This window comes from Clarias gariepinus, chromosome 2, assembly GCF_024256425.1.
Source record: "Clarias gariepinus isolate MV-2021 ecotype Netherlands chromosome 2, CGAR_prim_01v2, whole genome shotgun sequence".
NCBI lineage: Eukaryota > Metazoa > Chordata > Actinopteri > Siluriformes > Clariidae > Clarias > Clarias gariepinus.
In genome coordinates this window covers 40,628,012-40,772,190 of record NC_071101.1, presented here as the reverse complement: position 1 = coordinate 40,772,190, position 144,179 = coordinate 40,628,012, and the positions used below count along the sequence as shown (strand labels likewise).

The 144,179-nt window shown below is 42.1% G+C and overlaps 4 protein-coding genes and 2 pseudogenes across 4 annotated transcripts; 2 read left to right on the top strand and 4 right to left on the bottom strand.

The window, feature by feature from the left end:
* The window catches only part of LOC128541037 (uncharacterized), a 7,570-nt pseudogene extending 4,098 nt beyond the window's left edge, over positions 1 to 3,472 (bottom strand).
* Positions 3,473 to 17,014: 13,542 nt separating this feature from the next.
* Positions 17,015 to 30,136, bottom strand: LOC128541032 (junctional adhesion molecule-like). The gene is made up of 9 exons (XM_053511115.1): positions 30,038 to 30,136; positions 25,043 to 25,360; positions 22,440 to 22,751; positions 22,201 to 22,328; positions 18,333 to 18,348; positions 17,666 to 17,683; positions 17,516 to 17,572; positions 17,249 to 17,310; positions 17,015 to 17,134 (listed from the first exon to the last, which is right to left on the bottom strand). Exons 1-9 carry the CDS (start codon positions 30,132 to 30,134, stop codon positions 17,015 to 17,017), a joined length of 1,128 nt encoding a protein of 375 aa, XP_053367090.1. The 5' UTR covers positions 30,135 to 30,136.
* Positions 30,137 to 42,383: 12,247 nt separating this feature from the next.
* On the bottom strand, positions 42,384 to 54,066 carry LOC128544817 (junctional adhesion molecule-like). Its single transcript, XM_053515105.1, has 7 exons — positions 53,556 to 54,066; positions 50,436 to 50,738; positions 45,570 to 45,881; positions 45,315 to 45,464; positions 45,149 to 45,220; positions 44,980 to 45,050; positions 42,384 to 44,865 (listed from the first exon to the last, which is right to left on the bottom strand). Exons 1-7 carry the CDS (start codon positions 53,602 to 53,604, stop codon positions 44,755 to 44,757), a joined length of 1,068 nt encoding a protein of 355 aa, XP_053371080.1. The 5' UTR covers positions 53,605 to 54,066; the 3' UTR covers positions 42,384 to 44,754.
* Positions 54,067 to 62,153: 8,087 nt separating this feature from the next.
* On the bottom strand, positions 62,154 to 67,192 carry LOC128544826 (uncharacterized). Its single transcript, XM_053515117.1, has 7 exons — positions 67,096 to 67,192; positions 65,716 to 66,024; positions 64,713 to 64,823; positions 63,838 to 63,987; positions 63,693 to 63,749; positions 63,150 to 63,211; positions 62,154 to 63,037 (listed from the first exon to the last, which is right to left on the bottom strand). The coding sequence occupies exons 1-7, from the start codon at positions 67,142 to 67,144 to the stop codon at positions 62,906 to 62,908; spliced, it is 870 nt and encodes a 289-aa protein (XP_053371092.1). The 5' UTR covers positions 67,145 to 67,192; the 3' UTR covers positions 62,154 to 62,905.
* Positions 67,193 to 75,738: 8,546 nt separating this feature from the next.
* LOC128541025 (polymeric immunoglobulin receptor-like) lies at positions 75,739 to 80,985 on the top strand. The gene is made up of 8 exons (XM_053511102.1): positions 75,739 to 75,784; positions 76,847 to 77,152; positions 77,921 to 78,232; positions 78,345 to 78,455; positions 79,699 to 79,848; positions 79,935 to 79,991; positions 80,430 to 80,491; positions 80,611 to 80,985. Exons 1-8 carry the CDS (start codon positions 75,739 to 75,741, stop codon positions 80,734 to 80,736), a joined length of 1,170 nt encoding a protein of 389 aa, XP_053367077.1. The 3' UTR covers positions 80,737 to 80,985.
* A 4,244-nt stretch (positions 80,986 to 85,229) lies between these two features.
* Positions 85,230 to 123,086, top strand: LOC128541017 (polymeric immunoglobulin receptor-like; annotated as a pseudogene).
* The last annotated feature ends 21,093 nt before the right edge of the window (positions 123,087 to 144,179 follow it).

Sequence of the window (144,179 nt, the reverse complement as noted above, 5' to 3'; positions counted from 1 at the left end):
CAACGCCAGCTACATCACCCAACACCGCCACCCTCCGGGACGGTTGTTTAAAGTAGGTGACAAGGTCTGGCTCTCAACCAAGAATCTCCATCTCCACACAGAATCCCGGAAACTTTCACCAAGATTCATCGGCCCATACCACATCAATCTGCAGATCAACCCTGTCACCTACCGGCTCCAGCTGCCTGCGGCGCTCCGGATCCACCCAGTATTCCATATCTCGCAACTAAAACCCTTCACCACTTCACCTATGGTTACACCCACCCCCCCTGCTCCTCCTCCCTGTGAATCATTGACGGCGGTCCCGCCTACACTGTGTGACAGATTCTTGATTCGTGCCCTCGGGGCAGAGGCACCCAGTACCTGGTCGATTGGGAAGGCTAGGAGCGATCTTGGGTTCCAGCATGGTTCATCCTCGACCCCGAGCTCATCCGGGACTACCGTCACAGGGTATCCTCCACCTCAGGACCGTCTGGAGCCGGTCCTGGACAGGGGGGTACTGTCATGCACACTCGGAACGCGACCGGCACTAGGACCCGGAAGTTAAGCGGTCGCGAACCAGGAAGTATAAAAGAAGTAAACAAACCATAGCACCTCGCTCAGTCATTGAGTCTCGCCGATGCTACGTCAGAATTCTCCACCAAACTGTGAGTACTCACCTTCTTGGCTTAATTTCCTGATCGAGTGTGTATTTATAGGACGCGGGTTAGATTGTGTCTTTCCCTTACTCCCCATTCGTGAGAGTCCTTAGACTAAATAGCGTGATTATCCTGCCTACTCGTGTTCTTCCGCGTTTGGGTTTACCATTCACGCAACAAAGGGCTAACCGCTAAAGCTACGTCTTCTGGTCACTCCAGGTTAGTTAGTTGACAAGCACAGATGAACCAAAAAAAAGTCCATCTTGCAGAGAACACATCATCCACATCCCTTTTATAGCTGAGCTCAGACAAAATGGCCGAGATAGTGTTATGAGATGCCGACCGTGCAGCGCAGGCTTGGGAAGCCAGCTAAAGAAGCAGACATGACTGACTGAGTTTTAATGAGTTTAATGAGAAATGTGTAAGGAAGAATAAGCAGAGGATCAGCAATCGGGGCACAGCCAGAGGTGGGCAGCAGTTTGGATGGAAAGCAGGTGTAGAGGTTAGGAGATAAGAGATACAAAATGCGTGCAGAGTTCAACGAACAGAATGAATGCGCCTGTGTGAGGAGATCAAGGCGTGCCGAAGCCAATGTTTTGGTTAAGAGCAGCAGCAGGCAGAAAGATCTGAGATCAGTCGCTCGATAGTTCAGGTCTGGAATTTCCTACAAGTTTACCTGAGCCTCCAACAACAAACTAGACTTCATTTTAACTTAAAGACATCAACTGTTATATTAAACCGCTAACCCTAACCCAGCCACCTAACACACAGTTTGACTGCAGATTGATCCCTACGATCTGTTATCACCCAAATGAGGATGGGTTCTCTGATGAGTCTGGTTCCTCTTAAGGTTTCTTCCTATTGCCATCTCAGTGAGTTTTCAATGATTTATCATTTTGATTCATTGTTCATACAAATATTTCAGTCTGTAAAGCTTCTTTGCGACAGACAATTGTTAAAAGCGCTATACAAGTAAAATTGAATTGAACTATATTGAATCAAAGGGGCCAAGTGTATGCAGTATCCAATACACAGAGTGAGAGCGGGCTTGTGAAGAGGCGCTGGTGATTGAACTTTGATTAGGAAGCACGCATCTGTAATTCAAGTAGCAATAATTCTGAGAATTTAGACAGAGTCGTGGTCAAAAAACAGAGGGGAAAGATCGTAGACGATAAATCCATCAGTTTATTGAACAAATCCAATTAGTGAAGCAAAAACTTAACCGAGGACAAAAGGGTCGACTGTATGAAAAAATTAAAAAGCAACTTGGCAAAAAAGGCCCAAGAACAATGGACTAGGAGCACACAATAATTTCGCAAAGAATGGTAGTTTGTGAGAGCATTATATAGAGCGAAGTGATAAATAAGATGAGAAACAGGTGTGTTTAAATGAAACGAAATGGCAAAATGGAATCAGTGGCCTGGAGTGCGGAAAGGGGTACAGGTGATTATGGGTTGGCTCGAGATTTGGGAGTGACCTGGCGTACTGTGACAGGTAGGTAAGTTTGTTACCTCGTTACCTTATCATTTGATGTGTCAAGTGTAATTCTAAACAGAACCTCTTATAATTTAAAGAGTGTCGCGTCAATATGTGAGGGCTAGTGCAATAATCTCTGTCTCTCTAATTATTACTTAACTACCTCTGCCATTTTGTCTGAGCTGTATCATAAAATAAATGTGGATCATGTGTTCTCTGTAATATACAGAATTGTTTTAGTTTATCTGTGCTTCCTTCCTTACCTTTGAAACTCTGGCCTGCAGGCTTTCTTTTAAGATAACTTTATTTAACTCAACTTGAGTCAAAGCTGGCCTTTACTTATTATTCAGTCTTTTTTTGTTGAAACAATAAACAGTGATACACAGTTCACACCACATGGACCACAGATGTGATAACTGTGATAAAACGAAAAGATTGGTAAATGTATATAAGTATCTGTTTAAAAAAAAATGAGGTGTAATGTAGGACGTGAAAATGGTAGTCACTGACAGAAGGATATCAGAAAAGGTGTGAAAATGAACACTCATCTATTTACAGCGATGACCACAATGAACATATGACATCCAGGTTACAGGAAATTACCTTTTATATTTTGTTTTACGTGCATTATAATAGATTCATGTAGTTGGTCATCTAAGGTTGTATTTGTCTAATACTAAGGCCTGCTACGCAAAACATAAAATTAACTAAGGGGGCACTAACTTTTACACATGACTGTACATTCAATTAGACAGAGACTGTGAGAGATGTAATTCGGAGTGTAGAATCCTCCTTATTCATTAGCCCACCTCTCATCAATACATTTTAGACTGAAGTTAATCAGGATGAAAAATACACATGATTAAATCTGAACCACTCTTAATAAGGACATTATAACACAAGGCATGACGTGTATGTTTATCTTGCATGTAAATTTCCTGCTGTCTTTGGACAGTTTAACTAGAACTACACGCTGGTCTTGAAACGTAAAATTTTAGTAAAATTACATTTACAAAATATAAAGCCATAATCAAATATTTCCATTGGATGTGTTCATCTCTGTTGGTCCTATTAATATTATAAGACTGTAGTAAGTAAAGTTGTTGTTGATTAAAACTCTATATAATAAACAATTGACAGTGGTCAATTTGTTTTGGTTTGGTTGTTCTGGAACAGGGCTGAACTACGGCCTACTGTAAACTCAGTCTAGACAGAAAGCACATGAACTAAACACAAAGCAGCTGAACTAAGAACTGGCTAATATTCTCTCTCCTTTCTGTAATAGAAAATAGAAAATAACTTCACTCACCTGCAGTCATGTGAAACACGACAGACACAAGATACAAGCACTTCATCATTACTGAATCTTGTGCACAAACACCAGTACTTTAAAGTGCAACACACATTTTGGGATGATTACATTACTATCTCACTCACGTACGCATACACACACACTGCCTGAGTGTCTCCTTTTTTTATATATTAACAGGAAGCCTCAACAACCACTACGTCATCTCTATTTAGAACATATTTTTATTACTCTTTTCATAGATCACCTTACAAGTTTATATTACAGCGATGACCACAAGGGACATATGACATACAAGTTACAGGAAATTACCTTTTTCGTTATGTTTTCGTGCATCATAATACATGATAATAAATACAATAATAGATACATGATGCTGGTCATCTAAGCATCTGGTTGTATTTTCAATATGGGTACAGCAGGATTTAATAAATTAGGTAATATTCTTCCCCTGCAAAATTACTGGAGTAATAATATATTTTAGCTGACAAGTTATTAAACCCTAATGATGCAATATGTAGATTCTCATTTCCTAAACAACCATGTCAGAAGACATCCTGAGGTCATGGCAAAGATATTACTCTGTTTCAGGACGGTCTAATTATTGTCAAGTAAAGAAAAAAACTAAGATTATTAAACTACTAAAATTGCATTAAGAACATAAAAACACACTATTAACACCTGGAAGGGTAGTGGTGCACCATCAACTTCGAGGCAGAAATGTGGTTGGAAAACCGTTCTTAATGAGCGTGGTCGAAAAGTAAAAAAAAACAAATTCAAATTCAAATTTTATTTGTCACATACACAGTAAGATATGCAGTAAAATGCTCAGACAACTGCTCATGACCTAAAAATAGAAGACTATGAATAGTAATAGGAAATAAATATGAAAATTAAAATAAAGGGTAAATATAACTAGGATAGAATAAAATAAAATATAAAAATTAAAGTTAAAAATAAAATAACTGTACAACAAAAACACACAATATAGAAAATATTTTAAGAATGTATGAAGAAATATAGAACAATAAGAGCAGCAGAACGGGTAAGTTTATATTTATGTAATTTTTGTGTGGAATGGAGTTAGAATAAATGGTAATGAAAGAATGGTAATGTCCAGCGTTTGTGCAATCCACATATTTAAAGTGTCTTGTGCAGTGCAAATATGCTTAAAAGTGATTTTTTTAAAGTGACTTGTGACAGAGTGATATGATAATCACAAAGTGTTGTTGTGCAGTGGCCACTAGTGTAAATGAATGTCCACAATGTCCAGTGTGTGTGTAAAAACCATATGCGTAGGTCAGTACTGTGTGGTGGTGTGATTGAGAGACCATATCGCCTGTGGGAAGAAGCTCCTCCTCAGTCTCTCTGTGTTGGCCTTCAGGAAGTGGAATCGCTATCCTGACCTCAACAGAGAGAACAGTCCATTGTTGGAATGGCTGAGGTCCTTCACAATCTTCCTGGCATTTTTCCAGCATCGCCTGCTGTAGATTGAGTGCAGGTCAGGGAGCTCGGTGTGGATGGTGCGCTCAGCTGATCGCACAACCCTCTGTAGAGCTCGTCTGTCCTGCATGGTGCTGTTCTCGAACCAGGTTGAGATGTTTCCCGTCAGGATGCTCTCTATGGTGCAGGAGTAAAAGTTCCTGAGCACCTTGGAGGGCAGTCGGAAGTCTCTCAAGCGTCTGAGGTGGTAGAATGTGGAAAAGGGGGGAAATGTGGAAAAAATTTACTGATCTATAATTGTAGTCGAGTGGAAGGTACCAAATACCCAGAAGAGCTTAGTTTAAGAGGCTTGGATCATAGCAGTACTTGTTAAAAGAGAATGAGCTAAATATAAAATATGAAGAGCATATTAACATAATTCCCTTTCCTAGTGTCCAAGTTAGTAAGTGATGTGTGGAGTAGATGAGAGATGGCATCGTCTGTGGAACGATTTGGATGGTAAGTGAACTGTAGTGGGTCCAGTGTGTCTGGTAGTGAAGAAATGATCTCTGTCTCTGACCAGGCGTTCAAAGCACTTCATCACTACTGAGGTGAGAGCTACAGGGCGATAGTCATTAAGAGAAGCAGGATAAGGTTTCTTTGGGACAGGAACAATGATGGACTCTTTGAAGCATGTGGGGATCACTGACTGAGATAAAGAGATGTTGAATATCCCAGTGAACACAGGTGCTAGCTGGTCTGCGCAGGCTCTGAGAATATGGCCTGAGATGCCGTCTGGTCCTGCTGCTTTCCTGGTGTTCACTTTCTTGAATGCTCTCCTCACGTCATGCTCGGAGATGATAAGCGCGTTTCCGGTTCTGGCAGTGTCTTCCTGCAGCATTAGCATCGCTAGCGTCTTTAGCTGCAGCCTCGAAGCGAGCATAGAAAGTGTTCAGCTCGTCTGCCAGAGTCACGTCCGCGTTCGTCATACCAGATGTTGTTGTTTTATAATCCGTTATTGTCCTTAGTCCCTGCCACAGGCTCCTAGAGTCACTCTGTTGGAGTTGTGACTCTAGTTTTCTCCCGTAGCGCTGCTTCGCCTCTTTCACCGCCTTCCGGACGTTATATGACGCAGCCTTGTATGGGTCCATGTCCCCCGACGCGAGTCCCGTGTTGTAGGCAGCGGTGCGAGATCTCAGAGCGTCGTGGATGGTTTTATCCACCCACGGCTTCTGGTTGGGAAACGTTCTAATAGTCTTTTTCTCCACGGTATCATCCGCTAGTTTCCCAATGAATCCCACAACCGCTTCCGTAAACACGCTGACGTCATCATTGGAGCTGTTTCGGAACATGTCCCAGTCAAGTGCGTCCTGTAACGCAGCCACCGATTGGTCCGTCCAGCGCGCGACCTCCCTCTGAACCGGAACTTCCTGTTTCAGCCTTTGTTTGTATTTTGGTATGAGGAAGATGGCGGCGTGGTCAGATTTACCAAATGGAGGGCGAGATTGTGCCTTGTAGCCGTCCTTGACCAATGTATAACAATGATCTAGTGTCCTTTCACCCCTGGTGGGGCAGGCGATGTGCTGATAAAAGTTTGGCGCTGCGAGTTTGAGGTTGGCACTTGTAAAGTCCCCTGCCGCAATAAGCGCAGCGTCCCGGTGTTGTGTCTGGTGCTGTGAGAGTGCCTTATGCAGCTCGCATAAGGCAGTGTCCGTGTCCGCTTGTGGTGGAATATAAACGGCGCTGATTATGACCGATGTAAACTCCCGAGGTAGATAAAAAGGACGACACATGATGGACAGTAGTTTCAGATTTGGTGTGCAGGAGCGTGTGAGAGAAACAACGCTCGACTGTTGCACCAGCTGCTGTTCACTATTAAACACACGCCGCCTCCCCTTGACTTTCCCGAGTCCCATGTCCTGTGCGTGCGGTGAACCGAGAAGAACTCGGCCGGCTGGATGGCGTGGTCCGGCACCGAGTATTAAAAACTAAGTATTAAAAACTAACTTAAAAAACAAAAACAAAGAAAAGGTGGTTAAGAAGAGATTCATGCACCCATCATATGTAGTGCTTACCGTACAAGCCAATGGGGCAGTGTTATGATCTCAAATTCAAATTCAAATTCAAATTTCATTTGTCACATTACCAGTCATAAAACACGCTGACGTGTTGCATCAGTTGATCAGGTCTATGTTTATCAATGTTATGTGCCTAAAAAATGAGGGCAGTTTACTGCCTGAATATACTGAAGTTCCAGGTTTGTCCATCAATGGACTTTTTTTCTTCCCTGATGGCATGGACATATTCTAAGATGATGATGCCAGGAATCATCAGGCTTAAAATGTGAAAGAATGATTCAGAGAGTATGAGACATTTTCACACATGGATTTAAGATGGGTCCGTGAGGTCAAGATTTCAAACATACCCAAGATGGCGCCAGTAAGGTCTGCTGCAATCACGACCGCTCTGACCTCTCTTTTATTGTTTTTGTTTTTTTAAGTTAACTTTCCGTAACTTAAAGCCTGCATTTTTTTCATCATGGTTTACATTAGGTATGACTGTGACACTCTTATTCTTTATTTCTATTCAAAGATTTTAGAATTGAGGGAGAACCAAGGGGAAAAGAGTCAGCATCAGGAACAGACTAAGAGCTCATGCAAACTGCACACTTTTGCCTATCATTCTGTAAGTTAATGTCTAGTCACTGAAAAACAAGCTTCAGCAACACGTTGCTTAACCAACTACCATGCCATCCAGATGGACTAGTTCTTCTCGGTTCACGGTATGGACAGAAAAGTCTAATTTGGGTAGTCAAAAGGAGGCGGCATGTGTTTAATAGTGAACAGCAGCTGGTGCAACAATGCAAGCCTTGTACCTCACATGCTCCTGTACACCCATCCCCGGACTTATTTACCATCAAATGTCATTCCTTTTATCTTCCTCTGGAATTTACATTGGTCATAGTCAGTGGTGTTTACATTCCACCCTCAGGCAGACACAACACCAGGACACTGCGCTCATTGTGACATGCCACCATGTTCTTTATGGCAAGATCTAAACAAAGGCTTAAACAGGAAGTCCCGGCACAAAAGAAAGTCATGGATCAGTGGCCACCCTACAGGACGGACTGGATGACAAAGGCTGGGAATGTTCCGGCCCAGCACTGATGACATCAACATACTGTATTTACAGAAGCAGTTGTTGGATTCCTTGGTTGACCAGCGGGTGATACCGTGCAAAAATGACTATCATTTCCCAATCAAAAGCCATGGGTGGATAAAATTGCATTGGGAAACATGGACTCATAGAAGGCTGCATCATACCATTTGCAAAACGGTGAAGTAGGTGAAGCAAGCCATGGCATTAGAGTCATAGATTCAACAGAATGACTCTAGGAACCTGTGGCAGGGACTAAGGACAATAATGGACTATAAAGCAATATTCACCAACATCTGAACTGAAAAACTCAGGTGTATCTTTGACAGACAAGCTGTGGCTAACAGCAGTAACAGCGTTAGCGATGATAACAATGATACCTGTGCTAATGGCTGCAGACAGAGAGAGAATCCCAACGCAGGAAATGCATTTATCATCTCCACACCAGGAAAGTAGAGGGCCAAACAGCATCCCAAGTCGAGTCCTCAGAGCCTGTAAAGACTAGCTAGAACCTGTTTTCACAGTAATATTCAACCTCTTCTTATCCCAATCGTTAACCAGCACATGCTTCTAAAAGTCAATTATTGTTCCTGTCCCAAAGAAACCCTATCCTAGAGTCATAGCTCCAACAGAGTTTAATTTAATACTATAATTCCCTCCACACTCACCACCAAGCTGGAGCAACTGGGACTTAGCCCATCTATGTGTCAGTAGATCTCCAACTTCCTAACTGGCAGACCACAGGCAGTAAGGATGGGCAAACATGTCTCAGCCTCCCTCACCCTCAGCATTGGAGCCCCACAGGGTTGTGTTCTGAGCCCCCTGCTTTATTCATTGTACACCTATGACTGTGTAGCTACTACCAACTCCACCACCATCATTATGTTTGCTGACAACACCGTTGTGGTGGGCCTGATCTCTGGAGGATATTAGGATTCAGGAGAACTTGTGCCAGAGGAACAACCTACTCCTGAACGTCAGCAAGACAAAGGAGCTGATAGTGGACTTTAGTACAAAGCAGAAGAGGAACTAGCAGACCCTGTTATCAATGAGAGCCCTGTGGAGAGAGTGTTTACATCATGCAGAACCTGTCATATTTCTGTCATATTATGGTGAAAAAGCATCTTTACCACCTCAGATGCCTGAGAGACTGCCCTCTAAGGTTCTTAGGAACTTCTACTCCTGCACCATAGAGAGCATCCTGATGGAAAACATCCCAACCAACTTTGAGAACAGCACCATGCAGGACAGACGAGCCTTACAGAGGGTGGTGCGATCATCCGCACCAGGCTCCCTGACCCTTAATCGATCTACAACAAGTGATGTACAACAAGGCCAGGAAGGCCAGGACGATCTACAACAAGGCCAGGAAGATTGTGAAGGACTTCAGCCACCCCAACAATAGACTGTTCTCTCTGTTACGGTCGGGAAAGCACTTCTGCTTCCTGAAGGCCAACACAGAGAGACTGTGGAGGAGCTCATTCCCCCAGGCTATAAGGAATCCTAATTACAACAACACATAGAACTTAACACTCTGAGCTGCTCTCTTAATACCTGCCACATTGCTTATACGCACATTTTTGCACACCACTAAACTGCAAACTTTAAACTTAGACACACACATTACATACATTCACACATTACACATGGCACATTTGCACATTTTGCACGCCGGTGCACTATGAACTTTGAACTGCAACCTTGCACAGTATTCTGCACATCCACACATTATCTTGCTCATAACTGGACACAGTTCTACATTTCACTACATTACTTTACATTTTACCTCTTCTATATTTTATTTAATTTATTTTTTCTCATTTTATTTTATTGTGGCGTGGGTGGGGTTTGACAGACGACCATCATGCTTTGCGGGAGGGGTTATGATGTGTTCACCGTGTTGGGGAAAGGTGTTTGGGGTAGTGGCTTCGGCCAGGTTGTGTGTGTGTGTGGGTAGATGTCTGTTTAGTGACTGTGGAATGTGCTGTTGCTCAATAAAGTACTCCCAGCCATTTGCATTGGGCAGCCAGGAAGCTGACTTGTCTCTCCAGCATTCTTCTTAGCGGTAAAAACGCTACATTTGGTGTCAGAAGTGGGATGGAGAGTAACGGCTTAGAGCGCACCCCAGAGCAAGCTACAGCTCCGTGCGCCGTCAGCCGGCGAGGCGACCTGCAGCTGCACCTGCCGTCCTACAACGGCGCTGTCGAGCCCCACGCATTCACCGCCCAGGTGGAGCTAGCCGCTGACTTCGCAGGCTGGTCCCCGGCGGAAACAGCCGTCCGGGTGGCCCTCTCGCTGGAGGGCGAAGCTCTCCGGGCGTTGGAAGACCTCCGGCCGGATGAGCGGAAGGACTGGGCGAAGTTGCGGGAGTCGCTACACTTCCGGTTCGGCGCGAATGACCGTAACGAGGCCGCGTGCGAGGAGCTGGCAACCCGCGTGCGGAGCGCCTCCAAGCCACTAGGGGCGTTCGCCATGGACCTGAGATCTCTCGCACGCCGGGGCTACCCGGAATTCGGGCCCGTCCAGCAGGAAGAGCTAGCACGGCGTGCGTTCCTGCGGGGAATTCGGCCTGAATCTCGTGGACGGAACTTTGCGCGGTAACTTCGGGTTAGCTCTCCGACCCCCGTGAAGCCGAATGTTCTCCCTGCGCAGTCCTCCGGAGCCCCCGTCGGTAATCAGCCGTCCGATCCGGTGTGCAGCCAAGTTATCGCGTCACGTAAACCATCGCCTGTAGCCGTTTCGCCTGTGCTCCAGATGGACTGTGATCAGCTAACTGCCGAGCAGGAGAAGGATCCGGCGCTGCAGCGGGTGCTGGGGTGGGTTAACGCGGGCCAGAGACCGGATTATGCCGCGGTTGCTCACCTGGGGCCCGAGGAAAAAGCTCTCCACTCGCAGTTCAACCGACTAGTGTTGCGGGGAGGTTTACTCTACCGTCACTGGGAACGACCGTGCGGCGCTGGCGAATCTTTTCAGCTGCTGGTGCCGCGGAATCTGCGGTCACGAGTGTTGGGAATGGTACACGGGCATGCGGGTGCGGGACACTTCGGAGTCACTAAAACGCTGCGGCGGTTGCGCGTTCGCTTCTACTGGCCGGGCTGCCACACGGATAGTGAACTCTTTGTGCACAGATGCGACATCTGCACGGCAAAGAAGGGACCTACCCAGCGCTCGCGGGCACCCCTGCAAGACTTTCGGGTGGGGGCACCTATGGAGCGTATGGGCGTGGACATTCTTGGGCCGTTTCCTATCTCCGATCGCGGGAACCGGTATGTGCTGGTGGCCATGGATTATTTCACCAAGTGGCCGGAGGCGTTTGCTGTCCCTGACCAGAGCGCTTCCACCACGGCTCGAGTGCTGGTGGATGAGGTGTTCTGCCGATTCGGCGCCCCGGAGCAGTTGCACAGTGATCAGGGGCGTAACTTCGAGGCGGAGGTGTTTGCGGCGGTGTGCGAGCGCCTCGGGGTGAAAAAGACCCGCACCACGCCCCTTCATCCGCAGAGTGACGGCCTCGTGGAACGCTTCAATCGCACGCTCACCACCCAACTCGCCGTGCTTACCAGCGACCGTCAAAAGGATTGGGACGAACATTTGCCTCTCGTGCTTTGGGCTTATCGCACAGCAGTGCAGGAGTCCTCACAGCTGACGCCAGCTGCGTTAATGTTCGGTCGCGAGTTGCGCACGCCCGTGGACCTTGTGTTCGGGTCCCCCCCACAAGTGGATTTACCCACGAAGCCGGGGTTGGATTATTTTTTTGTACTGAAAGACAAACTGTTCCGTGTCCACGAGTTGGCACGTAGACACTTGGCGGACGCCGGTGTTAAACAGCGCCGCGTGTATGACACTCACAGCCAGGGGCGAGACTTTGCTGCTGGGGAGCAGGTGTGGGTGTATTCCCCTGGAAGGAAAAGGGGGCTCTCGCCTAAGCTCATGTCTCACTGGGTGGGCCCCTGCACGGTCATTGCCCAGCTCTCCGATGTAGTCTACCGGGTGCGGTTGACGGGGCGGTCGCGAGTGGTCGTGGTCCACCGAGACCGTCTCGCTCCCTATCGGCCCAACGCCAGTGAAACATTGAACTCTGTGGAGGCCGGTTCGCCTCGGGAGGGGGGCTGCACCCCTCCTTCCCCCGCGGAAGGACTCCGGCGTTCACAACGCCAGCGCCGGCCACCGTCACGCCTCCAGGACTGAGTTCGCCATGGTGACCGGGGACGGTCACAGCTCGGGTGGGGGCAGTGTGGCGTGGGTGGGGTTTGACAGACGACCATCATGCTTTGCGGGAGGGGTTATGATGTGTTCACCGTGTTGGGGAAAGGTGTTTGGGGTAGTGGCTTCGGCCAGGTTGTGTGTGTGTGTGGGTAGATGTCTGTTTAGTGACTGTGGAATGTGCTGTTTCTCAATAAAGTACTCCCAGCCATTTGCATTGGGCAGCCAGGAAGCTCACTTGTCTCTCCAGCATTCTTCTTAGCGGTAAAAACGCTACATTATTATATATTTTTCTATTTCAATTTTTTATTCTACTATTTTATTCCAGTATTTTAAATCTAAAGTTTATTTACATATTTCTTATATTTCTAATTTGTAACTTCTTTTATTTTCACACTGAAACTTTCCTTTCGAATTTTGAGGTCATTAGCAGTTATCAGCAGTATAAGCCTTTCACCTCATATCATACTGTGTATGACTGTGTTTGTGATGAATAAAATTTTAATTAGAATTTAAATTCAATGACTATCACCCATACAGATGTGGCCATTAAAAATGCATGTTTTTTTTTTTCCGCAGAAGGCCGCAATTTATCTCCCGGAGTGCTGCTACGTCCCGCAGGCAGCATTTTAGAATTTAAATAAATGTGTTGTGCTTCACAGAATATCCACCAGATGGTGCATGGAAGGGCTTTATCTAAAAGCCAGACCAAGTACACCTTTTTTCCTCCCACATTGCAATTTTTATTAAACAAACATAAAGCCATAAGAAAAAAACAACAACATGTGGACCCCTAATTCAATAGCTTGTTGGTTACATTTAGTAATAATTTTAAGTAATCGTTTTCTGTATGAAATGTTCAGTCTCTCACATTGTTTTGGTCCATTCTTTTTTATAAAATGTTACATATGGTGGTCCGTCTAGGGTTGAATTTGCCTAAGATTGACCCACTACAATCAGATCTTCTTTGTCTTTCGGCTGTCCACTTTCACGGGTCGCCACAGCAAATTGTCTGCCTTCATCTAACTCTATCCTCTGTACCCTTTTCTCTCACACCAACTAACTTTATGTCCTCTCTCACTGGATCCATAAATCTTAGCATCCTTCTGCTCACGGTCACTCCTCCGAACATGTCCTTTCCTTCTGGCTGATACTCTTTTTAACACATAACAACACACACACACACACACACACACATGCAAAAAACATTAAAAGAGAGGGTACTGTTGTCTCATCTGAATTCTTCCACTTTGTGCCCAGTGTTATTAGGCTCTGTATTTGAGATGATCCTGACCACAATAAAACAGTTGCTGAAAATAAATAAATAAATAGACAAAACTTATAGCTGCTCTATACTATATCAAGCCAAAATCCCTACGTTTTTTTTCTTTCTCTTTCTGGAAAATAGGATGCTATGCTAGAAGCAAAGTCCTCCACAACTTGCATGCCTGCAAGCCTCTGACAAGTATGAAAATGAAATTTTTAGCATTTATGTTCTCACAGACACTGTGAGCATGTGGGAATGACTACATAATTGTGGCCAAGGCAACAGTTCTTTTTCGAAGGAGAAAAAGATGCACAAAATTGCAAATTAGCTTCCTTTGAGCTTACTCTTTTTAATCTAATTTAGAAAGCTCTTTATATGGACTCAATCTATTCTCATCCCACCCTCACTCATGCATTTTATGGTGAGCTGAGAAAGAGCAAATCAAGAGTTATTTATATTATATTATATTTGTAGGCTGAATTAATAGATTGAAAATGATTGATTGTAGGATGCACCCTTGCTAAAAATTAACCAAAATATATTTTCTGTGAATAAGTTTAAGTCCTCCACTACACATTATTTTATCAAAACATTTTGACAATTTTGAACCACGTGACTGTAACGGTTAACCCCTAGAGGGCGCCAAAGCGCCTGGGTTTGATTGTTTTATTTTGGTATTATGTTTAAGTTGGACTGCATGTCCCAGACTGCACCTCGGTCAGGTGACGTGGGAGTTCACCTGAACCGAGGTAAGGTAATTAAGTTGATTATAAAGAGCCTGACTGGAGCACAGTCAGGCGTCTAGCTTTTGTTGTCCTTTGGTAAAGTTTTATGTTGGTGTTTATTTTATGTGCTTACTTAATAAAAAGCAATTACTAAACCGCCAGCTCGCCTCCTGCAATTATGCCACGCACACACACACGCCGACTGGGGAAGCATGACAGAAAGCTAGACCGTCGTAGTGGCATAGCGGAGGTCGCTCCCCCAGACGTTTTTTGGGGGGGCGCTATCACCATCTCGCCCGAGCTGGCGGAATGGCTGGAGGACAGCGAGGAGCAAGGGGAGAGAGAGCTCTTGCAGAGCTGGGAAGGCTGCAAGCTGATCGAACCAGCGGACTGGCTGGAAGACAGCGAAGAGCAGCGAGAGAGAAGAGCGCGGCACAGCTGGGAAGGCTGCAGACTCGCCATTCGGCGGACGCCGTTCAAGGGTGAGGCAGCGGGGAGATACACGGTCCCAACCACCATCCAAGAGGCACGGGCCGAGGAGGCCTGGCAGGACGGTGACGAGGACTTAACGGAGGAGGACTACACGTTGTTGGCACAGCTAAACCGAGAGCGCATTTCCGACCTGCGGGAGCAGGTGGCGCTACTCCAAAGGCTGCTCGTCCAGGTTCGAGAGAACTGCGATGTAGCTCCGGACACTCTCCCTCTCTCTAATCTGGACGACGCGCTCCTCCTCCCGCTCCCGGCTGTAGTCAACGTGGAGGTCTACGTGCCGCGGCTGCCAGACACGTTTACTCCTCAGCCGCCAAGCGTCGTGTGCGGCGCTGCCGATCAGCCGCCTCCGAGCTGCACAGGCATCGAGCCAGCGCTTCAGCCGGGATTCGAGGATGGCCTACTGCTTCCTCCGCCGCCCGGCTTTGAAGACATCGCGCCAGCTCAGCAGCCGCCGATGGAGGCAGCGAACGACGCTCCGGCCCCTCAGCCAGACTTCCAGGCCGGCCTGCTGATTCCTCCGCCGCTCGGCTTTGAGGACGGCGCTCCAGCTCCGCCGCCGCCCAGCTCAGCGAGCGTCGCTCCAGCTCCGCCGCCGCCCAGCTCAGCGAGCGTCGCTCCAGCTCTGCCGCAGCCGCCGCCGAGCGTCGCTCCAGCTCCGCCGCAGCCGCCGCCGAGCGTCGCTCCAGCTCCTCAGCCGCCGCCGAGCGTCGCTCCAGCTCCTCAGCCGCCGCCGAGCGTCGCTCCAGCTCCTCAGCCGCCGCCGAGCGTCGCTCCAGCTCCTCAGCCGCCGCCGAGCGTCGCTCCAGCTCCTCAGCCGCACCAACCCTGCTCGCGAGAGGGGATCGACCGCCTCGGTGTTGGGGGTCCAGACTGGGACCGCTGGGGAGGGAGTCCGGGTCCTCCGGTAACGCTCCGGAGGAGCGTTTTTTAGGGGGGGGTACTGTAACGGTTAACCCCTAGAGGGCGCCAAAGCGCCTGGGTTTGTTTGTTTTATTTTGGTATTATGTTTAAGTTGGACTGCATGTCCCAGACTGCACCTCGGTCAGGTGACGTGGGAGTTCACCTGAACCGAGGTAAGGTAATTAAGTTGATTATAAAGAGCCTGACTGGAGCACAGTCAGGCGTCTAGCTTTTGTTGTCCTTTGGTAAAGTTTTATGTTGGTGTTTATTTTATGTGCTTACTTAATAAAAAGCAATTACTAAACCGCCAGCTCGCCTCCTGCAAATTATGCCACGACCGCACAAACGCCGACAGAAGAATCATGACAGTGCCACTAAATAAAAATGTTTTAATATAATTTACTGTCAATTCTACAAAAAAAAGTGATTTATTGGTTGGTGTAGTGAAACTTAATTATTATTTATCATGCACTTTTTCAAATAAACCTTATTCTTATATATATTTTAAACTGCAGGTTAAAGGCATTAGACTGCTGATGAGAAGGTCTCTTTTTCAAGCCCTAGCACCACTGGCCTGCCCTTGAGCAAAGCCCTTTACCCTCAACCACTCAGACACAATTAGCCCGGGCCCAATCCCACCAAAGATCCCAATCCAATCGGGAAACTCATGGAATGTACCGTCCCACAGAGGCCTCACCCCACAAGTCACAGTGCCCAAAGTATCCGCTGCCAATTTCCATGGTGCCAGACCATGGTTTATTATAGATAACGAGAATAGAGAGTAAAAGGATCCATTATTAACTTTGAGTGAAGACAATGGTTATCTCCCTTACATCTCAAGGAGGATCTTGTTGCTAATTGTCCTGTCTCACCTATTTTGACTAAATTTTAAGAGAAACACATCATGAACTTAGCAGACAGAGTAGAAACTAAATTAAGGCTGCAGTGAGAGTTATAGAAGAGCAAGCTTTAAGCAGTAAAAATTTCATTTACAGTGTAATACTATGCACTCAACAAGCATGCTATCACACACACCTTATCTTGAACTACATGTTCAGTCCAGGCAGATTTTCACACTAAAGTCACACACAAGAACTTCTATTGCATTTGTCTTATACAATCAGGATGATGATAGAAGCAATTAAAATGCTTGTAATAAAAAATAATAATAGAAAATGTAATAATAATAATAATAATAATAATAATGCAATAAAAAAATTGTACAAACCCCAAATAAAAAAGAACAAATACACTTAAAATATTATTTTCAAGGTTATCCTTCAGCACATAAATATCATTAAATTTGCTAATTTGGGTAAGAACAATCAGAAAAATAATCAAAGCCGATATTGTGAATCCTATGTGCAACATTTAATATACTGTATGTGTTCAGCATTATTCTATATACAGTTTTTATTGTTACTATATTTTAATAGTTTATGATGCTGACATATTCATTTTCCTCTCCACCGCTGATTTGGAACCGTGCTGCTCTGGCAGTGTTAACGTGCATCACATTAACATAAACAGCATCAGGTACAGTCTGTGAAAAGACACAACATGAATATTATAAACATAACACACATACGAATATTTGGCCCTTTTATTGTTGAGCCTAAAGACACAACTTATAATTATATATCTGAGAAGGGGAGGGTCTTGCCTTCTGCTTTATCTTACAGTCCTGATGTCCTTCAGTAATCATTTTCTCTCCACATCTTCCTCCTAATAAAAAATAGAATTTTTCTCATAATCTTTGAAAAAAGTTTAGAATGTTGTACTTCATATGTTATGAAGTCAGATGGAACATGATTTGTTCAGAAGTCACACATCTATTGGAGACTACAGAATTAAATTTTATATATTGAAAAAAACTTTATTGTTATTTGTGTGTGTGTGTGTGTGTGTGTGTGTGTGTGTATGTGTGTACCTCTGCATCTCCAACAAATTAATGCCACTACAGCGAGTATCACGAACAATAAAACACCTGAAATGCCAAAAACTGTGTAATAAAAAAAAGGGTGTGTATCTTGTTCCAGTGTTGCTGAGGATGATCACACACACACACACACACACACACACACACAAAAAATCAAAGCTCAAAAATGAAGCATGATTAAAAATCAAGCCTAAAACAAAGCATCCTACACCTTGTGATACCTAGTGCACAAGATCACATGTAATCCATGCCGTGCAAGGTTGGTTCACGTCAGCAGTCCTACACAATATCTATTTTCAGCATTATAGAACAGCCTCTGACAAGTATGATTGAAAATTAAATTGCATAGATATCTAGCATATTTAGCAATTACGTTCTCACAGACACTATGACCATGTGAGAAGGACCACATAATTGTGGCCAAGGCAACATTTCCAAGAAGAAAAAGATCGCAAACATAATCGCAAATTAGCTTCCTTTGAACTCAAAAACATTTTTGTAGCTTTTGTTGCTTTTTAATCTCAGACAGAGAAATCAGAGAGCTCTTTGCAGGGGGAGAGTGTGGTGCTTTACTCTCAGGCTGTTCTGATGGAGGTGTTCTGTCTGTGTGTTCCCTTTCAAAGGCTACACTCGATGCTGCGTGAAAACGGTATGGAAACATCTTGTCATGTTGCCAGTTGTGAAGCATGTGTGTACGCCAAATTTTTGACTTATATAACCTCGGTCGGGTGACGTCATCTGATAAGACGCACCTGCAGGTTATAAATAGGGGTGAACCGGAAACATTTCTCAGATTCTTTGTCTTCACCTAGTTGTGTGTGCGTGTCTGTGTCTAACCAGCAAAATAAGTATTTAACTCACTGATAATGAGTTTTAAACTAGATGTCCCTCCGTGTGTATAATCCATATCTGAGGGCGATCTCTACACTTTACTGATTCGATTAAGTGCTACGCATGCGCCTTGCCTTCCTTGAGACTTGTGGTAAATCTTAGGGGCATCAAGGAGAAGGATCGTGCATTCCTCCTTGATTCCCCCTATCTCGCCTTCCGGCCTACTTGGCGATGTCGTTAACTTGGTCGCCACTAGGTTCATGAGGCGAAGTTATATAACAAGCCGTCGGGAAATTACCTACCCGCCGTGTTCAAGAGTCGGGACTGTCGACTCTTGCGAGGCGTGAGTGTGTTTTTGAGCCAGGCACCCCCTCGTAAGATTGGGGTGCGTCGCGCAATCTGCCTCAAAAGAGGTCAGATTGGCATATTGTCTTCTTCACAAAGAATGAAGTGTTCTCCCTGGCACCCCCAGGAGATCAGTGTTCTTGCTCCGCCACCACTGGTGTTTCGGGCAACACCAGTCTCCAATAAAATGTTAGTTCTTTGATTTTTTCCTGCCATGTTTTAGGATGCCGAATATCTAACATCCCCCATACCAGCATGGAAGCTACGGCCAAGTATATCTCCTTGGGTACTAAGCACTGTAGGGAAAAACTACAGGATTCAGTTCTCACGTCACCCTCCGCGTGGTCTCCACTTTCATGAAACCAGAAAGTGCGCATCTGCTGACAGAAGTTGCTGGGAAATGGGGCCATGTAACATGTTCCCCTACCAGACAGAGAGTCAGGCTACTACAGTCGGTATTTCTTGGTTCCCAAGAGGAACGGAGGGCTGCGTCAAATTTTTAGATTTTGCGGGCTTTACCACTATCTAAAAATAAATCAATAGAAATATTGCCACAACACAGCAGGTTCCTGAGGTTCGCTTTCGGGGGCGAAGCTTACCAGTATCGGGTCCTTCCATTTGGTCTACCTCTCTCACCCGCACATACTCAAAATACATGAATGTAGTTCTGGCTCTTACAACTCCAGAGCATCCATATTTGAATTACATGACTGGCTGGCCCAGTCTTAGTAGCTAGCACGTCGACATCAGCATGTCGTCCTAGCTCATCTTTGTTTCTTAGGATTGAGATCCAAAGTCATGAAAACGGGCTCTTTCCTGTTCAGAGGACAACATATTTGGGTGTCACATGGGATTCGAGCGTAGGCGGGCACAGCTGTCTCCCGCTCGTGTTGAATCCATTCTTAACACCCTCAAGGGAATCAAGCTAGACCAGAAAGTGAACATCACTTTCAGAGATCTCAGTTCTCATGGCAGCTGTATCCACCGTGACACCTTTGGGCCTTCTGCACATGAGAGCATTTCAGTTGTGGCTAAGAACCAGGGGATTTCACTCTAGGTCTAATCTCCAATAAGGGCTTACCCTTCCTATTTGGTTCAGACCCCGGTTTCTGACTCTGGGTCCAACTCTAAGTTCGTCTTGTCGTCGCAGATGCTAACGACCGATTTACATTCTGGGAAAATTTCATGTAGCAGAGGTGGACCTCTTTGCCTCGCAAGATCAGCAAATGTCCCCTTTACTACTTTCTGACTCTTCCAGCCCCTGGGTCTGGACACCTTGGCGGTCCCTGAATGGGACCAACTAAGTCAAGCTGGTCTTCCAGCCAGCGTAATTAAGACTATTCTAAGTGCTAGTGCTCCCCTAGAAGAGCTTATGCCCTCAAATGGAATGTATTTGAAAGTTGGTGCATGACGAAGCAGGTAGACCCAGTCCACTGCCGAATTGTTTCAGTGCTGGAATTTCTGCAGGAAAAATTGTCCTCGGGCTTGTGCCCCCTTGTTGAACCACTAGAGTCAGCGCCTCAGGTTTCTGACCCTCAAGATGGTTTTTCTAAATGGCCGTTACCTCTCTAAGAAGATTGGAGATCTGTCAGTCTCCCCATTCTGCCTAGACTAGGCCATTTTGCCTCCTCACTGAACTATCTACCCTATTGTTTTTGAAGCCTTCTGTCCTCCGCCTTTACAGCTTCGGAGCAGGAGAGACTTCACTTACTGTTTCCAGTACGAGCTCTTTAGATTTATGTCCATTGCATCAGCCAGTGGCGTAAGTCAGAGCAGCTTTTACATCTTTTGGGGCTGCAAGCTGCGTGAGAGATGCTATTGCCCTCTCCGATGTGGCGCGTGGGCTCACTTCGCCTCTTGGAATCAGGGCTTATTCAACCAGGGGGATCGCCTCATTTATTGCACCAGCAAGAGGTATTCCCCTGCAGCAAGTGTGTGACGCGGAGGGTTGGTCCTCTCTGCACACATTTGTTACATTTATAGTATTGTTTTTGAAGCCTTCTGTCCACTGCCTTTACAGCTTCTGAGCAGGACAGACTTCACTTACTGTGTCCAGTACATGCTCTTCAGATTTCCGTCCACCGCATCAGCTAGTGGCGTAAGTCAGAGCAGCTTTTACATGTTCTGGGGCCGCAACCGGGGGGCAGCCGCCACTACACTGGGCTATTACCCTCTCCTATGAGGCGCCTCATAGGAATCAGGGCTCTAGGAATCAGGGCTCATTCAACCAGGGGGATCACCTCATCTATTGCACTAGAAAGAGATATTCCCCTGCAGCAAGTGTGTGACGCGGAGGGTTGTCCTCTCTGCACACATTTGTTACATTTATAGTATGGATGTTCATGCTACTCCGGGCTCACGGGTCCTTGAGTCAGCTACCCAGACATAGTTCCGAGACCTTCTCGGCCTTGTGTGCACATGCTACACAACCTTGGAGTCCGGACACTTGCAGTGCGGCGGCGTTGGCACTCTTGTTCCCAGCATAGAGTGTAGCCTTTGGAAGGGAACGTCTCAGGTTACTTTGCTGTAACCCTGTTCCCTAAAATAGGCGGGAACGAGACGCTGCGTCCCAATGCCGCACTGCCTACGTGACCAGGCGTCCATTCAGACAAATCGATCTGAGGAATGTTTCTGGTTCACTCCTATTTATAACCTGCAGGTGCGTCTTTTCAGATGACGTCACCCGACCAAGGTTATATAAGCCAAAAATTTGGCGTGTTTGATACACAAATGCTTCAGAGCCGGCAACATGACAAGATGTTCCCATAGCGTTTTCACGCAGCATCTCGTTTCCGCCTTTTCAGGAAACAGGGTTACAGCAAAGTAACCCGAGACATTTCTTTTCTTCCTACAGAAAGACAAAACTTAAAACTAATTTAAAACTAGTCTTTTTCCCCCACTGACATTTAAATCAATAATGCTCACATACAGCAATAAAAATTTACCTTTAACAGTATATAATATCTTTTATTAATGGGGGATTTCCAAATTACTCCTACATAAGCCTTTCAAGACAACTGAAATGAACCTAAATACAGTAAATATTTATAAAGAATGATTTTAATAAATGTACATTAATGTAAAGACTATATTTCCATATGTTAATGTAATGCAGAGGGAAGAGCTTAAGTACTGTTATAGATTTCTATTAAGGTTATGTTATGACTTATTATAGATCTTTAAACAGCTCAGTACATAGCTCAGTCTGCTTCTGCTCTGGCTGTATGACATGTTGGTAATGATGTTGCCAATATTTTGCCAAATAAGAGTAAAAGTGTGAAGAAATGGACAAAGGGGACATTTTTATATTATGACTCAAACTTGCCAACTGGTCTAAACAGTAAATGAGACTAAATTTAATGAGTCATATCACATTACCATATAAGGTAAATTCCATGAATCAGAAATGAACTTGACATAAGCCCTGACAAAACAACATGAGACCGACTTCTGAAGCATTCATAAATGTAAATCTTGGGTTATGAGAGTTGTAATGAAATTTGCTCTTTACCTTGTTCCAGTGTTGTTGAGGATGATGCAGGTGTGGAGTGTGTTGTTTTACCCTGAGGCTGTTCTGATGGAGGTTTTCTGTCTGTTTTGTTTGAGTGTATTGAAGTTACTCTTCTTCCTACAAAAAGACAACACATATTAAAACTGAATATTATTTTTATTACTGTTAATAATATGGCACATGACCTCAGAGTAAAACATACTCACAGTTAATAATGAATAAGTGTACCTTTAACAGATAGTCTTAAATCTTTTCTATCAGCCTGTACAAAACATCTGTAGACTCCCTGGTCCTCTTCAGTCAGATCTGATATGAGTAGAGAGAGGTTTCCTGGAGAGTTGTTACTGACCAGTTTGACTCTGTTTCTGTGATGTCCAGTCTGTTTTGGGTAAATTTCCTGATAGTGACTGTTTCTAATAAACTTCCATTTTAGACCCTGTGGTTTGTCCTGTATGTCAGTGCAGACGCAGGGCAGAACTACAGACTCTCCTGTGAACACAGTCACACGCTCTACCTCTGTCTTCTTCACCAGCTCACAGCCTGTAAACATAACATTTACAGTTAATAACAGATGTACTGTGATTATTATCATTATTCCCTGCTTGTAAATCACAATATTTCCCCTTGAGTTATGATAAACTGATTACACGGTTTTTTTTTTTTTTTTTTATATAACAAATGTGACTCATGAAGTGTGTTATATGAAGGCTTTGATGGCCCGGCTTCACTGCTTATTTATTGTTTAGTATTTTGTTTAGTATTTTGTTTAGTTAATTGCTGTGGTATTTATTTATATTAAACAATAAGACACCAACTCAATTCATTTCATTTAGATATTGCCCTAGAGGGCACTGTGGCTATGTTTGTTTTTTGTGTGTAGTTTTGTTAGAAGACCCAGTTTCCCAGAAGGCACCTCGGTCAGGTGTTGACGAAGTTCACCTGAACCGAGGTGGCTCATTAGGGACATTATAAAAAGCTGTTAGTTCTGGGAAACTGGGTCGAGCATTAATAATGTCTAGTGGGCTTTTGCTTTATTTTGTTTGAATTCAGTTTTTGGGTTGAACTGGCTCTGAGGGCATGTTTATGTTAAATGTGATTAAGTGTATTTTTGGGTTTGCTGTCGTTTGTGAGTGTTAATTATGTGACTAGTGTCCTTTTGTTTTCAGTCAGTCCTAGTTATTTCGTCTGTATGTATTTCGTGTCTTTCCCCTGTTTCTTTGGAAGTTTTCCATGTGTTTAATCTAAGCTCTAAAGCCTGGGTCTGCTCTACGAGTCCGTGTGTGTGGATGTGTGTGTATGGCTTTTAGAGGTAGGTAGGATGTGCATGATGTGTTTGTGTGTGTTGTGTGTACCGCTCATAGGAGCGTGTGTCTGCGTGTGTTGTGTGTGTCTGATTGCCGCTCATAGGAGCGTGCGTTGTGTGTGCCGCTCATAGGAGCGTGTGTCTGCGTGTTGTGTGTGTGTGTGTGTGCCGCTCATAGGAGCGTGTGTCTGCGGGTTGTGTGTGTGTGTGTGTGTGTGCCGCTCATAGGAGCGTGTGTCTGCGGGTGTTGTGTGTGTGTGTGTGTGTGTGCCGCTCATAGGAGCGTGTGTCTGCGGGTGTTGTGTGTGCCGCGCATAGGAGCGTGTCTGCGTGTGTTGTGTGTGTGTGTGTGTCTGATTGCCGCTCATAGGAGCGTGGGTCTGTGTGTGCCGCTCATAGGGGCGTGGATTGTGTTGTGTGGCGCTCGTAGTAGCAGACGAGGTTTTATTCCACCAGCAAGGGCCTGGGTTACGTGTATACAAGATGTGTTTTTAAGCCTTTCACAGCCCTATGAGGGTAAAATGTCTAGCCTAGAGCGAGTGTGTATGTCCCAGGTATTAGAGCCTGTGTGTACTAGAGCCTGTGTCACAACACAGAGCGAGTGTGTATGTCCCAGGTATTAGAGCCTGATTGTGAGAGTCTCTGTCCCCCCTCTAGGCTAATGTGAAGTGTTAAGGGTTTCTCGTAGCCCCATGTGATTTGTTTTATGGAATCTCCAAGTGTGTTCGAGTTATTGAGTCTGTGTATGTTTTCTAAATACCTCAGTGTGATGTTGTCCAGAGCCAGTGTTTTGCTTGTTTAGTTTCATGTGATTAGTTTTTGTCAATAAAAACTCTTTATTTTAAAAAGAACCCTCTGCATCTATGCCTGCCCTTTGTAAGCCCACGGCGTCCCAACAGCCCGATACACCCGAATCGTGACAGATATTTATGTATATTGTGGATCATATCTGGGTGGAGTGCACACATCCTAGTTTATGTTGTACTGCATATTTTAAGTTAATGTTATTTTTCTTTAAGTTTAAGTTTTTATATATATTATATATATATATGGTTTTGTTTCTTTCTTTTTTCAAAATTGTTCGATTTAATTTATTAGTTATTTAACTGCCCCATGTTTGTTACATTAGTTGTTTAGTTTGTTGTGATCTTGTGGTTCCCCTATGTGTTTAAAAATGGACTAGTCCATCCCTATAAATGTGTCCCCATTGTCTTGTCTAGAGGGTTGAGGGTAGTTGTATAGCATGGTTTAAGTTCTTCCTGCTGGGGTCTGTTGGATTCAGTTAAGTTCTTATAAGTTTATTAGTTTAAATTTAACTTTGATTCTTTTGAGTAGTTAATTTGATTTGAAATGTACATATTGCTTTCTTTAAGTTAAATGTACACTTTTCGAATTATTGGAACTATCATTTGGGTGAAAGCTTGGTTTTCTACATCCCCTTATTTATTTAGACTGCAAAGGCCCTCACAAAGGCTCAAGTATTCATTCACATTGACAAAACCCTGTGTTGTGTATTTAAATACTTTACCATCCACATAAAGCCTGATGTCTCTGTCTTCCTTCTCAGTGCTGCACCTGTATTCTCCCTGATCCTCTACTCTCAGGTCAGATATGAACAGAGACAGATTAGCAGGAGAAGTGTTATTAAACATCTGAAGTCTGCCATGGTAGTGCTCATCATTTAACACTTCTGTCCAACGTTCTGTTCTGGAGGTCCACCAGGTGGTTTCCTGATGTTTGAGAAGGTCTGAGGCTCTGTTCAGGTCAGAACAGGAGCAGGGTAACAGCACTGAATCACCTCTGCGTCGTGTGATTTTTATCAGTTCATCACCAGAGAGAGTGCAGCCTACAGGAACAAACAAACATTTAAAAACTGAATGTGTGAAGTACATTTTTAATTTTTTTTTAAGAATATGAGAAAATACTTATTATACAGGTCAAACAATAAAATCTTAAAATGTGTTTTACTGGCACTTTACAAATTATTATTAATTAATCATAGAAAATACATTTTGTATTAAATGAGCCACAAATCTGTGGTAGCAAATAAATTCAAGTGAAACATTAAACTAATTCATAGTCACAGTATAAAATTTTTTTATTTAAATTAAATGTAGGCATTTTTTATTTGCTTTGAATTTAAGCAAAGTACAGTGGAACCTTGAATTGCGAGCATAATTTGTTTCAGAAGTGTGTGCTTGTACATAATAATACTTGTAAGAAATAATGAAACCTCAGACAAGCCATTCCACAGCCCAAAAATATTGATATGAAAATAATCAATACAAAATGTAAAGTAAAAATATAAGAAATTAACCTGCACTTTACCTTTGAAAAGAATCGTGGCTGTAGTGATTAAGATCAAAGAGAAGGAAGGGGGGGTGCACAGGGATGTTGACTATACGAGTGACGCACATGCACCGAACATGGGAGATGATCACCCACAATACTGCTCGTATTTCAAGACCTCGCTTGTTTATCGAGTTAAAGTGTGTTTAAATTTTTGCTCTACTTGCAAAACATTTGCAGACCAAGGTACTGGCAAAGTTCCTTTGTTAATGTTAACACAGTTAGCCTTTAGATTTTATCATGTGTAACACTAGCATAACCCGAAAACATATATATTTTTATTATCAGTGTCTTGTAAATGTTTCTGACAGCTGAGACATCAATAAGGGGAGGGTTGGGGGGGGGGGTACGGGCGGAGTGGGGAAGGGTGCATAATTTGAAGGGTGCCTGACATTGTAAAGCACACACAGTAACACTAAAACAACAACAGCAACCGATAATAAATAGTGAATTAAGAGGCCCTGATTATAGGGCATAAATATTATTTAGTACAACAAACTTCCTGAAAAGACGCATCTGTTTCTCCAGTATTTGGACTAACCCCCCCCCCCCCCCCAAAAAAAAAAAAAAACTCAGATGTGTTGGACTAATGGTACTTAGTTATTAACCTAGTTAACCCAGTGTAAGTATGTATCCAATGTTGTAAACATTAAAGCACTTTTTGTAAGTCGCTCTGGATAAGAGCGTCTGCCAAATGCCTAAATGTAAATGTAAATGTAAATGAAACAAATCCTATGAAACATTTACACAAATGTAAGACTTTTTTTTAGTTATTCTATTGTTCTATTCTGAAAGTCTATTTTTCCAGTTATTTCTATACTTAAAGTGTTACGTGGTGGGGTATGGAGAGCCGCACCACGAGATGTTATAAGGGTTTTAAGAGCCCTGACGCAGGGCTTTAGAGGGAATCGGTGAAATAGGAGGCTGTAAGAGTGCTTGTGATACGCACGGAAAGACCTTCCCGTTTGGAGATAGCGTGGGATTATTAATTAAGAGAACTTAAAATGAAACAAATGAAAACTAGTAACACAAAATAAACAGAGCTCCGCCGTCTACGTAAGAACGGACGGGGCTCTGAAAACAAAACAAAAACTATATCCTCTCGGGGCGTTTGCCCTTACCGAGGATTTAAGGGAAGAGAGAGGGGTTGTGTTTTTTGTGCAAACTTTATACTCAACCCGGGAGCGCACGCTACACAGCTGCGTGACGCTCTCTCTTTCTCTCTCTTGCCGGCGTCTTAAGGAGGCAGAGGCTGGGGCTTTGTCTCTGTCTCTTTCTGCGCGCTTATCTTTTCTTTTCTTTTCTTGGTCTTGGCCCTAATACCTTACCGGTGCTACCTAATATTCGCACGAAGTGCGACGGTATCAGGACCTTTATATAGACGTGCTGCCAGGCTAATTGCCTGACGGCGGCGTTGCCTGGTAGCCGTGTGCATAAATGGCCGCGTCTTTGCCTGTTCAGAACCCCGCATGGTAGCAGCCTGCGGATCTGCCCGTTCTGAACAGTTTAAGCGCGGCTCTGCCTTTCGCACGAGCCGCATCGTTACATAAAGTCTGATGTATTAAAATGTAACATTAAAAAAAAACCAATAAATAAATAAAAACAGAGACATATAACAGGTTATTCTTTGAAAAATTTAATTATTAGAAAGTGACCTTAATTCTGTCTAAACATGAAACATTTAACAGCTAGCACCAACATTAAATTTTTGTTTAACTAATTTTAACTTTTTAACTTATTTAACAGTAAATGTCAATAGTTCTGGTTTAGATTTTTCATGTTTGTTGTTTAAAGTACTTGGATATGGAAATTACCACATTACATAATCACTGTAGTATTTTTTTGATACAACAATAGCAGTGGTGGCCGGTCAATAAGAGGCGCTGGGGCGCCGCCCCTTAAAGTTAGGCAGAGAAGAATACTACTTTAACATGTAATTATTTAACATAATAATTATTTATTTTAATAATAAAATAACATCATTTAGTCACAATATTCTGCTGTATTTCTTTGTACAATTTTTTTTTATTTGTGTTTATGTACGCGGGGCAACAGACAAACTAATGTCTATGTAGGAACATACATTTTTAAAAAGCATTTTTAAATGTGATTTAAGGCTGAGCTCACAATGCTTGGGGCAAAGCATTGTGCGCCTAGAACGGTCCAACTTATCTTCTTAGCAAATCAATATTGTTTTCAAATATTTGGGATAATGTGATTGGACCCTTCTTAACGAGTCTTATTAAAGGTCAGCAGAATGTTAGTTAATGTATTGAATAGTGATTGACGTGAAAGCCAGCTAAATATGAGAGAAAATTCTGTCATTTATATGCTAAAGTACCCCTTCGCAAGGCGATCGGACGAACAAAGAAAAAAGTTAAAGAGCTTGGACCAGATCGATCTAATCTTGCTTTTAAGCAGCAGTCAAGTGATCGCGGCCGAGCTTACAGTCGGTGCTTTTCCAGCACTTCTTATGGCTATTTACAGGCAATTATTAAAAGTTTAATTTTAGTTTTGTTTGCGCCCCCGGCCAAAAAATTTTTTTTTGCACCAGCCGCCACTGAGCAAAAGGCAAGTTGAGTTTAACAAAGTTCCTTTAATCGAAAGACTGAAGGCCAACATGTAGTAAGAAACAGGCTCAGAGCACATTCATCAAATTATGAGCAGATTACAAGGCAGTACAGACAAGAGTTGGATCTAAACTCACTGAAAATCCCAGAAAAGGCTAGAGGACACTCAGTTTGCTAGAAGCTAAACCAAAGTCAGAGAGGGTGGTTTATGTGCTCTGTGTAAACCAACAGGTAGCTCCAGTAATGTAGAGACACAAACAGAGCAGGCCAGAGTTTCAAAGGCAAGACAGGAAGCACAGATGAACTAATAAAACGTCTATATTACCATCTTGCCGAGAACACATGATCCACATCTCTTTTACTGTATAGCTGAGCTCAGACAAAATGGTTGAGATAGTGTTATGAGATGCCGACCGTGCAGCGCAGGCTTGAGAAGCCAGCTAAAGAAGCAGACACGACAGAAAAAAATGTGTGCAGAGTTCAACGAACAGAATAAAAGCGGCTGTGTATGGAGATCAAGGCCTGACTTGGGTTTAGCTGCTAGGAAACTGAGTGTCCTCTAGCATCTAGGGATTTTCTGTGAGTTTGGATCCAACTCTTGTCTGTACTGCCTTGGTAATCTGCTTTGACCCTGTTTGACGAATATGCTCTGTCACTGTTTCTCACAACATGTTGGCCTTCAGGCTTTAATTTAAGAGAACTTTCAACTCAACTTGAGTCAGAGCTGGCCTTCACTTATTATTCAGTCTTTTTTTTTGTTGAAACAACCAACAGTGATACACAGTTCATGCCACATGGACCACAGATGTGATAACTGTGTGATATAAAGAAAAGATTGTTAAATGCATATAACTATCTGTTTAAAAAAATGGTAGTCACTGACAGAAGGATATCAGAAAAGGTGTGAAAATGAACACTCATCTATTTACAGCGATGACCACAATGATCATATGACATCCAGGTTACAGGAAATTACCTTTTATATTTTGTTTTACGTGCATTATAATAGATACATGTTGTTGGCAATCTGAGGTTGTATTTGTCTAATACTAAGGCCTGCTACCAAAACATAAAATTAACTAAGGGGGCACTAACATTTACATAGGACTGTACATTCAATTAGAGACTGTGAGAGATGTAATTCTAAGTGTAGAATCCTCCTTTTTCATTAGACCACCTCTCTTCATTAATACATTTTAGACTGAAGTTAATCAGGAAGAAAAAATCCACATAATTAAAGCAGAACAGCTCTATAAGAACATTATAACACAAGGCATGACGTGTATGTTTATCTTGCATAAAAAAAGATTACTGCTGTCGTTGGACAGTTTAACTAGAACTACACGCTGGTCTTGAAATGTAGCATTTTAGTAAAATTACATTTATAAAATATAAAGCCATAATCAAATATTTCCATTCATCTCTGTTGGTCCTATTAATATTATAACACTGTAGTAAGTAAAGTTGTTTTTTATTAAACTCCAAATTATAAACATTCGACAGTGTTTGGTTTGGTTGTTCTGAAACAGGGCTGAGGTGAACTAAGAACTGGCTAATATTCTCTCTCCTTTCTGTAATAGAAAATAGAAAATAACTTCACTCACCTGCAGCCACATGAAACACGACAGACACAAGATACAAGCATGTCATCATTACTGAATCTTCTGCACACACACCAGTTCTAAAAAGTGCAACACACATTTTGGGATGATTACATTACTATCTCACTCACGCACCCATGCACGCACACTGCCTGAGTGTCTCCTTTTTCTATATATTTACAGGAAGCCTCAACAACCACCACGTCATTTCTCTTTTTAGAACATATTGTGGCGTGGGCAGGGCGGCGGCTGACGACCAGCATGCCTTGCGGAGATGTCGGTGTGTTTACCATGATGGGGAAGGGTGTTTGGGTTAGTGGCTTCGGCCCTGTTGTTTGTGTGGGGGTGTGACGTGTGAAATGTGCTCCAGTTCAGGCTGACGCTGAATTGGATGTAGGCTCCTGAGTGAAGGTGCTGCTCATGCCATACCTGCTGTGTGCCTAATAAAGTACTCCCAGCCATTGCATTGGGCAGCAAATAAGCTCACCCGTCTCTCCAGCATTCTTTCCGGCGTAAAAACGCTACATTGGTGTCAGAAGTGGGATGGAGAATAACGGGTTCGAGCGCACAACGGAGGACCTTCTGAAAATCAAAGCGAGGCCGAGCGCGCTGAGCCCATATCGGCGGTACATCACGACGGAAGAGCCGAGCGACCGCCCGCAGCTCAGTGGCGCTCCGTTCGTGAACCTAGCCGGGGACAGGGCTACCCGTCGCGGCTAGGCAACGAGCAACTCTCCGACGTTTCGCGGCGAGGCCGAGGCACGGGACAGCGTACACCAGCAGCCGCTCGACTAGCGCCGGGAGGACGTGTGGTAAGCCGCACTGGGCTTTACATCGACTGTGTGCTGGATGGCGTCTTACTGCGGGCGCTCGTGGACACCGGCTCCACTGTTTCGCTGCTGCGCTCTGGATTACTGGGGCAAAGCAAGAGTGTTTGCGGACGGCCTGATCCTGCCTTCAACATCTGCACCATTGCTGGGGGCTACGTGAAGGTAAGGGCGTGTCGCACAGCGCAAGTCCAGGTGGGTGGACGGACTTATTCCCACGGGTTCGTTGTGGGAAATGTCGAGGAGGACTGTGTTTTGGGGTTGGACATTTTGGGTAGATGGGGTGTGGTGCTGAACTTGTCCAGCGGAACTCTACGTGGTAACTTCGGGGTAGCCAGGTTGCTCGGACCCAAACCACAGCCGGACAGGTTAGCAGCACACACCCGGGGGGCGGAACTTCCGGTAGCAGGCCGAGCGGGAAATCTGCGCGCTCACACCGGCGCTTTACCTCGCCGGCCGGGCAGCAAAGCGAGTGGAGCGCCGTGTCGACGTAGAACCCTCGACGCAGGATGTTCCCCCCGTGCAGTCCTCCAGGCCCTCCGGTGGTGATCAGCCATCCGGGCCAGCGTGCAGCCGTGTTACTGCATCACCCAGAGCGTTACTTGCAGTCGCTCCGCCGGTCTTACAGCTGAACTGTGAACCGCTCATCGCCAGGCAGAAGGGCCCCACCCAGCGCTCGCGGGCACTGCTGCAAGACTTTCGGGTGGGGGCACCTATGGGGCGAATGGGCGTGGACACTCACAGCCAGGGGCGAGATTTTGCTGCTGGCGAGCAGGTGTGGGTGTGTTCCTCCGCAAGGAGGAGGAGGGGGCTCTCGGCCGGGCGTGTGTCTCACTGGGTGGGCCCCTGTACGGTAATAGCTCGGCTCTCCGATGTCATCTACCGGGTGCGGTTGGCAGGGCAGGCACGAGTTTTGCTCCACCGGGACCGTCTTGCGCCTTACCAGCCGCACGCCGGGGAAACATCGAACTCTGTGGAGGCCGGACCGCCTCAGGACTATGTTCGCGTTCATCCCTCACCTGCCAAAGGACGCCGGCGTTCCCACCGCCAGCGCCGACCGCCTCCATTCCTCCGAAACAAAGTTCGTCATGGTGACCAGGGACGGTCACAGCTCGGGTGGGGGCAGTGTGGCGTGGGCGGGGCGGCGGCTGACGACCAGCATGCCTTGCGGGGATGTCGGTGTGTTCACCATGATGGGGAAGGGTGTTTGGGTTAGTGGCTTCGGCCCTGTTGTTTGTGTGCGGGTGTGACGTGTGAAATGTGCTCCAGTTCAGGCTGACGCTGAATTGGATGTAGGCTCCTGAGTGAAGGTGCTGCTCATGCCATACCTGCTGTGTGCCTAATAAAGTACTCCCAGCCATTGCATTGGGCAGCAAATAAGCTCACCCGTCTCTCCAGCATTCTTTCCGGCGTAAAAACGCTACAATACTTTTATCACTCTATAGATCACTTAACAAGTTTATATTACACCAATGACCACAAGGTACATATGACATACAAGTTACAGGAAATTACCTTTTCTGTTATGTTTTACATGCATAATAATAGATACATGTTGCTGGTCATCTGAGGTTGTATTTTCAACATGGGTACACCAGAATTTAATAAATTAGGTAACAGCCTTCCCCTGCAAAATTACTGCAGTGATTAATATATTTTAGCTGGCAACAAGTAATTTAACCCTAACGACGCAGTATGTAGTTTCTGATTTCCTTAACAACCATGTCAGAAAACATCCTGTGGTTGTGGCAAAGATATTACTCTGTTTCAGGAGGGTCAAAGTATTGTCTTGCATCAAGTAAAGAAAGAAACTAAGGAGATTGTTAAACTACTAAAATTGCATTAAGAACATAAAAACACACTATTAAAACCTAGAAGGGTAGAGGTGCACCATCATCTTCAAGGCAGAAATGTGTTTGGAAAACCGTTCTTTTCAATTCAATACAATTTTATTTATATAGCGCTTTTAACAATAGTCATTGTCTCAAAGCAGCTTCACAAGAATGCAAGACTTTTTTAGAAAATAAAATATTTGAAAGTGTGTATGTGTGAGAAAAACTGTGTCTAGATAATAATGAGATTAATGAATGATGAATGAAATGTCTCTGATGAGCAAGCCAAGGGTGACGGCAACAGTGGCAAGGAAATGAGATGACAATAGGAAGAAACCTTGAGAGGAACCAGACTCAATTAAGGAACCCATCCTCATTTGGGTAATAACAGATAGAAATAACATCATGTGTGTAGCAGGTAAGAGTTCAATATAACAGAAGTTATTTAAATTAACATAAAGTCCAGTTCAGCACAGGGAGTCAGTAGGTGCAGAGGGCAGATGGGGTCTGGATCACTGGAAGCACAGAAGCAGAATGCGTAGCTCCAAACATCATAAAGCTGAATCCAGCTGGAGTTGGTCCTTCTCTGGATGCCTCAGAAACCTCACAGGGTTGGCCTTTGTCTACTGAAGCTGGAACAATCTCCTGATGCCTCGGGATGGGTAGAAAAATACAGAACAGATGAAGAGAATTAGCGTAGTTGCCATTCAGGATAGGTGTACAGTATGAAGTTATGGGATGAGTTACGCATATGCCAGATTAAAGAGATGCGTCTTGAGTCTACTTTTGAATTGGGAAACCGTGTCTGAGCCCCGAACACTGTCTGGAAGGCTATTCCAAAGCTTTGGAGCTAAATATGAAAATGCTCTACCCCCTTTTGTAGATTTTAAAATTCTGGGAACTACCAGAAGTCTGGCGTTTTGTGATCTTAAGGAACGTGGTGGAGTGTGGCGTATCAGAAGACTGGTTAGGTATGTGGGAGCTAAACCATTTAATGCCTTGTATGTAAGTAATACTGTTTTGTAATTAATTCTAAACTGAACAGGTAGCCAGTGCAGGGATGATAATATTGGGGTTATGTGATCATATTTTCTGGATCTAGTGAGAATCCTGGCGGCTGCATTTTGGACTAACTAAAGCTTGTTTATTGAGGATGCAGGAAAACCACCTAGTAATGCATTACAATAGTCCAGTTTGGAGGTCATGAATGCATGAACCAGCTTTTATGCATCAGATACGGATAAGATACTTCTAAGTTTGGCAATATTTCTAAGATGGAAAAAAGCTGTTTTTGTGGTATTGGAAATGTGATTTTCAAAGGACAAGTCACTGTCTAATATTACGCCCAGGTCTTTTACTGTTGAGCTATTATTAACAGTACATCTTTCTAAACGCAGGCTGAATTGTGAAAGCTGTTTTGTGCTGGTTTTTGGGCCGATAAGTAATATCCCCGTCTTATCTAAATTTAGTAAAAGAAAGTTATTGGTCATCCAATATTTTATGTCCTGGACACACTCAGTTAATCTAGACAACTTAGGTATTTCGACTGGTTTTGTTGAGATATATAATTGGGTATCATCAGCATAACAATGGAAACTAATCCCATGTCTTCTAATGATGTTAACCAAGGGAAACATGTATATTGAGAACAGCAGAGGTCCTACAACTGACTCTTGTGGTACCCCATATTTTACTGGCATTACACCAGATGGTTCTTCATTCAGATTTACAAAATGGTATCGATTAGACTAATATGATCTAAACCATTTTAATGCCAACCCCTGAATACCTATATGATTTTGTAGGTGATCTATGAGAATATTATGATCTATAGTGTCGAATGCAGCACTAAGATCAAGTAAGACTAGTATTGAGATGCAGCCTTGGTCTGAAGCTAAAAACAAGTTGTTTGCAATCTTAACTAGTGCAGTTTCTGTACTATGATGGGGCCTGAAACCTCACTGAATCTCTTTAAGGATGTTGTTTTCCTGCAAGAATGTGCATATTTGAGCTGATACTACTTTTTCTAATATTTTTTATATGACCGTGGTCGAATATTCTTAATGAGCATGGTCGAATAGTAAAAAAAACCAACAACACAAAAAACAATAGAACTCATGGATATGTTTAATAGTAAACGAAAAAGCATTTCCACATAAACAATGCATGGACATATTCTAAAATGACAATGCCAGGAATCATCAGGCTCAAAATTTAAAAGAATGGTTCAGGAAGTATGAGACATGTTCACACATGGATTCAAGATGGGGCCGGTGAGGTCAAGATTTTATACATATCTTAGATGGTCACCCGTAAGGTGACCGCTCTGACCTCTCTTTCGTTGTTTTTGTTTTTTAAGTTAACTTTCCGTAACTTAGAGCCTGCAGTTTCTTCACCATTGTTTACATTCGTTATGACAGTGACACTCTTATTCTTTATTTTTATTCAAAGATTTTAAAATCAGATCCATGATGGGTAAATGAGGGCCAGCATGGACCCTGACGGAGAACAAAGGGAAAAAGAGTCAGCATCAGGAACAGGCTAAGAGCTTATGCAAACCACACACCTTTGCCTAGTATCCTGTTAGACAATGTCTAGTCACTGGAAAACAAGCTTCAACAACATGTTGCTCAACCAACTACCACGCCATCCAGCTGGACTAGTTCTTCTCGGTTCATGGTATGGACGGAACAGTCTAATTTGGGAAGTCAAAATGAGGTGGCATGTGTTTATTAGTGAACAGCAGCTGGTGTACAGAAGCACATACCTCTCACATGCTTCTGTACACTCTACCTGGAGCTACCTACTAATAAATGTCGTTCTTTTTATCTTCCTCTGGAATTTACATCGGTCATAGTCAGTGGTGTTTAAATTCCACCTCAGGCAGACACAACACCAGGACACTGCATTCATTGTGGCATGGGACAGTGCCAATCTCAAACATACAGTGCCAAACCTAAATCTTGCCCCTATTTGGAAAATCTGATGGTGAAGTAGGTAAAGCAACGACATTAATGTCACATATCCAAAAAAATTACTCTAAGAACCTGTGGCAGGGACTAAGGACAATAATGGACTATAAAGCAACAACATCTGAAAGAAAAATGTGAATGTATCTCTGGCAGACAAGTTATGGCTAACAGCAGTACAGTAACAGTGTTAGCAATGATAACAATCATAACGGTGCCAATGGCTGAAGACAGAAGGAGAATGCCAACCTACGAAATGCATTTATCATCCAAAGTAGCAGGGCCAGACAGCATCCCAGGTCAAGTCCTCAGAGCCTGTACAGACCAGCTAGCACCTGTGTTTACAGTAATATTCAACCTCTCCTTATCCCAGTGGTTCTCAAAGTGTGGGGCGCGCCCCACTAGTGGGGAATACAGATATGACAGGTGGGGCGCAATGAACGGGATGGAATTAGTGGAAAATAATAGGAAAGTACCTATTCTAATTCATGCTTTTCTTTATTCCCAATAAAGATCAGACACTCGAAACTAAACAATCACACGCAAACAAATGGATCATTAATACAAGTAAATTAAAATAACATCAGAGAAAAAGTGGAACCATAGTGCAACAGTAACGGTTTAACGTCGGCATGTTAATTGCAGAGGAACAATATATAAGGAAACATTCGGTATTATATATGTAATTTCATTTATTCCAATGTGTATGCTGATGTTTCTGTATTTTGTTAAACATTAATATTTTATCAGGCAGTACTAGTCTGACATTTCTGGTTTCCAGTGTGGTAACAAAGTTACTTTTTGATCATTCAGGCGCTGAACAGAAGGGAAGATCAATATCGTTCTACGCTTTTTGTTGCTGTGCAGCATTTTGCGATGATCCCTAAATCATTCGTTGCGTTGTAGAGAATAATGGTGTTTATGCTTTTAAACATGTATAATTTAAGGCGGATGTGGCTTAAAGACAATGTAGAGAGGAAATATATGTGGGTATCTTATTTTCGGGTTTATTTACGCAGCTATTGAATTCGGAGATGCGATAAATGAACTCAAAGGACAACAAAAGCTAGACGCCTGACTGTGCTCCAGTCAGGCTCTTTATAATCAACTTAATTATCTCACCTCGGTTCAGGTGAATTCCCACGTCACCTGACCGAGGTGCAGTCTGGGACACGCAGTCCAACTTAAACACAAATAATAACCCCAACACCGAGGCGGTCGATCCCCTCTCGTGAGCAGGGTTGGCAAGGCTTAAAAGCTGGAGCGACGCTTGGCGGCGGCTGAGGAGCTGGAGCGACGCTCGGCGGCGGCTGAGGAGCTGGAGCGACGCTCGGCGGCGGCTGAGGAGCTGGAGCGACGCTCGGCAGCGGCGGAGCTGGAGCGACGCTCGCTGAGCTGGGCGGCGGCGGCGGAGCTGGAGCGACGCTCGCTGAGCTGGCCGGCGGCGGCGGAGCTGGAACGACGCTCGCTGAGCTGGGCGGCGGCGGCGGAGCTGGAGCGACGCTCGCTGAGCTGGCCGGCGGCGGCGGAGCTGGAGCGACGCTCGCTGAGCTGGCCGGCGGCGGAGGAGCTGGAGCGACGTCCTCAAAGCCGGAAGGCAGAGGAGCTGGAGCGACGCTCGCTGAGCTGGGCGGCGGCGGCGGAGCTGGAGCGACGCTCGCTGAGCTGGGCGGCGGCGGCGTAGCTGGAGCGACGCTCGCTGAGCTGGGCGTCGGCGGCGGAGCTGGAGCGACGCTCGCTGAGCTGGGCGGCGGCGGCGGAGCTGGAGCGACGCTCGCTGAGCTGGGCGGCGGCGGAGCTGCAGCGATGTCCTCAAAGCCGGGAGGCATAGGAAGCAGCAGGCCGTCCTCGCAGCCCGGCTGAAGCGCTGGCTCGCTGTTCATGCAGCTTGGAGGCGGCAGATCGGCAGTGCCGCACACGACGCTTGGCGGCTGTGGAGCGGGAGCGACGTTTCCCATGTCTGGCAGAGATGGCGGCGGTGGAGTAAACGTGTCTGGCAGCTGCGGCGCATCGACCTCCGCGTTGACTACAGCCGGGAGCGGGAGGAGGAGCGCGTCGTCCAGATTAGAGAGAGGGAGAGTATCCGGAGTTACATCGCGGTTCTCTCGAACCTGGACGAGCAGCCTTTGGAGTAGCGCCACCTGCTCCCGCAGGTCGGAAATGCGCTCTCTGTTTTGCTGTGCCAACAACATGTAGTCCTCCTCCGTTAAATCCACGTCACCGTCCTGCCAGGCCTCCTCGGCCCGTGCCTCATGGATGGTGGTTGGGACTGTGTATCTCCCCGCTGCCTCACCCTTGAACGGCGTCCGCCGAATGGCGAGTCTGCAGCCTTCCCAGCTGTGCCGCGCTCTTATCTCTCGCTGCTCTTCGCTGTTTTCCAGCCAGTCTGCCGGTTCGATCAGCTTGCAGCCTTCCCAGCTCTGCAAGAGCTCTCTCTCCCCTTGCTCCTCGCTGTCCTCCAGCCATTCCGCCAGCTCGGGCGAGATGGTGATAGCGCCCCCCCAAAAAACGTCTGGGGGAGCGACCTCCGCTATGCCACTTTGACGGTCTAGCTTTCTGTCACGAATCTTCCTTTGGCGTTTGTGTGTGCGTGGCATAATGTGCAGGCGGCGAGCTGGCGGTTTAGTAATTGGCTTTTATTCTTAAAGCACATAGATGAACATCAACATAAATGAACTCAAAGGACAACAAAAGCTAGACGCCTGACTGTGCTCCAGTCAGGCTCTTTATAATCAACTTAATTATCTCACCTCGGTTCAGGTGAATTCCCACGTCACCTGACCGAGGTGCAGTCTGGGACACGCAGTCCAACTTAAACACAAATAATAACAAAAAACAAACAAACCCAGGTGCTTTGGCGCCCTCTAGAGGTTAACCGTTACAGCGATCTGATAGTGTTAACTATGCAAATGCTGTGATTCGTAAATATGTGAAAAACAACATATCTAAAACAAGCAAAAAAAAATTCAAGTAAATATTTTTTATATTCACGTAATCTGCATGTGTCTTGTCGCATGAACCCACACAAAGCACTTTGGCCGTTTTATAATAATCATCATGCTTTTTTGCTGTTTGTGTCCAGGATTAAATTATTTTATCATTATTTGACCACGGCTGGAAATAATGGGTGGAATAAAGCTCCTTATGTCCCCACTGCGCTTACTTTTACTATATATGTAACTTAGACCAGGGGCACACAGACACGGCGGTGCCATGTGATCGTTTTTATTTATCTGAGATACAATATTATGGTTTCCGACATTTTTAAAAATATATATATATATATTTGCATAATGACTGGACTGGCCTACTTCGGTCAGTGGCCCACTGGGAAAACTCTCGGTAATTTAGATGGCAGGTCTGCCACTGCCCAAGAGTTTCATAAACTCATTTCTGTGTTCAAAACAATCTGCCTGGTTTGTTTATTTTTCAAAGAAAGCATAATATAACTGTCCATAAATAAGAATGTCAAAGTCTAATTTAAACATTTTTATTTATTATTTTTTGCTAAAGAAATACATTTTAGTCAGAGACATCTGCTTTGTCTTGTTGATTCATCTTAAAACCCCTTATTTGCCACCAGCAAAACCAGTTTGATAACTTCACACATCTCTAAGAAAAGATTCCCACAGAATCCCCTGACATGAATCCCATTAAGATGGTGCGGCATGCTCTGAAAGACTGTATTCGACAAGAATATAGAGAATAAGAATCTTAAAAATTAAGAATGAGAATCTGATGATGGCCTGAGAAAATGACTTGCCGCATGTGATCCCAAAGAAATTCAACACACATATACTCACTAAATAAATGCTGCCTTTTGCAAAGTGAAAGTGAGTGCCGTGTGAGCAGCTTTATTTCACTCCTTAAATACTCGGAAAACCCAAAAAATAAATAGCACAATGCACATTGTCTGTGAATGGCTGAAATGTGGTTGTAAATATGCCTTTTAGCGAATGTAAAATGTTTGTGTGAACCCGCAGCGCTTTCACTTTACAAAAGGAAGTGTTTTGTGTGAGAAATCACACAAAACAGAGTGTATGGGTGTGAAAAGCTAACACATCAACTGACGGAGCTTTCCTCATACATTGTATTGTGTTTTAATTACAACCCATGAATTTTTATGCGATTTTTAAAAATAAATAAAACTAGTTATATTATGTTTCAAGACATGCTTAATTTCTTAGTTACATTAATTTGCAGAGGAATCATTGATAATCAGTGTTAAAAGTTTGCGGTGTTAATGTTATGGCTGATAAGTGTATGTTGTCTAAGTATTTGTGTACAGTTGTGGGGACTGGGACAAAACACTAGGTAACTTAAAAGTAAATTAAATGTAAATTAAGGATGTCTTGAAACATAATGCAATAACTATTTATTTACTTATTCGACTGGCTATTGGTAGTCAAACAAATTTAGTTTCTGTTTATTTAAGCTTCAAGCAATTGGAAAAGGTGTTTGAGTTTTAAAAAATGTGTAGTTTTATCATTAGTTGGAAGTTTTCTGTCTAGGGTTTTGAAAAAATGACATTGAGGTTCTGAAACTGAAACTAAAACTATTGTAAAAAAAACTGTATTAAACAACAGTCAGTTCTGACCCAGCAATCTAATAAGATGAAAGGCATCCCAAGAGTGCTAATAGACAATTACAACACTAGGCTGTTTAACTATAAGTTTCACTTCAAGTAACAGGTGTTCTAATAACTGTTAAATACATAAACTGTAGGGCAGCAGCACATGTGAAAGTACATACAGTCAGCAGTCCTGAGGCGAGAACAGCTACCTGCAAAAAACATTTAAATTATTATATTCCTTAACTTAAATACATAAACAATAATATTTATTCTTCTTCAGACACTCTTTCTGTTATTTATTTAGTCACTGCTTGTGAACGTGTTATAACAGTTTATTTGTAACTGCAGTGCAAGCAAAAATGGATGACTTGTGATTTGCATGAAAGATAAGTAGAGTGCAGTGATTACTTGTTTTTTTGCCTAAGGGTGTACGTCCCTGATACTGTTGTTTATCAAAGATTTTTCTGGACAGTAGAAAAAGAGTTTTGTCCCAAAGAAATGTGTATGAAAGTTTGCACAGGCGTTAGCCATCAAGAAAGACCCTTCTGCCCTCAGGAAGGCAAGGAGGTTGTGTCAAAAAATGATGTATTTGTCTTTTCTAAAATGTGATTAAAATAAATTCTTAAGCCAAAGTGCGGACAACTTTTGCTTCGCTAATTCACCTACCCCAGTGTTTCACTAGTGCTTGGATACCATCTAGGTTCTCGGCACACTGGAGCCATGATTGGACTGCCTGCTTTACATCTGAAAAGCTTGCCTCCTGGGAACTCCTTAATGGCCTGAACATGGGGAAATGACTTGGATCAAGGTTAGGACTGTACGAGGGATGGGACATTAACTCCCTGCAGAGTTCCTGTAATGTGCAAGTGATATTGGTAAATGATTGTGTATGGTTCCCACAAATTGGAGGCAAGTTTTCCATCAGTTTTTAAAGATCAAGCACTCTACCTGCTGAACATTCATGGGGAAGACTGCAGTGTACCCTGCGCCACCTCAGCTAGGATCATCATTCACAGATATGTGGCCTTCTTTAAAATGTTTACATCATTTGAATGTTTTAACGCAGCTGAGAGTCTCAACACTGTACTGTGATGGAAGTCTTCCATAAATGTCAATCAGTTTTAATGCTTTCAATCACCAGAAATTTGACCACAAATCCCAATTTGACTTCTGCTAAATCCTCACCCGACACAACAATCCCCCTCCTCCTCCTCTCCGCTCTCATCTCACACCAGCCACAATTCTTTTTAAAGGTAAAATGCAGGTTAATTTGTTTAATTTGATCTTTTTACTTTTCTTTTTGTATTATTTATTTCATATGAATATTTTTGTCTTGTGAAATGAATAATTGATGTTTCCATTATTTCTTTCGGAGAATCTTTAATATACGAGTGCTTTGGATTGCAAGCACATTTACACAATAAATTATGCTTGCAATCCAAGGTAAACCTGTGTCTAAAAATCTACTATGTAAAGGACTATATACTAGATCATGTAAATGAATGTGCTAAATGTAAAGTAAATGAAAATATAGTGTTTAAAGTAGACATCTGGTGTCCTCAGAATAGGCACAGGAGGAAATACCAGTCCATCACAGGGCAACATAAACAGACATATTCACACATAAAGGGTAATCAAGCATAATCTCAGTACATGCATGTTTTCAGTAGGTGTGGGGAAACTGGAGAACCTTCAGACATGAGAAGAACACACATCATTTCATGTAGGCAATGCAAGAAAAGACATCTGTCTTTCATTTACATTGTCCTGGTTATCCCTAACTTTTGAGAATAAAAAATTATCCACTTCAAGTTCAACATGTTTACTGTAATTGGTTCAATTAGTGTTGATATCTTGCATGCATGGTTATATTTCTCACAACAATAACCAGTGGGAAGTGAGAGCTGTTACACCACTGCTTCGAAGTGTGTGTCATTCCCTGAGAGTCACCATGACAAACAAAATGAATGTATAAAATACTGACATGGGTAAAAGTTATTACCCTTTCTTTTAATTCTATGTTTTTTGTGTAAAACACATAATAAAAATAATCTAATTATTTCTGATATAGCGGGTCTCAATATTAAGCAAATCCAACCTCGAACAACAAACAAATAAGTTTTTTTTTATTGTGCCATTATTTATTTAACAAAAATGATATAAACACACACACAAAAAAACACACACACACAAAATGGAATTAAAAGAGGGTTTACAACAAAGGTGGTTTTACAACATTGTTTAAAGTCAGTGCAGAGTTTTTTAAATGTTTTTCATGTGCTTGTACAGGGAGTTTTCTAGGGGGTTTCCTTCCAGTGTCAAAAACGTGTGGGTTTGCCTAATTAGACTAGCTTCTAGGTGTGAATACATGTGAGTGGTGCCCTGTAATAGACTGTTGTCTCATCTGAATTCCCCCACTTTGAATTCTCGCTCTGTATTTAAGATGACCCTGACCACAACAAAATGGTTGCTGAAGATCAATAAATAAATAAATGAGCAAAACCTATAGCTGCATTGTATTATATGCAAAGCATGTTCTTTTCTTTCTGGAGAAGACAATGCTATACTCTAAGCGTGAAGCAAGAAAAAGATGTGCAGATTCGCAAATTTGCGATTCAAGCTTCAAAGAAGCTCTCTTTAAACTCTAAAACAATTAACACCTTTTGTACCTCTTTTTAAACTTATAGGCAGAGAAATCGCAGAGCTCTCTATATGGACTCAATTTGTTCTCATTCCACCCCTTAATGCATCTTTTAGGGATTTGAGAAAGAGCACATGAAGAGCTTTTTTTAAATTAAAATATGATGAATATATTTTTAGTATATATTTCTAAGGTAAATAAACAGACCGAAAATTATTGATTGTAGTCTTAATGGCATTACCCAAATAATATTTTCTGTGAATTCTGTAAATAAGTCAGACATTATTTAGTTTTGAACCATGTACCACTTAATAAAACTTTATAAAGATAATTTATTTATGAATGATTTTTACAAATATATTATCTATAAATTCTACATTTCAAAATATAAAAAAGATCTATTGGTTACTGTAGTACAATAAATGTAGAACTGTGGCTTAGTGGTTAGCGCTGTCATCTTGCACCTCCAGGGTCCAGGTTTGATTCCTGCTTCAGGGTCTGTGTGCATGGACTTTGCATGTTCTCTCCGTGCTTGGTGGGTTTTCTCTGGGTACTCTGCTTTACTCCCACAGTCCAAAGATATGCAGATTAGGCTAATTGGCTTTCCCAAGTTGCCTTTAAGGTTTAAATGTGCGTGTGAATGTTGACTGTTGGTCTTACGAGGGTCGTAAGATGGAAAACATTTTTTTGATTTTCAAATTGCTTTCATTTTTAAGTAAGGTGCAATAATTTGAAGGCCCTGGCCAGCTCTATGAGGCTAACACTGCAGTAGGGATCACATTAAAAAACCCTAGCATCACTGGGCTGCCACTGTTAAGACATTGAGCAAGGTTCTTCACCCTCAACCATGCTGACACAATCAGTCCTGCCCCATCCCACAGACAAGCCAATGCAGCACAATGCTGGCCATGTTAGAAAGGCAAAAGAACACCCAGTGCACCACAGCCCACTGCGCAGCCCCAGAGGGTTGGCCCCAGATCCCTTTAGACAACTGCTCATGGGATGCACTGGAGAAACAAGCCCAATACACAGATGCACCACCCAACAAGCCCCTCACCCAAATGATCCAACACCAAGCATATCCTCAGAGGAGATGTGGAGTATATACACAGCTATACTGTATACAGTTCTAGTATTGCACTTTTCTCTCCAAATGAGAATAAAGGAGCCATCAATAACACTGAGTGGCTTGCTAATTGTCCTGTCTCACCTACTTATAGTGAATTTTAGGAGAAACATCAGAACCCTATTAGACATAATAGAAACTTAATTGTAATTTTCATTGCTGCAATGAAATTGAGCTTTGTCTTTTAAGTTACTGTATAGAAGAGCAAGCTTCAAGATGTAAAATTGTCCTTTGTGACAGTGTAATACTATACTGTACATTCAAGCACTCTGTCACACATTCATTAATAAATTACAGTTAAAACATCAGGACAGTAATACCTAAGCATCAGAATACATATTCGGGCCAGGCAGATTTTCCACACAGGGTCACAAACAAGAACTTAGACAGCAGTCATCGAAAGTCGTCTAAAAGGAACATTTCAAGGCAAGATTTTTATGCACCCCCATCTGCTCCCCCTTCCCCCCAAAAAACACCAAAATTTTATTTGCAACATTATGCTTTAAAACATACACATGAATAAATCTGCTATTTATGGTAAAAAAAAATAAAATAAATTTGTCAATATTGTGAATCCTGTGCTCACCATGGTGTGTATTTAATATACTGTATGTGTTCAGCATTATCATATACAATATTATATATATAAAAAATGCTGAACACATACAGTATATTAAATACACACCATAGTGAGCACAGGGTTAACAATATTGACAAATTTCTTTTTTTTTTTTTTTTTTACATATAAGGACTTAATTTGCTATAATGCTATATATATTTTCCTCTTCTGCATCCATCTGGATGCATGCTGCTCCAGCTGTGTCAGTGTAGGTGATATTCCCGTAAACAGCATGAGGTACATTCTGTGGAAAGACATGGACATTATACACATAACACATTTATAAATTTCCTGTGTCTTTACTGTTGAGCCCAAAAAAACACTTATATTTATATATCTGAGCAGGTGAGGAACTTGCCTTCTGCATTATCTTACAATCTTGATGTAATCCATGTTCTTCAGTAATCACTTTCTCTCCATATATTTGTCCTAAAAAGAAAAGACCTCAGAAGTCACACATCTATGGGTAACTTTTGGTGTACATATTTTGGCTAATCAATCTTTTGTGTGTTTGTGTGTGTGTTTACCTCTGCATCTCCAACAAATCAATGCCACTACAACGAATATCACCAGCAATGAAACTGCCGAAATGCCCAAAACTGAGTAATAAAACACAACCAAAATGTTAATAAATATGTAAATATAGTTAATAAGTGGTGTTCATTGCTGATCAAATATTAGAAATTTTGTCACTTAGAGGGAGGTTGATGTGTGTTTGCTTTGTATCTTGTTGCAGTGTTGTTGAGGATGATGCAGGTGGAGAGTTTGTGGTTTTACTTTGAGGCTGTTTTGATGAAGGTGTTATGCCTGCTTTCCTCAAGTGTATTAAAGTTTCTTTTCTTTCTACAAAAAAGACAACACGTGTTAAAATTAATGATTGCTGTTAGTAATATGGCACATGCTCCTGGAGTAAAGCATGTTCACAGTCACTAATGAAAAATAATGTACCTTTAACAGATAGTCTGATATCTTTTTTGTCACCCTGTACAGAGCATCTGTATTCTCCCTGGTCCTCTTCAGTCAGGTCTGATATGAGTAGAGAGAGGTTTCCTGGAGAGTTGTTACTGACCAGTTTGACTCTGTTTCTGTGATGTCCAGTCTGGTTAGGGTAAATTTCCTGAGAGTTATTGATTCTGAAAAATTGCCATTTTAGAGCCTGTGGTTTGTCCTGTATGTCAGTGCAGACGCAGGGCAGAACTACAGACTCTCCAGTGAACACAGTCACATGCTCTACCTCTGTCTTCTTCACCAGCTCACAGCCTGTAAACATAACAGTTTGTAACTGTAACACACTTGGAGGATGGTGATATCTGATTCCTTCCGCTTGCATGAGCTCACTGATGCCTCTGATTGGCTGTAGATCAGTAATTAATGTGAGAGCTCCCATCCCACCAACTGAGAGAGCTTGGCCAATCAGCTCTGTCTAGGCCTAAATTGCAAATACGTTTTTGCAATTTATCCAGATGTTTACTGAGCCTGTATTATATGATCAGCTCTTATTTCCTGCCTCATCTAGTTTAACCCAGCACAAGATAAGCAGTATAGAAAAACAAAAGGTTGACTTGCTTTATATCATTGTGTAAAGTGTGTTTTGCTGATTTTTTATCTATTACATAATAACATAACATATTTTTCAGTTGGAGTTTTGGATTGCCTCCCAATTTTCAGCAAGGTATGAAGCTTTGTTTTTTTACTTGTGGTACTTTTTCGGTCTCCTCTGTGATTTGCCCTTGGCAGGAGGGAATCATGGCATTGCTGATTGGTCTTTGTCTTTTGGCTCTTCCCTTTCAGGGGTCAGCACAGTGAATAATCTGCCTCTATCTAACCCTATCCTCTGCATCCTCTTCTCTCACACCAATTAACCTCATGTCCTCTTTCACTGCATCTATAAATCTCATCTTTGGTCTTTCCTCTAGACCTCCTGGCTGGCAGTTCCAACCTCAGCATCCTTCTACCGATATATTCACAATTTTTCCTTTAAACTTGTCCAAACCACCTCAGTCTGGCCCTTTCTGACCGTATCTCCAAAACATCTAACATAGGTTGTCCCTCTGATGAACTCATTCTTGATCCTATCCATCTTTGTCACTCTCAAAGAGAACCTTAACATCTTCAGCTCTGCTACCTCTAGCTCTGCCTCCTGTCTTTTTTTCAGTGCCACTGTCTCTAAGCCATAGAGCATCGCTGGTCTCACCACTGTCCTGACACTTTTCTCCACCCATTCCAACCTGTCTGTACCCACCTCTTCACCTACTTTCCCATTCTCTGTTGCTTTGGACCGTTGACCCTAAGTACTTAAAGTCCTGCACCTTCTTTACCTCTGCTCTCTGTAGCCTCACCGTTCCTCTTGAGTCCCTCTTATTCACACACATGTATTCAGTCATACTGTGGCTAACCTTTATTCCTCTGCTTTCCAGAGCATACCTCCACCTCTCCAAATTTTCCTCAACCTGTTCCCTGCTCTCGCTACAAAGCACAATGTCATCTGCAAACACAATGTCATTGTCCATGGAGACTTCTGTCTAACCTCATCTGTCATCCTGTCCATCAACATAGCAAACAAGAAGGGGCTCAGAGCCGATCCTTGATGCAGATCCCCCTTCACCTTGAACTCTTTTGTCACACCTACAGCACATCTCACTACTGTCTTACAGCTCTCATACATGTCCTGCACCACATTTTAACATACTTCTCTGCCACTCTAGGCTTCCTCATACAACACCACAGCTTCCCTCTCGTCACCCGTTGTCGTACGCTTTCTCTAAATCTGCAAAGACACAATGCAACTCTTTATTACCTTCTGTGTACTTCTCCACCAGCATCCTCAAAGCAAATACTGCATCTGATGTACTCTTTCTAGGCATGACACCATATTGCTGATCAAAAATGTTTACCTCTGCCCTTAACCTAGCTTCCACTACTCTTTCCCACAGCTTTATTGTATGGCTCATTAGCTTTATGCCTTTGTAATTGCCACCGCTCTGCACATCTCCCCTGTTCTTAAAAATCAGCATACACTTCTCCTCCATTCCTCTGGAATCCTGTCACTCTCCAAGATCTTGGTAAACAACATTGTCTGCCACCTCTCCTAAGCACTTCCATACCTCCACAGGTATGGAACACCACTTCCATACTTCCACATCAAGACCAACAGCCTTTTCACTCTTCATCCTCTTTAACGCCCTTCTCACCTCACTTTATTTGCTACTTCCTGCTCCACAACAGTCACCTCTTCTCTCTTTGTTTTCTTTTATTTTCCTCATTCATCAACTCTTTAACATACTTCTTCCATCTTCCCATCACCCTCCTGGCATCTGTCAGTACATTTCCATCTCTATCGTTAATCACACCTGCTGCACATCCTTCCCATCTCTATCTCTCTGTCTTGCCAACCTGTACAGATCTACCTCTCCCTCCTTACTGTCCAGCCTAGCATACAAGTTCTCATATACTCTTTGTTTGGCCTTTGTCACCTTTACCTTCACTTTACGCTGCATCTCCCTGTACTCCTGTTTACTTTCTTCAGTCCTCTCAGTGTCCCACTTCTCCCTAGTGAGCCTCTTTCCCTGTATACATTCCTGGACTTCCTCATTTTACCGCCAAGTCTTCTTGTCCACTTTTCCCTTTCCTGATGATACACCAAGTACCCTCCTACCTGTCTCCGTGATCACATTGGCTGTAGTTGTCCAGTCAACTGAAAACACCTCCTGACCACCCATAGCCTGTCTCAACTCCTCCCTGTAGACTACACAACATTTTTCCTTTCTTAGCTTCCACCACTTTGTCCTTTGCTCTGCCTTTGTCCTCTTCACCTTCCTCACCACCTTACCAACACTTTGCAGTCACTGATCTCTTTTAGATTACAACGTCTTCTACAACTGAGTGCTTCTGCCTCTGCTCTTATATGTCACCCTATGTTCCTGCATCTTCTGGAAGAAAGTATTTACTACTGCCATTTCCACCCCCTTTGCAAAGTCCACCACCATCTGTCCTTCTACATTCCTGTCCTGAAGACCAAACCACCATCACATTTTCATCATCTCTGTTCCCTTCCACAACATGTCCATTGAAGTCTGCACCAACCACCATTCTCTTACCTCTGGGGATGCTCTACATCACTTCATCTAACTCATTCCAGAATTTCTCCTTCTCTTCTAACTCACAGCCTACCTGTGGGGCATAACCACTAACAACATTGAACATCACCCCTTCAATTTCCAGCTTCAGACTCACCACAGTAACTGATACTCTCTTCACCTCTAGAACATTCCTTACAAACTTCTTTTTCAGAATAACTCCTACTCCATTTCTTTTACTATCCACACCATGGTAAAACAATTTGAACCCTGCTCCCAAGCTTTTAGCCTTGCTACCTTTCCACCTGGTTTCCTAGACACACAGTATATCCACCTTCCTTTTCTGCATCATATCAACCATCTCTCTTGCCTTCCCTGTCATAGTCCCAACAGTAAAAGTCCCTACAATTACTCCTAAACTCTTGCCATTCCTTTTCTCTCTGTTTCTAAATTGGTTGGTGTGCTGTTGTTAAGATAATGTCTTTCGGGGAAGCCCTTCAGTGATGCATTGGTTGCTTGATTACCAATGGCAGTGCGAAAGCACAGCGGCGAAAGGACAATGGCGAAGCGTGCCCACAAGGGCAGAGACACGAGTGGTGAAAGAGTGAGCAAGCGAGCGCTGGACCTGTTCAGACCTTGGAGTTTTAACCCCACAGATTCGGTCCATGCAACGTGTGGTTATGCCAATCAGATTGTTGTTGCTGGGCTTAGCCACACCTCGCACGGTTCCTTTCTTGTGCATACATTAGCTTGATATTTGGTATGTCCCAGTTAGGAACATCCTGCTAAAGTTGTAATACTTTCATAAAGTATATTCACATGAGCCCTGTTTAACTACCAACTTTTCATACACACCAATGTTCTTTAAATAAAACAAGCTTGTGTTCAATACCAAACATAACACACAGACATAAAGAATTCTATACAAGCATATATATTTATTTGCCCTGCTGGCACACTTAAAATGATTGTTTTTATGAAAGTATGGTGTCTTTCTTCCTGCAGGAAGAAAAGAAAAGGTGGGCGTACAGCTGCGTCCTGGGGTTCATGAAAGTGTCAGCGGTGTGACTTGGTGGTTCCCCCTAACCCGAAGTGAAGCTGTAAAACTCAGTTTATCAAATTGCTGATTTACACTTTTGTAGTCAAGGGTAACTCTAGCCATCTGGACTTGGCCTGACTCCAGGAGCAGTGGCTTTTTTTCCCTGATTGGGTTAAGTTTACTGCTGCTGCGCATCACAGACGCTGCTTTGTGTCACAGATGAGATAAGGTTAGCGGGGTGGCACCACTTGGGCTAGGAGAGAAGTTCTAAAAGGTGATAGATTGATAACTCACTTTGGGATAGCCTGTTCCTCCCTACAACATAGACATAGGACTAGACAGGACATAGGAGAATGTGAGAGAATGTCCCAATACCCCCTACCCCCCCCAAAAAAACCTTCCCAACAGTGTTAATTTTAATTTCAATTGTTATGAAGGAGTTATTCAAGTATTATGTAGCTCTATAAACAATATAGTGTCACCAAAAACAATTAAAGATTAGACTGAGAAATATATCCAGACCAATATGAGAGCAGTGCAAAGGTTCAAGCCAGTCTGAATTATAATCAATATCAACATAATCAATATGACAATTATCATACCAATTATTTTCCCTTTAGTTATGGTAAATGGCTTTATGCTAAACAAGTCTGTTTTTACATACTGTAGACACATTTATTAAGTATTTAAATGCTTTACCTTTAACATAAAGCATGATGTCTCTGTATTCCTTCTCAGTCCTGCACCTGTAGTATCTTTGATCCTCTTCTTTAAGATCAGAAATGAGCAGAGACAGATTATCAGGAGAAGTGTTAATAAACATCTGAAATCTTTTACTGTAGTGCTTGTCATTTAACACTTCTATTAAAAGTCCTGTTTTGGATATCTCCCAGGTGAGTTTCTGAGGTTTGGTGTTCAGGTCAGAGCAGGAGCAGGGTAACAGCACTGAATCACCTCTGCGTCCTGTGATTTCTGTTGGAGTATCAGCAGAAAGAGGGCAGCCTAAAGAAACAAACCAAAACTCAGAATTTAATAACATATAAAGTACAACATTTTTCTTTTTTCAAAGATTATAAGAAAATACTTGTTCTTCAGGTCAATCAAATAGAAAAATCAAATAAAAAAATCAAACGATTAATGATTTTTTATGGAAAATACATTTGGGATAACTCAAACATCCAGGATTCGGATAATTATGTAATATTATTTTAGTGTTGGGTCTGATTGCATAAGGTTCACGGTTTCTAGACAATGCCGCCATGAAAACAATCAGGAGAAATGCACGCCACCTGCCTGCATGTCTATTTACTGTAAATCCCCAAGACTCAGCATGTGGCAAAGTATAGAGCAAATTACTCTATAGTAACTTACTATAGTAAATTACTGTATAGGGACAAAGTGTGCATGAAAGGGAAAGTGTGTATAAAAAAAAAGAAAATATGTGAAAAGAAAAAAGTGTGCTGAAAACGAAATTACGCCTGCAGCTCAGACCCCTTCTGAGTTCCTGCACAGGGGTTTTTGCATAAACCACAACATCCTGCAGCGTAAATATTAAGAAACACCAAAATAACACTTTATATGAGTTATTACAGGGTTAGGGTTACATTCAGTAAATTAGATTATTCTGTAAATGTGTAAAAACATACACTGTAAGTATTGTAGGAACGTACAATAATCTGACTATAGAATCCTCTTTATTCATCAGCCCACCTCTCTTGATCAGACTAAAGTTAATCATAAGGAAAAAATACACATGGTCAAAGCTGATCAGCTCTAAATAAAGACATTATAACACAAGGCATGACGTGTTATCAGCTTTCTTTCTGCCTAAACTCTTCGGATAGTTTCTTAATACAAAGAAATAACATTTTATGAGACATTGAAAACGTAGATCAGATAAAGATTAAGTTTTATCTTAAAACGGCTCCAGCACGTTAAATTCACTTATGCCACTTCAGCAGTGTTTTTTCTGTGGTGAAAATTTTAAATCATCCCAGTGAAAATATTCTTGTAAAAAAAGATTAAAACATCTGAATTTAATAATTAACAGGTTTGGCCAAATATGTCAAAAAAAATTTATATAGTGTGTGTGTGTGTGTGTGTGTGTGTGTATGCATGCATGTATGTATGTTGGGTGCCAATAATGTGCTGCATGGTCGTGCTCTGCAAGGCTTTGCACGACATGTGTGTCGTGCACTTTAATAACTTTGCACTTCTACCTTCACAACTACACTACATGTTTATGTTTACATCCTGAACCAGTGCACAAAGACACTTTAATAACCTCTGCACAAAGACACTTTGTTCTATGCATATTTGCACACCCAGTACAGTATATTTCAATTTGTACAGTATATTTCTATTTTTTATGTACATCATATTTCTATTTTTATTTTTAGTTCTATTTTTCCTAGTCTAATTTAATTTTTCTATTTAATTTCTATCGTATTTCTTTTTTATTTATATTTATTTCTTATTTGTAAACTTTAATTCTCTTTTAGGGTCAATGGCAGTCGTATAAGCATTTCACTACATTTCGTACTGTGTATGACTGTGTATGTGACAAATAAAATTTGAATTTGAATTTGATGTCATTGTCTTTATGAAAATTGTGACATTTTGTTATCAAAAGACACATGTTGTCGTTTAGATGGTGCATTGGGAATAAGAAGAGGGATTTTTATTTTATTTTATGGGAATCGTTTGAGAAGTAAAAGTGGTTACAAAATGTGATACAAAAACACAAATTCCTCTCAGCACTAATGTGCAAAGCAAAGAATAGGGTTTTGTGTTCTTTGAAGTGTGGACACCCAGGAAGTGTCAAAGCGTAAGTCTCAGGAAACCGATTCAAGCCTTGACTTGACTTTAGTGAGGGCTGCTCGACTCAAGCTCTGGAGCTTCCGTATCAAACAGACCATCACTTCTATCAGTAAAAAGCTCACAGTTGATGGTGAGAGGGGAAAAACAAGTCATTAGGATGAACAAAATGTTCCTCTTTATTAAACAGTTTGCACACATAGTGGAACATCTTCACACAGACTCAAACCCTATCGATACACTCTATTCACCTCAACACCCACACTAACAAAAAACACATTTTTTTTATAGTGCAGGCTAGTTAGGTGTGTGAGTGAGATAAGAATTTACACATGTTGAAAGCTGAGGTTATTATGTAGGAAGTGGAGATGGTGGTTACTGACAAAGAGACAGCAGGCAAAGCTGTAAAAATTACATGCATCTATTTATAGCTACAGTACAACCGCACTGAAGACATCGAAGACACCCTGGCCTTTCTCTTATCTTTTATCTCCATTGTAATAGATACTGTACATTAAATAAAACAGAGATTATGAGAAACATAATAATAATAATTCAGTAAATGTATAAAAACATACATTAATACACAAGACATGATGTATAAATATATGATGTATAAAAAGGCACCTTGTATGTAAAGATTACTGCTGTCTAGAAGTTTACATAGAAGTAAATGCTGGTCTTGAAATGTAGCATTTTAGTAACATTATATTCATAAACTATAAAGCCATAATCAAGTATTTCTATTGAATGTGTTTATCCCTGTTGGTCCTATTAATATTATAACACTGTAGTAAGGACAGTTGTTGTTGATTAAAACTCTAATTAATAAACATTTGTCAGTGTTCGGTTTGGTTGTTCAGGAACAGGGCTGAACTACGGCCTACTGTAAACCCAGTCTGGACAGAAAGCACATGAACTAAACACAAAGCAGCTGAACTAAGAACTGACTAATATTCTCTCTCCTTTCTGTAATAGAAAATAGAAAATAACTTTACTCACCTACAGCCACATGAAACACAACAGACAAAATATACAAGCACAACATCATTATTGAGTCTTCTGAGTCTTCTGCACCAAGCACATCCTGTCACATTGCCTGTGTGTCTCTCTTTTATGTATTTTGGTTTTCAGGAAACCTCAACAAAGCCTGTGTCATTTCTTCATCTGTACTTTTTTTTCATCACACTTTTTAGGATTTATTATAACATATTTAGTCATGTATATATAATTTTATATAAGAATAAATAAATGATGGATAAATACATGTTATTTTTATCATGCTTCATAGTATCATTATTTGTTTTATATACCATTTCTCTCAGTGTTTTTATAAAGCTTTCTTATGTCTCTGTGCCAGAGATAGCTGTAGCCAGAGGCATTATGTTTTTGAGTTGTCCTTCTGTCCATCCATCTGTTTGTTTTGTGAAAACTATCTCTCAGGAACACCTTGAGGAAATGTATACAAAATTTGCACAAATATACATTTAGATTTAGTAATAAAGTAATTGCATTTTGGTCTCTAAATACAAAAACACAAAATGCATTTGTTAAATTGATGATTTTATTTATTATGGAAAAAAAGGTGTCCAAACCTGCCTGGTTCTATGTTAAAAGGGAAATTCCCTTTTGTAACCGGTTTAACGCATGGGTGGCACCACAGACATAAGGACGCGAGGCTAAGTTGGCAACACTGGCTTTTACGTTTCTGAAGTTGGCGCAAACGCGCTGTTAGGGTTCTTCTCTTTTTCTATTATATCCCATTTCTCACTCACTCATCTTCTATACCACTTTATCTTGTATTCAGGGTCACAGGTACCTGAAGCCTATCCCAGGAGACTTAGGGCACGAGGAAGGGTTTACCTTGGACAGGGTGGTAATCCATCACAGGGCAAACACACATACACACAATCACACACCATTCACACACTGTGGGCAATTTAGAAACAAAAAATAGCCAATTAGCCTAACCTGCATATCTTTGGACTGTTTTACTACATAATAATAATAATAATAATAAAAACCTTGCTACATGCACAGTGTTAAGCTAACTAAGACTTGTTATAGCACTCTTATAGTCTTTGGTTAGTTACGTGATAGAATGACTGAGTCTGCAGTGAACCCAGGGGATTACGCTTACCTCTGCGATGTGGTAAACAGGCACGCTGAGTTGATCGAGCAGCTAAATGGGGAGATCGCAACTCTCCATAGCAGCGTCCAAGACGTTGCGGCCTTATGCCATGAGGTGGCGGAGCTGCAACGGGAGAACGCGGTGCTCCGCGAGGCTGCTTCTTTTCCGGCTAGCCTGGAAACCCCCCCTCCTCTGACTTGTATCTAGCTTTACCGGATAAATGGGATGGCACAGATGGAAAATGCAGCGTTTTTCTAACCGCACTGGATCTTGTGTTCGAGTTTAATTCCAACAGATACTCCACAGACCGGTTGCACATCACCCTTCTCGTCTTGTTGCTATCCGGGCAGGCAGCTGAGTTATACGCCGATTCTTCGATCTGATTCAGATGTAGCACATTCCTACGATGAGTTCACCTGCCAATTGAAGCTTACATTCGAACATCCTGCCGGCAAGGTGGAGACCGACAACAAACTTTATCATCTGTGGCAGGGAGGGTCGTCCATGAGTCGTTACACAGCTGATTTCCCCTCCCCCCCCCCCTTGCTGTTTAAACCACCTGGAGAGACTCCACCCTCCAGACAACCCATTACGGGGGGCTGGCTTCCCGCATTAAGGACGAGCTCGCCGGACGAGAGCTGTCTGCGACGCTGGAGGGTCTCATCCAACTAGCCCTTCGGATAGATCAACGGCTGCTCTCCCGTCCGAGGCCAGCTCCCCGGACCCTGCTGGCCACCACGCCATCATTATCTCACACCACGCCCCGCTCCTCTACTTTCTCCTCCCATGCCCGATTCCTAAACCCCAACCCGTCTTCACCCGCACTGCTATCAGACCTGACAGATTTCTACCACCCGCCGTGGTTGACACGGGAGCCGGGGAACCCATGCAATTAGGACGCGCCGAGAGAGAGGGCTCTGCACCTATTGTGGGTTAGCAGCGCACCATCGAGCCATCTGCCCCTATACGGCCGGGAAATGCCCAGGCCCGGTGAGAGATGAGAGCAACTCACCGGGCCATCTCCAACTCTCTTCCACCACAACAGATATCTCCTGTCTCACGGTCCAAATATCCCTCCAGTTTGGCCACAAATCAGGAGTATTGCATTCATCGACTCCGGTGCTGCAGATAACTTCTTGACTCTTCTTACGCCAAAAAACTGGGGTAAAGGTCGAGGCGTTACCCCAGCCAGTTCGGATCACATCTGTCGACGATCGGCCTCTTTTATTGAGTCCCATCACTACTTAAACCCAACCCATCACCCTTACCATCGACCAGCACTAAGAGAAGATCCAGTTCCACCTTACCTTCATATCATCTCCACATTTCATCCTCGGACACCCCTGGCTGTTGTAAAATGACCCTCTCATCTTTTGAACTCAAAACCGGATTCTACAATAGGGCCCGAACTGCACTGAACTCTGCCTACAGGCCTTGGCTGGGATGCTTTCTAGGGAGACCGAATCCCCCGACGTCGACACCAACACCATCCCTGCCACTTATCGAGATCTGGCTAAAGTTTTCTGCAAGAGGCGTGCAACACACCTTCCTACTCACCGCCCATATGATCTGGCTATCGGCCTTCAGCCGGGTAGGATCCCATCCCGTGGACATCTCTACTCTCTATTCACTGCAGAGACACAGGCGATGGAGGAGTATGTATCCAACGCTCTCAACTTCAACGGTTTCTCGGGTTCGTGGATTTCTCTCATCGCTTTATCCAAGACAATAGTTTGGTTGCAGCCCCCTTAACCGCCCTAACCTGTCATCATGTTGTTGCTTCACCATCAACCCTACCGCCATCTCCGCCTTCAATGAACTTTGTTCGCCGCTTCACCACTGCTCCAATTCTTCTACACCCAGATGCAGAAAAGCCATTTGTTGTGAAGTGGACGCCTTGGATGTGGTCGCCGGGGCCATTCTTTCCCAACAAGGTCCAGGTCAGAAACGACATCCCTATAGTTTCTTCTCCAAAAAAATTGATCCCATTTAGCAATGATACAGGGTAGGGGACCGCGAGCTGCTGGCCATAAAGTGAGCTTTGGAGGAATGGCGTCACTGGCTCCAGGGAGCCATTCATCATCACCATCAGAAATATTAAACAGCTCAAAGCAGGCACGATAGGCTTTGTTCTTCGAACATTATAATTTCCATTTTTTATACCGTCCGGGGTCCAAGAACACCAAGGCAGACGCCCTCTCCCGACAACATGAGAAAGAAATCCCCCGAGCTGACCCCGCGCCTGTCCTTCCACTATCCAAAATCATTGCACCACTCCGTTGGGAATTGGGAACGAGAGTTCTCCAGGCACAAGCTGCGGAGACTGAGCCGGCAAGTATGCTGCCCGGACGACTTTACGTACCCAACTCCATGAGAGCAGAGATCCTCCAAGGGAGCCACTCCACTCCACTCTCTGGACACCACGGTGCTTGGCGCACTCTTCTATTCATTCAGCGCGTTTTCCAGAACTGGGCAGTGCCATGGATGGCAAAGGATGTGGAGGAGTTCATCCAGATGTGCCCAGTGTGTGCCAGGGCCAAGGACACGAACCACCAACGCCAGGGGAATTTCAACCACTTCCATTTCCCTGCCAGCATTGAACGCACATTGCCGTTGATTTCATCATGGCCCTGCCCACCATCCTGACCATCGCTGATCTGTTCTCCAAAGCCATGCATCTGGTGGCTCTTGCTGGACTCCCATCAGCTAAAGAGACAGCCAAGCTGATATTAGAACATGTAGTCCGCCTGCATGGGTTCCCAAAAGACATTGTCTTGGACAGAGGGCCCTAGTTCAGCACCCGGTTCTGGAAGGACTTCTGCCATCTGATCAATTCCACCTGTAGTCTGTCATCAGAATATCAGCCCCAGACTAATGGTCAGACGGAATGGACGAACCAACAACTGGAGCGCTACCTAAGATGTTTCGTCGCCGATCGTCAGCGATCTTGGGCACGCTACCTCATCTGGGCTGAACTATCTCATAATCTTCATGTATTATCAGCCACCAAACTGAGCCCATTTGAGGTATGTTACGGTTTCCAACCTTTGATGTTCGAACATCAAGAACCAGAGGTTGATGTACCGTCGGCACAGTTGGTCAGTACTGTACAACCTAGGTGACAAAGTTTGGCTGTCGACAAGAAATCTATACCTCCACATGGAATCCAGAAAACTCTAGCCCAGGTACATCGGACCTTACCGTATCAACCTCCGAATCAACCCTGTCACCTACCAGCTCCAGCTGCCTGCGGCACTCCGGATCCACCCTGTTTTCCAACCCTTACAACTTAAACCCTTCACCACTTCTCCCATGGTTGCATTGTTCATGGTCCATGGTCCCTGGACAGGGCGGTACTGTCAGGCACATTCGCTCCGCGACTGGCACTAGGACCCAGAAGTAAGCACGGTCGCGACCCCGGAAGCATAAAAGGAGACAAAATGGCGATTCACATCACTCAGTCATTGAGTTGCCCATGCCAGTTCCAACACTTCGCATTGAGATTGTGACTACTTACCTCTTTTTTGGGTTGATCTTCCAGACGAGTGTGTGTTGTTAAGAAGTTTATTTGTGTAAATTCTTGCTCTCGCTCCGGGAGAGTCCTAATAATAAGACGCTTGGTTATCCTGCCGATTCGTGCTACTTCCTCGTTTGGGTTCACCATCCACGCTACATGGGCTAACTGCTAAAGTCTTCTGGTCCGCCTCTGGTTATTTACGTGACAAACACTTGCACATCATTGCTCTTTTTTTAATTTGGAGTGCTTTAATTAAAAATACATACATTAGCAAGTCTGTTCAGTAATTACCTTATAGTTGACCCAGCCATTTTTTAATGAACTTGTTTTCACAAGTTTAGTCAGCTTTTTTATGTCTTGTCCAGATTACTAAGAAATACTCATTATGCCAACATTTTTTTTTTAGTTGGATTTTTTACAGTGCATTTACTAATGACTCTGGAACTCTTAGAGTTCCCAAATTTTTGCACAGTGCACAAGTGAGTGCTTGTAATAAAATGAGTGAATGAAGCCTGCAGACAAACAGTCATGACTTTATTGGCAATGAAATGAATTAGGTTTGGCTAACATAATTTTGTTTTGCAAGGTGCCTACTTGCATGGGCCCCTGTTGAGTCACTTGTTTCTAGGCCATAGCTGCTGGAATCTTGGTCAAGGTGAAGGTCGCTGAGACAGACATGTCTCTGATTTATCATTCCCTGTGTAGGTACAGGTGTTTACTAGCCGACTGTTTTCATTTCTTCAGGGGGCCTGGGCCCTTAAGAACTGATTTTGGGACACTTGCTTGACTACCTCAATTGCCATCAGCTAATCAGGTTGTAATCAGAATTTGCCAATGTGGAAGAGGCAGTCAAGCTCCCCTTTAGGGTTCTTACCAGTCCACAGTGTAGCAGAGAGAGCACAGTGGGACACAATGGTCATGATGGTGAACCAGGCCTGCTGAGCCTCCCTGGTGAGCAGGGTGTTGGGTGATAGTGGTCAATTTGTTTTTGGTCTTTTTTCTTGGGATAATAAAGTATATAAAAGTTGTGTTGACACAAAAACAAACATACATTATTAAAACCACCTAGGTTTGGGTACCTCTTGTGCCACCAGGACAGCTCAGGCGCCTGGGTGCTGTGTAGTGCTGGAAGGGTCCTCCATGGACTGTCTGGCACATCCCACAGATGGTCCATTGGATTTAAATATCGGAAACACAGATTCGCAAAAAGGCCACAAATTAAGACCACAAATTCACCAAAGATTATTTTGAAATTACACTGTGATGCACAGGGTGTCCAGATACCTTTCTATTGTGGCCAGCATTGAATTTTTCGAAAATTTGTGCTACATTGGCTTTTGGCATTGGGTACCTTAGCTGGATTGGGCTGTGATCCTGCCACCAATTCAACAATCAAGGATGCGACAGCTGTCATCATTGTGATCTCATGGAGGACAAAGTTTTGGAACTCTTAATGATGACAGCAATCACATATTTACCTGTGCTAATGCAACAGTTGCTTTTGCAGATGCCAAAACCTGAGGGTCCTTGTTGCCCAGCTGGCTATGCGTGAAGGGTTAATTAGGATTTTACCAACCTGAGCAATTTATTTTGTAGTTAAAGACAAAGTTGGCCCGTGATTAGCACACAACTCCAGGTAACACCAAAATTTATAAACATTGATGCATAGTTACTTTTAATGTCATAAATTAAACAAAGATAAAAAATTAAAACATTATTTTGTCACAGTGCAAAAGTTTGGGCAATCTAGATAATCAGTACTTAGTAACACCTCCTCTGAAGATATCACAGCTTGCAAACGCTTTTTATAGCCCGCTTAAAGTCTTTAAATTCTTGTACCTGGGATTTTCTCCCATTCTTCCTTGCAAAAGGCTTCTAGTTCTGTAATATTCTTTGGTCATCTTGCATGAACAGCTCTTTAAAGATCTACCTACACATTTTTAATGAGGTTTAAATCAGAGAACTGTGGAAATGTGATGGCCCTTCCAAAACCTTCATCTTGCACCTCTTAAGGTATTCCATAGTGGATTTTTCAGCTTCACCTTTTTTAACAGATGGCATGATGTTTGCTTTTAGAATTTGCCTGTATTTAGTGGAATCCATTCTTCCCTCCACCGTTGCAGGGACCCTTGTTTCCTGTGCCACTAGCTGCAACACAAGCTGCAACACTAAAACATGATAGATCCCCCCCATGCTTAATAGTTGGCAAGGTGTTCTTTTCATGAAATGCTGCTAATTTTTTTCTCCAAACAAGCCTTTGCTGATTGTGGCCTTCCTGCAGTCTTTTTGCAGTCAAATTGCGGTTTTGATTTGTGTTTCTGACCAGCAGTCCAGCATACTGGACAAAAGCTGTTTGTCTTTAATTGGATTCACTTTTGTGTTCACAAGGTTTGATGATTCAAAGTATTTGCAAAGCTTTTAAATTTGCCAGGGTCTCTGGCTACTAGCCAGTTTAGCAATTAGTCTGTTTAACTACTATCTAGCTTAGCAGCTAATGTGCATAACAGCTAGTAGGCCTAGCCAAGTCTGTCTTGTGTGTGTTTAGCCCCTTGCATGTATAGTCCCTTGTGTTTAGTCCTCTAGTCTGTTAAGTGTGTCTTGCCTCGTCTGGTTTGTATCCCTTGTCTGTGTTGTATATTAGTTTGTTTCGTCCCTTGTCTGTGTATTAGTTGATTATTTGGTTTTGTTTCTAGCATGCTCAAAGGTAAAGCCAACTCCATTTGTTCATGTTTTGTTTGGTTTATCATTAAAAAGACTGTTTTCACCTCATCCCCCTCTGCGTCTATGCCTTGCCACACCTTCATGACCACAGTCCAACACCTACAGTACTTGACAATGATGACTAGATATTTAAAAACTTTTTAATTGTAATGAAATATACTATACGAATGGTACTCACCCCCCCAAAAAAGAAAACTACAAATGCTCTCAAAATATTATTTACAGGATTAAATCTGCTGTTTAAGGTAAGTTAAATTAAAGTAGAATTAGTAATATACACTCAACAAAAAAACACCTTTGTTTCTGCTCCGATTTTTCATGATCATGAGATGGACTTAAAGATCTAAAATTCATTCCAGATACACAATAATACCATTTCTCTTAAACATTGTTCACAAATCAGTCTAAATGTGTGATAGTGAGCACTTCTGCTTTGCTGAGATAATCCATCCCACCTCACAGGTGTGCCACATCAAGATGCTGATCTGACATCATGAGTAGTGCACAGGTGTACCTTATACTGCCCACAATAAAAGGCCACCCTGGAATGTGCAGTTTTTTGCTTTATTGGGGGTCTGGGGACTCAGAACCGTCAGTATCTTGTGTGACCACCATTTGCCTCATGCAGTGCAACACATCATCTTTGCATAGAGTTTATCAGATTGTCAATTGTGACCTGTGGAATGTTGGTCCACTCCTCCTCAATGGCTGTGCAAAGTTGTTGGATATTAGTGGGAACTGGTACACGCTGTCGTATACGCCGGTCAAGCACATCCCAAACATGCTCAACGGGTGACATGTACGGTAAGTATGCTGGCCATGAACTGGAACATTTTCAGCTTCCAAGAACTGTGTACAGATCCTTGCAAAATGGGGCTGTGCATTATCTTGCTGAAACATGAGGTGATGTTCATGGATGTATGGCACAACAATGGGCCTCAGGATCTCATCACGGTATCTCTGTGCATTCAAAATGCCATCAATAAAATGTACCTGTGTTCTTCGTCCATAACAGATGCCTGCCCATACCATAACCCTACCACCACCATGGGCCACTTGATCCACAACATTGACATCAGCAAAGCGCTCACCCACACAACGCCACACGCGCTGTCTGCCATCTGCCCTGAACAATGTAAATCGAGATTCATCCGTGAAGAAAACACCTCTGCAACGTGCCAGACGCCATCGAATGTGAGCATTTGCCCACTCAAGGCTGTTACGGCGACGAGCATGCAGCTGAGACGGTTTCTGACAGTTTGTGCAGAAATTGTTTGGTTATGCAAACCAATTGTTTCAGCAGCTGTCTGAGTGGCTGGTCTCAGACGATCTTGGAGGTGAACCTGCTGGATGTGGAGGTCCTGGGCTGGTGTGGTTACACGTGGTCTGCGGTTGTGAGGCCGGTTGGATGTACTGCCATATTCTCTGAAACGGCTTTGGAGACGGCTTATAGTGGAGAAATGAACATTCAATGCACGAGCAACAGATCTGGTTGACATTCCTGCTGTCAGCATGCAAATTGCACGCTCCCTCAATGCTTGTGGCATCTGTGGCATTTTGCTGTGAGACAAAACTGCACATTCCAGGGTGGCCTTTTATTGTGGGCAGTATAAGGTACACCTGTGCACTATTCATGATGTCAGATCAGCATCTTGATGTGGCACACCTGTGAGGTGGGATGGATTATCTCAGCAAAGCAGAAGTGCTCACTATCACACATTTAGACTTATTTGTGAACAATGTTTGAGAGAAATGGTAATATTGTGTATCTGGAATGAATTTTAGATTTTTAAGTCCATCTCATGAAAAATCGGAGCAGAAACAAAGATGTTGCGTTTATATTTTTGTTGAGTGTATATAAATATATATATATATATATATAATTATATACGGAATCTGTATTTACAGTATTTCCTTTGGGAAGTGCCTTGAGAACTCGCCTCCGTAAGGGATTAAATTTGTATGCCGAGGTACCGCTGTACTCTATTTATTTACTTTTTTTTTTGCTGTTGTTTTTTTAATGCAGGCATATTCAGTTTCCTCTCCAGTGTTGATCTGGACCTGTGCTGCTCCGGCTTTGTTATTGTGGGATACATTAGCATAAATAGCATCAGTCTGTGGATAAAAAAAAGCATCAACATTATACACATACTAATTTCTGGTGCTTTTACTGTTGACCTGACAAACTTGTACAGTATTTATAGTTCTGAACAGTTCAGGGACTTGCCTTCTGCTTTTTCTTACAGCCCTGACATCTTTCAGTAATCGTGTTATCGCCACATCTTCCTCCTAAAGAGAAAAGAAATCACACATATAATAGGAACTAAAAAAAGATACTGCTGGCCCTATAACTTCTTGGTGTACTCTCAACTAGTACACCACACAGGACTAAACCATTTTTGGACATTCACACTAATGGACATTTGTCTCTTTGCACTCATTCTGGACATTCATGGACACTTATGGACACTGCACACCTGCACATTCATGCACATTTACATATTTCTGTTTCATTTCTTGCCTTGTTGCACATAAGACACTTTCAAGCATCTTTGCATATTTTCTATTGTATTTCTTTTTTATTCATATTTATTTCCTATTAATAATCTTTTATTTTTAAGGTCACGGGCGGTCGTTTAAGCATTTCACTGCATTTCGTACTGTGTATGACTGTGTATATAAATTTTAATTTTAATTTACAGATTTGCCATTATTGAATCTCAAATTTGTTTGTGTGAGTGTGTGTGTGTGTGTGTATGAATATATATACCTCTGCATCTCCAACAAATAAATGCCACTATCACCAACAATAACACTGCCAAAATGCCTGCAATAAAGCACACCAAAAAATTTAAATAAATGTAAAAATAGGAATGAGTTTTATTGTGTATTTAAAAGGTAAAAAAAAAAGGCACCTAGAGGGAGGCTGTTGTGCATTTGACCTTTATCTTGGTTCGGTGTTGTTGAGGATGATGCAGGTGGAGAGTGTGTTGTTTTACTATGAGGCTGCTCTGATGTAAATGCTGTGTCTGTTTTCCTTAAATGTGTCGATGTTTCTCTTCTTCCTATATAAAAAAAAAATATTTAAACTAACAACTGTTTTATCACTGTTAGTAATACGGCATATGACACTGGAGTAAAGCATGTTTACGATCATTAATGAGAAATGCACCTTTGACAGATTGTTATATCTTTTTATAAATGAAAAATTTACAAATGAAGGATTTACAAATGACTTGTACATAAACCGACCTAAACAAGTATTTCTAAAGACTTATTTCAATAAGGGTTAGCTGACTTTAAGACTGCATTTCTAAGAGTTTATCTGAAGTGGGGAGAAGTCCTTTCCTAGTGACAAACATTTCAGTTGGGGTGAGATTATATTATGACCAGTGTTGGGGGGCGTTTACTTTTTAAAGTAACTAATTACTTCGCGCGGTGGCCGTAAGTACGGTTCATCATGATTCACCGTGAGATTTGGTGCTGTGATTAGGTTTTCATCTTTCCACACGTCAGTCCTCACATAGTCAAACCGCATAGGTGAGATAGGGGTATAACAGCTTACTATAATTGCTCAGTCTGCTTCTGCTCTGTCTGTATCACAAAGTGGCAATGAGGGGGGCAATAGTTTTCCAAATAAAAGTCAAATTGGGAAGAAATGCTTTTTTGTAATGTGGCTTAGACAAGGCAATTGGTCTAAATAGAAAATAAGACTGAATGTAACACACTTTTTAGCATTTATTATTGTTTATCTTGACTTATGTCAGTTGTAATGAAACTTGCTGTTTACCTTGGTCCAGTGCTGAGGGTGATGCAGGTGGAGAGTGTGTTGTTTTACTCTGACGCTGTTTTGATGGAGATTTTGTCTTTGTTTTCCTTCGTGTTGATGTTTCTCTTTTTACTACAGAAAATGCAAAAAATTATTACAACTAATGAATATCACTATTAGTAATATGCACCGTACTACTAATAACTGACTTGAGTAAAAATCAATGTTTATAAAGACGTGTGGAAAAAAACCTTCCAATGTGTCCGCAGAATGTGTTCATCAATGCACTGTTACTATATACATATATAAAAGTGAAAAAGTTACATTAGGTTAAAGACATTAGGTTCAAGGACATTAGGTTCACATGTCTAGTAGACATGTTCAGATGTCTACCGTATGTAAAGCATTGAACAATTCGGGTGTCCATGGCAGGACATCATGAAGGAAGCCACTGCTTACTAAAAGGTACTTTGCTGCATGCTTAAAGTTTGCCAAGGAGCAGATTAACACTCCACATTGGCAAAATGTTTTGTGCACTGATGAAACTAAGATTGAACTATTTGCAGAGGACATGCAGCACTACATCTGATATAAAAATGGCACTGCATATCATCATGAAAACATCATCCCAAGAGGAAACACCGTGCACACTCGGTTTAGTAATCACTTTGCAGGTTTGTTCAGTTTGTTATTATCTCACCACATGACCCCTGGGGCGGGGATCTCTGTAATTAACATAAACTTCTATAATGTAAAATAAAGACAGATAAAAAAGCTGACCATAATATCTATTGAAGCCTTTGTTAATATTTATGTAGATTTATATCAGGTGTCATACCGGGATTATGCAAGTATCATACAGCTTTCTAAACACTACACTACAATGAATCACATATTAGACTGAAAAAGATGTCCAGACCAATGTGATAGGATTCAGTTCAGTCTAATACCCAAAGTCAGTATTTATTATCTAATTAGCTTTTACATTGAATATCAATTATTTTTATGTATTTAAATGTTTTACCTTTAACATTAAGCCTGATGTCTCTGTATGCCTTCTCAGTGCTGCACCTGTAGTATCCCTGATCCTCTACTCTCAGGTCAGATATGAACAGAGACAGATTAGCAGGAGAAATGTTATTAAACAGCTGAAGTCTGCCACGGTAGTGCTCATCATTTAACACTTCTGTTGCATTTCCTGTTCTGTAGGTCCACCAGGTGAGTGTTTGAGGTTTGGTGTTCAGGTCAGAGCAGGAGCAGGGTAACAGCACTGAATCACCTCTGCGTCTTATTTTATGTCCTACTTGATCATTATTAGCAGAGAGAGCGCAGCCTACAGAAACAATAAAAAAATGTTTTTAAGAAAATCCTTATTCTTTAGGCCAACTCATTACAAAGTTTTAAAAATGTGTTTGTTTTACTGTAAATTACAATATATTAATATTAGTTTATATAAAAAATACATTTTGAGATAACTCAAAGCATCCAGTAATCAGATAATGATGTTTAGTGTTATTTATGATTCTTCAAGGTTTACCTCTGTCAATATAAAACCAATGACTGATGGGGAGGACAAAAACAATGAAGTAGCTACAGAAATTCCAGAACAGGTTTATTTAATCATGAAGAGGTTTATTTAAAGAAACAGAGTCAGTAGTGGAACATCACGAGATGCACTAAAACACCTAATATCTTGGTTCTCAGCCCTGTTTCTACCTACAGTACTATGCGTGTTACACAGTCTTGTGGTCATGTGTGTATTTATTTGACTTCTTGACTGCACATGTAGTTATTCAGCTGTGGGAGACACCATGGTGTATGTATCTAAAAATACAGTCCACCTGGAGAGAGTAATACTATATTATAAAAACTATTTTAAGGTGTAATTCAGGAAGTGAAAATAGTTGTCACCAACAGAAAGACAGGATATAAGGTGTAAAATTCACATGCATCTATTTATGGTCTAAACAAGAATGAAGAAGTACAGAGCTGAACAGCCCTAAATAAGTACATTATTAAAGATGTAGGGTTACCTTGCATAAAAAGATTACTGCTTTGTTTGCAAGATTTAACTAGAATTAAATGCTGGTGTTGAAATTCTGTATTTTAGTATTATTGCATTTATAAAATATAAAGTCATAATCAACTATTTCCATTGGATGTGTTCATTTCTGTATTAATATTATAACACTGTAGTAAGTAAAGTTGTTGTTGATTAAAACTCTAAATGATAAACATTTGTCAGTGTTCGGTTTGGTTGTTCAGGAACAGGGCTGAACTACGGCCTACTGTAAACCCAGTCTGGACAGAAAGCACATGAACTAAACACAAAGCAGCTGAACTAAGAACTGGCTAATATTCTCTCTCCTTTCTGTAATAGAAAATAGAAAATAACTTCACTCACCTGCAGCCACGTGAAACACGACAGACACAAGATACAAGCACTTCATCATTACTGAGTCTTCTACACACAAACACCAATATTTCACATATAAATCCACCCACCCACCCACCCACATACATTGACATGCACACACACACACACACACACACACACACACACACACACACACACACACACACACACACACACACACACAGCCTGACTGTCACTTGTTAAATACTTTGGTTTTCAGGAAACCACAACAATCGCTGTCATTTCCCTTTTTTTGACAATCTTTTCATTACTTTTTTAATACAGTATTTATATATGGTCTATATACTGTATAAAGTGTTGGTTTCATATTACTTCATAGAATTGTTATTTTTGAGTAAGTTTTTTTTGTCATGTAATTAAAAATTTTTTACTCTCATACAGTATGTTCTAGATTCATTGCGCATAAAGTGAAATATTTTCAGCCTTTTTTGTTTGAATTTTAATGATTACGGCTTACAGCTCATGAAAATAAACAGTCCAGTATATCAAAATATAATAGAATAATAGAATAGAAAGAATATTTTCTAAGACCAATCAATCAATCAATAATTAAAAAAACAAAACAAATTTACAATACAGAAATTTTCAGCTTCTTAAAAGTTTGTTTATTTATGCACTTAAGTGACCAGAGCTGGTCCTGGCCTTAGTCAATGATGAAGAGCTTGTAAGGCCCTCTGGCGACATCTACTGGTTAATCTTAGATATTTTCGGTTTTATTGCCTTTCACGTGCCTTAGTTCGACGCCAGTTAAACAGATGTAATTACTCTTAGTTACATTAGTTACACATTGTTAGCACAATCTCCAAGTGATTAATTACAAGTAATGTCTGAAATTATGACTAGAACATTGTTTAGAAGGATTGCATCTTATTTAAAAGTATTTAATTATTTTGATTTCAATGTAAAAGTAAAACAGGCTTGTTGTCATGCATACTCGGAACGCGACCGGCACTAGTACCCGGTCGCGAACCAGGAAGTATAAAAGGAGTAAACAAACCATAGCATCTTGCTCAGTCATTGAGTTTGGCCCATGCCTCGTCGGAATCGTTCGTGGAATCGTGAGTACTCACTTTATTGGTTTTGCTTTCTGATTGAGTGTGCATTTATAGGACGCGGGTTAGATTGTGTCTTTCCCTTGCTCCCCATTCGTGAAAGTCCTTAGATTAAATAGCGTGATTATCCTGCCTACTCATGTTCTTCCGCGTTTGGGTTTACCATTCACGCAACAAAGGGCTAACCTCTAAAGCTAAGTCTTCTGGTCACCTCAGGTTAGTTCTTGACAGAATGACTGTGCCTTCCGCGGTGAACCCAGCGGATCATGCACACCTCTGCAACGTGGTAGATCAGCACGCCGAGCTGATCAACAAGCTAACCTGAGGGGTCGCTAATCTGCGCCTGGGCCTCCAAGACGTCGCGGAGCTCCGGCAAGAGAACGCGGATATCCAGCCGGCTGTGGATCGCGCGGCTAGCTGGCCTCCCGTCGGGGCGGTCGCGGCGCCGCACCAAATAACCCCCCCCTACTTCTGATGTATTTCTGTTACTTCCGGATGAATGGGATGGCACAGACGGGAAGTGCAGTGTGTTTTTAACAGCGCTTGATCTGGTGTTTGAGTATAATTACACCAGGTACTCCACCGATCGGCTACGCATCGCGCTTTTGGTTTCGTTGCTATCTGGGCAGGCAGCTGGGACGTGTTCCACGGAGTCCGAGGCCCCCGATGTCGACATCAACGCCATCCCTTCCACCTATCGTGACCTGTCCGGGTGCCTTTTGTATGAGAAAAGCCACCCATCTGCCACCCCATCGCCCTTATGACCTGACGATAGAGTTTCAGCCGGGTTCCGTCCCTCCCCGCGGCCATCTCTACTTGCTATCGGCCACTGAGATGCAGGCTATGGAGGAGTATGTCACCAGCGCCCTTCGAGATGGAACTATCCGGCCTTGTTCGTTGCCGGCAGCCGCGGGGTACTTCTTCGTGAAGAAGAGAGGGGGCGAGCTTCGGGCGTCCGGGCTGTTCTCAAGAGATTGCTCGCTCACCAACTGTACTGCAAGTTGGAAAAATGTGCTTTTCACCAGCACTCCACCATGTTTCTGGGTTTTGTTACCTCGCCCCAGGGTGTGGCCATGGACCCGCAGAAACTAGAAGCTGTTCGTCATTGGCCCCTACCCAAGACTCTCAAACAGCTTCAACGGTTCCTCGGGTTTGCGAACTTCTACCGTCGCTTTATCGGGGGCTACAGTACAGTTGCAGCACCACTGACCAGTCTGACCAGGCCCTCACCTCATCCCTTCCACCTCACTCCCGCCGCCATTTATGCATTCAAAGAACTTTCCCCCCTGTTTCACCACCGACCCTATTCTGCTTTACCCAGATGCCAACCAACCGTTCGTTGTGGAGGTGGACGCGTCAGACGTGGGCGCTGGCGCTGTTCTCTCCCAGTGAGGTCCAGACCAGAAGCTACACCCTTGTGGCTTCTTCTCCAAGAAATTTAATCCCACTCAGCAGCGATACGGGGTAGGGGACCGCAAGCTGTTCGGCATAAAGTGGGCCTTGGAGGAATGGCGTCACTGGCTCCAGTGAGCCGTTCATTGTCTGGACGGATCACCGGAACCTCATCACTATCAGAAATCTCAAACAACTCAACCCACGGCAGGCACGGTGGACACTATTCTTTGAACAGTTCGACTTCATTTTTGGTAACACCACTGTCATTTGTGTGGGCATTTTATTCTGTTCTGTTTTGTTATTTGTTTAGTTTGTACTTTGATTTTAGTTGTGTTGACTTGGGCTCTCTTTTTGGCAATGTTTCTGTGTATCTTGTGTGTCTGTGTTAGTGGAGCTGATTCAGTCCTGTCCTCCTGTGTTCTTGTGTTTAGCTAGAGCAGGTAAGTAGGTAGGTGTGTGTTTGGCTAGGAGCATGTTTAGCTAAGAACTATGTGGATTTACAGTAACTAGCATGCTTCTAGCCATAGCCCATCTGTGTCTCTAGCTGTCCTGTGTTTCCTCTCCCCCTAGTTTCCCAGTGCGCCTAGCTTTAGAGTGCTGTCCCTCCTGGCTTTGGAGTAACGACTAGCTTGTGAGTGCCGCCTCGCTTAGTCTTGGAGGGCTGCCTCGCCTAGCCACTGGGTATCCTTTGTCTATGTTTCTGTGCCCCCATCCCCTAGTGTGTGTTAAGCTATTAGGTAAGTGTAGCTTAGTGCATGTTGGGGCTAAAGACATGCTTAGCTAGGTGTATGTGTAGCTAACTGCCATGGTTAAGCACTGCTTAGCCATGTTTAGCTAAAAGCCATGCCTAGCTGATTGCCATGTTTTTAGCCCTCGTCCCGTCCCTCTCTTGGTCTCTCGTCTCTAGTCTTTACGTGTCTCCCGTTCTCTCTAGTGTCTCCCGTTCTCTCTAGTGTCTCCCGTTCTCTCTAGTGTCCAGTTTCAGCTCCACGCATCGTTTGTGTCCTGTTATGTGTTTGTCCCCCTGCCTGTGTCTCGCCACAGGACGTGTTTTGTTTGTCCCCCTGCCTGTGTCTCGCCACAGGACGTGTTTTGTGTCTCCCCCTGCCTGTGTCTCGCCACAGGACGTGTTTTGTGTCTCCCCCTGCCTGTGTCTCGCCACAGGACGTGTTTTGTGTCTCCCCCTGTCTCGCCACAGGACGTGTTTTGTGTCTCCCCCTGCCTGTGTCTCGCCACAGGGCGTGTGTTTGTTCCCCTGTCTGTGTCTTGCCAGAGAGCCCCTGTTAGCACAAAGTTAAGTATGGTTTAAGTTTTTGTTCCTTTGTTTGTATCTTTATTTATACTTTGTGTTTACCCTTAATTAAAAGACTCTTTTTGGTTACACCACCCCTCTGCCTCTATGCCTGCTCCTTCCGCCCACGGCGTTCAACACCTGCCACAACACCCCACTCATGACAGAATGCTCGACCAACCAAGGCATAGCAGAGGGGGCTGGGACTTTAAAGCGGCATCCTCACGTGGAGGCCACAGCCGCAGCACCCTTCAGCCTCACGTGGAGGCCACAGCCGCAGCACCCTTCAGCCTCACGTGCAGGCCACAGCCGCAGCACCCTTCGGAGCCTCACGTGCAGGCCACAGCCGCAGCACCCTTCGGAGCCTCACGTGCAGGCCACAGCCGCAGCACCCTTCGGAGCCTCACGTGGAGGCCACAGCCGCAGCACCCTTCGGAGCCTCACGTGGAGGCCACAGCCGCAGCACCCTTCGGAGCCTCACGTGCAGGCCACAGCCGCACGTGGAGGCCACAGCCGCAGCACCCTTCGGAGCCTCACGTGGAGGCCACAGCCGCAGCACCCTTCGGAGCCTCACGTGGAGGCCACAGCCGCAGCACCCTTCGGAGCCGCACGTGGAGGCCACAGCCGCAGCACCCTTCGGAGCCTCACGTGGAGGCCACAGCTGCAGCACCCTTCGGAGCCTTACGTGGAGGCCACAGCTGCAGCACCCTTCGGAGCCTCACGTGGAGGCCACAGCTGCAGCACCCTTCGGAGCCTCACGTGGAGGCCACAGCTGCAGCACCCTTCGGAGCCTCACGTGGAGGCCACAGCCGCAGCACCCTTCGGAGCCTCACGTGGAGGCCACAGCCGCAGCACCCTTCGGAGCCTCACGTGGAGGCCACAGCCGCAGCACCCTTCGGAGCCTCACGTGGAGGCCACAGCCGCAGCACCCTTCGGAGCCTCACGTGGAGGCCACAGCCGCAGCACCCTTCGGAGCCTCACGTGGAGGCCACAGCCGCAGCACCCTTCGGAGCCTCACGTGGAGGCCACAGCCGCAGCACCCTTCGGAGCCTCACGTGGAGGCCACAGCCGCAGCACCCTTCGGAGCCTCACGTGGAGGCCACAGCCGCAGCACCCTTCGGAGCCTCACGTGGAGGCCACAGCCGCAGCACCCTTCGGAGCCTCACGTGGAGGCCACAGCCGCAGCACCCTTCGGAGCCTCACGTGGAGGCCACAGCCGCAGCACCCTTCGGAGCCTCACGTGGAGGCCACAGCCGCAGCACCCTTCGGAGCCTCACGTGGAGGCCACAGCCGCAGCACCCTTCGGAGCCTCACGTGGAGGCCACAGCCGCAGCACCCTTCGGAGCCTCACGTGGAGGCCACAGCCGCAGCACCCTTCGGAGCCTCACGTGGAGGCCACAGCCGCAGCACCCTTCGGGCTCCGCAGTCTTGCCAGAGAGCCCCTGTTAGCACAAAGTTAAGTATGGTTTGAGTTTGTTTGTTCCTTTGTTTGTATCTTTATTTATACTTTGTGTTTACCCTTAATTAAAAGACTCTTTTTGGCTACACCACCCCTATGCCTCTATGCCTACTCCTTACGCCCACGGCGTTCAACACCTGCCACAACACCCCGCTCATGACAGATAACTGCATTAATACAGCAAGGCATGGATGCGATCAATTATAAAAAAGTAACGGACGTAACTTTTTAGGTATGTATGTAACCATAGCAACTTACTCTCTAAAGAGAACCTGCTCGGTAGCAGGTTATGTTCCAGGGTAAGTTTGTTTCAGAAAGTTATTTAGCATGGCGCGCACTTTTGATGATGATCCCGTGGACGTGGAGGCACAAATTATACTAGGTTTTTTTTTGCCGGGAGAGAGTTATAAGACCGCGTATTGATGTGTTTTCATTTCCTAATGATTATTTGAAAGAGCATTATTGGTTTTCAATGGAATTGTTAATTTACTTAACACATCTCCTGAAACCGCATATTGCAAATGTCACAAACGGCACGTCTGCGCTTAGAAAACATTCTGTATAGCACTTCGTTTTTTTTGCATCAGGACATTTTTTGTACAACGTGGCTGATGCAGAGCATGTGGAAAAGGCAACTGTATGTCTGGCACTTAAACACTTCTTACACACGTGTACAGTTCCCTGGCCATAAACTTCTGCATGTTATTAGAGGAATTCCACAGAGTGGCAGGTTTGTCCTTTATAGTAAAATCGATGACGCATATTTAATATGTAGTCATACTATTTATATCTACTGTATACATGTATTTATCCTGCACACACACACACTTAATCCTTCCATATATGACTTTCTATTTCAGGGTTTCCAAATGTAATTGGGTGCATTGATGGCACCCACATTCCTATTAAAGCTTCTTCAATAAATGAGGGAGACTATGTTAATAGGAAATTTATTCATAGTAGCAATGTACAGGTAATTTTGTGTGCTTATTTTTTTTTTGCCTTGTTAAAATCATTAAACTCATTACTTTTTTAATATGTGAGGCAACTCACATCATTACTAATGATGATGCAAAATGGCCAGGATCTGTGCATGATGCCAGAATTTTCCACAAGTCATCATTATGCCAGACATTTCAGCAGGGTATGTTTTGCTCTATACAATGTTTTTTATTTTTATTTTAATATATATATTAGTATTGTACACTTGAATCATTACAGGACAGTACAATGGTTACTTGCTGGAGGACAGAGGATACCCTTGTCTGCCCTATTTAATGACACCCTACCCTGAACCTGATCCTGGACCACAGACATGCTTTAACCTGGCTCACAGCTGAACACGGGCCAAGATGGAGATGACCATGGGGATCCTCAAGTCTAGGTTTCAGTGTCTGCGTGGGCTCCGGGTCAGTCCAGAGAGGGCATGCAACATCATAGTGGCTTGTGTTGTGCTTCACAACATTGCCACTATAAAAGGAGAGAGCCACCTTCCTTGTATTGAAGAAGATTTTTGCACACAACATGGAAGTAATGGAAGACAGGATTTGTCAATGGATAGCCTTTTCTCTTCCATTTAAGGTCCATCTCCATGTCACTTTTTCTTATTTGTTTTTGAAGATGGACCTTAAACAGCTCCTTTGCTGGCAACTAGGAAGGAAACTAGGATTTATTATTAAAAATAATTAAATAAATAAAATTCTGTCAGACAATAAAATTAAAATATGGACAACTGCACATACAACTTACATTGATTAGATTGTGCATTGAGGTTAAAGGACCTTCATCCGTGGGTAAATCCCCAGGTATGTCCTGTGAAAGCACAACGACAGTTTGTTACTCTAATGTAAAAAGGGGGCATGCATTATAATAGCATGCATCCTAATAAAAGCAACTAAAATTACCTGACAACAAAACACTTACAACTGTGACAGACTGTTCTTTCTGTACCGTCCAATAATACAATCCCTCTATTAGTATCTATAAGAAAATACAACCCATAGAATTCTCAATATTAACAAAGAAAAAAACAATAATGCAGGAAAAAACATGACAAAGTTATACAACTAAGATCACAGTAGCCTATACATTATATGCAATTAAATAAAGTAAGCCTGCATAAAAACATAAAGCATGTTTAAAACCCTTTAAGTGACAGAGATAGTAATTTATTAAGTCGTATAATGAAAATAAATTATAGTGGTAAACTTACATTTCACCATGTTAGTGTCACTGCTGGCCCTTTATTAAGGGACAGAGCCAGCTCCTCAGATGGGGTGCGGTGAGGTGGTGGTGGGCCCCCGCCAGTTAGACAGGCTTCAACCTTCTTTCTATTAGCTACATGACAGAAAGAATATACTAAATCATGTTAAATAAATAGTTCAGTGATCGTGTAATCAAATATTTCCTTTTTGCAGAACGTTTTTTTCTCTTGGCTTCTGGCTCCAGAAGGATTACACCTCATTAAATAAGAAACCATAAATTCCTAGTCATTATACATTGATATTTTAACCTAAAGAAATGAATGGCAGGAAAAGTAAATGCTTTCATTTAACAGCCAAAAAAAAGCGGGAGGGATGTTTAATTTTTTTGTATTATAATAAAAGGGGAGGCGATGTTAAATTTGCAATTTAATACACTCACGCATTTACTTTTATTTTTTCCATGCCGGCTCTCTTTCTTTAGCCGGTGCAGCCGCATTGTTTTTTTTCATTATTATTGGCTTGAATTACTCATACAGTATGTGTGCATTAAAACCTCTGTGAAATACGCCGCTCTCTTTTTTTCACTTTGATTTTCCATTTTGACTCGTGAAATCGGTGATCTATTGAAAATGTCTTTATAAATGCACCATGCACGCGCACTAACTCTGGGTAACCAGTAGAGGGTTGATTAAACTTACTCTTATCAGGTGTTTTGGAACCGACATACTCACAGTATGTGGGTTTGGGGTTAATCAACCCAGAGGTTAGGATTAACCAAATGATAAGTTAACCAAGCTTTCTGGAATACCCCCAACTCTGATCACGTGTTAAGTGCTTAAATAAACAAACTTTTAAGAAGCTGAAGATTTCTGTATTGTAAATCTGTTATTTTTATTATTGATTAATTGATTGATCTTAGAAATTTTTCTTTTTATTCTATTATTCTATTATATTTTGATATACTGGACTGTTTATTTTCATGAGCTTTATACAGTATATAGACCATTTATAAATACTGTATGGAAATAGTGATGAAAAGATTGTCCAAAAAAGGGAACTGACAGCGATTGTTGTGGTTTCCTAAAAACCAAAGTATTTAACAAGTGACAGTCAGGCTGTGTGTGTGTGCATGTAAATTTACAGTATGTGTGTGGGTGGGTGGATTTATATGTGAGATATTGGTGTTTGTGTGTAGAAGACTCAGTAATGATGAAGTGCTTGTATCTTGTGTCTGTTGTGTTTCACGTGGCTGCAGGTGAGTGAAGTTATTTTCTATTTTCTATTACAGAAAGGAGAGAGAATATTAGCCAGTTCTTAGTTCAGCTGCTTTGTGTTTAGTTTATGTGCTTTCTGTCCAGACTGGGTTTACAGTAGGCCGTAGTTCAGCCCTGTTCCTGAACAACCAAACCAAACACTATCACATTTTTATCATTTAGAGTTTTAATCAACAACTTTACCTACTACAGTGTTATAATATTAATACAGAGATGAACACATTCAATGGAAATATTTGATTATCACTTTATATTTTATAAATGCAATAATACTAAAATACTGAATTTTAACACCAGCATTTAATTCTAGTTAAATCTTGCAAACAAAGCAGTAATCTTTATACGCAAGGTAAGCATACATCTTTAATAATGTACTTATTTAGGGCTGTTCAGCTCTGCACTTCTTCATTCTTGTTTAGACTATAAATAGATGCATGTGAATTTTACATCTTATATCCTGTCTTTCTCTTGGTGACAACTATTTTCACTTCCTGAATTACACCTTAAAATAGTTTTTATAATATAGTATTACTCTCTCCAGGTGGGCTGTATTTTTAGATACATACACCATGGTGTCTCCCACAGCTGAATAACTACATGTGCAGTCAAGAATTCAAATGAATACACACATGACCACAAGACTGTGTAACACGCATAGTAGTTAGAAACAGGGCTGAGAACCAAGATATTAGGTGTTTAAGTGCATCTCATTAGTTCCACTACTGACTCTGTTTCTTTAAATAAACTTCTTCATGATTAAATAAACCTGTTCTGGAATTTATGTAGCTACTTCATTGTTTTTTTTTTTTTTTTTTTTGTCCTCCCCATCAGTCATTGGTTTTATATTGACAGAGGTAAACCTTGAAGAATCATAAATAACACTAAACATCATTATCTGATTACTGGATGCTTTGAGTTATCTCAAAATGTATTTTTCATATAAACTAATATTAATATATTGTAATTTACAGTAAAACAAACTGATTTTTAGGAATTTGTAATAAGTTGGCCTAAAGAATAAGTATTTTTTATTGTTCCTGTAGGCTGCGCTCTCTCTGCTAATAATGATCAAGTGCACACAATAAGACACAGAGGTGATTCAGTGCTGTTACCCTGCTCCTGCTCTGACCTGAACACCAAACCTCAGAAACTCACCTGGGGGACCTTCAGAACAGGACCTTACACAGAAGTGTTAAATGATGAGCACTACCGTGGCAGACTTCAGCTGTTTAATAACATTTCTCCTGCTAATCTGTCTCTGTTCATATCTGACCTGAGAGTAGAGGATCAGGGATACTACAGGTGCAGCACTGAGAAGGAATACAGAGACATCAGGCTTAATGTTAAAGGTAAAACATATAAATACATAAAAAGAGTTGATATTCAATGTAAAAGCTGATTAGATAAACCTTTATAAATAACTTAAATGTTTATTCTGGTTACCATCACTAAAGGAGAAGAAATCCCTGTTTCACATTGTGAAACATCAGTATTAAGTTACAGTATGAATTACAATAAATACTGACTTTGGGTATCAGACTGAACTGAATCCTATCACATTGGTCTGGACATATTTTTCAGCGTAATATGTGATTCATTGTAGTGTAGTGTTTAGAAAGCTGTATGATACTTGCATAATCCCAGTATGACACCTGATATAAATCTACATAAATATTAAACAAAGGCTTCAGGAGATATCATGGTCACCTTTTTTTTTATTTGTCTTTATTTTACACTATAGAAGTTTATGTTAATTACGGAGCATAAATACAGATATAATAATTTATAATTTTTCATGCAAGGTGTATATTATAACTTTTTAAGTTTAATTTTTAATTGAAGGAAAGAACACCATTTGCTGAAATTTAATATTTTATACCAATTTAAAAGTTTATTATTTTGTAGTTATCAAAATGAAAAAAAAAAAGTCAGTTCTGATTCAGTATTGGGTATCAGTCCTGATATTAGATTCATATAAAAAAAAAAAAAAAATAACAGGTGATATCCTTTAAAATTTCTGCTGGTTTTCAGCAGAATTTATTTATTTTTTGTTTACAAGCAGGGAATATTAATAATCACAGTACTTCTGTTATTAACTGCAAATGTTATGTTTACAGGCTGTGAGCTGGTGAAGAAGACAGAGGTAGAGCGTGTGACTGTGTTCACAGGAGAGTCTGTAGTTCTGCCCTGCGTCTGCACTGACATACAGGACAAACCACAGGATCTAAAATGGGAGTTTTACAGAAACAATCACTATCAGAATATTTACCCTAAACAGACTGGACATCACAGAAACAGAGTCAAACTGGTCAGTAACAACTCTCCAGGAAACGTCTCTCTACTCATATCAGACCTGACTAAAGAGGACGAGGGAGTCTACAGATGTTCTGTACAGGCTGATAGCAGAGATATCAGACTATCTGTTAAAGGTACACTTGTTCATCACTGTTTGTGAGCATGCTTTACTCCGGTGCATGTACAACTAATAAATATGGCTATAGTGATATTTATTAGTTGTAATCATTTTTGCATTTTCTGTAGTAAAAAGAGAAACATCAACACGAAGGAAAACAAAGACAAAACCTCCATCAAAACAGCGTCAGAGTAAAACAACACACTCTCCACCTGCATCAACCTCAGCACTGGACCAAGGTAAACAGCAAGTTTCATTACAACTGACATAAGTCAAGATAAACATTAATAAATGCTAAAAAGTGTGTTACATTCAGTCTAATTTTCTATTTAGACCAATTGCCAAGTTCAAGTCTCACTACAAAAATTACACATTTCTTTCCAATTTGACTTTTATTTGGAAAACTATTGCCCCCCTCATTGCCACTATGTGATACAGACAGAGCAGAAGCAGACTGAGCAATTATAGTGAGCTGTTATAAAGTGAGCTGTTATAATGATTTAAAGTAAGTCATAATCAGTGTCGGGTGCAACGCGTTAGAGTACTTGGATTACTTCTTTGATGTAACGAGTAATCTAACACGTTAGGTCCACAATTTAAGTACTTTAATTATTAGTGTTATTTAGTTAGATTTTCAAAAATGTAATCCGTTATTCAGACAATTTATGTAATCCATGAGCCAGACAGCAGTGATTCCCAATCCGTTAGTGTGTGTGTTTGTGTGTGTGTGTGTGAAAGATGTCCTACAAGCCCCGCCTCCGATAACCCGCCCCCTTCAGTTATTCCTGCTATTATACCCCCATCTCACCTACTGTATGTGGTTTGACTATAAAACCTAATCACAGCGCCAAAACTCGCGGTGAATCATGATGAACTGTACTTACGGCCACCGCGCAAAACTGCGTAGGTGAGATAGGGGTATTAGTAGTTAACAGATTATGGGCCAAACTTCGCTGAGTGATGATGGTAGAATAATTATAAAAGTCTTGACTAAAACAACATGCATGAAGAATCACAAAGAATTTTTTATTTTCTGCAATGGAAAAGTACTCAAACTAGTTACTTTTATTATAAAGTAACGCTGTAATGTAACTGATTACTTTTTAAGGACTGTAATTTTGTAATGTTACTTAAAAAAGCAAACATTCCCCAACAATGTTCATAATATAATCTTACCCCAACAGAAATGTTAGTCACTGGAAAAGGACTTTGCTTGAGATTAACACTGAGAAATGCAGTCTTTAAGTCAACTAACACTTATTGAAATAAGTCTTTAGAAATACTTGTTTAGGTCCATTTCATTTGTTTGGCCGGTTTATGTTCAAGTCATTTGTAAATCCTTCATTTATAAAGAGATATAACAATCTGTCAAAGGTGCATTTCTCATTAATGACCGTGAGCATGCTTTACTCCAGTGTCATATGCCGTATTACTAACAGTGATAAAACAGTTGTTAGTTTAAATATATTTTTTTTTATATAGGAAGAAGAGAAACATCGACACACTTGAGGAAAACAGACACAGCATTTACATCAGAGCAGCCTCATAGTAAAACAACACACTCTCCACCTGCATCATCCTCAACAACACTGAAACAAGATAAAGGTCAAATGCACAACAGCCTCCCTCTAGGTGACAATTTTTTAAAAACTTAAATACACAATAAAACTTATTCCTATTTTAACATTTATTTACATTTTTGGTGTGCTTTATTGCAGGCATTTTGGCAGTGTTATTGTTGGTGATAGTGGCATTTATATGTTGGAGATGCAGAGGTATACACATACACACACACACACACACCACTCACTCAAACAAATTTGAGATTCAATTAAGAAAAATCTGTAAATTCAAACTAGAATTTTATTTGTCACATACACAGTCATACACAGTACGATATGCAGTGAAATGCTTAAACGACCGCCCGTGACCAAAAGATTATTAATAGGAAATAAATATGAATAAAAAAGAAATACTATAGAAAATATGCAAATATGCTTGAAAGTGTCTTATTTAAAGTGACTTATGTGCAACAAGCCAAGAAATAAAACATGAATGTCCAGAATGAGTGCAAAGAGACAAATGTCCATTAGTGTGAATGTTTAAAAATGGTTTAGTCCTGTGTGGTGTACTAATTGAGAGTACACTAAGAAGCTATAGGGCCAGCAGTATCTTTTTAAGTTCCCATTATATGTAATTTCTTTTCTCTTTAGGAGGAAGATGTGGCGATAACACGATTACTGAAAGATGTCAGGGCTGTAAGAAAAAGCAGAAGGCAAGTCCCTGAACTGTTCAGAACTATAAATACTGTACAAGTTTGTCAGGTCAAGAGTAAAAGCACCAGAAATTAGTATGTGTTATGTGTATAATGTTCATGCTTTTTTTTATCCACAGACTGATGCTATTTATGCTAATGTATCCCACAATAACAAAGCCGGAGCAGCACAGGTCCAGATCAACACTGGAGAGGAAACTGAATATGCCTGCATTAAAAAAACAACAGCAAAAAAAAGTAAATAAACAGAGTACAGCGGTACCTCAGCATTCAAATGTAATCCCTTAAGGAGGCGAGTTCTTAAGGCATTTCCCAAAGGAAATACTGTAAATACAGATAATCCATTTCAGCCACCCAATAAAAATCACCAATATTACCAATTTTATATAATACATTTAAAAACAATCAAAACAATAGAAAAGACAGTAAATTAAGACAGTACATTTAAATAGGAAATAAATAGACATTAAACCACACTTAACCCTAATTTATGATTCCTCTTGACACCGGTCAGTTGTGTTTTGGTTCCGTATTTTTACTCTAGTGAGACTTTCTCTCCAAATCATGGGTGGAAGCCCATTGATGCAAGAAGGTCAGCTGACCATGCCTAATAAAATTGTTAAAAATATGCCAAGAGGCCAACACTTTGTTGTTTATGCACTTGGTTGTTGGTACACTTGTTGGTACAATTGGTTGCATTTTTCCCCAGCGTTGGCTAGGACTGTGGATCTCTTTGCGGACACATTAAAGTTGGATTACTCACTATTGGGACATTATCACAGGACATCATTTTCTCATCATCATGCTCTGATAGTGCTGATGTAAGTTTTTAGGTCCCAGGGTGCTATGTCATCACTTAATCTTGCTCAAAATGCAAAACAATGGAAATAAAAAAATTGCCCTTCCACTGATGCAAGCCAGTTTTAATTGTCTACTTGTAGTACACACAACCGGATGTACAAGGTACCACTGTAATGCTGAAAACACTTAATATATTTACAGTAATACACCATAATGAGCACAGGATTCACAATATCGGCTTTGTTTATTACCATAAATAGCAGATTTAATCTTGTAAATAATATATTTGAGATCATTTGTCATTTCCTTTTTTTTTGGGGGGGGGGGGGGGGGGGCATATTGTATATTTCATTACAATTAAAAAGTTTTAAAATATATTTTCATCATTCTGTTTGTTTAAGGTGACTGCTGCAAAAGTTTCATCTCATCTTTTTACAATCAATGGAAACGAGAGGTTATATAAAAATGTATGTTTACACATTGTTTATTGTTATTAAGTTGTACTTTTTATGTTGTCAGCCAAGTACACTCCCTGTTTAGTAATCGAAGAGTAAATCACAGATGAGAAATTAAAAAGTAGATCAGATAAAGATCTAGTTTTACCTTAAAATGACTCCAGCATGTTAAAAATCAATTACACCACCTCAGCGCTGTTATTTCAGCAAGTAAATATTAAGTAATCCCAATAAAAATTGATAGATTTTACTAATGGCGCAGGTTAAACTTGAGGCGGATATCTAAGTACTGGGCACCCTAAGAGTTAGAGAGTCTCAGATTCTTTTTAGAAGGTTTCAGACCTTTATCTGCTTGTTAGATCTAATGCATGGCAACAGCTGTCATCAGTAAATGACAATTTTAAAGCTTTAAAAAAATACTTTAACTCGTCAAACCTTGTGCACACACTTGTGGACACTCAACAACCATAGGTTCTTCTAAGCAGCTGTTTAAGACTCAAAAAATGAAAGTTCTAGCACAATGCAGGAGAAGGCTACTGTACAAGAAGATAGCAAGATTGCAGTTTCCACAGTGAGAAATGTACAGTAATTAAGAGATGGCAGTTCAGGGGATCTGTGGAGGTCAAGATGAGATCTGAAAGACCAAAAAAAGTCTTGGAGAGGACTGCTTGCATGCTGGTCAGAAAGACTAATCAAAACCCCTATTTGACTGCAAAAAGACTGCAGGTGGATTTAGCAGACTCTGGAGTGGTGGTGCACCGCTCCACAAACCCTTCATGGAAGAGTCAACAGAAGAAAACCTTACCTGCATCTCCATTATAAAATCCAATGTCAAAAGTATGCAACAGAACATCTACAGAAGCCTGATGCGTTTTGGAAACAAGTGCTGTGGAGCAAGTGCGGGCAATGCTTTGTGGGTAATGCAGTCCAAACTGGAAAACGCTGGAATATAGAGCCTGAGCCTGTTTTCTTAAGTAGTTTTTGGTTTGATTTAAGTACGGAACCCACGCGGAAGTTTGTAATATCGCCTGACAGCGCAGAAATTAAAAGAATGGACATGCATCGACTCGATTTGTCTTTCTCCTGACTGCATGAGCATGAATTAACGGGCTGTTAATTCCTCATGCAACAAAAGCGGAGAAGCTTACTGAGAGAGATACAAACGCGATCTGTTTACTGATTTACATGATTTACATGACTTCTTAATCTTTGACAGACGTCATTATAAACCATCTAACGTTACAAAGGTAAGCATAATATAGTTTTTCGACTACGTACACAGTTTGCAACTAGACAATCACCTTAATGCATTGTTTGTTATAAACGGGCGATTAGGAATTATATAGAAACGGATGTACATAGAGAAGAAGCCATAACCATGTCCTATGAGTGTGTAAGTTAACTTACACTCCGCATTCATCGTGATTATTTGAAAAGGAGATCTGCAAAGATTCATAGAAAAAGAAATTACACTCACCGAGCCTGGTGAAGATGAAGCAGGAACACAAAGCGTTAGGACAGATCCATTTTTTAGGAGCAGCTACCTAGCAAAACCTGCTTTATATTGACCCGCGTTTATAAAGCAGTCTGGTAAAAAATGATTATCTCAAACATGAACGCATTTAGGTAGATCGGCGGGGACGTTAGCTTCAAAAACAAAATTCAGCCACTGCGTCCTCAGCGGCTCAGATGTCGGTAGTGAATGATGACTGCTGTGTTCGCTATTACACCCAACAACTGTACACCACACTCGCTTAGGCGACATTTTGCTCCAGCGGCCAAAAACAATGGCCAACAGCTTCTTCTCACTCGGGGTGGGTCTTTGCTAAAACACCGGTGTCACTCAACTATAGTAGGAGCCTAGTAGGCCTCTTTTGGTGTGGCGTCACATTGCCAGGCATTTAAATTGGCCTGATTTCAAAAGGGGCATGTTATTGTAATTAATGAAAAGAAAACCACTGGGCAGCTCTTTATCATCGTAGAGTGGTTGTGTACACACTCTCCTAACAAACATTTCAGTCCAAACAGCTTGAAAAAGTGCATGTAGGCCCGTATGACCCCTTTAATAAATAAGCATGGGTAATATTTGTATGGCCTTCACAGCACCTTGTATATACTACCTGGTCGTGTCTTGATTCGAATGGGTGATAACTTCTTTTTCCTACCACTGCTTATTTCGAATGATTTGTTGTTTTTGGAATGTTCCCATTCTGCTTGCCATTTATTTGATATATATTGATTTATCAGTGAGTTAAGGTCAGAGGGTGGAATTTGGCATATGCAAATCGTTTCTGTAAGAGCTTGTCTTGCTGCCATGTCAGCTTGTTCATTTCCCATTATTCCACTGTGTCCTTCAGGAAATGTACCTCTCTAGTATTGTGATGGTTCTTCTGTAGTTGGTTGGCCTTGATTAATATATCAGTGATTATTGGGTGATTTGTTTTCATAGATTCCAAAGCTTATAGATAGGACTTTGAATCTGTGAATCCTAAGACGTTTAGTTCTCTTTCTTTTTCAACATGTTCCAATAAAAAGTTGCATTGTGTCTTTGTAAAATTAGAGAAAGCGTACAACAGGTTCCCGAGAGAGGAGCTGCGGTGTTGTATAAGGAAGTCTGGAGTGGCAGAAAAGTAGGTTGGAGTGGTGCAGGACATGTATGACAGCTTTAAGACAGTGGTGAGATAGGTGTGACAGAAGAGTTCAATGTGGAGATAGGTCTGCATCAAGGATCGGCTCTAAGCCCCTTTTTGTTTGTTCTGGTGATGAACAGGATGACAGTTCAGGTTAGACAGAAGTCTCCATGGACTATGATGTTCGCAGATGACATTGTGCTTTGTAGCGAGAACAGGGCACAGCTTAGAGACAGTGGCACTGAAGAACACTTAAGACAGGAGGCAGAGCTAGATTTACCAGAGCTGAAGATGTTAAGGTTCTCTTTGGGAGTGATAAGGAAAGATAGGATCAAGAATGAGTTCATCAGAGGAACAATCCATGTTAGATGTTTTGGAGATGAAGTCAGAGAGGCCAGATTGAGGTGGTTTGGACATGTTCAGAGGAGAGATTGTGAATATATCGGTAGAAGGATGCTGAGGTTGGAACTGCGAGGTAGGAGGTCTAGAGGAAGACCCAAGAGAAGATTTATGGATGTTATTAGAGAGGACATGAAATTAGTTGGTGTAAGAGAAAAGGATGCAGAGGATAGGGTTAGATGGAGGCAGATGATTCGCTGTGGCGACCCCTGAAAGGGAACAGCCGAAAGACAAAGAAGAAGGTGGTCATGAAAAGAGTGATGCAAGAGATTCTCAAAAAAGAAATGATGCAGTGGTTGTTGAGGTTTCCTGAAAACAAAACTGTTTAAAAGAGACACTGAGGCAGTCTGTCTGTGTGCGTCTGTGTTGCTTTGCACTTTGAGATACTGGTGTGTGAATGCAGAAGACTCAGTAATAATGAAGTGCTTGTATCTTGTGTCTGTTGTGTTTCACATGGTGGCAGGTGAGTGAAGTTATTTTCTATTTTCTATTACAGAAAGGAGAGAGAATATTAGCCAGTTCTTAGTTCAGCTGCTTTGTGTTTAGTTCATGTGCTTTCTGTCCAGACTGGGTTTACAGTAGGCCGTAGTTCAGCCCTGTTCATAAACAACCAAAACAAACACTCAACAAAAACTTTACTTACTACAGTGTTATAATATTAATCGGACTACCAGAAATGAACACATCCAATGGAAATATTTGATTATGGCTTTATATTTAACAAATGTAATGTTACTAAAATTCTACATTTTAATACCAGCACGTTTTGCAAAGAGGATGGAAATGGCAGTAGTAAATACTTTCTTCCAGAAGAGGCAGGAACATAGGGTGACATATAAGAGTGGAGGCAGAAGCACTCAGGTCGACTACATCTTGTGTCGACGTTGTAACCTGAAAGAGATCAGTGACTGCAAAGTGTTGGTAGGGGAGAGTGTAGCCAGACAACACAGAATGGTGGTGTGTAAAATAACCCTGGTGATGAGGAAGGCGAAGAGGACAAAGGCAGAGCAGAGGACAAAGTGGTGGAAGCTGAGAAAGGAAGAATGTTGTGTAGTCTTCAGGGAGGAGTTGAGACAGGCTATGGGTGGTCAGGAGGGGCTTTCAGTTGACTGGACAACTACAGCCAATGTGATCAGGGAGACAGGTAGGAGGGTACTTGGTGTATCATCAGGTAAGGGGAAAGTGGACAAGGAGACTTGGTGGTGGAATGAGGAAGTCCAGGAGTGTATACAGGGAAAGAGGCTAGCTAAGAAGAAGTGGGACATTGAGAGGACTGAAGAGAGTAGACAGGAGTACAGGGAGATGCAGAGTAAGGTGAAGGTAGAGGTGGCAAAGGCCAAACAAAGAGCATATGAGGACTTGTATGCTAGGCTAGACAGTAAGGAGGGAGAGGTGGATCTGTACAGGTTGGCAAGGCAGAGAGATAGAGATGGGAAGGATGTGCAGCAGGTTAGAGTGATTAAAGATAGAGATGGAAATGTACTGACAGATGCCAGGAGGGTGATGGGAAGATGGAAGGAGTACTTTAAGGAGTTGATGAATGAGGAAAACGAAAGAGAACAAAGAGTAGAAGAGGTGACTGTTGTGGAACAGGAAGTAGCAAATATTAGTAAAAGTGAGGTGAGAAGGGCGTTAAAAAGGATGAAGAGTGGAAAGGCTGTTGGTCCAGATGACATACCTGTGGAGGTATGGAAGTGCTTAGGTGAGGTGGCAGTAGAGTTTCTGACAAGTTTGTTTAACAAGATCTTGGAGAGTGAGAGGATTCCAGAGGAATGGAGGAGAAGTGTATTGGTGCCAATTTTTAAGAACAAGGGAGATGTGCAAAGCTGTGGCAATTATAGAGGTATAAAGTTAATGAGCCAGACAATGAAGCTGTTGGAAAGGGTAGTGGAAGCTCGGTTAAAGGCAGAGGTGAGCATTTGTGAGCAGCAATATGGTTTTATGCCTAGAAAGAGTACATCAGATGCAGTATTTGCTTTGAGGATGCTGGCGGAGAAGTACAGAGAAGGTAACAGGGAGTTGCATTGTGTCTTTTTAGATTTAGAGAAAGCATATGACAGGGTGCCAAGAGAGGAGCTGTGGTATTGTATGAGAAAGTCTGGAATGGCAGAGAAGTATGTTAGAGTGGTGCAGGACATGTATGAGAGCTGTAAGACAGTGGTAAGATGTGCTGTAGGTGTGACAGAAGAGTTCAAGGTGGAGGTGGGCCTGCATCAAGGATCGGCTCTAAGCCCCTTTTTGTTTGCTCTGGTGATGGACAGGTTGACAGATGAGGTAAGACAGGAGTCCCCATGGACTATGATGTTTGCAGATGACATTGTACTTTGTAGCGAGAGCAGGGAACAGGTGGAGGAAAATTTGGAGAGGTGGAGGTATGCTCTGGAAAGCAGAGGAATGAAGGTTAGCCGCAGCAAGACGGAATACATGTGTGTAAATGAGAGGGACCCAGGAGGATCGGTGAGGCTACAGGGAGCAGAGGTAAAGAAGGTGCAGGATTTTAAGTACTTGGGGTCAACGGTCCAGAGCAACGGAGAGTGTGGAAAGGAGGTGAAGAGGCGGGTACAGGCAGGTTGGAATGGGTGGAGAAAAGTGTCAGGTGTGTTGTGCGATAAAAGAGTATCAGCGAGAATGAAAGGAAAGGTGTACAGGACAGTGGTGAGACCAGCGATGCTCTACGGCTTAGAGACAGTGGCGCTGAAGAAAAGACAGGAGGCAGAGTTGGAGGTAGCAGAGCTGAAGATGTTGAGGTTCTCTTTGGGAGTGACAAGGATGGATAGGATTAAGAATGAGTTCATCAGAGGGACAACCCACGTTAGATGCTTTGGAGATAAAGTCAGAGAGGCCAGATTGAGGTGGTTTGGACATGTTCAGAGGAGAGATGGTGAATACATCGGTAGAAGGATGCTGAGGTTGGAACTGCCAGGCAGGAGGTCTAGAGGAAGACCAAAGAGGAGATTTATGGATACAGTGAGAGAGGACATGAAGTTAGTTGGTGTGAGAGAAGAGGATGCAGAGGATAGGGTTAGATGGAGGCAGATGATTCGCTGTGGCGACCCCTGAAAGGGAACAGCCGAAAGACAAAGAAGAAATACCAGCACGTACTTCTAGTTAAACTGTCCAAGACAGCAGTAATCTTTACATGCAGGGTAAACATACACGTCATGCCTCGGGTTAAAATGTCCTTATTAAGAGCGGTTCAGCTTTGATCATGTGTATTTTTTCTTCCTTATTAACTTCAGTCTAAAATGTACTGATGAAGAGAGGTGTATGGAGTTAATTATGTGCCAAAATTTAACAAACAAACACAATCTGCTTTGCAAAGAAAAAAACGACTTTCTCACAAATGCAGCGTTTTGCAAACAAACACAATCCGATTTGCAAAGAAAAAAATTCAACTTTCTCACAAATGCATCCATCCGTATTTTCTCACAAATGCACCCTCCGTATTTTCTCACAAATGCATCCATCCGTATTTTCTCACAAATGCACCCTCCGTATTTTCTCACACATGCGCCCAACCTATTTTCTCACAAATGCAATGGAGCAACTCCCTCTTCCAAAACAGCAGATGGCGCTATCGGTCAATTTACTCTATTCTCCCAAGACCTCAAACAACGTGTTTATATGGTTTACCCTTATGTCCCATAGGAATATGAGTGGGGAACAATTTTGAGGTGTCCATTATATATCCAGACAGCCAGACAATCCACTATCTTTAGGATAGAGCCCTGTAGGGGGATACAGTTATATCAAACCACAGTTGCATTTTAATTAACTATTGAATTAATAACTATAATTAGTGATCATATCTACATTTAAATAATCTGTGTCTGTGGTACAATCATAAATTGTAGACAGCTGTTGCAGCGCGAGGCGTAGATACAGTAAGATGCAAGAATCATTGTATTAGACTGCATGAAATTTATGAAACTTTTTACAAGCAGGTTTGTAATAGAAATCTGTCTGTAATTCAATATGTTTACTGTTCATTTAAAGCTTTTTTACCCCCTTATAACTTTGTTAAAGATTATTTAAATGTAGATATGATCACTAATTATAAAAGATTTTGATGCATCATGTCGCATACGTCTGATATGGATATAAAAAGCCAAACATGATGGCAGTTCTTTCAGCCTTCAATAGTTAATTAAAATGCAGCTGTGGTTTGATATAACTGTATTATTCCCCTACAGGGCTCTATCCTAAAGATAGTGGATTGTCTGGCTGTCTGGATATATAATGGACACCTCAAAACTGTTCCCCACTCATATTCCTATGGGACATAAGGGTAAACCATATAAACACGTTGTTTGAGGTCTTGGGAGAATAGAGTAAATTGACCGATAGCGCCATCTGCTGTTTTGGAAGAGGGAGTTGCTCCATTGCATTTGTGAGAAAATACGGAGGGTGCATTTGTGAGAAAATACGGAGGGTGCATTTGTGAGAAAATACGGATGGATGCATTTGTGAGAAAATACGGAGGGTGCATTTGTGAGAAAATACGGATGGATGCATTTGTGAGAAAATATGGAGGGTGCATTTGTGAGAAAGTTGAATTTTTTTCTTTGCAAATCGGATTGTGTTTGTTTGCAAAACGCTGCATTTGTGAGAAAGTCGTTTTTTTCTTTGCAAAGCAAATTGTGTTTGTTTGTTAAATTTTGGCACATAATTAACTCCATAGAGGTGGGCTAATGAATAAGGAGGATTCTACACTTAGATTATTTTACATCCCTATAATACTTACACATTTAAATGTGTAAAAATAGTATGTTTTTACACATTTACTGAATTACTGAATTTAATCTCTCACAATATGTTTTATTGAATGTATCTACAACTTGTATCTTTCTTGTAACTTGTACGTCACTTCTCTATTGTTGTCTTAGCTATAGGTGGATATGTGTAAATTTCACACCATCTTCACTTACTTATTTTTTTATTAATCAGCAATTTAGCATTCGTCAATACTCAAATTTTCAAAACAGTCTTCGAGGAATGAACTGACTTTTATTGCTTTGACACAAAAATATTTGTATAACCTCAGCTCAAAATTCACTTTTCTTCCTTAAACTCTAAATTTAATAAAACTCTGTGTATCTATAGCATCAGGAAATCCTTAGCACTTGGTGACGTGTAATATATCACTAGTGATGTGTAAGTTCACACTTAATAAGAGCTACAGTAGCTAAAAGTTCAGTGCACACACATTAAAATGAACTTGATCATGTTTATAGTTAAATTAAGTTCAATATCACAAAAAATGACTGATCCCATATTTATTTCTTTATTTTTCCCTTTTTTAAACAAGCAGCAGAAGGCATTTTGACTAGAGCTTGTGTTTGCCCATACATCCAATAATAATAATAATAATAATAATAATGTTAGTTATAATAATGTAGCCCACCCTCTCAGTTCTCTGGGTTTCAAAATGTCATGACTTCACTCATACCAATACTAAGAAAAACACACTTTGCATGGGAGGAGAACTGGTGATGGGTCTTAAATATAGATTATTTAATTTGGGATGTGTTCACAATACACCTATAACTGCTGAATAGGTCTCCGTCTTGGAGCAGAGAGGCCTGGTTAGCTTATTATATAGCTATGTTGCTAATGCGAGCACAAACTCCCGTGTAATACAGTATTAACAGTGGTAGTCCCCTATCCCTGTACCCCAAATCCTTAGTGGCTGGAAATTAAATACAGACACAAACTGTACATACAGATGTGGTTATTAAGACTGCGTGTGTTTTCCCGCGGGATGCCTCAATTTAGCACCAGCGCGCCGCGACTTGCCGTAAGCAACATTCGGGAATTTAAATAAATGTGTTGTGCTTCACTGAATATCCGCCAGATGGCGCATGGAAGGACTTTATTTAAAAGCCGGACCAAGTACTGAACAACGAAGAATTGTGTATAATTACTTAGTCTAAAACAATATTGTTCCCAATGCTGAAGCAAACATGAATTTTATTTTGCTTTACAACAGATCTTTCATGATAAATGTGTGTATATGTGCTTCATATTTTTTTCATAATGATGAAATGAGATGCCCAAATTCGTGCTTTAAAATTCTTAATAAGTTTCTTATATATTTTTTGAAATTAATTTAATTTCCTGATAGTAGGCTATCTGATAATCTTAACTATGCGAATGTCCTGATTCGTGAATATGCCAACATATCTTATTTAAAACGTAAAAAATGTGTCGACATCATTAGAAGACATGAATGAACTATATATATTATATTATTAAGTAAATATTATTTTATGACCACAAGCTTCTTCGGGCATTTTATAATAATCATCATATTTGCTGTTTGTGTCCAGCATTTAATAATTATTTCATACATTATTTAACCACGGCTGGAAATAATAGCTGAAATGTGATGTGATTGTGAATTCATGACTGAAATAAAGCAGTTTGTCTTTTGTAAAGTACTTTCACTTTACAGCGACAGCGCGCGCAGTTACTCACTTCTCACCTTTCCCAGTGATTTCGGAGCTTCAGGAAATCTCCCGGCGCTCTGCGCATAACACCGGGCCAACTCATGTCGGAAAGAATTTATAAACGGTTTCTAAACGTGGGGTATTGTTTGTTTTTTTTACTTATAGTATTTGTTAATTTAATTTAAATGAGGTTTGGGCTCAGGACTTTGATTCGGCATCGTGATTCTCCTCTTTAATTTACTCCATAGTTTTAATCAGCGCTCAGCCGCATGCATGGAGTTTTCCAGAGCGCACCGGCAGAAGTAGACTAATGATTATGAACGCGTCGGGAACACAGCAAGCAGACTGACTCTGACCATTTAAAAAAACGTTTGCGTTAATTTTCTGACGCGCTCAAGTTCACCAAAAACAATACAGAAAAGCGCAGCTTATTTGCTTTCAAACATTTATAAAATCACGTTTTTTCGTTATTGTGAGTGCGCTTAAATAAAAGTTGAGTCTTATAAAGGCATGTAGTCTTATATAGTTTTATTATATAGTTTTTGCACATTAATCAGAGTCCTCATCTGTTACATTTTTGAGAAAAAAAATAGGAAGGGGCAAATACTTTTTCATGGCACTTCACATGTAGTCAGATTGTTCCACTGGGCCGAAACTGTGGCAGGTGGAGTTATAGCACTTTTCAAATCACACTTACTATACACTGATATGAATAACTTTGAATGATGAATTCTACGTTAATATGATCTTGGGCTTGCTCCACATTATAAAAGCAAAGCGCGGAGTTTAGTCCGAGATCAGGGAAGTACGTGATGTGGTGGAAAATAGGCAGTGGCGGTTCTACACTGAATTGCTCCGCGGGCGAGACTCCCTCCCGCCCCCCCGTCAGCGCCACTTCTAACCAACCAAACCCCCTGTCTGAAGTCTGCTCGGTCTTGTTAATTTGTTTTAAAACCCCCAATTCTGTGAATTCCCCCAGCAGCGAAACCGGTTTGATGACTTCACACCTGTTGTAAAGGTGAGATGGGGGATTACAGTAACTGTGGGTGCGCTTCACCTCGGAGCGCGCTGTCGCGTTGTATTCAATGAATAGACTAAAACAAAATCATGTTTGCTTCAGCATTGGAAACAATATTGTATTAGGCTAACTTTATTAAAGATTATACACTTTTGTATTCTTTGTCCACACACGTGGGCATCTTAAACTTTTTAGATATTGATCCTTTCTCGATGCAGCGAATTTTCTGAGCAAATTAATAATAATTTCCATGAATGAAAAGCAGGAAGAAGAAAAGGTTACGCGAAAATAAGAAAAAGCTTTAGAGGTAAATGCTGTGAAATGCTTCAAATGAACACATTCTGCCTATAACAGGTCAGGGACAGTGAGGCTGGACCCAGCAGCGCACCACATCCCACATCATAATACATGCTGATGATGACCAACACGTCTCCCCTGATCTACCAGAGCCAAGTAAAAAGAATGGCAATCAAACAGAATAAAATTACTAGCAGCATTACCTTGTGCTAGTTATTATGATGGTGGTCACTATTAATTGAAATAATGTTTCTCAGCATTTTTTCGTGTTAATATTGACTACCATAATAATTAAAATAAGTAACTAGTTTACTAGCGTGAGCTACTGCTGCTACCGATTTTATTTCAGCTTACCTGTTCAGTTTTATTGCCATTCCTTTTAAAATATTGTCTTCATAGATTTATATATGTTGTTTGTCTTGATGTTCTTTTTTTCGTTTCTTTGACCCAATATATGTTCAGTGATACTTCAAATAACATGTTTAAATAGCATTGATTTCTGTATTGTGTTATATTTTTATACTAGTAACTGGTGTTAAAAATGTATCTCTACATTAATGAGCCAATGTATTATGGTGTGGGCTGCTGTGGGCCAGGAAGTCCAGGGACACTTTTTGGTCCCAGTCCGCCCCTGTAATAACGAATGGAGAAAGCGCAGTCAAAGCCCGGGGATTCTGTGTTCCGCGGGGGGCCAGTCGTGAATAGCTGACACTCACATGTCGTGAATAGCTGACACTCAGTGACAGCCAATGAAATTGAAGCATTTTTGCCGCTTTCCACGTGGTGTGGCGTTGCTTAAATAATATCCGTATATCCTATAAAATCGTCCAGACGCTGGTTCAAATCCCGCTCTGGGTGAAAATGTAATAAATGTGAATCCTTTGTTTTACACTTTTTGCTTATGATAATCATTAAATTATAGCAACTGTGAGGTGAGTGCTAATGTGTTTCATAGCTTACGAAAAAAAAATTCTCAATTGCAAACATGCATTTAGTACTGAAGCATAAACTGATAATGTAATGGCTATATCGTGGTATTTTAGCGAATAGCGCCGGAATTTTGAGCACTGGCTGGGAATCGAACCCGGGTCTCCCGCATGGCAGGTGTAAGGATTTCTTGAATTTTGGTAGACCTCCTTTTGTCTACTCAGTGCTCAGCCTGTATTCTGCTTGTCCCGCCTGGATCCAGGGAACCCCTCAATGATACACACAAGTCAGTGCTCAGTGAGACGTTCAAAGTTTATTGTGGGAGACAGGAGTATATATACGCACACACACAAAGAACCAAAGAAAAGGTGGATGCAGGAGTGTTTACATCCAGTCTGGAATGCTTTTAACAGATAAGGTAAGGAAGAACATAAATTTAGGAGTAGCTCTACATTTACGAGCATTTAACAGTTTTACGACCTTTAACATAAACTTCCATAGGATGTGTTTATTGAAAGCACAGCTTCTGTCGTGAGAACAGAAAGAAAATCACTCTGTTCTCATGCACACAGAATACAATGAAACATACTAAAAATCAAATATTCCCTACAGCAGGCAAATCACCTACCACTGAGCCACCAGTACCCGTCTGCGTTTAAAGCGCATAAAAACAATAAAACAATACTGTTATAGGCTAACGTCATACATCTTTGTAGTCCTTTTGCACACGCGCGGGTGCGTTACAATAATAATAATAATAATAAATTTGGAGAACTACTACTACTAATAATAATAATTCTGAATGAAAATGAAGAATAAATACATATCAGTTTGAGCTTGACACGTTTATGAGCTCTGTCGCTTGCCGTCAATGGGGGCCTAAGAGACATAAAATTTTTCGGCTTCAGTAGACACACAATACTTTAGACTGAAACACGACTGCCCCCTAGAGGTATTGAAGGGCATTTTCACAGCTTGCCGCGCGCACTCGCGGAAAGTCTTGGGATCCCTTTTCCGAAAACGTGCGTTTTTAAAGACCAGATCTGTAGAGCACAAATTAAAAAGTTCAATTCGTCAGAGTGGTCCTCACATTTAAATGTCACTTGTATTTTTAACCCCCTAACAAATAAAAAAACAAAACAAAACACAGTTTTAACCAATACTCGGGTATTTTTCTTTCCCTAACCAGTCTATAACGTTGGCGCATGTTGGAGCTCAAAACAACCGTTGTTCCAAAGCCTTGGTAGAACGTACAGTTTCCTGAAGTTCTCACCACCTTTAGCGACCATTTTTCTTGATGGAGAAACAAATCCTGAGTCTGTATCACGTGTATAACATTCCAGTAGATTCCTGTAACAGCACGAGGTGCTCAAGCACGTGACTGCAGCAGGATTTCGAAGCACACAGAAGTTTGGAGCCGCACATGCTCCTGACAAACAGACTCCGCTCCAGTGTTGCCAACTTAGCGACTTTGTCGCTATATTTAGCGACTTTTCAAATCCCTCTAGCGACAATTTTTTTAAAAAGTAACTAGCGACAAATCTGGCGACTTTTTTTGTGTTACTGGAGACTTTTGGAGACTCTGATGTGTCTGTACTGACTCTTCTCAACTTGCCACAGCAGCTGCCGCCGCTGGCCCCTCCCCCGTCCCAAAGCACTCACAGACAGGCCTGTCCTCTCGCAGGAGTCCCCCCCCCAGCTGCAGTTACAGCAGGTGATGCTCACTCCTACGAGTCTCGACTGCAAATGAATTGCCCATGCGCGAATCCGCCGTTAAGTACAAGCTTACTGGCTTGTAAGCGGGATGTAAATTAAAAAATATCCTGTTCCGATGCATATAAAAAAATGTTCTTTGTCTAAAATAAATCACAAGAATAAATCGCTGCATTCAGTGTTGCCAACTTAGCAACTTTGTTGCTAGATTTAGCGACTTGTCAGATTCCCTTGACGACTTTTTTTTTTTTTTTTTTTTTTTAAGCGCCTAGCGACAAATCTAGCAACTTTTGGACAAACCTTAGCAAGTTTCCAAATGTCGCCAATACTGTCCTGTAAGCTCGAGGTCTTGCTTTCCCGGTACAGTTACTCATCTCCCTGTGTCTGCTCTGATCAGTGAGCGCTAGCTCCGGCTGAAAGGAGCAGCATATTCCCGTGACTGCACAGCAGCTAACATGGATGTGAATGAGCTGCACATGTGCAAACGGTGTTGCAACGGACCTATCACTTACCTGCTTCTCCTTTGCTTGAAATAAAACTATTTAATTTGACATTTTCTTTTTTTTCTCTTATTTATTTATTTTTTCTTCTGATGCACTTATATTACTCACTGTTACAAAGCTTAAGTTCATAATTATATTGGACACATGAGGAAGGATTAGGGAAAACACACAAAATGCAAATACGACGTAATTACGTCATCAATATGCAAATATACGCATGACGTCATCTAGCGACATTTGGCGACTTTTCGAGCAGAATTTAGCTACTTTCTGTTGAAAATAGTTGGCAACACTGCTCCGCTCCTTCTCTTAGCACAGCTGCAGCTCATTCTTTCACTCTTAGTCCGAGCATGGAACTATGTTACAGTACCTCCTTAGTGTTTTAATTGTCTCTTCTCTTTTCAAAACATCGACTCAAGCACGGAGGGATTAGTTTTTTTTGTTTGTTTGTTTTGTAAAAAGCTCCAGCAGTACGCTTCCGTTTAACCCCGCCTCCACTCAAACCTGATAGGCTACCCTAGCGGTTACTAATAGCACAAAAGACTGACATTTGTCTAGACCACTCACAGCACAAGAAGAAAAAAATTAAATAATGATGTACTCCAGAAGCATCTACAATTTTTTCAGTTAATCACAAATTTATTACTTTTCTGTTTTCCAGAAACATTAACTAGTTTACAATGCTCTACAGATTATTAACAGAATTTGTAGTTTTAAGTTAAACATTTGAACAATACCTACTAGAACAGAAAACACTTTAAATAAACAATATTTAAGCCCTAAATCAGGGCACTACAATATTATTATTATTAGTCACAGAAACAACCACAAACAACCATAAAAAACACGTGATCTTATGAATCTGTGCTTTCTTTACCTGTGCGACCCGCTCTTGTTTAACATTTTTTTAAATTAAGTCATGTTTGTATAGTTGGTTAAAATTAAATACAATTTAGTTCATCATATATTTCTAGGTTGTGCTGAAAAAAAGATGATGTCTCTCCCCCATTCTGAGGGCTATCACTGCAAGTATATTTCAGACATGTGGGAAACACTGACTCTACTTCTCATGATTTTTATAAAGAAAAACTAATTAGTTACTTGTTTTTATTATTGAACTTTTCCAAACCTCATATAACTGAGTATGACTGAACATTGGGTCACTTAATTTGTTTTGATGCAAAAAGCATTGAATAAGCTCAACATACTCATATAACTCAAAATTCATATAAATATTCATAAAATAATTGATTTTCCCTCACACGTAACCTTGAAAACACACTTTGGAGACGGAACTTTCCTAAATGCCAAATGTTAAGTATAAATGTTAAAATTTTTCAAAGCCAAAAACTTCAGTAAGTGTTTCTGTAGTTTTAGTGCATTTTGGTTGTGTGTGTGTTCCTGAACAACCAAACCAAAGACTGTCAAATATTAATTCTTTAAAGTTTTAATTAACAACAACTCTACTTACTACAGTGTTATAATATTAATAGGACCAACAGAGATAAACACATTCAATGGAAATATTTGATTTTATAAATGTAATGTTATTAAAATGCTACAGATCAAGAGCAGCATGCACTTCTAATTAAACTGTTCAAAACTCACATCAGCAGCCTGTGTAAACCTACAGTATAATACTAACAGTGTATGTTTTAACACATTTACTAAATTACATCTCTCACGATCTCTGTCTTATTAAATGTATCTATAATAACATATATAAAGTGTAATGGAAAAGTAAATTTCCTGTTACTTATACGTCACTACTTCATTCTCGTCTTGGCTGTAAATAGATGTGTGTGAATTTCACACCTTTTTCTGCTCTCTCTGTCAGTGACCACCATCTTCACTTCCTATGCAATACATCATACATCCTTATTTATTTATATGAGTCAGTTACATTCTTTTATCCATACCGTGTTCACATTTTCAAAACTCAGCAGCCTGTGTGAACTGGACTGTCCACCACTTGGGTGCCTGTGTGTTTGTGTGTGTGTGTGTGTGTGGGGCGTGGATTAATCATGTGTTGTATTGGTTGCACATTTGCATGTGTACTTTATGTTCCCTTTTTCTTTTTTCTTAGTTTTTTGTATATTTCTTACAGCAGAGTTTCGTGGTTAATTTATGGTGTTAATTTGTTTTGTCTCAGCTAGTCAGCTAATTATGTGTCTTTGTTAGCTAGTTAGTTTTGTAACATACTTACTATATGTTGTTAATTTATGCTGTGTGTAGCACTTTGGTCATAAATGAACATTGTTTCATTTAATGCTGTACTCAACTGGTTGGAATGACAACAAAAACCTACTTGATTTGACTAATCTGGATTAAACAATTACAGAACACATAAGACACAATATAAAACATTACATCATTTACATTTAGGCATTTGGCAGATAATCTTATCCAGAGCGACTAACATTTTTATCTCATTACACATCTGAGCAGTTGAGGGTTAAGGGCCTTGCTCAAGGGCCCAACAGTGGCAACTTGGTGGTTGTGGGGTTTGAACCTGGGATCTTCCAAACTGTAGTCCAATGCCTTAACCATTGAGCTACCCCTGGCTACATCAACATAGCTACAGTATATAATAAGGTTACTAAACTGAAAGACAGAACAGTGTTTTGTGTACATTTACCTGATGCAGTTATCCAAAGCAGATGAAGGTTAAATGTCATCTTGGTGATGCTGGGATTTAAACTTATAACCTTCAGGGCAGTAGCCCAATGTGCCCTAAAGTGCCCCAATTATGCCATTTTAAAGGTTGTTAATATTGCTTAATGAGTCTCTTAAAACAGGTTTACATGTATGCAAGGTCAAAAAACACTTTAGTTTTCTCCAAAAATAGATTTAATTTTACCCCATTTCTAAATGTTTCGTAAACGACTCGTGTGAAGCAGTTTGAAGATTTAGTCTGTCTAAACCCCTCCTTTCCGCGAGCCCTCACTGCTGTGATTGGTCAGATGGCGCGGTGATATCTCACTGGTCTACCGCTACAGCGTGTGTCGGAAAACGAAACACCCATGACCATAACTGAATGACAACTCTGGAGACCCGTCAATACATAGAAAAGATGGTGTAGGTTTTACCGTGTAACGACCAGCTAATTTTATATTAACTGTGGCTACAAAAATCTGGAGGTCTTTTATTTTTGTGTTGGTTTGAGTTAAAAAGCTGAGGAAAAAGGACAAACACAAACAAGTAGATAAAGCAAACGTGTATTATACAAATCTAAATAAAGTAAATGAAAAAGGTGCACGACAACCAAACAAAGATATAAACAATATTTACAAACTATATATAATAAACTGTATGTGTATGTGTGCGAGTGAGTGGAAAATGTCCGAAGTCCGTGTTTATTGTATGTGTGTTAGAGGAGTATGGTTCGGTCTCACCGGGGTTAATGAAGTCTGAAAGGCCGATGACGGTGGGTGAAAAGTCCGGGGAATATGTCCAGTCAAAGATAATCCGGTAAAAAAATCTTTGAAGGAAAATGATCCACAACAACCTTTCCTTCTCTCGTCCAAACAAGTAACGGCAGCGTTAGTCCACCATTACTACTCATGCATTTTCCCGTGGACGTGTGTGTGTGTGTGTGTGTGAGATGCGCAAAGTGCGCATTCTCCATGCCCTTACTCTTTGCGTAAGGCGGGCAAGTTGTTCGCGACGTAGAACGTGGGTGGACATTATGCAAAAATATTACGGAGTGACGTGGATCCGTAACAGAGTAAAAATAGATTTGCTAACAACTCGTTTAGGCGAATGTGAGACGATTCTTTTATTGCGAAACTCTATTTATTGCGCACTGTCAGTGTCACAGATAGTTTATGTTCACATACAGCTACATGACACACTGCATGAAAGAAAATATTTGAAAAAGGATAATAGTGGCACTTTAACCACTGAGCTCCCACTACCACTGTACATTTCTTCATTATGTCTATTTGATCTACTCATCTGAATCAACTCAGTGCATGACTTTATATTGTTATACATCAAAAGAAATTCTTTAGCACTTGCTCCCCTTACAAAAAATAACTGCAGTTTTCATGTGTCAAAACTGCAGTTTTCTACATATGCAGTACATATTGTCACGGCGTGCGCCTGTGATGGGTGTGCGCCCAAATCTATTAGCACTCTTCGCTCATTCTGTAGGCTCCCTAGATAGGTCGGCACCCCCTTCTAGTTATGGGTCGTTCATGAACGATTCGTTTTTTTTTCATTTTCTATTGGGCGCGCATGCGCAAAGCTTTGCACAACCTCCGTAGGTTATATACAGGAAATTGTATTGAACGATTCTCAGCAATAAGTCCTCAAGTCTCGAGTCATTTGTTCTTTTGACACGTGACTATAGACGCTTTGCGGTGCAATAGATTCAAAAGAACAATTGACTCAGATTGGAAGGTATAAGAGGTGAGCTGCTCATTCTGTTTATTATAGTATGTACTTAGTTACATTGTAATATTTTTCATAACTGAAACTATAGCCAAAATGTGTGTATGTAGACGTATTGGGGGTGTTTTTTTTATTGAAAACCCAACATTTTTATTTATTTCTGATCAAAAGAACGAAATGACTCAAAAAAGATTCGTTTATTTTGATGGACGAGATTCAAAGAACCGAGTCACTAAAATTATTTGAACATCCCATCACTACCCCCTTTTGCTGGTATGTAATGGTATGGAGACGCCTATTCGGGCGGGCTGGCGATAATTACCGTTAATAGGATCTCGGGCTTGCTCTGCATTATAAAAGAAGTGTGCGGAGTTTAGTTTGGAGTCTGGGAAGAACGTAATGCAGTGGAGCATCAGAGAGTGGCATGTGAGTGAACCCAGCCGGGAAAGCCGCCCAGCCGATGGACGTCAGCGAGGACTCCTGCCTGAGGCCGAGCACAGAGAGAGCTGGGAGAGCGTGCAGTAGCGCTGCCTCCGCGTGCTCCGTTCTGCCACTCCGCCCACCGCCACCTTTCACCAGCTGTTTGCCCCCATGCCAGCTAGGCACTGCCCCAGACCTGCACGTGCACAATCATTCCTTCCCTTTATTTCCATCCTTTCTCCTTTGACCCTTTCCTTCCCCATTTATCTAAATAAATTACCCTTTTTTCCGTAAGACCTCGCCTCGTGTCCGTGATTTATGGTGCCGTCCGTGCACATAGGGTCGAACATGTTACAATATGCAGAAAACACAGTGATTTGGACACGAAAACACTGCATTTTGTATCTTTTACTGCAGTAATCCTGCAATATAATTAATTCATTAACAAAAGACAACAAATAAAGCAAATGCCTATCAAGAAGAAAAGTCAGAAAAGTGTTTTGTTGTCCAAATGAGCACCACTGGATTCATAAAAAGAAAGTGGACCATTGGTAGACTGTGTGAGATATTAGATAATCCTGCAATATTTAATCAAGTAAAATCCAATCACACCTTTGTTCCACAGAGTGATGTCCACCTCATGACGTCTTTCTGATACCTGAAGACAAAAAGACTGACTAAAATACAAAAGTCTTCTATTAAAACTTAAACTTTAAAATGAGTTTTAGTGAAGGAAAATAAAGGAAAGATAAAAACTGTGTTTCCTCCCAAGAGTAAAGTCTCCCCAGGGTCTAATGCTGACCTCTTGGCCTTCTTCCCCTTTCCCAGAGTCTGCTCTGAGGTGATAAGAGGAACAGCCCTCCTCTCGATCTTCTCTCTCGTCTAAGGGCTGACAGGCGACTACAGAAACAATCACAGGACGTTTACAGCTGAATCATTTTTCTCACTTCCTAATACCTCTCACATTGTGTAGTGTTACATATTAAGAAATCAACCTGCACTTATATGGTCTCTAGTTAAACTTGGCTATACATTTACAACTGAATCCAATGCTAGCAGTGGGATACCTCAAGTTAACCTAGCTAGCATGCTAACGGTATAGCGGTTAACATTAGAAAACACAACACTTTTAGGATAATGCCATTAACACCGCATAGGGATACAATACAGTAACTAGTTAAATAACTTAAACTATATATAATATTTCATGTAAAAACTTGACATGATTTAATTTTGATATGTCGCGAGTGTGTACTGTTTTATCAATAATAAAGTCTATAAGAGAGTTATAGTACTCCATCTTGTCTAAGTGTCTCAATAACGAGATACACAAACCGTTACTGTGACCGTTTATATGGTTTTCGCGCTCTATAGTTCAATCTCTGGCTAAGGATTAGATGCCGTCTTATTGGTTGGTGAAGACAAATCTTACAGTTGCGCATATTTAAGCATGTCTCAGTTTGACAATGGAAGAGTATAAGAGGAAGAGATTGTTTTTCTTGCACACACGCTATTTGCTTCTACCTGCTTCAAGCTGGTTTCTGTTTGCCTGTGCCTGGAAATAAGATGACCCTGGCATTGTTTAATAAACCAAGGATTCAGAATCACAAACTACAAATGAGACACACATCACTTCACTTTAATGAATTTAGGCATTTAGTAGGATCCTATATTTCTTGAGCCAAACAACATATTAAATAACAGATACAGTAGGTCAACAGCTAGTGCAGTACAGGACTGCAGTGCAGGATAACTGCAGATAATTACCTTGATATAAGACTATTTTAGCAATGAACTGTTTGTCACGAACAGGGTGTTGTGGCAGGTGTTGAACGCCGTGGGCGTTCAACGGGGTGTTGTGGCAGGTGTTGAACACCGTGGGAGCAGGCATAGAGGCAGAGGGGTTGTGTAATCAAAAAAAAAAAAAAAAAAAAAAAGTCTTTTAATGATGGTTGAACACAAAGTATAAATAAAGACAAACAAAGGAACAAACAAACTCAAACAATACTTAACCCTGTGCTAACAGGGGCTCTCTGGCGAGACACAGACCGGAGGACAAACACACATCCTGTGGGGAGGCAGAGGGAGGCACAGACCGGAGGACAAACACACATCCTGTGGGGAGGCAGAGGGAGGCACAGACCGGAGGACAAACACACATCCTGTGGGGAGGCAGAGGGAGGCACAGACCGGAGGACAAACACACATCCTGTGGGGAGGCAGAGGGAGGCACAGACCGGAGGACAAACACACATCCTGTGGGGAGGCAGAGGGAGGCACAGACCGGAGGACAAACACACATCCTGTGGGGAGGCAGAGGGAGGCACAGACCGGAGGACAAACACACATCCTGTGGGGAGGCAGAGGGAGGCACAGACCGGAGGACAAACACACATCCTGTGGGGAGGCAGAGGGAGGCACAGACCGGAGGACAAACACACATCCTGTGGGGAGGCAGAGGGAGGCACAGACCGGAGGACAAACACACATCCTGTGGGGAGGCAGAGGGAGGCACAGACCGGAGGACAAACACACATCCTGTGGGGAGGCAGAGGGAGGCACAGACCGGAGGACAAACACACATCCTGTGGGGAGGCAGAGGGAGGCACAGACCGGAGGACAAACACACATCCTGTGGGGAGGCAGAGGGAGGCACAGACCGGAGGACAAACACACATCCTGTGGGGAGGCAGAGGGAGGCACAGACCGGAGGACAAACACACATCCTGTGGGGAGGCAGAGGGAGGCACAGACCGGAGGACAAACACACATCCTGTGGGGAGGCAGAGGGAGGCACAGACCGGAGGACAAACACACATCCTGTGGGGAGGCAGAGGGAGGCACAGACCGGAGGACAAACACACATCCTGTGGGGAGGCAGAGGGAGGCACAGACCGGAGGACAAACACACATCCTGTGGGGAGGCAGAGGGAGGCACAGACCGGAGGACAAACACACATCCTGTGGGGAGGCAGAGGGAGGCACAGACCGGAGGACAAACACACATCCTGTGGGGAGGCAGAGGGAGGCACAGACCGGAGGACAAACACACATCCTGTGGGGAGGCAGAGGGAGGCACAGACCGGAGGACAAACACACATCCTGTGGGGAGGCAGAGGGAGGCACAGACCGGAGGACAAACACACATCCTGTGGGGAGGCAGAGGGAGGCACAGACCGGAGGACAAACACACATCCTGTGGGGAGGCAGAGGGAGGCACAGACCGGAGGACAAACACACATCCTGTGGGGAGGCAGAGGGAGGCACAGACCGGAGGACAAACACACATCCTGTGGGGAGGCAGAGGGAGGCACAGACCGGAGGACAAACACACATCCTGTGGGGAGGCAGAGGGAGGCACAGACCGGAGGACAAACACACATCCTGTGGGGAGGCAGAGGGAGGCACAGACCGGAGGACAAACACACATCCTGTGGGGAGGCAGAGGGAGGCACAGACCGGAGGACAAACACACATCCTGTGGGGAGGCAGAGGGAGGCACAGACCGGAGGACAAACACACATCCTGTGGGGAGGCAGAGGGAGGCACAGACCGGAGGACAAACACACATCCTGTGGGGAGGCAGAGGGAGGCACAGACCGGAGGACAAACACACATCCTGTGGGGAGGCAGAGGGAGGCACAGACCGGAGGACAAACACACATCCTGTGGGGAGGCAGAGGGAGGCACAGACCGGAGGACAAACACACATCCTGTGGGGAGGCAGAGGGAGGCACAGACCGGAGGACAAACACACATCCTGTGGGGAGGCAGAGGGAGGCACAGACCGGAGGACAAACACACATCCTGTGGGGAGGCAGAGGGAGGCACAGACCGGAGGACAAACACACATCCTGTGGGGAGGCAGAGGGAGGCACAGACCGGAGGACAAACACACATCCTGTGGGGAGGCAGAGGGAGGCACAGACCGGAGGACAAACACACATCCTGTGGGGAGGCAGAGGGAGGCACAGACCGGAGGACAAACACACATCCTGTGGGGAGGCAGAGGGAGGCACAGACCGGAGGACAAACACACATCCTGTGGGGAGGCAGAGGGAGGCACAGACCGGAGGACAAACACACATCCTGTGGGGAGGCAGAGGGAGGCACAGACCGGAGGACAAACACACATCCTGTGGGGAGGCAGAGGGAGGCACAGACCGGAGGACAAACACACATCCTGTGGGGAGGCAGAGGGAGGCACAGACCGGAGGACAAACACACATCCTGTGGGGAGGCAGAGGGAGGCACAGACCGGAGGACAAACACACATCCTGTGGGGAGGCAGAGGGAGGCACAGACCGGAGGACAAACACACATCCTGTGGGGAGGCAGAGGGAGGCACAGACCGGAGGACAAACACACATCCTGTGGGGAGGCAGAGGGAGGCACAGACCGGAGGACAAACACACATCCTGTGGGGAGGCAGAGGGAGGCACAGACCGGAGGACAAACACACATCCTGTGGGGAGGCAGAGGGAGGCACAGACCGGAGGACAAACACACATCCTGTGGGGAGGCAGAGGGAGGCACAGACCGGAGGACAAACACACATCCTGTGGGGAGGCAGAGGGAGGCACAGACCGGAGGACAAACACACATCCTGTGGGGAGGCAGAGGGAGGCACAGACCGGAGGACAAACACACATCCTGTGGGGAGGCAGAGGGAGGCACAGACCGGAGGACAAACACACATCCTGTGGGGAGGCAGAGGGAGGCACAGACCGGAGGACAAACACACATCCTGTGGGGAGGCAGAGGGAGGCACAGACCGGAGGACAAACACACATCCTGTGGGGAGGCAGAGGGAGGCACAGACCGGAGGACAAACACACATCCTGTGGGGAGGCACAGGGAGGCACAGACCGGAGGACAAACACACATCCTGTGGGGAGGCACAGGGAGGCACATAACACGCCCTGTGGCGAGACACAGGCAGGAGGAGGACAAACATAACAGGACACACAGACTATGCGTGGAGCTGAGACTGGACACTAGAAGGAGACACTAGAGAGAAGAGAGACACCAGAGGGAGACACGTAGAGACTAGAGGCCAAGAGAGAGACGGGACGAGGGCTAAAGACATGGCAATCAGCTAGGCATGGCTTTTAGCTAAACATGGTTAAGCTGTGCTTAACCATGGCAGTTAGCTACACATACACCTAGCTAAGCATGTCTTTAGCCCCAACATGCACTAAGCTACACTTACCTAATAGCTTAACACACACTAGGGAATGGGGGCACAAAAAGACAGACAGAGGATACCCAGTGGCTAGGCGAGGCGGCCCTCCAAGACTAAGCGAGGCGGCACTAACAAGCTAGTCTGTACTCCAAAGCTAGGAGGGGCGGCACTCTAAAGCTAGGCGCACTGGGACACTAGGGGGATAGGAAACACAGGACAGCTAGAGACACAAAGGGGATATGGCTAGAAGCATGCTAGTTACTGTAACTCAACATAGATTTTAGCCAAACACGCTCCTAGCCAAACACACACCTAACTACTTACTTGACTCTAGCTAAACACACAAGAACACAGGAGGACAACAACCACAGTACTTACATTTAAGACAGGACTGAATCAGCTCCACTAACACAGACACACAAAACATACACAGAAACATTGCCAATAAGAGAGCCCAAGTCAACACAACTAAAATCAAAATAAACTAAACAAAGAACAAACTAAAACTAAATGCCCACACAAGTGACAGTGGTGATACCAAAAATGCTCGACCCAGTTTCCCAGTCTAAACAGCTATTTATAGAGATGGATTGATGGCTACCTCGGTTCAGGTGTGCACTCGCATCACCTGACCGAGGTGCCTGCTGGGAAACTGAGTCAGCCAACAAAAAACTACAAAATGAAAAACAGTGACCTCTAGTGGCGGACCCTTACACGGTTTAATAACTGTAAATGTTATTGTTACAGAATCATATTTTAATGCAACTGAATTCCAACTGCATTTAACTGAATTAGTAACTTAACTATATACCAAAGTAACTAAACCGAAGAGTGTTTTATGTACATTTGTCTGATGCAGTTTTCCAAAGGTTAAATGTCAGCTTGATGATGCTGGGCCTTAAACACATTACCTTCTGAGCAGTAGCCCAATGCGCCTTAACCACAGAGCTCCCACTACCACTGTACATTTCCTCTTCATGTCTGAATGATATACTCATCTGAATCAACTCAGTGCACGACTTTATATTGTTGTATATTGAAAGAAAATAATTTACACTTGGCGATATCTAGTGTGTGTGTGTGTATAGTGTCTAACCACAGCTGTCTAACTATAAGTGGCTCTCTGGGAAAAATATACACATCACCAGATAACACACACATCATTTTGAAACTGGATTGAAAAATAAGAGATTGAAATTAAATGTACTGAAGCTTAATAATTTTAAGACATTTTCATTTTAAAATGTTGTAATTATGTTCTATTCAGTAGATTCTGGGTGTTTTGTATCTTTGTTCCTGTAGGCTGTGCTCTCTCTGGTGATATAAATACAGTACATATTTATGGACACAGCGGTGATTCAGTGCTGTTACCCTGCTCCTGCTCTGACCTGAACACCAAACCTCAGAAACTCACCTGGTGGACCTACAGGACAAGAAGTGCAACAGAAGTGTTAAATGATGAGCACTACCGTGGCAGAGTTCAGCTGTTTAATAACATTTCTCCTGCTAATCTGTCTCTGTTCATATCTGACCTGAGAGTAGAGGATCAGGGAAACTACAGGTGCATCACTGAGAATTATCAGAGACCCATCAGGCTTCATGTTGATGGTAAAGTATTTAAATACACACAAAAAACATAATATTTAATGTGAATGCCTCCGAGTGGCGCAGTGGTAAAGTGCTCGCACTATCATCCGGGGAGTGCTGGTTCGAACCCCGGGTGATGTTTTCCTCTCACAGCCGGAGACACAGAGAGAGCTGATTGGCCGAGCTCTCTCAGGGGGGAGGGATGAGAGGTACTTGCGCTCCCACATTAATCACGGCTCTACAGCCAATCAGGGGCGTCTGTGAGCTCGCGCACGCGGAAGGAGCGGCTAGCGCTTTCCTCCGAGTGTGTTACTCTGCCCCTAACGGTGCGTGAGCGAGCAGTTCGAAAAGTCGGCTGACGTCACGCGGTTCGGAGGAAACACGTGATAGTCTTCGCCCTCCCGGCTGAATGGTAGTAGTAGCCTTAATGTGGGAGCCCCCTAGTGACAGGGAGGAATTGGCCACGAATAAATTAGGGAAAAAAATTGGAAAAAAACCCAAAAAATATATATAAAAAAAAATATATATATATATATATATATATATATATTCAATGTGAATGAATACTCTTCAAATTTTGTTCATTAAAGTCACATTTATTACAAACATGTCTACTCTATTTACAATAACTAAAGGGGGAAGAATCTCTTTCATATTGTGAATGTCAGTATCAAGTTAAAAATGGCAGTAAATTCTGATTATGTGTATCAGACTGACTTGAAACTTTGGGCTGTTATCAGATTAAATTTGAAATATTTAAAATCAATATCTTTTGTAACTTTGTAGTGTTTATAGAGCTATTGTGTACCTGTATAATCCCTTCATGACACCTGACATAATCCTACATAAACATTAATAAAGCCTTCAGTAGGTGTCACAGTCACCATGTTTTCTTCATTTAAATTTAATACCTGATACATCAAAATTATACATTATTGTGACACGCAACTTTAAACCAAATTTATAGTCAAAGAAAAATCAACATAACACACTTTATATAATGATCTAAAGTAAGTGAACCTGGAAAGTGTCATAACACCATTTAATGTATACAGAAATCTGTCACTAGACTCGGTGTTATATCAACTTAACATTAACATTGATAAACACTGTCTGTACATCAGAGTGTTACTTTTATTTATACTCTATTCATAAGGTACATGCCATGAACATCAATGTAAATGAATATTTAAATGTTTTTACCTAAGATCTATATCTAAATTAAAATTGTTATTTCCAAATATAAGAGCATTAACAGATAAATACCATCCTTTAAAAATCTCTTCTGGTTTGCAGCAGAAAATGTTGTGATTTACAAGCAGGGAATATTAATAATCACAGTACTTTTGTTATTAACTGTAAATGTTATGTTTACAGGCTGTGAGCTGGTGAAGAAGACAGAGGTAGAGCGTGTGACTGTGTTCACAGGAGAGTCTGTAGTTCTGCCCTGAGTCTGCACTGACATACAGGACAAACCACAGAATCTAAAATGGGAGTTTAGTAGAAACAGTCACAATCAGGAAATTTACCCTAAACAGACTGGACATCACAGAAACAAAGTCAAACTGGTCAGTAACAACTCTCCAGGAAACCTCTTGTGGCGGTGTGGTGGGTGTCTTTTATCTATGTCGGGAAATTTAAACAGAAAATTCCTTTAGACCAACATTAAAAGATTAAATTACCGATTACGCCACCCGGGATTGGTTACCTGGGAAAAGTTTAAGACACGCAGGTTTGAATCTCTCAGTGAGGACACAGGGACATGGATACAAAAATACAAATTTTTATTTATACAGGAAATTTCCAGATCACGCAATATCAAAATGACCGTTAAAACAGATTAAAACATCCCCAGCAAAGAAAAGAAATTGGAGCTGGGAGGTTAACCATAGAGAGGCAGGCTAGGTACAGGACTACACTCCTTCACGACGATAAATAACCACACGTGCACCAACCTCACTAGTGAAAATGTAGTACCACTCCACACTTGGTAAACAGGCACACCACTCTATAAGCAGCTAGCCTGCCTTCTCTACATTCCCAGCTCCTAAAAGAAAAAAAAAAAAAAACTTAATTACAAAACAAAAAAAAAACAAAAACAAATACAGCTGCAAAGCAACCTCCAAACTTGGAGGACAAATAAAACTGAAGCGTTAGTCAGCGAATTACATGCAATGGCAGACACCAAGCAAAGCAGCACAAAACAAAATATAGAAATAAGCCAGCCCAAGGCAGCAGCACAAGCAAAGCAAAGAGCTGTTAAAGAAGCAAAACAGAAAAAGAAAACAAAAATAGCTGTCACAAGGACAAAAACAAAATAAACCAAAACAATCCACTGAAGCAAAACAGCAGTGCTGAAGCTGCAAGCCAAGTTGTAAGCGACAAAGCCAATAACAGGTGAGAAAAGCACGCTTGCCAGCTGATCAATTTACCTAAAATGTAAAAGGAACATTAAAGTGAAGATACAGGACATACCTGTGTGGCGGGCGCCAACGAAAATAAATCCTACCTACCACGCGATGCAGACCACATCCATCTGGCGGCCACTCCTTCAACAGATTGAAAACATAGGACAGATATACAGGTCACATCATATGCCTAAGGATCTTAAGCCTACTATACAAAGAGAAAATAAATCGGCATACCAACGATACGGTAGCATTCGTCTCCTGCAGTACACGCGCACAAATGGCGCCGCTCTTTTAGAAAGGGTAAATATACCTAGACGGCAATACGCTGCTCCTCCACTGCCTCGGACACAATAGATATCCGAAAAATCGCCGGCTTTCCAAAAGAAAATCAGTATTAGCGAGATGCTAACATTGACAAATAGCCGAAAATCCAGCATGCCAAACATACCTCCCGTACACCGGAACTAGACGACACACTTCCGGAAGCGCCACCTGGGGGTGAATTAGCGCCACACCTGGTTGATCTTGCCGCACCCTTTTATACTCTCCTAAACTACACCCAACAATTAATCTCAGGTGCATAGCTGGAAACCTGGAAGGAAGCACGAAGCTCCTTCTCACCACAATCTACCCTCCCCCTTTTTCGTCATCGGCCCGATGATGAACTCCAACTGTCAAACCTATTTCCAAGGTCGAAAAATAGTAGTTACAGAATTAGACACCAAGTGGCTCAAGGATAAACCACCTACTGCACGAGGAAGATGATGGGGGTTCGAATGTCGCCCAGCTGTTACTCGCCCGGTACGTCGTAATAAATTCTCACTCCCTCCAGATTCCTGTGCTGGCACCAAATGAGATGTAGATCTTTGAGACAGTTCTATCGGGACATCAGCTACCAAATTACTAGGTTCAGTAGGCCCAGGCAACACATTTACTGCTCGAAGGCAATTGGGCAAAGATGCATCCGGCGCATCTAGCTGAACCCTAACCGCCAACCCTTCCTCAGGGATTACACCCACCGAATCTAGCTCTTCCTCCGGGGACACCCCAGACAGCTCCACAAGTTCCTCCGTAGGCACCCCCTCGGGGGAATCCCTTCGGATGCGGCTTTTAAGCAATGACCGGTGCACCGTCTTAACCTTGCCCAAGTCATCCACTGGAGCAATCGAATAAACTGCACCCTCTCCAGATGGCACCCGTACCACTTGGTACACCACTGGGCTCCAAAGATCCTGAATCTTATGACGACCCCTACCACTATAATCCCTAAGGTACACCAATTGGCCTTCTATCAGAGGCACCTCCTGTACCTGCTGGTCATGTTTTAACTTCCGTCTCTCAGCCATAATCTTTAACCGGTCTCGTGCCCCATCAAATGCCACCCGTAACCTGTTCTGGTGCTCCAATACCCACTCATTCACACTACCTGGAGTCGGCTCTGATACTCGTCCCAACAAGAAATCAACAGGCAATCGCGGTTCCTGACCAAACATTAAAAAATGGGGTGACTCACCCGTGGATTGATGAGGAGTGGTGTTATAACAAAAGAGGACCTGCGGCAAACATGCTACCCAGTCTCTCTTCCGAGAAGCTGGTAACGCCCGCAGTAGATTGTGCAGAGTGCAGTTAAAGCGCTCACACTGGCCGTTCCCAGTCGGGTGGTACGGTGTTGTGCGAGACTTTTGTACCATATACAGGTCACAAAGCTGCTGAATTAACACCGATTCGAAATTCCGCCCCTGATCCGAATGGAGACGACTTGGTACACCGAACTTATAAAACCACTCTGTGATCAAGACTTGCGCCACGGTAGCAGCCCGCTGGTCACGTGTCGGCACAGCAAGGGTATATTTACTAAAAACATCAGTCATCACCAGCACATTCTCAAACCCTGAACTAGAAGGCTCCAACAACGTGAAGTCAACAGCCAGAATTTCATTTGGCCTAGAGGCCAACAGATGGCCCATAAAACTTTTAACCAAGGGCCGTGTATCTTTGCTAGACTGGCATCGCTCACACTCCTGACACCAACCTGCGATATCAGCTGACATACCTGGCCAATAACACCGCTGGCGCACCAACTCTGCAGTGCGCTCTACACCCTGATGTCCGTGTTCCTGGTGCAGTTGAGAAAGAATCTCAGATTTTAATACCACAGGCAATAGTAACTGTAGAGCTTCTTCCCCCCCATTGGGAGAATAAATTCTACGATAAAGTACACCATCCTGCTCTACCAACCGTTCCCATTGACGCAACAAAGTCAGGGCCCTAGTGGACATCTGCTGCCGCTCCTCTGGCCTAGGACGAGCCTTACGCCTCCAAAAGGGCAAAACCTCAGATATAATGGGATCTGCCTCCTGCAAAAACCCCACATCACCTAATGAGTAACCAGGGAAAGTGGTAATCATCGCCTGCTTTGCCTCCACCGATACTGCTTCCAAAACCTGCTGCAATGGCTTAGGCACCTCGCTCCCTGGAAGTAATCCACCCAGCACCCTACTCTCCGGAGTGTTCTGTCGAGAAAGAGCATCAGCATTTTTATTACTTTTCCCAGACCGATAACGAATGTCAAAATCAAACACAGCAAGCTGAGCAGCCCACCGCTGTTCTGTAGCCCCAAGCTTCGCTGTAAACAGATGACTAAGAGGATTATTATCAGTAAACACCACACATCGACTTCCCAAAAGGTACTCCCTAAACTTTTCAGTCATCGCCCACTTTAGCGCCAAAAACTCCAATTTCATAGAGCTGTAATTTGACAAATTACGCTCGGTAGGTCTCAAACCACGGCTGGCGTATGCAACAGGTCTGACCTTACCTCCTTGTTCCTGAGAAAGGACTGCTCCCAGTCCCCCATAGCTGGCATCCACTTCCAAAATAAATGGAATAGAAAAATCCGCATACGCCAATACCGGAGCGGTGGTAAGCCTTACCTTCAACTCCTCAAAGCTTGTTTGACACTGCTCACTCCAGGCCTCCACAAATTTCAACCCTGCACGTTTCTTCGGCAGGACCTTAGTTCCAGAAAACTCGGCTACCATCCTATGCAGAGGGGCTGCAATTTTAGCAAAGCCCTCTACAAACCGCCGATAGTAACTGGCAAACCCCAAAAAGGAACGCAACTCCGTAGCGTTAGATGGGCGACGCCATTGTGATACCACCTGAACCTTACCTGGGTCAGTTGCCACTCCCTCAGCAGAGATCACATGGCCCAAATACTTTACCTGAGACTGCAAGAAAACACACTTCTCTAGCTTAGCTTTAAGACCCTCCCTTTCCAATCGGCGCAACACTACCTCCAGACGCTCTAGGTGCTGTTCAACAGAAGAAGAAAACACAATTATATCATCCAAGTACAACAGGAGTGATTGACACTTCTGGTCTCCAAACAGACGTTCCATTAACCTCTGGAATGTACTGGGAGCATTACAAAGCCCAAATGGCATCCGATTCCACTCGAACAGCCCAAATGGGGTGCAAAAAGCAGTCTTATGTCGATCCTCCTCAGCAACGGGAACTTGATTGTAGCCACTAGCCAAATCCAGTGTAGAAAACCAACGAGCACCAGTCAACATATCCAATGACTCCTCAATGCGCGGCAATGGAAACGCATCCTTCCTAGTTTTGGAGTTTAACTGACGATAGTCCACACACATGCGCAGACTACCATCCTTCTTTTTGACAAGCACTATTGGGGAAGCATATGGGCTACAACTATCCCTAATGACCTGGGTCTCGAGTAACTGATTAATATGTGCCCTCACCACCTCATACTCAGAGGGAGGAATACGCCGATACCGTTGTCGAATGGGGGTGTCATCAAGAAGAGAAATATTATGAGAGAGCAAATCAGTACAGCCAACATCGCCTTTAAACGCAGAAAATACCGATCGGTAGTTTAGTAGCAACGTCCTAACCTTACTCTGCTCATCACTTGACAGACCTGCCAAATCTAAAGCCTCAATCTGCTTTTGCACAGATGAGATCTCCACTTGAGAGTTAATGGAGCAAACAGTCCCAGGGCATGGCCTGACCTCCGAAACGCCTGGAGGCAAGCTAATCACATGCACGCTCGACAATGTGCCAATCACCCGCCGAGGAAATAAAAGAGCCTCAGTAGTACCTACATTGATAACTGGTATGTACACAGTTCCCCTACTCACCGTAACCAAAGCTGGAGAAATCAACAGCCCCACGGGGAGCCCAACGTCAGGGGGCTCAAGAAATGCAACCTTCCCAGAGAAGGAGTCCGAACAAGTGGCCGCCACCAACTTCATTACACCCCCAGGGATGCGAGTGGCTCGAGGGCCACGCACCTTCACCTTGCCTACACTCTCACCAGGAGGCTGAGCACTTACCTGGTGACAATACTGCAATGCTTGGAACACAGCTTTAGGAGCACTAGACACAGGTGAAGAATGAAATAAGGAAAGTCCATACTGTCCAAAAAGCTCCTGGTAGCATCGGCTCAACACATTCATACCCAAAACACCAGGGGCCTGAGCACACACACCCCCAGGAGGATCCCGAACCACCAATATGCCGCATTTTGGAACCATTTTACCACACAGTTCAACATCCAATTCAATATAACCCAAATAGGGAATAGACAATCCATTGGCCGCCTTAAGCTGTAGCCAATGACAAGACCGAAGATGCTCCTGGCCCCATGGCTCAAAGTATTCCCGGAAACAACTTTCAGTAATGGTGGACACCATAGACCCGGTATCCACTAAACATGAGACAGACACGCCACTCATTGACACAACCAAATATGGGCATGATGACATTAAAGTCGACACGGGGCCAACACTGCCCAAAAGGTCTGAGCCGCCATTTTCCCCAACCGAATTGTGACTCAGCAATTCGGCGGGAATTAGTTTTCCGACGATGAACCGGAACGAGACTGTCTTCTATCCCCCACCTCATGTGTAGTAATTGAAGGTCGTAGAGAAGAGGGAGAACCGCGCTCATAATTGCACTCTCTAGCAAAATGGCCAGGTTTCTGACACTTCCTGCATATCACTGAGGTACTACGAAAGGGGCGGGTCCGGAGAGACTGATCCTGTAATTTGGTTATACTTTGGGTAAGCTGAGCTAACTGTTGCTGCTGTAGTTTGAACATCTCCCTGAGCTCACACATTTCAGACTGCTGAGACGGATGATCCTCTCCCGAACGCGCACCACTTTGGACCCCATATTGGAACCCATGTGCGACGGGAACCGAATGGCTACGACCTCTTGCCCCTCCTGGTGTGCCCTCACGCTCCCACCTAATAGCTTCGCCACGAACATCTAGTAATGTAGCCGAAGGTTGACGGCGAACAAATTGCTTTAACTCACGACGAAGGGTGCAATCCAAGACATGCTCAACAAATTGATCACGCAACACCACTTCGGAATTTAACATCGCCTCGGGCGACTGTCGTCTAACCCTTTCTAAAAGAGCCCTTAAAGCAAGAGAGAACTCCAACAACGTTTCGCCATCCTGCTGCTTTCGAGAAAAGAAAGCTTCTTGCAACGCGATATATGATTGCGAACACCCGTAAACATCCTGTAATGCCGCAATGACTTTAACCGGATCCTCACGTTCTTCTCTCGACCGATATTTAATCTCTTCACGCGCTTCTCCCTCTAAATGATTAAACAAAAAGAGGGATTGGTCTACGACCGACAGATGACGGGCCTGCATACACGCCTGTACTTCTTCAACCCACTCATTAATCCCTAACCCGGATCGACCATTAAATTTTGGGCACTGCCTATCCCTCTGTATAAAAACCAAACGCTCGGTTAAAACAGAGCCAGCACCAACAGGTGGGGCTACAGATGGAGTCACCGATGGACCAGGTAAATCAGACTCATTACTGCGACTGGGCGAACCAACCCCTTCTCTCTCCTGTCTCAGCTTTAGATCATCAGCCCTTAACTGAGCTACTAACTCCCTCAATTCCTGCAGCTCCTCCTCCATGACAAATAAAAATATATTATAGGAAAGTACTCAAAAGATCTTACCACCCTTCAGGAGACTCCTAAAAGAGAAAAAGAATTATTTACCCACTAACCAGCACTACTGTTTTGCTCCAGTCTACCAAGGAAAAGAAAAACAATGTATAAACAAAAAAAAAATTATAATCCACGTCCCTAGTTACAAATTGAGAGGATCCTGCCGATTACGCCAGAATGTGGCGGTGTGGTGGGTGTGTTTTATCTATCTCGGGAAATTTAAACAGAAAATTCCTTTAGACCAACATTAAAAGATTAAATTACCGATTACGCCACCCGGGATTGGTTACCTGGGAAAAGTTTAAGACACGCAGGTTTGAATCTCTCAGTGAGAACACAGGGACATGGATACAAAAATACAAATTTTTATTTATACAGGAAATTTCCAGATCAAGCAATATCAAAATGAGCGTTAAAACAGATTAAAACATCCCCAGCAAAGAAAAGAAATTGGAGCTGGGAGATTACCCGTAGAGAGGCAGGCTAGGTACAGGACTACACTCCTTCACGACGATAAATAACCACACGTGCACCAACCTCACTAGTGAAAATGTAGTACCACTCCACACTTGGTAAACAGGCACACCACTCTATAAGCAGCTAGCCTGCCTTCTCTACATTCCCAGCTCCTAAAAGAAAAAAAAAAAAAAAACTTAATTACAAAACAAAAAAAAACAAAAACAAATACAGCTGCAAAGCAACCTCCAAACTTGGAGGACAAATAAAACTGAAGCGTTAGTCAGCGAATTACATGCAATGGCAGACACCAAGCAAAGCAGCACAAAACAAAATATAGAAATAAGCCAGCCCAAGGCAGCAGCACAAGCAAAGCAAAGAGCTGTTAAAGAAGCAAAACAGAAAAAGAAAACAAAAATAGCTGTCACAAGGACAAAAACAAAATAAACCAAGACAATCCACTGAAGCAAAACAGCAGTGCTGAAGCTGCAAGCCAAGTTGTAAGCGACAAAGCCAATAACAGGTGAGAAAAGCACGCTTGCCAGCTGATCAATTTACCTAAAATGTAAAAGGAACATTAAAGTGAAAATACAGGACATACCTGTGTGGCGGGCGCCAACGAAAATAAATCCTACCTACCACGCGATGCAGACCACATCCATCTGGCGGCCACTCCTTCAACAGATTGAAAACATAGGACAGATATACAGGTCACATCATATGCCTAAGGATCTTAAGCCTACTATACAAAGAGAAAATAAATCGGCATACCAACGATACGGTAGCATTCGTCTCCTGCAGTACACGCGCACAAATGGCGCCGCTCTTTTAGAAAGGGTAAATATACCTAGACGGCAATACGCTGCTCCTCCACTGCCTCGGACACAATAGATATCCGAAAAATCGCCGTCTTTCCAAAAGAAAATCAGTATTAGCGAGATGCTAACATTGACTGTAAGGATTTCTTGAATTTTGGTAGACCCCCTTTGGTCTACTCAGTGCTCCGCCTGTATTCTGCTGTCCCGCCTGAGCTCAGGGAACCCCTCAATGAAGCACACAAGTCAGTGCTCAGTGAGACGTTCAAAGTTTATTGTGGGAGACAGGAGTATATATATACGCACACACACAAAGAACCAAAGAAAAGGTGGATGTGGGAATGTTTACATCCAGTCTGGAATGCTTTTAAAAGATAAGGTAAGGAAGAACATAAATTTAGGAGTAGCTCTGCATTTACGAGCGTTGAACAGTTTTACGACCTTTAACATAAACTACTATAGAATCTGTTTATTGAAAGTGCAGCTTGTGTCGTGGTAAAAGAAAGACAATCTGTTCTCACGCACACAGAATATCATGAAACACACTAAGAATTAAATATTTCCTACAATTCCCCCCTTTTATTCATAAGAAGCATCATTGAATAAAACTCAGAGCTTTTAAGAAGTCGCCGGCGGACAATAGGCCATCGGACACGGCGCAGGAACATACCCTGAAACATACTCATACAAAGAATTTTGCACACAGCGAAAAATACACAGAAACATGACAGGTTGAGTGCAAACTCGTGTGTGTGAAAAACCTTGTTCACAATGTCAAACTCATAAATAACTACTAGTGGTGAACTATTGCCTTTCTTGACGCTACAGTGCTCAGAGTACGGGCACGCCCAATCTGCACTCGTCCCACCTCACGAGGCGCTAAGACACCACCAGGAATGGTACACTAATAGCAAAAGTAAAGTCGACCCGTGGCAATCCAAGGCGATCCCTCTGTGTCACGTCACTCCATCAAGGTCATGTCATGGGTTAGACATCACTGCAGCACGTCTTTAGTCTAGGAAACAAAAATCACACAGACAGAAAGATAATAATACACACGCATTTATTCATCTTTTGGTCTCACGCCGACAGGACATCTCTTCAGCCTAGTAGCATGGATCCACTGTGGAAAAAGATCAGTTAGGATAGCAATACGAGTAATTGCGATTATTTCTGCTGGTCCGTCATATTTACAATCTCCCAGTTTTCTGGGGGTCAAAGATTTTACCAGAACAGTATCTCCCACATTAAAAGGATGTGTGGGTTTTGTTGAGGGTATTAAAGTCACATCAGCAATTTGTTCATAATGTTTAGTTAGAGTATCTATTAGAGCAGCAGAATATTCAGCAATATGTACATCAAGATCAGTTGTTCCTATCGCGGGTTTACCTTTCCTCCATGGCACGGGAAAGGGTCTGCCAAATATAATTTCATATGGTGACATGTGCACGTCTTTTGATGGTGTCATTCTTATTTCAGCTAGAACAGCAGGTAACAGATCAACCCAGTTTTTACTCCCCATAGTTCGCATTGCTTTAGTCAATTTTTCTTTCCAGTGTCCTATTTGTTCTTTCTACTATACCTGATCACTGTGGATGATAAGGAATGTGAGAATACCAGGACAGTGAAAGATATTTACACAAATTCTGTGTTACCTGTGATGTAAAACGTGTTCCTTTATCTGAGTCAATAGGATAAGGCACGCCATAACGAGATATTATTTCTTTCACTAGGACTCCACCTTTGCATTCTCTCGAGCACACGGAAAAGCTTCCACCCACCTAGAGAACTTGTCTACCAAAACCAGAAGATATTTAAACGTATTCTGAGCACACACCAAGCATCTAGATATTAATGAATCAATAGTTCCCAGCATGTTAGCTATGTAAAAGAGTTCTTTCATATCTTCCTTAACCCCCCTTCGCGCGCGATGTGTAACACCATGGAACTCACGCACGAGGAACGGAAGACAATGAGATGGAAGGCACAAATGACCATCAGCACAATACCATAAACCATCAGAAGCAACGTAGGCACCTTGAGCTTGCCAAAAAGAGGAATCATTCTGAAGCTTGTAAAGACAATAAATCTACATCTGGAATCAAAGAGCTAGCAAGAAAGGATGTATTGATCAAATCAGAACCAGAGTCAGGAAAGAAAATCTCTTTTCAGGCTGCTTCTTTAACAACACTATAAGCTAGCGTATTACCTTGGACGTCCATAGATTTACCAGTTGTTGATGTAGAAGACATATCAGGACGTATACTAGTGGAGTGAACAATCTCTAAGCAGCAGTTATGATCTCTTTCTACTAGCCCGCCATCCTGTGCATTGATCAAGCGTGCCAAAGCATATCTGAGGGTGTCAAAAGAAGAGGTGGATTTTATCTCTAAGTTACTTGTAGGACAAAGGATAATCTCATACCCAGATCCAAGCCTTCATATGTTGTGTTTGAAGGTTCTGTAGCACTTGTTTAACCTGATATAGAGAATACAAAATTAAAGGACGAGAGAGATCAATCTTCTTAGCATCTTGTACCATCACCCCACAGGTGGCCACAGCCCTGAGACAGGCAGGCAAATCTTATGCCACAGCATCTAAAGTTTTAGATAAGAAAGCACATGGTCTCACTCCCCCCCATGTTCCTGTGCCAATACAGCAATAGCGGTGCCCCGTGCTCACAGACCTTTAGATGGAACGGTTTTCGATAGTTAGGCAGGCCCAGCGCTGGAGCAGAACATAGGGCCTTTTCCAGTTCAGCAGTCCATGTCAGAGGCTGTTGGAGCGGATCATTGTGTGAGATGACACTCCTGATGCATTTATCGTAGAATGAGCAGTCAGGAATCCACTGACGACAGTAGTTGACCAGTCCCGGGAAAGCCATGAAAGCATGTTTAGTGCTCGGACGTTTAGTGTCGATGATAAGCTGAATTCGTTCCTTTAAGAGCCTTCTTTGACCTTGGGAGAGTTCAAAGCCCAGGTATTTTACAATGTCTCTGCAAAACTGTAATTTAGTCTTAGATACCTCGAAACCCTTCTTTGCCAGGTGTTTCAGGAGACAAGTGGTGGCTTCTTCGCAGCGGCGGACACCAGTAAAACATCTGCATGCAATAGGACAACAGAATCAGTGGGGAGAGTTAGATCACCAAGTACATCTCTTACTACAGCCGAAAAAACATTTGGGTAGTCAATTAACCCTGCAGAAGACGAGACCAGGTGAACTGACGCCCCCTGTGGGTGAAGGCGAACAATGGCTGTGTCTGCCCTTCCACAGGAACACTGAAGAAGGCAGAACAAAGGTTAATAACAGAAAAATGCAAATGATGACAAGGTCTAGAGAAAACAATGGACAGCACATCAGGCACAACAGGTGCAACAAGGATAATTATGCCATTTATTTTTCTCAGATCTTTTGTAAATCTCCACGTACCATCAGGTTTCAGTACTGGATTAACAGGTGTGTTATAAGAACTTACACATGGTTTAACAACACCCTGCTTGAGCAGTGAGCTTAAAATTTCATCTATTCCTGAGGTGACTCGAAAGTACGAAGTAACATCGCGGGGCTGGAACTCTGAGGGCATCCCTATGCATCATATGCTCCTACCTGCATCCCTGAGAAGGGATTGGGTCTATATTGCTGTTGTTTTTGCACTCTCTACGGCGGCTGCTGGGAAGGATTAGGAGAAAACACCTCATTAGCATCATGCCACTGACCATCATTCAATCGATTATACATATTTTGTCCACTACGTTCCTTATCTCAGGCCTTCATGCGACATTCACAAGCCCAATGACCTTATTTATGACAGTAATAAAAATGACCAGACCTACGGGGTGTACTCTGACCCTGCAGACCTCCTCTACCTCTGTATCCTCCACTCTCCACAAACAAACATGCCACTTGTTAATTTTCTAAAATACCATCTCCTTTCTTTGTTCTCACATGCTCACCTAATTTCTTTAATATACAGTGTAGAACCATCTGACAATTGAAACTTTAAAATTTTCATGATTTCTGGTCGACAATTATTCAAGAAGGTGGTAAGGAAAAGTGAGTTAGAGTTTGCTTCAGGCAGGGGCATACCATTCAAAAGCGACTAGGTCTCTCAAAACCTCTCAAGAAACTTTTTCTTTTCTTGTCTACAATTAGTTACCTGTGACAGATCTTGACTAGCTTGCTGACATGCAAGAAGATAAGTAGTTAGCTCATCTTTTAAGAGTTTCATAGCCTTATTAGAATTACCTCAAAGAAAGTCATATTTCTTCTTTTTCCACTACAGCCAATTTGTCTCTTTTAGAGTCTAAGCATTTTACCCGTTTTTATCAAATCAGCCTCATCGTACCCATCTCCCAAAACCGAATGCAAAATAAAGCGATAATCCGCACCCACGGGCTGACAGTGCCTAGAAGCCTTTATCAGCATATCAACAAAATTCAAAGGTTTGTTGGGAGAAGGGAGCATCTTAATAATGTCCTTCAGCGTGCTTACGGATGGTGGAAGGATTTTTTGGACCCTTTGGTCCCATAGAGAAAACAAACGCAGTGCTTTCTTGTCGAGGTTTGGGGCGAGACCTCTCATCCGGACCTTCATCGTCCGAATTATTATCATCCTCACCATCAGTATCCTCGGGATCATCCGATAGAGGGCTGTCAGAAGTTCGTCCTGACACCTTCTTGGGAGTCTTTCCCTTTCCTGAGGCACACACTTCCGACGAAGGTGAGCACGGTTTTGTGGGTACGGGGAAGACAGGCACAGATGAGCAGCTCACAAAAGGATTTCAGATAAATAGTTGTGGTCTTATTACCCATTTTATAAATGTGAACTAACCCCCGACAGAAATAACCAATATCTTCAACAAACAACACACAAAGACAAGTAGCAGGCAACAGAATACAGCTTCCACACTTATGCTTCAGTTCAAGGAACCTTTCAGAAGCGAGCGCGCGCTAAACAGGCGTAAAAGCCCCAAGACAATCCTCCCCCGTACTGTATATGGTCCAGATACCAAAAACCCAGGGAGTGTGCTTGCTCTATGCTTATAGAGAAAAATTTAAAGCAGCACTCACCTGATTAGAGGTATCCCGGACAGAGCCCCCAAATTGTAAGGATTTCTTGAATTTTGGTAGACCCCCTTTGGTCTACTCAGTGCTCCGCCTGTATTCTGCTGTCCCGCCTGAGCTCAGGGAACCCCTCAATGAAGCACACAAGTCAGTGCTCAGTGAGACGTTCAAAGTTTATTGTGGGAGACAGGAGTATATATATACGCACACACACAAAGAACCAAAGAAAAGGTGGATGTGGGAATGTTTACATCCAGTCTGGAATGCTTTTAAAAGATAAGGTAAGGAAGAACATAAATTTAGGAGTAGCTCTGCATTTACGAGCGTTGAACAGTTTTACGACCTTTAACATAAACTACTATAGAATCTGTTTATTGAAAGTGCAGCTTGTGTCGTGGTAAAAGAAAGACAATCTGTTCTCACGCACACAGAATATCATGAAACACACTAAGAATTAAATATTTCCTACATTGACAAATAGCCGAAAATCCAGCATGCCAAACATACCTCCCGTACACCGGAACTAGACGACACACTTCCGGAAGCGCCACCTGGGGGTGAATTAGCGCCACACCTGGTTGATCTTGCCGCACCCTTTTATACTCTCCTAAACTACACCCAACAATTAATCTCAGGTGCATAGCTGGAAACCTGGAAGGAAGCACGAAGCTCCTTCTCACCACACTCTCTCTACTCATATCAGACCTGACTGAAGAGGACCAGGGAGAATACACATGTTCTGTACAGAATAATAAAGAAAACATCAGACTATATGTTAAAGGTACACTTGTTTCTTAATGACTGTGAGCATGCTTTACTCCAGCGTTTTCTGCTGTATTACCAAATTGATTAACAAAATAATAATCAAATAAAAAATAATTTTTTTAAAAAGTGTTTATTTTTAATACATTTTGTTTTTTTTTTCAGTAGGAAGAAGAGAAACTTCAACACAGTCGCGGAAAACAGAAACAAAACCTTCAAAAGAACAGCCTCAGAGTAAAACAACACAGTCTCCAACAACACTGGAACAAGGTAAAGAGTCGATTTCATTACAGCTCACATAAGCCAAGATATTATTAGATAAGGTATTAGTGTCAAGTTGTTTAATTAATTTTTATGGTAATTTTATATCCGATACAAAGATTGTATACGATAATGAAACACTGCATATTAAAACATTTTTTATGAGAAGTTGTCATGTTTAAAACACGTTACAAAAATGTCACCTTTGTACATTTTTCCACGATTTTACCCTTCCTTGTCACACTACACTGCCTAGCTAAAAAAATAGATTTAAATAAGCAAATACTTAAGTGACATTAATTTTGTAATTACTGCAGTGATTAATATTTTTTATCTCACAACAACTCTTTTAACCCCAACTGATGCAGTGAAAAGCTTCTCATTTCATAAACAGCCGTGTTGGAAGACATCCTGTGGTCATATTACTGTGTTATATCTCCATTCCACTGAGCCATATTTGATACCAAATCTACACTGATGCAAATTTGTTGCAACCTCTGAATATCGTAGTTAACATTTGTTGTTAACAACAAAAAAATAAAATTCATCCAAAATCTGATATGTTTGTTGTGTGCATAATGTCCCTGTTTGTCTCTCCACAGACTGTACCGGATGTCATGTACTCTACTGTAAATCACATTAACACAGCCGGAGCAGCACGGGTCCAGATCAGTGCTGGAGAGAAAACTGAATATGCCAGGATTATAACAAACTATGTTAATTATAATATTTTTTTTAAATCATATGTATGTCTTTTAACTGTAGTTTAAGTAGACTTGAAACATTAATGATAAAGTTAACTAATAAATATTTTCAGTGAACCACATACATTAAAATAATTCTCTGCCATTTAAGTGATCTTAAATTGTAATTTACTTTCTGACCAAATTTCTTTCTAAGAAGTTGAAGGTTTAAGTTTATACTTAGACTTTTTTTTTTTACTGTTTATGGCAGAAATATACTTGCTTTTAACTACATGTATGCAAATCGGTCCATCGTTCTAAATGCTGCTTAACCAGCTTGGCAAATGACAGAAACTACAAGTGGAAAGAAGCTGCATCAAGTGATGACAGACTGCAGCTGATGGTTTACTCAGTGGTCTTGAAAAAAAAGAATGCCCAAACTGGATGCAGTGCTGGTCTCAAGCATGGATAAAATGTGAGGGTTGTGTTACAAAGGGCATCAGGCATAAAACCTATGCCAAGCTGTGTGTGGATCAGTTGGTCCACTGTGGCGACCCCTCAATAGTAGCAGCTGAAAAAATAACAACAAAAACTTGAAAAAATTCAAGATAGCTTAATATCCTCTTTTCTCTGGAGGATGCTGGAGGAACCATATATTGATGGCAGAAGTAATTTTGCTTTCTATAGTGTCAGTACAGAATTGCAATAGCTGTAACCAGGGGTAGATGGTACTTTTGCTAACTGCTGTAAGAGTGAATAGTTGATGCCTATAAGCAACGAGCAATTGAGAGTCATTTCAAAAAGCTTCTGAATTATGCACATAATCATTATAAGTGATAGTGCACTTAGTGGTTAAACATGCAGTTCAAATTCAAATCAAATCAATTCGGGCTCTCGTTGATGACAGGGGTCTGGTAGTTCCTCTCCTGCTTAGTGCTGAAGTCTACTATCAACTCCTTTGTCTTACTGACGTTTAGAAGGAGGTTGTTCCTCTGGCACCAGTTCTCCAGATTCCTAATCTCCTTCAGGTAGGCTGTCTCATTGTTATCAGAGATCAGTCCCACCACGACGGTGTCGTCAGCAAACTTAATGATGGTGGTGGAGCTGGTACAGGAGGGGGCTCAGAACACACCCCTGGAAGGCTCCAGTGCTGAGAGTGATGGAGGCTGAGACATGACCGCCCATCCTTACTGCCTGTGGTCTGCCCAGTTAGGAAGTTGGAGATCCACTGAAACATAGATGAAGAGTCCCAGGTGCTCCACCTTGGTGGTGAGTGTGGAGGGAATTATGGTATTAAATGCAGAGCTGTAGTCAATGAAGAGCATTTTAACATAATTCCGAACTGTAGAGGGTCCAGTGTGTCCGGTAGTGAAGAAATGATGAAGTCTCTGACCAGGCGTTCAAAGCACTTCATCACTACTGAGGTGAGGGCTACAGGGCGATAGTCATTGATGGAAGCTGGGTGGGGTTTCTTCGGGACCGGAACAATGATGGACTCTTTAAAGCATGTGGGGATCACTGACTGAGATAAATAGGTGTTGAATATCTCAGTGCTGCTTTCCTGGTGTTCACTCTCTTGAAGGCTCTCCTCACATCATGCTCGGAGATGATGAACACGCTTCCGGTGCTGGCCGTGTCTTCCTGTCTTCCTGTGCCGCCGCTAGCATTAGCATCGCTAGCGTCTTTAGCTGCAGCCTTGGAGCGAGCATAGAAGGTGTTCAGCTCGTCTGCCAGAGCTGAACACAGTTTAACATTAGACAAATACAAAGATAATATTTAAAATGTTACATTTACAGCAATTCGCATACTTTTTTTTGTCTTTTGGTAACTGACAGGAGTGGAACGAGTACAAGTATAAGCCAGGGTATTTGCTATTGAATGCATGCTTTTCTTTTTTTTTCTTTCAGCCAATCATTCATCAAACATCAAAGTAATGCAGATTTTTATGATGTTGCTGTTTTGTGGTTAGGGTATGTGATGAATTCTCTAATCTGATTAATCAGACGTTGCTCTGACAGTGCTGGCTGTAAATATCACAGGACTATGTTAACCCCATACCAGTTTGAGCTGCTATGACTGGACTACACCAGTGTAGCAAATGTGCAACAACATTGTTGCCGTATTGAATTGGTATAATTAAAACACTACTGCACTGACTGTTGCATCTCTTTTGTGTTTCCCCTGATTGATTTCTGTTCACACATTTTTGTTGCTTACCGTATGTTTTGCTTCACCTAGCACCTTCAAGGTCCGGGTTCGATTCCCGGCCAGGTTTGATTCCCGTCTCTGTGTGCATGGAGTTTGAATGTTCTACCCATGCTTGGTGGGTTTCATCTGGGTACTCCTCCCTCAATTCAAAGACATGCAGATTAGGCTAAATGGCGTTCTCAAATTAGTGTGTAAATGTGTGTGTGTGTACAGTATAACCCATCCCGGGTCACCATGACGAACTTCGTTTCGGAGGCGTGGAGGTGGTCGGCGCTGGCGTTGGGAACACCGGAGTCCTTTGGCAGGTGAGGGATGATTGCGAACATTGTCCTGCAGCGGTCCGGTCTCCACAGAGTTCGATGTTTCGTCGGCGTGAGGCTGGTAAGGTGCAAGACGGTCTCGGTGAAGCACAACTCGTGCCCGCCCCGCCAACCGCAATTACTGTACATGGGCCCACCCAGTGGGACATAAGCTTGGCCGAGAGTCCCCTCTTCCTTCCGGAGAAACACACCCATACCTGCTCTCCAGCTGCAAAATCTCGCCCCCGGCTGTGAGTGTCCACGCCCATACGCCCCATAGGTGCCCCCACCCGAAAGTCTTGCAGCAGTGCCCGCGAGCGCTGAGTGGGGTCCGTCTGCTTGGCGATGGGCGGATCACAGTTCAGCTGTGACACCTGCGAAGCCACTGCGGGTGACGCAGTAACTCGGCTGCACGCTGGCTCGGACGGCTGGTCACCGCCGGAGAGCCTGGAGGACTGCACAGGGAGAATATTCAGCATTGAGGGTTCTACGTCGCCACTGCCTACAGACCATGTGCTTTGCTGCCCGGCCGGCGAGTTAAAGCGCTGGTGTTAGCGCTTAGGTTTTCCCCTCTGTCTGCTACCGGAAGCTCCGCCCCCCCCCCCCCCGGGTGTGTGCTACTAACCTGTCCGGCTGTGGTATGGGTCCTAGCAACCTGGCTACCCTGAAGTTACCACGCAGTTCGAGCAGAACGCCCCCAGTGGCTCTGAAGTGCGCCGCTCGCGGACCACCAGCTCCTCTCACGCTGCCTCCTTAGGGTCACCCGCGCCAAACCGGAAGTGGAGCGACTCGCATAGCTTTACCCAGTCCTTCCGCTCATCGGTCACGAGGTCTTCCAGCGCCCGGAGCGCGTCGCCCTCCACCAAGAGAGCTACCAGGATTGCTGTTTCCGCCGGAGACCAGCCCGCGAGGTCTGCGGCTAGCTCCACTTGGGCGAGGAATGCGTGGGGTTCAACGCCGCCATTGTAGGAGGGAAGGTGCAGCTGCAGGTAAGCTGTATCTTGCTCCGGCGCTTGCACAACGTCGGCCTCCACCCCGAAATCCAGTGCCGGGATTTTCCTCTCGCCACTCCGCATTGGTTGCCCCGCCCACGCCACAATATTATTATATTTATATCAAAATTAATGAATTCATATAAATATAATAATATAAATAAAATTACAGCTTAATACAAATTAATTTTGTAGGATGGAGAAATATTTTATTATGCATTATTGCACATTAAATTTTGCAGAAATATTTACTTTTAAATGCATTTTTTTAACATTCTCAACAGTTTTTATGGTGTAAAGGTCATTACCCACATAAGCAAATAATATTAGAGCCGGACTCAAGGTGTATAGACCCAGACCTCAGCTTGGATTTTGGGTTGAACTCTGTTGCTTTGACATTTTGGATTAGAAACAATTTTTTTTCTGGACATTATTAGTGTAAAATATACAAGCTTTTTTAAACTCGAATGTGACATTTTACTGTGTCACAGCAGATCAGTACTGGAGCACATTCCCCATTAACAAACTCCCTAGCACCGCCAAAGGTAGGAGGACTTCCTCAAACTGACTGAGACACTTATTACATGGCTTTTAAAAGTTGATTATATACCTCTATACACTGCCTGGCCAAAAAATACCCAAACAAACAAAAAAACAAAAACAGTATAATATTGCATTTAATCACCTTTAACTTTAAATACACACAATGTGGTATCCAGTTCATGTGTGAAAATGTTTCTTTATGCTCCCAAAACAACTCTTTCACAATTTGAGTCCTGGAATATACCTGCTCCGTCAGGGAGAAAAAACTCCATAGCTGTGACAATCAGGTCATCCAGTAAATCTAGTTCGTCAGCTGACTTCATTTTATTGCCACATTGTGTGTGTATGGAAATGATCTTATTTCACTATTAAACTGTGGTTTTTACTGTGGTTTGATGTTTTTATCATGCAAGTCCACAATGTGTTCTTCCAGGTTTTGATAATATTGTAGCGTTTTTCACCGCTAAGCAGGAACTTGAAGAGGCGAGTGAGCTTCCTTGCTGCCCAATGCTAATGGCTGGGAGTATTTTATTAAGCTGAGACATAAACTACACATTCACAATCACAATTTAACCAAGTCACACAAACCACAAGACACACTTCTGACCCACATACACCCCCTGGCCGAAGCCACTAACCCAAACACCTTTCCCCCACAGGGTGACAACATAACCACCCCTCCCGCAAAGCATGATGGTTCCCAACTGAAACCCCGCCCACGCCACAATATATTGAACTGGTCTTAACCCAGTTCCATTAATTTAGTATATATGCCCGTTAACTTTAAACATATAAACTGATGGTGCTATACATGTGCACAGTTGCATTTGTATTTCAATATTTCCACTATTTTCAGTCCCCTTAAAGATATCCTGTAGTTTTTGTTAAGCCTTTCTGAATAGATGCTTTAATAGATTCACAATGCTCTAAGATTAAATGGAGCCCTACTGTATGAAGACTGTCAGCTTCATGAGCCTTATGAAATGTAGAGTTATTATTTATTTATTTTATTTTATTCAGACTTTGGCCCATGTTCTAGGGGTTGTCAGATTGAATTAATCGATCTGCAATGATTTTTTTTAGAACAGATGTTTTGCTGGATGCCTTTCCTGCCTTAATCCGCCCTCTCCTCTGGGCTTGGGTCCGGCTCTGAGGATGCTCTGTATTGCCAGTGATTGGATATTGTAGTAATGTACACTGCATGATAAGAGGTGCATCTGTACTAGGAAACTCCTGTATATACCACTGATTTTTGGAAGTATCTACAAGTACCACTGAGCGTATACATCAAATTCCACCAAGCTAGGATACTTCTGGATTGATACCAATTCGGATGTATCTTGCTGAGGAATCCTTTCATGGTACAGCCATTTGTTGCCATGGCAAATAATCCACTCAAGGATTTTGTCAGAAGACATTCACACCTCAAGCTCCATTTGCATTTTGCACCTTTGCCCAACTCTCCCTGCTAGCTGTGAGGATTCCTAGAAAGTTTCACAGATTCCCATATACATCCACATGTATATCTGCGACCCAACCTCGGATAAGCTGTTAAAGATGGATGAATGGTACTGTGGCATTAGAGTGGGTACCATGGTAGTACTACGGTGTATACAGTACATGAATGCTTTGGTCAATATCATGTTACTTTTGGGTATCACAGTGACAACCCAAGTTCAGCAGGTAGCTACAGTAATATGGTGTTTCAACATACACTATGGTATTCAATTAATGTTAATGTTACGTAAATAGGCAGCATGGTGGTGTAGTGGTTAGCACTGTCGTCTTGCACTTGATTCCCGTCTCTGTGTGCATGGAGTTTGCATGTTCTCCCTGTACTTGATGGGTTTTCTCCGGGTTCTCCGGTTTCCTCCCACAGTCCAAAGATGTCTGGTAATTTCACAAAATTTCCTTTGCATGCTACATTTCCAAGCACTCTGCCTCATACATCTGGCAAACTTAAAGTTTAGCGGGGATTTCCCATACCATATTTGTCTGGATACAGCTCTTTTCATGCAGTGGTAGGGTTAGACACAAAGGCCTTACAATGGCAACCTGTTGATGTCGGGGCTTCATGTCTGACCCTCCAGGCAACAAATTGTATGTGTGTTTATGTAGGCTCTGCTCTCTCTCTAGTAATAAAGAGATACAGATTGATGAACACAGCAGTGAAACCTCAAACCTCAGCCACCCACCTGGTCAGGGGTGTCGCACCCGTGGGGGATGTGGGTGTTTTAACACCCACACTTTTCCCGGTGAGAGGGTTCAACATCCACACTTTTTCTACAGTTTTCCCGCAGTTTTGAACAAACGCCTTTGCATTCGCTCCTCCGTTTCTCTGGCCGCTCTGTGTCTACGCTCGCTTCAGCTCTCCTCTCCCCTCCCTCTCAAACATGACACCGGCTGATGATTGGCTGTTCTGCCTTAAGTCCCGCCTCTCTTGTTAGATTTATCGGTCAGCTCGTGCAGAGGAGGCGAGAACTTATGGTTGTTATAATTATTTACATCTTTGTTTTCCAGGTACTTTGAATGTTTATGCTTTTGAGGTTTTTAAATAAGCTTTATATATGTTTGGGAAGATGTTCTGTTTATGTTTTGTTGACATGTCGAATGTTTTCTGTATTATATTTCGTTTTTTAGACTAATGGCAATTGCTAATTGGGATAGTGTTCAGTAGCTAACTTAGCTAAATTCGGTTATGTGTGTGGCATCAATGCATAAAGTAACTGTGATGAAGAAGGCAGGAAATTGATGAGGAGAGACAAATTGACAATGTTAAGCAATGTATTTATGGGTTTATTGCCAGTGCGATTGATTTTGATATTTTGAGCATTGTTTGTTCATTAGCTGACTTGCCTGTTGTGTTTGATTGTATCTGTTGAGGAGAAAAAAGTGAGAAATAATGTCAGTTTGCACACCTGTTGACTATGGAAGAATATTATTTTAATGTGTATATTATTTTAATGTTTAAAAACAGTAAATTGTTAAATTATTTATACTATTATTTATATATTGTTTATATTATTATTATTTAGAAAAAGCTTTTTGTGAGGACTTTTTTTTTGTTTTATATCTTCATTGCTTACTTGCTTATCTGCAAAATGCTGACATTAAACAACAGTAGACTATTACAATTAGATGCTGTTCGCATTTATTTCATTGTTTTACTTTTTAATATTCACTGACCCAAACTCGCCTCAACAGTGTTGCTGTGTGCCATATACATAAAGATAAGCTGGACAGGGTAAACAGAAAAAAAGTTTGCTGAGCAGTTTGTCTCTTGTAAGGAGAGCAGAAAGAGCACTTTTGGTTCTTTTAAATGAGAGATATAGTTGGTCATATATTATTTGGTCAGTTGTTGTTGTTGGTTGCATTTATATATGTACATAGTTTTTTATTTCTTTTTCAAAATTGCATGTAATGCAGATTACAATGATAATGAAGTAATGATAAAAGCATGACATAAGAAAACATGTGAATCAATCTTAATACTACATATAAAATGTACACTGGTCATGGAAAGAAAGATTCTCAAAAAGAAAAATGATGCAGTGGTTGTTGAGGTTTTCCTGAAAACAAAACTATTTAAAAGAGACACTAAGGCAGTCTGTCTGTGTGCGTCTGTGTTGCTTTGCACTTTGAGATACTGGTGTGTGAATGCAGAAGACTCAGTAATGATGAAGTGCTTGTATCTTGTGTCTGTCGTATTTCACATGGCTGCAGGTGAGTGAAGTTATTTTCTATTTTCTATTACAGAAAGAAGAGAGAATATTAGCCAGTTCTTATCTTAGCTGCTTTGTGTTTAGTTCATGTGCTTTCTGTCCAGACTGGGTTTACAGTAGGCCGTAGTTCAGCCCTGTTCCTGAACACCCAAACCGAACACTGACAAATGTTTATCATTTAGAGTTTTAATTAACAACAACTTTACTTACTATAATGTTATAATATTAATAGGACCAACAGAGATGAACACATTCAATGGAAATATTTGATTATGGCTTTATATTTTATAAATGTAATGTTACTAAAATGCTACATTTCAATACCAGCATGTACTTCTAGTTAAACTGTCCAAAGACAGCAGTAATCTTTACATGCAGGGTAAACATACACATCATGCCTTGTGTTATAATGTCCTTATTAAGAGTGGTTCAGCTTTGATCATGTGGATATTTTGTTCCTGATTAACTTTAGTCTTAAATGTACTGATAAAGAGAGGTGAGCTAATAAATAAGGAGGATTTTACACACAGATTATTTTACATCCCTATAATACTTACAGTGTATGTTTTTACACATTTACTGAATTACATCTCTCACAACCTGTTTTATTGGATGTATCTACAACTTATAAAGTGTAATAGAAAAGTGTTTTTTCTTGTAACTTGTACGTTACTTCTCTATTGTCTTAGCTATAAGTGGACGTTAGGGCTGCACGATTTGGAAAAAATGTTACATTGCGATTATTAAGGTCAAAATTGCGATTTACGATTGCGATACGATAAATAAGTGGTATGACTCAACTTGCTTGTTATCAAGGAAAATGCACTCACATTACTAATAATGCTGAAATTTGAATTTCTCAACTGAGATATAGTGTACAGTGCAATCCAGCAACTAGAAATGAACAATGTTTTCTAATTAAAACAAAATTGTACAAAATTAAATAACAGTAACATTAAATTACATTAAATTAACTTTAAAATAAAATTAAAAAGTCAAAAGTACAGATAAATAATACAAATACCCATTTAAAAAAATAATTTTCACATTTTGTCCCAAAACAGGGACATTTAAGGAGGATGTAACATATACTTTATTGGTATTCTTATTAAATCACTCACCATTTTTAATCTAATGATGAAGAAAAGATTAAAGGAAAGAAAAGTGTCCTTTAAACATATTAATTTTAGAGTCATGCTAATAATCATAAATATAATTTAAATGAGACATTTCTAGTGTTCTTTGTGACACCGATTTCTACACTGTATTTCCATTTATTCTTAAATAAATCTGTTAATAGCTGTCCTCTCTAACGTACAGTTAAGTTTTTTTTTTTTTTTTTTTTTTTTTAAACAATCTGTTTATTAAAATGCATCAAAATATAACTATGTAATACAGCAATATTATAGTTACATCGTTTTATATTAAAAAAAAAAAAACACCAAACAGACAAAAACAAAAAAAAAAAAAAAAAAAAAGGGGCACAGGTAGTTTTTAAAATAGCAACACAGGTTATTCCAGAAAGTAATACAGTAGGAAGGAGGAGTTGAAAATAAAAAACATGCATAGAAGGTATACAACAAATCATTATTTAACAACGTTTTCTTTAAATAGAATTATGAAAAAGGGGATATGATAAGTCAAGTGTCAAGTTATCTTATCTTCTCTTGTCTCATTTAGTACATTCCCAAAATTCGAATTTGATATGAAGGATATAAAGGGTGTCCAAATTTTCTCAAATAAAGAAGTTTTACCTTTCAATATATAAGTAATCTTTTCCATAGCTAAACAGAAAGACATGTTATTGATCCACTGTACGATAGATGGCTTTTCCACTTTCTTCCAGTACAAGGATATTAGACGCTTTGCTTGAAGTATACTTATATCAACAAGCTTACGAGTACTTCCATGGTCGATAGTGTTCTCAGGAATAATTCCCAATACAAAAATTTCAGGTTTCATTGGTAAATTAACAAAAACCATCTGAGAGATAAATATAGCCACCTCCTTCCAAAACTCTTGTACCTTTGGGCAGTTCCACATGCAATGCAAAAGTGTACCTTTCTCATCTGAGCATTTAATGCATGTGTCTGGAATGTTCTCGTTAATTTTATTTAACCTAACTGGAGTAATGTAAGTTCTCATAATCCAGTTGTACTGAATTAATTTGAGATTACTATTAAATGTTTGTACTTGAGCTTTTGTACATATTTCTTCCCAAACATCCGAGGGTATATTTACATTTAATTCTTCTCTCCAGGAAGCCAATTTAGATTCTGATGATTCTTTAAAGTGTGATTCTAACATTTTATAAAACATAGATATTAGACCTTTAGATTGGGCAGGTTTTGATAACAGTTCTTCGAGAGGTGTCTTATTAGGTTTTGTAAGCTTTGCACCTTGATAGGAAGAAACATAGCTCCTGAATTGAAGAAATTTAAAAAAATGTTTTTTGGGAATATCAAATTGCGATACAATTTCTGTAAAGGACATCAGATCCTTTTCCCTATAAAAATCCTCAATTTTCTGTAGTCCTTTATCAAACCACATCTTAAATCCAGGGTCAGATCTAGCTGGTTTAAAAAATTTGTTTCCCCATATTGGAGTAAAACATGATAAGGTATTACACTGACCTAAATATTTATGTACATCACACCAGACACTTATTGTATTAATGAGGATAGGATTAAAGGATACCACATCTTTGTCTTTTCTGAGAAAATTAATGTCTGCCGAATAGAGGTAGAGATAAAGGGGTAATTTTGACTTTATAAAGAGAGATTCAATATCCACCCAAGGTATAGATTTAGATTCAGAAGAGAAATAATATAAAGTAGATCTTAACTGTGCTGCCCAGTAGTACCACTGCAGATTGGGAAACTGAAGACCACCCCTATTAAAAGGCAAGTATAATAATGATAACCGAACTCGAGCTCTTTTATTATTCCAGATGAAATTAGTGAATGATCTCCGAAGTATTGTAAAAAAGGAAGTTGGAGGGCAAAGAGGAATATTTTGAAACAGATATAATATTTTAGGTAGTACACTCATTTTTATTATATTTACACGTCCAATTAGCGATATAGGTAAATTTTTCCATCGTTCAATAAATTTAGAGATAGTGTTCAAAAGAGGTTGGTAATTAACCGAAGATATATGGTCTACATTGGCCGTTATTTTAATTCCTAAATAAATAAAGGAATCTACCACCTTGAATTGTGTCACAGTTGGTATTTGACTATCACCGTTATTCAGTAAAAGAATACATGATTTAGATTGGTTTATTTTATAACCAGAAAAGTTACCAAAGAGTGAAAGAAGTTGTAATAGAGAAGGGATGGAATGAGCCAGATTTGTCAAGTATAAAATTACATCATCTGCATACAACGAAATGCGCAAATCTATTGTATCTGATCTGACACCTAATATATTACTATGAGACCTTACCGCGATGGCAAGTGGTTCAATTGCTAAAGTAAAAAGAAGCGGTGAAAGGGGGCATCCTTGACGAGTACCCCTTTGAATGTTAAAAGCCTTAGAAATTATATTGTTAGTGAGTACTTCAGCCATAGGGTGCATGTAAAGTATCCTAATCCATTTGCAGAACATTTCTCCAAATCCAAATCTTTTAAGGACCTCAAATAGATATGGCCACTCCACCCTATCGAAAGCCTTTTCGGCATCTAAGGATAAAATGGCCGTATCGTAAGCCCCCTTTTTAAGATACAAGACATTAAGTAAGGTTCTAACATTATGAAAACCCTGCCTGCCCTTTATGAATCCATTTTGGTCTCTGTGTATTATCTTAGGTAGTAGTGTCTCCAACCTCCTTGCTAAAATTTTACTTAGTATTTTAACATCTGTATTAAGTAGTGAAATTGGTCGAAATGAATCGCATTTTGTATTTATTTTGTTAGGCTTGGGTATTAGCGTAATAAGAGCATGTCTTAAGGATTCTGGGAGCATACCATTTGTAAAGGATTCTTTAAACATATCTAAAATAGGTCTGGCAAGCTTCCTTTTAAATTTCTTGTAAAAATCTACATTAAGGCCATCTGGTCCCGGTGTTCGACCTGCAGTTAAATTGTCAATGGCTTCTATGATTTCTTCTTCTATTATGTCCCTATCTAAAAACATTTGTGTCTCTTCAGAAATAGTAGGTATAGACAGACTGTCGAGAAATTCTTTTTGTGTACTATTATCTGCATACTCAGAGGAATATAAATTCTCAAAAAAGCATTTAAAAGTGTCATTTATCTTTACTGGGTCCACTGTAATATTGCCACAATTGTCTTGTAATATTGCCACAATTGTCTTGTTCCTTACTTCAGTTTATAGTTCTTTCTGATTGCTTTTGTTTAATTCTCCAAGCTAACAATTTCCCTGCCTTTTCACCTTGATCGTAATAATTTTGTCTTAACATCATTAGACTAGCTGCTGCTTTTTTGGCAGATAGTTCATTATATTTAGTTCTAAGATTCAACAGTTCTTGATGAGTATTTAAGTCCTTTTTATATGATAAGGTCTTTTCTATAAATTTGATTTTAGTGTCCAGTTCAGTCAATTCTTTTTTAAAGTTTTTTGATCTACTACTTGGGACACTTAGAATGACACCTCTAATGAAGACTTTAAAAGCTTCCCACCTGATACTAGCTGAGGTTTGTGTTGTATTAATGTCAAAATACATATCTATCTGCTGTGTAATATGTTTATTGAATTGATCATCTAGGAGCCATTTGGGATTAAATCTCCATTTTGGGGGATTTCCTAAAAATTTAGGGTCGATGTAGTTAAATGAAACCGGGGCATGGTCTGAAATTACAATAGAATCATAAGAACAATCAGTAATATATGACATAAGTGTTGCAGAGATAAGAAAATAATCAATTCTAGAATAGGACTGGTGTGTTCTAGAAAAACAAGAATACTGAATATCCTTAGGGTGCAAATGTCTCCATATTTCAACAAGGTTTAAATCCTTTATAAAATAATTTAGGGTCTTTCTAGTCTGTTTATGAGACTGATCATGGCCAGATGAACGATCTCTAATTGGATCCAATGCGCAGTTGAAATCTCCCCCCATCACATAAAACCCAGAAAAGGTGGACAAGGTTAAAAAGAGGTTACTATAAAATTTGGGTATGTCTTCGTTAGGGCCATAAACATTAACAAGATTCAGTCGTTTAGATAATAATGTCCCTTGAACAATTAGATATCTACCTGAAGGATCCTGTATTATCTTATTCATCTGAAATGGGATTGATTTATGAATCATTGTAACTACCCCTCTCGCTTGAGAGCTAAATGAAGCTGCAAATACCTGACCCGGCCACCTATTACGTATTCTACATATGTCTTTGGGCATTAGGTGTGTTTCTTGAAGAAAAACAATTTTAGACTGTAGTTGTTTTAATCTAGACATCACTTGTTTGATTTTAGAGAAGGTATGTAGCCCCCTACAGTTCCACGAAATAAATTTAACCCCAATTATATCTGTCATTTCCTACTATACTATGAAATAATCCTACACACTTCTATATTTGAAAACGAAAAATCACCTGTACCTTGTAAATATCGTACTTAGAACAAACTAAAATAAACAACATGTTTAGAAACATAATCCAATTTAAAGTAAAGGAAAAAAAAAAAAAAAAAAAAACAACAATAAAAAAACAATAAAACAAGTACTTTAATTACTCAACTACGAATTGCCGAGAACCACCAGCAAATCCGAACTGTTCCTTACTTCTAACTTCCTTAACTGGATCTACCCAATTTACCTTAGGGAAAAGATCCGTACGATGGAACGCATCGCATTTGAGCCCCGCTGTACAATTTACATCATCCCCTTATAAGGAATCCAGCCTATTGCTTTGTCTATTGCTTATATGTTCTTAAAAGTGAACGAATAACAGAAAAGAGCATCATCTTACAAGCTCAATAGAAAGTCGTTAACTTCTGACGGACTTTGAAAGACGTGAGCCTGGCCATCAACGGTCACTCGGAGGCGCGCTGGAAAGATGAATCCATACATCAGTCCCTTAGCTCGCAGCTTTTTCTTTACTTCGTCGAACTGCCTTCATTGTTTGTTCACTTCAGCAGAAAGATCCGGAAAGAACATGATTCGGTGATTTTTGAACAGTACATCTTTTTTTGCTCTGGCCGCACGCATCACATGCTCCTTGTCTCTATAGTCCAAAAATTTCACGATCATCACTCTCGGGGTTGAATTCCCGTCTGCTGCAGCCTTTCGCATATAACCGATCCTGTGGGCCCTCTCTATGGCCAGTGGCTTTCGGAGTGGTCCCATATCCAGTGCTTCAGATAGCCAGCTTTCTAAGAACGTACATGCATCGCTGCCCTCGGATTTTTCTGGTAAACCTAGGAGCCTCAGATTGGAGCGTCGGCTGCGATTTTCCAAATCATCTATTTTCCAAGTGAGCGCAGTGACTTTTTTTTCAAGAGCGCTGGTCGTTGATTGAAGTGTAGAGACTGAATCTTCCGTTTGAGAAATGCGCTCCTCTGTCTGCGTTAATCTTCCGAAACACTCTGCAACTTGATTTTTTATTTCTTGTACTGCTGAAAGGACAGATTCGAACTGAGACTTCATGTCAACTTTCATCGAGTTTATTGCTTGTATTATACCACTTGTATCAGCGTGTAATCCGCCTGCTTGGTCTCCACAAACCGACGAAGAATCTTCGTCGCCATATGTAACGTGCGTCCCCTCTTCCATACTTTCGGAGTCGGATGCATCTTCTGTAGTTTCTGCTTTCTTCGGCTTTTGCTTTGCTCGTTTAGGTGACATCATGTGCAGTAATCACTTATAAACAAAGTGAGTTCGAAAGTTAAACGTAACTGGGATATATTTGAAAAATTTACAGATAGATTACAGCGGGGCTAACTCTTGCGTCTTCTCAGCAGAACGCCATTACCGGAAGTCCACGTACAGTTAAGTTGCTTGAAATATGAAAAGATTAAATTAATTTAACTTACCGATGGCCAAATGAAGTCTATGCCCGAAGCACTGGAACCTAGTCCAGTGATTAAGCGCCACCGCTTTGGCGATGTGCGTGCCGTTGTCTGTTGTGACAGCGACCAAACCATCCTTACAGAGGTCCCATGCAGTCAGTGCCTCTCTCAAACTCATGGCTACAGTATGTTCTCTCCGCTGTGATCGTCAGGGAAATACAAGGTTTGCAGGCAACGGCTTTTCAGTTCAAACTCATTGTGCGCGGTTAGGCTATTATGTGTCTCAGTCGTCCTGCTTGACCAAAGGTCCGTAGGAGTTAAAAAGAATTTCACTGCAGTTATTTCAAGTTGAACCTCGGTACGTCACTTACTGAGACTTACAAACACATCTGTAATAATGTGTTGTTTTGTTCTGCTCACACTGGGTTGTGCTTTGTTTGGTCTTTTTACTACTCTTGGCTTTTACCGCCATGCATTCATCATACTTTTCTAGCGACTTTAGTTTTGCCAATTTTACGCAGTACCTCTTTCTGCTTAGTGTCCGATATCCTAAAACCAAAATATCGCTAAATAACAGAGCTTGCATTTTTTCTGGGCACAAGTTCAGCGTCGGCCTCTTCTGTATCCATTTTCTTCCGTCTCCACACTGCGCTGCGGAAAGTCACGTGACCACCAGCACGCGCGCTACACGAGTCTGACTGGTTATTTTTTTATTTTTGACATAAGAAATGGCCATGCAGCTCTTAGAATGAATGTCTTGTTACGTCCGCGAATGCATTTGTTTATTTAAAATAATCGTAACATTTGCTGTAATGTAATCGCATAGGCTGACATCGCGATTGTGATTTGATTAATCGTGCAGCACTAGTGGACGTGTGTAAATTTCACACCTGCTTCTGATGCCCCTCTGTCAGTCACCACCATCTTCACTTACCTTTTTTACCAATCAGCAATTTAGCATTTGTTAATATTCAAATTTTCCAAACTTACATCAACAGTCTATGAGGAATGAACTGACTTTTATTACATCGACACAAAAATAATTGTATAAACTCAGCTCAAAATTAATTTCTTTCCTAAACTCTACTGTAAATTCCGATTCCTGGCCAATGCACAGGCTTCATACTTGATGATGGCGCCGGTGAGGTCGGCCGCCATCACGACTGCTCCGACCACCTTTTCTTTGTTTTTGTTAGTTTTTAGCGTTTTCAAACCAGTCAAATCATCACCATTGAGTACATTATGTATGATAGAGACACTCTTGTTTCTATTGGTGTACAATGTACTCACAATTCAACTCCGGATCCGAGCTGGCCGAGTGAGATCCTGAGGGAAAACAAAGGATGCAGAGCGAAGCGGCGGCCTCGAGGGAAACGAGCCGGCGTCAGGAACAGGCTGAGAGCTCGTGCACACCACACACCTCTGCCTAGCATCCTGCTCGCCAACGTCCAGTCACTGGAAAACAAACTCGATGACCTCAGGGCCAGGATAAAGTTCCAGAGAGACATTCGGGACTGCAATCTCCTCTGCTTCACCAAGACATGGCTGAACCCAGCGGTGCCGGACCACGCCATCCAGCCGGCCGAGTTCTTCTCGGTTCACCGCATGGACAGGACGCGGGACTCGGGGAAGTAAAGGGGAGGCGGCGTGTGTTTAATGGTGAACAGCAGCTGGTGCAACAGCACGAGCGTTGTTCCTCTCACACGCTCCTGCACACCAAATCTGGAACTACTGTCCATCATGTGTCGTATTTTTATCTACCTCGGGAGTTCACATCGGTCATAATCAGCGCCTTTTATATTTCACCTCAAGTGGACACGGACACTGCCTTATGCGTGCTGCATAAGGCACTCACACAGCACCAGACACAGCACCGGGACGCTGCGCTTATTGTGGCGGGGGACTTTAACAGTGCCAATCTCAAACACACAGCACCGAGGTTTTATCAGCACATCACCTGCCCCACCAGGGGCGAAAGGACACTGGACCATTGTTACACTATGGTCAAGGACAGGTACAAGCCTCAATCTCTTCCACCATTTGGTAAATCCGACCATGCCGCCATCTTCCTCATGCCAAAATACGGTCAAGGACGGGTACAAGGCTCAATCTCGTCCACCGTTTGGCACCCTTTGACAAAGGCTGAAACAGGAAGTTCTGGTTTAGAGGGAGGTCGCGCGCTCGATGGACCAATCGGTGGCCGTGTTACAGGATGCACTTGATGACGCAGACTGGGACATGTTCAGAAACAGCTCCGATGATGACGTCAGCGTGTTTATGGAAGCGGTTGTGGGATTCATTGGGAAACTAGCGGATGATACCGTGGAGAAAAAGACCATCAGAACGTTTCACAACCAGAAGCCGTGGGTGGATAAAACGATCCGCGACGCTCTGAAATCTCGCACCGCTGCCTATAACATGGGACTTGCGTTGGAAAACATGGACCCGTAAAAAGCTGCGGTCATATAACGTCCGGAAGGCGGTGAAAGAGGTGAAAACTAGAAAAAACTAAAACTCCAACAGAGTGACTCTAGGAGCCTGTGACAGGGATTAAGGACAATAATGGATTTTAAAGCACCAACAACCGGTATGACGAACGCGGACGCGACTCTGGCAGACGAGCTGAACACTTTCTATGCTCGCTTTGAGGCTGCAGCTAAAGACGCTAGCAATGCTAATGCTAGCAGCGCTAACGGCTGCAGACAGGAAGACACTGCCAGCACCGGAAACACATCCTGTCCATCATTCCAGTCCATCATTGTTCCTGTCCCGAAGAAACCACATCCTGCTTTTCTCAATGACTATCGCCCTGTAGCCCTGACCTCAGTTGTGATGAAGTGCTTTGAACGCCTGGCCAGAGACTTCATTATTTCTTCACTACCGGACACACTCGACCCACTACAGTTTGCATACCGCCCAAACCGATCCACAGATGATTCATTCTCACATCTCCTACACACATCACTCACTCACCTGGACACTTAGAGGGGGAATTATGTTAAAATGCTCTTCATCGACTACAGCTCTGCATTTAATACCATAATTCCCTCCACACTCACCACCAAGCTGGAGCACCTGGGACTCAGCTCATCTATGTGTCAGTGGATCTCCAACTTCCTAACTGGCAGACCACAGGCAGTAAGGATGGGCGGTCATGTCTCAGCCTCTCTCACTCTCAGCACTGAAGCCCCCCAGGGTTGTGTTCTGAGCCCCCTGCTGTACTCTTTGTACACCTATGACTGCGTGGCCACTACCAACTCCACCGCCGTCATCAAGGTTGCTGACGACACTGTCGTGGACGGCCTGATCACAAACAACGATGAGACGGCTTGGTATGGTCCTGTCACATCAACACCGTGGTAAAAAAGGCCCGGCAGCGTCTGTACCACCTCAGACGCTTGAGAGACTTCAGACTGCCCTTCAAGGTGCTCAGGAATTTCTACTCCTGCACCATAGAGAGCATCCTGACGGGAAACATCACGACCTGGTTCGGGAACAGCACCATGCAGGACAGACGAGCTCTACAGAGGGTGGTGCGATCAGCTGAAAGACATTGCACAAAGACACTTTAATAATGGCACCTTAATAAAACACTTTTTTTTCTATGCATATTTGCATACCATCTTTCTTCCAAAAAATCTCATAATTTCTTAAATGTTCTTGTATAGTATATTTCTATTTGTACAGTATATTTCTATTTTTTATTTCAATTTTTATGTACAGCATATTTCTATTTTTAGTTCTATTTTTATCCTAGTTTAATTTAATTTTTCTATCATATTTTTTTTATTCATATTTATTTCTTATTATAAGCTTTAATTCTCTTTTTAAGGTCACTGGCGGTCGTACAAGCATTTCACTACATATCGTACTGTGTATGACTGTGTATGTGACAAATAAAATTTAAATTTGAATTAAATTCAACAAAACTCTGTGTATCTATGGCTTCAGGAAATCCTTAGCACTTGGTGACGTGTGATATCTCACTAGTGATGTGTAAGTTCACACTTACAGTAACAAGAGCTATAGTAGCTAAAAGTTCAGCACACACACATTAAAATGAACTTGATCATGTTTATAGTTTAAACATTTTTATTAAGTTCAATGTCACAAACAATTACTGATCCCATAATTATTTATTTTTTTCCCCCACACAAGCAGCATCCCTGTACCCCAAATCCTTAATGGCTTGAAATTAAATACAGACACAAACTGTACACGGAGCACAAATTAAAAGGTTTAATTTGTCATAGTGGTCCTCACATTTAAATGTCACTTGTAGTTTTGAACCCCCTAACAAATGAAAGAAATAAACACAGTTTTTACTAGGGTTGGGTATCGTTTGGGTTTTTTTCGATACCGGTGCCAAAACGGTGCCTGAACGGATCCTTTACAAAAGCCACAAATAATGGTGGATGACTCAAGAATACATTTTTATTGAACAAAAAATTTAATGCTTAAAATTGAACAATATATTAAAAATTTTAAGTATATATGAATATATATAATTGGTAAATGGGGTCACTGTTGTAGTACGACTAGTACTAGCTGGAAAGCCATAATTATAAACAGAATCTATGTTACGTTATTATTTTACAAATCATTTGACCATTTGTAAGCATGAATGCAAGATTTGCATTTTGCAATTAAGATTACATTAGCCTACTACTAACCTGCGGAAAGGCTGCTGTCATCATCGTAACCAGCGGACTCCTTTTTTCTACGGTTGGTATGACTGGGCTGGGGTTCATCCACACCGATAGTGCTGTCTGTTGTCCGCAAGCTGTCAAACACGGAGCATCCCTCTGCTTTTAACTTTATTCCGTGTGCCCTCAAATGTTTCATTAGATTTGACATGTTTCCCGCTTTACACGCAACTGCTGTAAAACATTTAAGTTGTTTTTTTTTTATTTGACACGTTGCGGTGTCAGAATCCTTGTTTGTGAAATATAGCCACACTTTCGACCGTTTAGTTTTAGGCATTTTAACGAAAGTTGTTTAATTTAGCAAGCTAAGATAGCGGTAAACCACCTGCTTGCTCTGATGGCATTTATGCGCATCGGCATTCATGTGCCTCATTTCCTGATGATTTGGGCCCGGTTTCTTGAAAGCTTCTTAATGCTAAGTAATTTTTAAGTTGTACCTTAACCTCTCTCTTAACGTTATGGCGCATTTCCCGAAAGTATCTTTTAAGTCACACGTTCGTAAGGTTGGTCTGGACCAACCTTAACTCATTCTTAGGGTACAGTAGTTTCAGCTCAAGATGCCTGTCGCCACCACTGAGCAGCAGTCTTTATAAATCAGCGGTGTATGAAGGCACATTATGGCACGTTATCAAAGTCGTATTAATGATGGAATATACTGTAGGCCTGTTTAAGAATTTTATTTTATTTGATATCAGAACTAATAGCGTGACTTTTAATTAGCCTATTTCATAAGGTGACTAATTGTCATGACTTCCATAGGGAGGTCGCAGGAACGCAGGTGCAGGTTTAAGGAAAACATAGGTTTATTTGTGGAAGGAATAACACAAAGCACAAAATAAATCAGAAACAAACAAAACAACCACTGGACGGCTTAGTAGCCGTATTCCCAGGCTGGGTCTGCAGGGGGCTGTCTAAAGGGCACTTCTTTCACGGGAGATAAACCACAAAGCTGAATGACTTTCCAAAAATAAGTATAACCTTAATGAAGGTCCTTTTTTTTCACCGCCAC

Excerpts from the sequence above, each read along its gene's own strand:
- LOC128541032 (XM_053511115.1), bottom strand. The coding sequence starts at position 30,134 with ATGTGTGTTGCACTTTTTAGAACTGGTGTGTGTGCAGAAGATTCAGTA. Across the intron at positions 22,752-25,042 it reads CATCAGGCTTTATGTGGATG|GCTGTGAGCTGGTGAAGAAG; the intron begins GTAAAGTATTTA and ends TTATGTTTACAG. Across the intron at positions 17,135-17,248 it reads ACTGTAAGATAAAGCAGAAG|TCACAGACTGTACCTGATGC; the intron begins GCAAGACCCTCC and ends TGTTGTGTCTTT.
- LOC128544817 (XM_053515105.1), bottom strand. The coding sequence starts at position 53,604 with ATGATGTTGTGCTTGTATATTTTGTCTGTTGTGTTTCATGTGGCTGTA. Across the intron at positions 50,739-53,555 it reads TGTGTTTCATGTGGCTGTAG|GCTGCCCTCTTTCTGCTGAT; the intron begins GTGAGTAAAGTT and ends TTGTTTCTTTAG. Across the intron at positions 44,866-44,979 it reads ATTGTAAGATAATGCAGAAG|AATGTACCTCATGCTGTTTA; the intron begins GCAAGTTCCTCA and ends GTCTTTCCACAG.
- LOC128544826 (XM_053515117.1), bottom strand. The coding sequence starts at position 67,144 with ATGATGAAGTGCTTGTATCTTGTGTCTGTCGTGTTTCACGTGGCTGCA. Across the intron at positions 66,025-67,095 it reads CGTGTTTCACGTGGCTGCAG|GCTGCGCTCTCTCTGCTAAT; the intron begins GTGAGTGAAGTT and ends TTGTTTCTGTAG. Across the intron at positions 63,988-64,712 it reads ACCCTCAGCACTGGACCAAG|GAAGAAGAGAAACATCGACA; the intron begins GTAAACAGCAAG and ends TTTTTTATATAG.
- LOC128541025 (XM_053511102.1), top strand. The coding sequence starts at position 75,739 with ATGAAGTGCTTGTATCTTGTGTCTGTTGTGTTTCACGTGGCTGCAG. Across the intron at positions 77,153-77,920 it reads CATCAGGCTTAATGTTAAAG|GCTGTGAGCTGGTGAAGAAG; the intron begins GTAAAACATATA and ends TTATGTTTACAG. Across the intron at positions 78,456-79,698 it reads AACCTCAGCACTGGACCAAG|GAAGAAGAGAAACATCGACA; the intron begins GTAAACAGCAAG and ends TTTTTTATATAG.